At 38.8% G+C, this 144,179-nt stretch overlaps 2 protein-coding genes across 2 annotated transcripts; one reads left to right on the forward strand and one right to left on the reverse strand.

Moving 5' to 3' along the window:
• On the forward strand, positions 26,784-110,990 carry WASL (Wiskott-Aldrich syndrome like). Its single transcript, XM_018046976.1, has 11 exons — positions 26,784-27,255; positions 71,716-71,850; positions 74,469-74,555; positions 76,152-76,248; positions 79,607-79,630; positions 89,284-89,452; positions 90,478-90,520; positions 92,344-92,497; positions 98,274-98,794; positions 105,535-105,643; positions 108,334-110,990. The coding sequence occupies exons 1-11, from the start codon at positions 27,139-27,141 to the stop codon at positions 108,393-108,395; spliced, it is 1,518 nt and encodes a 505-aa protein (XP_017902465.1). The 5' UTR covers positions 26,784-27,138; the 3' UTR covers positions 108,396-110,990.
• On the reverse strand, positions 130,982-140,117 carry LMOD2 (leiomodin 2). The gene is made up of 3 exons (XM_018046977.1): positions 139,694-140,117; positions 132,424-133,788; positions 130,982-131,462 (listed from the first exon to the last, which is right to left on the reverse strand). Exons 1-3 carry the CDS (start codon positions 139,964-139,966, stop codon positions 131,436-131,438), a joined length of 1,665 nt encoding a protein of 554 aa, XP_017902466.1. The 5' UTR covers positions 139,967-140,117; the 3' UTR covers positions 130,982-131,435.

A 144,179-nucleotide genomic window follows, 5' to 3' on the forward strand; every position in this document is an offset into this window, starting at 1 on the left:
AGAATTGAAAGAGACACATGTACCCCAATGCTCATCGCAGCACTGTTTATAATAGCCAGGACATGGAAACAACCTAGATGTCCATCAGCAGATGAATGGATAAGAAAGCTGTGGTACATATACACAATGGAGTATTACTCAGCCGTTAAAAAGAATTCATTTGAATCAGTTCTGATGAGGTGGATGAAACTGGAGCCGATTATACAGAGTGAAGTAAGCCAGAAAGAAAAACACCAATACAGTATACTAACACATATATATGGAATTTAGGAAGATGGCAATGACGACCCTGTATGCAAGACAGGAAAAAAGACACAGATGTGTATAATGGACTTTTGGACTCAGAGGGAGAGGGAGAGGGTGGGATGATTTGGGAGAATGGCATTCTAACATGTATACTATCATGTAAGAATTGAATCGCCAGTCTATGTCTGACGCAGGATACAGCATGCTTGGGGCTGGTGCATGGGGATGACCCAGAGAGATGTTATGGGGAGGGAGGTGGGAGGGGGGTTCATGTTTGGGAACGCATGTAAGAATTAAAGATTTTAAAATTTAAAAAATAAAAAAACTAAAAAAAAAAAAAAGAATTTACATGCAAGTTAAGGTAATTTAAATGCAGAGATCTATAGAAATATACCTTTATTTTATGTAGTAGATGTTTTCCTGAAACTTTTATATCAATTCAAAATTTGTAAATTAATCCCTATTTAAAATTGAATATAGAATAGTAAGTATTGGATTGACCAAAAAATTCATTCTGGTTTTTCTATAACATCTTACGGATAAACGCAAATGAATTTTTTGGCTATCTCAATATTTGGTTTCTCTGGGAAAGCCTCTTCTAATCCAATTCTAATTTTCCAGATGGAAAAAGTGGCCCAACCAGTTTAAGCCTAAATTTGAGATAAACGTAGTCTACCCCATTTTTCCTAATTGCTGTCGGTCTTCTACTTCTGGCTCAGTGAGCATTCCATTATAACGGTTGCCTAGAAAGTTTGCTATTTTAAGGATTCATATGGAGAATGATAACAAAAAAGTGTGTGTGTTTGTGGGGGCACTCTTTCTGTGTATTAGTTAATGGGAGGGGGGAAGAAATCCAGAGATTAAAATGAAGAAATCTAAATCTAAGTCCCTGTTGAATCTGGCTGCACCTAGCATTTTATACATGACACAAAGCAAAGTGGTTCTTTTCCTACATTTATTTATTTTTTTCTTATTCGAGATATGGCCAAAAGCTAACAAAGTGATTGGTTATTTTCTATTTACAATCCTAGTATGGAGTATGGGACAGGGACGTTACTGGCATATTTTAAGACTTGGAGGGTGGTTTTTTTTTAATATTTGAGATAGTTTATGAGTTGTTCTGTTGTTCAATCATTTATTCATTCAACAAGTACTTTTTTCACACCTGTAATGTAACAACTACTAAGCTAGGTTCCAGGTAAAAAGAGTGGAAAGACATTTCCCTTGTTTCTTATAAAGACAAGAAGAGACGTAAAAACAAGATAAGGGTATACAGAACATGATAAGAAGAGAAGAAATTTCAATATGGTCTATGGTGAATGTACCCATAGAAGAGATACCTAAAAAGCTGCACTGGTATCAATCCCACCTCCTTCCCCCCCAAAAAACCTGCAGGATGCTGCAAAGAAGAAGAGTTTATCTGGGGTCTTAAGGCAATTCAGAGACACAGATTCAGGTAACTCTAAAAGAGTATTTCAAGGAAGGCAAAGAATCAGGAGCTTATAAAAGACAAAAAAGCCACAGGTAGTTAAAAGCTGCCTGGTGAGAATTCTGATTGACTCTAACTTCAGTCAGAAAATATTTCTCCTTATGGAATTTCAAGTTATTTTAAGGTAGGGGTCTGATGAGTAGATAACCCGTCTTAAGTTATTTTAGGGTAAGGGTTTGATAAGTGTCTTGAATTTCTGGCTGGTGTTCTGGATGATTTCAGGTCAAAAGTCAGATTCCATCCAAGCTGAGATGTGCATTTAAGCCACACTTCCTTAAAGTTGTCTTGGCTCCATTGTAGAGAGCTCTTTTAGCAATATCAACTCCATTTTTATTCTCCTTTCACACTGGAAGTAGTGATATCAAACTTGAGACATTAAGTATGAACTGGAGTTATCTGGGAAAAGGGTGGTGAAGGAGGTGAAAAGATCAAGACTGTGGAGGTGAAGAGTCAAAATGGAAAGCTCTTTAGATGACCCAGAGGTGAGACAGTACATGTTCTAGTTCCTGAAGTGTTTCAGGGAGGAAATATCAAGAGATAAGGCGGTGAGACATATTTGAGTTGGATCAGTAAAAGCCTTGAAGAACGTTCACGATATCAACTTCATTGTAGGAGACTAGAGATATAGAAGGGCTTATGAGTAGCTGATTTGCTTTTCAGGAAGATCCTATGACTACAGAGTTGAATAAGAAGCAAAGAAAGAGAGATTCATCAGTTGTAGTTTATCCTGATGACAAAACATAGACTTATGTGAAAGTGAAAGTGAAGTCACTCAGTCGTGTCCAACTCTTTGTAACCCCATCGACTGTAGCCCACCACACTTCTTCGTCCATGGGATTTTCCAGGCAAGAGTACTGGAGTGGGTTGCCATGTACACAAAGACAAAACACAGATTTATGACTGCAGTAACAGAGACAGGTAGGCATACAGACAGAGTTAGTAAGAAAGAGGCAGAATTGACAGGATTTGCACACTAACTGAAGGGCGCAGGACAAGGGAGCATACCTCACAGGTAAGCAAAGCATAGAAGCAAGACTCCAGCTTGTGAAGCAAAGTTCATTTACCTTTGATGCTCCACTGCCTAGCCAGCTGTCATGCAGAACATAGCATGAAGCAAATATATGATGAATGGATGGATAAACATGAATTCACTGATTGACTGACTACATACATTTATTAGTTAAAAAAAGCAGAGAACTTGAGGGGAAAGATTAAAACAAAGAATGAACATTGCTAAAGAAAAAGACAGCTCAATTTGAACAACTCAAAATTTCCCATCTAGGTTGAGACTTCTGTGATGTCTTGTGAGATCTGAAACATAAGCTTAAGGGATTTAAATAAAGCAAATGGTAAAGATTTGACTCAAACAATGCACTGGTTGATGTAAAGAAAACACACACACACATACTAAAGCAAAACTGGGAAAGAAAGCTAACGCTATGTGAGAAATGCAGGCTAAGTGAAAATTCTATGTGATGAACATTTAAACACACTGTAGTTATCCTTCTCGGTTGCTGCTGCTGCTAAGTTGCTTCAGTCGTGTCCGACTCTGTGCAGCCCACCAGGCTCCGCCGCCCCTGGGATTCTCCAGGCAAGAACACTGGAGTGGGTTGCCATTTCCTTCTCCAGTGCATGAAAGTGAAAAGTGAAAGTCTAAACCAGTGTAAAACTGAACTAGCACAATTTAACATAAAATTTAAAAACCAATAAGGTAGTGATCAATTTATATGTATCTTAACTTTACATAGAAAAGAGGGAAAGAAACTAAAAAGTACAACAAGACAAACTTTATGTTATTTCTTTATATACTATTCCTAATTATAATTATTAAATAACTAAAATAGCAAATGTCTAATTTTTTTTAAAAATGTAGAACTAGGCTCAACCCTGATAAGCTACAGCTTGTGCAATTCTGTCCCATACAAGGGCACAAACAGGAACTCATACAAGAAGAGCATGTACCAGAACTACTGAATTGACTGCCAAATATGAACAAGGAAACAATAAATCTGAACAAGAATCAAGAAAAAGATTAAAGACTGCCAGTAGCTTCCCTAGACAAGAATAGATTTAAACCATTATAAAAATATTCTACTAAGGGAATAAAGGTTCCAGTGACACAGGAAAAAGAAAATCAAATCAAGACAACCAATAAATCTTAGGAGACATCATATTGTGTCATCAACAGCTGATGCTATGAATCTTTTTTCATGGGTGTGGTACAGCCTGCTAACAAATCTAGTATTCTAACTCGAACATTGATTATTAGCTTCCACTGCCCATCAGTGCAAAGATAGCTCTCTGGGCTCTTTCACTTTTGACTTCAGGCAGAAAGTGCCCGAGAAGGCACTTTCATCAGGTAAAGTTTAATTATTACCTGATTTTTCTCTTTCTATGACAATTTTCTATTATTCTGTTTCAAAGATACCCCGCTTACCACTGGTTTCACTTAACTATTCCGTAAGTCACGATTTCTATACCACGTAGTTGAATTAATGGGACCTCTGTGCTATCCAGAATTCTTAGTTACTATTCTAATTTCTTGCCTACTTGATCATTCCCACCACTCAGATAAGGGGCCACCAATTTTTTAAAATTGCAGCCTCTGGGTTTGAATTTGTGTACCAGAAACATCATTTTAATGGTTAGAAACACTGTTATTTATACACCAGCGCCTCAGACAACAATTGCATCTAGATGCCAGAGTATTAAGTGTCTGATGATGCTCTTTCCACCCACTGTAAATTTTGGTACCCACTTCATTTGAACTGTGACTGAACATGCAGTTACCCATGGATTCTATCCGCTAACCACTCACTTCTAGTCTTAGTGGCTTCTCTTCAAATCCAAGTAATTGAATCATGTACAAACTACCCATAACAAAAATGCCAAAAATATTATAACTAAAAGGTTCTAAGTTGCAACCAATATGCTAGCAGGAAGATATAATGCTATAGTATAGCTCAACTATAAGAACATATACAGAGGAAAAATACAGAATTACAAACGTATGTGGATGATGGGCTGAAAACAAGAAAAATTTGGATGGACTGAAATAAAATACAGTTTCACATGTAAGTAATGGCCATAGAACTATGTGTGACAGCAGCAACTGACAGATTCCTCTGACATGCAGTAGAGGTGGTTTCTGTAATTTGGAGTGCAAATAATTATGAATCCATGAGGTAAAGATACAGAAGCACAAGTAATAAATTCAATAAATTTTATCAGTGACTTTCCTAGTAGCTCAGCTGGTAAAAATCTGCCTGCAATGCAGGAGACCCTGGTTTGATTCCTGGATTGGGAAGATCTGCTGGAGAAGGGATAGGCTACCAATCCAATATTCTTGGGCTTTCCTTGTGTGTCAGCTGGTAAAGAATCTGCCTGCAATGTGGGAGACCTGGGTTCAGTCCCTAGGTTGGGAAGATCCTGTGGAGAAGGGAACGGCTACCCACTCCAGTATTCTGGCCTGGAGAATTCCATGGACTGTATAGTCCATGGGGCTGCAAAGAGTCAGACATAGCTGAGCTACTTTCACTTTCATACAACAAAGGGTAGTCTTAATGTAGATGTAAAAAGGAAGGAAATATTGGTCATGGAGAGGTTATAATACCACCAATAGCATTTTACCATTAATCACAAACCATTAATCATGAGGCTCATTTCTAACTAGAAGTGTCATTATATTCGTATATCAATATCTACATACAGTGCAGTGGTTCTCAAGTGGGACAACTTTTCCTCCCCAGTTGAGAAGAGGGAGAATTTGGCAATATCTGGAAACATTTTGGGGCCATTAAAATGAAGAATGCTACTGGCATCTACTGGGTAGAGCCCAATTCAGTTCAGTCACTCAGTCATGTCAGACTCTTGGCAACCCCATGAACTGCAGTACGCCAGGCCTCCCTGTCCATCACCAACTCCCAGAGTCTACCCAAACCCATGTCCATCGAGCCGGTGATTCCATCCAGCCTTCTCATCCTTTGTCGTCCCCTTCTTCTCCTGCCCCCAATCCTTCCCAGCATTAGGGTCTTTCCCAATGAGTCACCTTTTCACATGAGGGGCCAAAGTACTGGAGCTTCAGCTTCAACATCAGTTCTTCCAATGAACACACAGGACTGATCTCCTTTAGATTGACTGGTTGGATCTTCTTGCAGCCAAAGGGACTCTCAAGAGTCCTCTCCAACACCACAGTTCAAAAGCATCAATTCTTCAGCGCTCAGCTTTCTTTATAGTCCAACTCTCACATCCATACATGACCACAGGAAAAACCATAGCCTTGACTAGACAGACCTTTGTTGGCAAAGTAATGTCTCTGCTTTTCAATATGCTATCTAGGTTGGTCATAACTTTCCTTCAAGGAGTAAGCGTCTTTTAATTTCATGGCTGCAATCACCATCCGCAGTGATTTTGGAGTGCCCCAAAATAAAGTCTGACACTGTTTCCACTGTTTCCCCATCTATTTCCCATGAAGTGATGGGACCAGTTTTCTGAATGTTGAGCTTTAAGCCAACTTTTTCACTCTCCTCCTTCAGTTTCATCAAGAGGCTTTTTAGTTCCTCTTCACTTTCTGCCATAAGGGTGGTGTTATCTGCATATCTGAGGTTATTGATGTTGGTAGAGCCCAGAGATGTTATTAAATGTCCTATACTGCACAGACATTGTTAAACATGTCTGCATTTATTTAAACAGCTATCCTTGGAGATGGGAAAGTGACAAACCGGGAGACTGGGACAAGCGTATACACACTGCTGCTGCTGCTAAGTCGCTTCAGTCGTGTCCGACTCTGTACGACCCCATAGATGGCAGCCCACTAGGCTCTCCCATCCCTGGGATTCTCCAGGCAAGAACACTTGAGTAGGTTGCCATTTCCTTCTCCAGTGCATGAAAGTGAAAAGTGAAAGTGAAGTCGCTCAGTCGTGTCCGACTCTATGCCACCCCATGGACTGCAGCCTACCAGGCTCCTCTGTCCATGGGATTTTCCAGCAAGAGTACTGGAGTGGGGTGCCATCGCCTTCTCTAGTATACACACTACGATATATAAAATAGATAATAGGGACCTACTGTATAGCACAGGGAACTCTGTTCAGTACTCTGTAATGGCCTATATGGGAAAAGAATCTAAAAAGGAGTATGTGTGTAAATATATATATTTATATAATATATGTATAGCTGATTGCCATATAGCAGAAACTAAACAACACTGTAAATCAACTATGTGCCAACAAAAATTTTTTAAATAAAACTAAAGATATTTTAAAAACTAAACAAAAAATGAAGGAGGAGTCTTTGACTCTGATATTATGATCAATCTGTTCGTTTAAAATACCCTCCAAAGCAAAGAATTTTCTAGTTCAAAATATCCATAGTGTTGAGGCACAGCAGCCCTATATATAGTTGTTGAAATCACCCTGACCAAATTACCTCCAATAGGCACCACCTCCTGATAGAATCACATTGTGGGGGTTAAGATTCCAATACATAGAAAGATTCTTTAAGAGAATTTCTTTTGGAATTTTTATCTCCTTTCTCCTTATCTCTCAAAAATTCCAATGAGAAAATGTACCAATACTTCTAGAGAGCTTATTCTCTGTAACTAAATTCCAAAAGAAATTTCTCTTAAATTTAAGATTTCAATACATAGGAGGAAAGGAGATAAAAACATTTAGTCTATTACAGCTGGTAACCATGCCCCTCTTTTACTTTAGAAACTATCTACCCTAGGATTCTTATATATGGTGTGGACAGAGCTGACCCATCTGCCCCAGGCACATGATGCAAATTTACTAGTCAGAACACTGCAAAACTCCATGCCACAGTGATTAGTTAAGTAACATGATGCTTTTCAGGGTGATGAGAACTAGATGTAAGACTTTTGCTTTAGTTGCAGGAAAAGAGGAGCTTGCTTGTGTTTTTTTCCCTTGGAACTATTGCTAAACTGGTAGACGATAAGCCCAGGAGCTGCAGAGAGTTAGCACATTGAGGGAGACTGCCCAAGGATCATGGCTACACCGAACAAAGCTGAAAGGTAGAGAATAAAGGACTGAGACCTACTGACATCAATGAAGATAGATCCAGCTAAGCTTTAGAGATCTATCTCAAACTTGTCAGTTAATAGACCCAGTTCTCCCTCTCCCTCTTCTTTTCTTTACATAAGCTAGTTGCACTTAGCTTCTGACACCTGCAGGAAAGAGTCCCTTTTAGCAAAGACATTTTGAGGCAACAAAAGGCATACACAATAGAATTATTTAAAAGAAAATCCAAACCAGATATAGGAGGGCAAAATAAGCCAATCCTAAGTTAATACAGTCCAGTATTTTCCAATGTCTGATATATGTACTACTGATAATATGTGAGAAGATTTTAAACATTATACAATTCATTTATTCTGACACCTTAACAATATTTTGAAGTAGATTAAAAATATAGTGAGCATGCCAAATCCAAGTATCCTATTAAAATACATTTCTAAAAGTCAAAACCTGGCTTGATTAAGATTAGAATATAAATTCTTCTGGAGCTATGAGAATATTGCATAAAGGTGTTATGCAAATATCTGAAATTTTGAAAGCATTGACAGAGTTGACATGATAACATTGAATTTTGCTCTGAATATCTGAGCAGACTGAGGTAAGGCAAGTGGGGTCTGGGGGGTGGGATGTGGAAAGAAACGCATTATTTTACAAGTAGCATCAGAAAAGAGAAAATGTACCAATGCTTCTGGAGAGCTGATTCTCTGTAAAATCCAAAAGAAATTTCTCACTTAGCAACCTTACAGAAAGACTATTAACTTATATAACTTAAGTAAAATATTCTGGACAATAGTCTTATCATCAACATAAAAGTAAATCCATAATACTTTTTCTTACAGCAATATTCCATCAAAGTCAAGAGTTTTTACACTATAACTTAGCGCATTTGGTTCTATAGGAGGCTTAAATTAATGCAGTATAACCATGCAGCCTCCCAGGAATCTAATTTAATGCAAAAATAAAAATTAAGTTACTTAGGGGTTTCAATTGAGAGCACTTCCTTTGAAAACTTTTCAAAATCCCACATTTTTCACTGGGTATTGAGAGTAACTGAATAGCAAAAAATAATGGTTTAATGCTTTCTTAAGTGGTTTTGAAGGACTGGTGTTCTACATTTCTAATTGAGGACAGACTCTGAGGCTTTCAAAATCAAGAGAACAAAAGACAACTATTATTGATGACAAAAAAGAAAAGGGTTTTTTGTAATTCAAGGACTTCTGTATCAACTACAATTAGGAACCTTCTCACAATAGGTAAGATATCAACATAATGTCCCATAGGAGAGAATATGTTATTAGAAATTCATTTTTAGCAGATCTTTTCAGTTAGGAACTATAGAAACACAAATTGAAGAGTGGGAAACCTAACAATTTATTAAAGAAAGAAAAATAAGGAACAATTATAATGGAATGGGTAGTCATTCCCTTCTCCAGGGGATCTTCCTGAGGTAAGAATTAAAACTGGATCTCCAGCATTGCAGGCAGATTCTGCGCCACCAGAGAAGCCCAATGGAACAACAGCAATAGGCAAATGAGAGAAACATCAGAAATTGATCTTGGAAAGCGTACTTTGGGAAACAAATGAAACAGGAAGAGCAAAGTGTTAAAAAATAAAACCTGATCTAACAGAAGAGTGATAGAACATACCCAAAGAATAAAGCTCCTTGAGACATTGCTTTGAACTTGGGATAATGCTTTGCTATACTTAGAAAGCAAGAAGAGTACACTGTTTTCTATTTTATGTATGAAACAATTTTAATCATAGCCTTGGTTTAAACAAATATGAAAAGTAGTCATCGCTCAGTCATGTCCGACTCTTTGCAACACCATGGACTATAGCCTGCTAGGCTCCTCTATTGATGGAATTCTCCAGGCAAGAATACTGGAGTGGGTAGCCATTCCCTCTCCAGGGAATCTTCCTGACCTAGGAATCGAACCCAGGTCTCTAGCACTGAAGACAGATTCTTTACTGTCTGAGACACCAGAAGATAAGACAAAGACCTGAACTGTTTTTGTAGTGAATTAGTTGAAGAAATGCAGACTCTAGAAAGAAGCACTACAAAAGCACTTATTCCTTTAAACCTTCATTTCTGATAATTTAAAGATTTGTTACTTTTCTTTTACTTGCATACATATTTGCAAGAAAAACTGCCTTATTAGCATATATTACTTCTTAGAAATTTATGGAAATTAAGAAGGGAATTAAAGGTAAAATACTAAATATTAGAGTAAAAGATCTTAAGTTTCCTTCTCACCATATTTCCCATAGAATTAACAAATAACCAATATTGTCTTTAGGGCAGTGATTTTTCCACTAATGATTACACTTTAAACAATTAACTTGCAAAAATCCATAACATGTTATAACCCAAACAATTGTATACTGTCAATCTCTCTCTTCATTTATACTGACATGACATCCCTCTTTGCTGCTGCTTCTGCTGCTAAGTCACTTCAGTCGTGTCCAACTCTGTGCAACCCCATGGACGGCAGCCCACCAGGCTCCCCTGTCCCTGGGATTCTCCAGGCAAGAACACTGGAGTGGGTTGCCATTTCCTTCTCCAATGCATGAAAGGGAAAAGTGAAAGTGAAGTCACTCAGTCGTGTTAGACCTTCAGCGACCCCATGGACTGCAGCCTTCCAGGCTCCTCTGTCCATGGGATTTTCCAGGCAAGAGTACTGAAGTGGGGTGCCATAGCCTTCTCAGCCCTCTTTTCTACTCCTGCCTAACTTGCTTAGAAAACAAGAAGGTTATTCCATACAGGCAACATCACCACTTGATTCTCACCTTTCTTCACTCTCAATGTGATAATTCATTATCTTTACTTATCACTTGTAGTTTTGTTAATTCAAAAGAAATAAAAGACAAGAGCTTCCAGAAAGATGTTCATTTTTCTATGAGAAATTGACAAGCTTTTTGATTAATATATACTTTGAATAGTGAATAAAATGCTCAAAATAATAAGCTTCTAAACCCTTACTATTGCATTTTTACAGCAGAAATATATTCAGACAGATTACTTAAATATAATACATAATTCCTGGGCAATCCATCACTACTCTTGAATGTATTTTATCATTCAGATTCATTACCACATTCAAAACAAATTTTCGGTTTCTTCGTTTATGAGATGTTATATATATCAAGAGTGTCAGAGAAAAGTAAATAAGATTAGAGAGGAAGTTGGTACATGGCAGATTTTCCAATGAAAATAGGAGAATTTTGAAGGAACTTAGCTGGCTGCAGAGGGTAGTTACCACATTTACATCCTGATGAGTGAGAACAGAAGTTTCAGCCATGATTCAGAAATTTTGCATTGGGAGAGCCAAGATTATTTAGAAGAAAAGGAGATTGAGACATACAAAGATCTGAAGTAGTTTCTTAGAACTCTGAACAGTCCTCCTTTAGTTTTTCCCTCTCTTTCTTTCCTTCCTCCCTTCCCTTTTATGTTTCTACAATTCTTAGTCAACAAATATTTATCAAGAATCTGTGCTAGGCAGCAGGGGATCAGGTACCTGAAAAATACAAATAATACGGGATTGCATGCACCTAAAAAAACAAGGTCCATCACCTTAGAGTCAAGTGAGGAAACATAAATATAAATAAGTTTGATTTGCTTTAAGCTGTAGTGGAATTACATGCAAGATTCCATGTGGGCACAGAGGAGAAAGGAGCATCTTACCTGGAAAATTCAGAAAAGGCTTCACAAAAGTGATAAATACTTGAACTGATTGTTGAAGTACAAACTTGCCACAGAGACAACCTTAAGGAAACAGGAGAGAAGACATTCCAAGCAGAGGGAATAAGGTGTGAAAAATGTGGCCTATTGAGGCAACTCCAAGACCGATGGAGTGTGAAGACTGAGGGGTTGGGTGCAGGGGGAGGAGTTACCAGAGCAAGAGGTTGAATAAGTTGGTAGGGACAGATATCGAAAGGCTGTTTTGAGGCATGGGCAGAAGAGATGGAAAATAGGTGATGATAGATAGTGAATAGGAGGTACAATTGATAAGCTATAGTAGCTGGAGATGAGAGGACAGAGGTAGTGTAAGGGATAGGAGGATAAGATGGTTATGAGGTTTTTGACTGGAAAAGAGTACATATCAGTGTTATTCACTAAGACAAGATTAAGCACCTGAAGAAGAAAGATTTGTAACAGAGATCATGCGTTTGAACTTGCGCATGATGGCTTTATGGAGCTTCCCAGTTGGAGCTGTAGATCTAGAGTAAATCCAATGGTGCTTGGAGAGCCTGAGGAACATAACACTGAGATGCATATGAACTTGCATCAAAACAGGAAACCATGATAGGAGGACACATTCCCCTCATGTGTGTCAGACCTTATAATGTGGGTGCACATAGACGCTGGGTTCCCCAGGTGGCTCAACTGTAAAGAATCTGCCTGCCAAGTAGGAGATGTGGGTTCAGTCACTGGGTCAGGAAGAGCTCCTGGAGAAGGAAATGGCAATTCACTCCAGTATTCTTGCCTGGGGAATTCCATGGACAGAGGAGCCTGGCAGGCTACAGCGCATGAGGCAGACATGACTTACTGGCTAAATAACAACAACATAGACACCATTATTACGTAGGAGTTGAGTCATCACATCAAGTCAGTTTTCCTGCTTATTACAGTTTTCCTCTTTCATCGATTCAGACTCTTAGTTTAACTGAATATAAAGTAAACATACAAGATTCAGTGCCAAGGGTGCCCAGGTGATAAAAGAAGTACCAGTATTCCACTGTGTTTATCTTCCTAACTCTCTTAAAGGCACAAAGATGGAAATGTGAGAAAAAAAAAATATGTAACTTCAGTTTTAAACAACTTTTTCAAATTAAAGTAGTATCTTAGTCAAGGATCTGTTGAACTGGTCATCAACCTAAGTCTCTCTGACTATAATGTCTGCAGTATTTTCATTATATTTTAATTGACAGCTGTGACTAAATAATAAACCAAAGATATCCAGTGTATATTCTTATACTTTTTTGCTTTTTCCATTTTTAAGCATTAGTGAGTGAAGAGTTTGAACTAATAATTGCTAAGGTCCCTTGACGCCAAAACAAAGAAGGAACTTATTCAAACATGACCACTGACGTTGGCTAAATTATTTGAGCGTTCAAATACTTAAGTACTTTAAAAAAATGACAGCAACTTCCAGCAAAGGGGAATTGAGAGGCGTGACTGATTTAAAATTATCAAGTAGTATAGAATATATGGGTGTTTTTTTTTTTAGCCATGCCAAGAAGCATGTGCAATCTTAGTTCCGGAACCAGGGATGAACCCATGTCCATCTCACTGAAGAGTGGAGTCTCAAAAATTAGACAACTAGAGAAGTATCTACAATCTAGTTTTGAATATGAATTATACATATTAGAGCAATAAATCCATGAATCATAGTCACCAGTTACCTATTATATTCTACTGAGGTAATTAAAAGTAGGAATTTTATGCTCATAGGATTATAATTCTTATCATGCCCCTCTAAGATGCAGGGGCACAATGCAGACTAATAAATAGGCTTAAATATTCATTTTTAAGCCAGAACAGATTATTTGTAATAATGAAAAGAATAATATAGGTTTATCTTCTTTTTTGCACTATCTTTCTGTTGTTGTTCAGTTGCTAAGTTATGATTAACTGTGACCCCATGAATTTAGCACGCCAGGCTTCCCTGTTCTTCACTCTATCCTAGAGTTTGATCAAACTCATATCCATTAAGTTGATGATGCCATCCAACCATCTTTTCCTCTGTTGCCCTCTCCTAACAATCTTTTCAAGCATCAGGGTCTTTTCCAGTGAGTTGGCTCTTGGCATCAAGTAGCCAAAGTATTGGAGCAATGGTCCTTTCATTGAATATTCAGTGTTGATTAGGGTTGGCTGGTTTAATGTCCTTGCTGTCCAAGGGACTCACAAAAGTCTTTTCCAGCACCACAGTTCGAAAGCACCAATTATTTGGTACTCAGCTTTCTTTATGGTCAAAATCTCATATCAGTACATGACTACTGGAAAAACCATAGCTTCGAATATATGGACCTTTGTTGGCAAAGTGCTATTTCTGCTTTTTAATATGGAGTATAGGTTTGTCATAGTTTTTCTAAGGAGCAAGCATCTTTTAATTTCATGACTGCAATCACCATCTGCAGTGATTTTGGAGTCCAAGACAATAAAATTTGTCACTGTTTCCACTTTTGCCAAGTCTCTTTCCCCATCTATTTGCATTCTAGCCAGACATCCTGGAATGAAAAGTCAAGTGGGCCTTAGGAAGCATCACTACGAACAAAGCTAGTGGAGGTGATGGAATTACAGTTGAGCTAATTCAAATCCTAAAAGATGATGCTGTGAAAGTGTTGCACTCAATATGCCAGCAAATTTGGAAAACTCAGCAGTGGCCACAGGACTGGGAAAGGTCAGTTTTCATTCCAATCCCAAAGAAAGGCAATGCCAAAGAATGCTCAAACTACTGCACAATTGTACTCATCTCACACGCTAGCAAAATAATGTTCAAAATTCTCCAAGCTAGGCTTCAACAGTACATGAACCGAGAACTTTCAGATGTTCAAGCTGGATTTAGATAAGGCAGAGGAACCAGAGATCAAATTGCCAACATCCATTGGATCATCAAAAAAGCAAGAGTTCCAGAAAAACATCTAAATCTGGTTTATTGACTACACCAAAGCCTTTGACTGTGTGGATCACAACAAACTGTGGAAAATTCTGAAAGAGATGGGAATACCAGACCACCTGACCTGCCTCCTAAGAAATCTGTATGCAGGTCAAGAAGCAAGTTAGAACTGGACATGGAACAACAGACTGGTTCCAAATAGGGAAAGGAGTACATCAAGGATGTATATTGTCACCTTGCTTATTTAACTTAAATGCAAAGTACATCATGCAAAATGTCGGGCTGGATGAAGCACAAGTTGGAATCAAGATTGCCTGGAGAAATATCAATAACCTCAGATATGCAGATGATACCACCCTTATGCCAGAAAGTGAAGAAGAACTAAAGAACCTCTTGATGAAAGTGAAAGAAGAGAGTGAAAAAGCTGGTTTAAAACTCAACATTCAGAAAGCTAAGATTGTGGCATCTGGTCCCATCACTTCATGGCAAATAGATGAGGAAGCATTGAAAACACTGACAGACTTTATTTTGGGAGGGGGGCGCTCCATATCATTGCAGATGGTGACTGCAACCATGAAATTAAAAGACACCTGCTGCTTGGAAGAGAATCTATGAGGAGAAGGGGACAATGGAGGATGAGATGTTTAGATGGCATGACCCACTCAATGGACATGAGTTTGCATAAACTCCGGTAGTTGGTAATGGACAGGGAGGCCTGGCGTGCTGCAGTCCATGGGGTCGCAGAGTTGGACATGACTGAGCAACTAAACTGAACTGAACTGAACCTAGACAGCATATTAAAAAGCAGAGACATTACTTTGCCAAGAAAGGCCCATCTAATCAAAGCTATGGGTTTTCTAGTAGTCACATACGGATGTGAGAGTTGGACTGTAAAGGAAGCTGAGCACCAAAGAATTGGTGCTTTTGAACTGTGGTGTTGGAGAAGACTCTTGAGAGTCTCTTGGACTGCAAGGAGATCCAAGCAGCCCATCCTAAAGAAGATCAGTCCTGGGTGTTCATTGGAAGGACTGATGCTGAAGCTGAGCTTCATTACTTCAGCCACCTGATGTGAAGAACTGACTAATTAGAAAAGACCCTGACACTGGGAAAGATTGAAGGTGGGAGGAGAAGGGAACGACAGAGGATGAGATAGTTGGATAGCATCACTGACTCAATGGACATGAGTTTGAGCAAGCTGCAGGAGTTGGTGATGGATAGGGAAGCCTGGCGTGCTTAAGTGCACAGGGTCTCAAAGAGCTGGACATGACTGAGCGACTGAACTTAACTGATTTGCCAAGAAGTGATGAGACCAGATGCCCTGATTTTAGTTTTTTGAATGTTGAGTTTTACAGTGGCTTTTTCACTTTGCTCTGTCACCTTCATCAAGAGGCTCTTTACTTCCTCTTTACTTTCTGCCATTAGAGTGGTATTATCTGTATATCTGAGGTTGTTGATATTACTCTCAGCAATCTTGATTCCAGCTTGTGATTCATCCAGCTTGGCATTTCTCATTATGTACTCTGCATAGAAGTTAAATAAGCAGGATAACAATATACAGCCTTGATGTACTCCTTGCTCAATTTTGAACCAGTGTGTCATTCCATATTTGGTTCTAACTGTTGCTTCTTGACCTACATACAAGTTTCTCAGAAGACAGGTAAGGTGGTCTGGTATACCCATCTCTTTAAGAATGTTCCAGTTTGTTGTGATCCACACAATCAAAGCTTTTGTGTAATCCATGACGCAATTGTTTTTCTGGAACTCCCTTGCTTTTTCTATAATATGACAGATGTTGGTAATTTGATCTCTGGTTCCTCTACCTTTTCTAAACCCTCCAGCTTATAAATCTCAGTTCATTTATTGCTAAAGCTTAGCTTGAAGGATTTTGAGAAGTACTTTGCTAGCATGAGAAAACAGCACAATGGTACAGCAGTTTGAACATTCTTCGGTATTTCCCTTCTTCAAGATTGAAATGAAAACTGACCTTTTCCAGTCCTGTGGCCACTGCTGAGTTTTCCAAATTTGTTGACATATTGAGTGCAGCACATTAACAGCATCTTTTAGGATTTTAAATATCTCAACTGGAACTCCATCACCTTCACTGCCTTTGTTCCTAGTAATGCTTCCTAAGGCCCACTTGATGTCACACTCCAGGATGTCTGGCTCTAAGTAAGTGACCACACTGTCATGGTTATCTGGGTCAGTAAGACCTTTTTGTTTAGTGCTTTTGTGCATTCTTGCCACCTCTTCTTAATCTCCTCTGCTTCTGTTAGATACTTGCTGTTTCTATCCTTTATCATCCTCATCTTTGCATGAAATGTTCCCCTGGCTTCTCCAATTTTAAGAGATCTCTAATCTTTCCTATTCTATAGTTTTCTTCTATTTCTTTGCATTGTTCACTTAAGAAGGCTTTCTAATCTTTCCTTGCTATTCTCTGGAACTCTGCATTCAGTTGGGTACATCTTTCCCTTTTCTCCCTTGCCTTTCACTTCTCTTCTTTTCTCAACTATTTGTAAAGACTCCTCAGCTTTGCCTTTTTGCATTTCCTCTTGGGAATGGTTTTGGTCACTGCCTCATGTATAATGTTATGGACCCCTGTCCATAGTTTCAGGGACTCTATCAGATCTAATCCCTTGAATCTATTCATCAGTTTCACTGTATAATCATAAGGGGTTTGATTTAGGTCATACCTGAATGGCCTAGCGGTTTCCCCTACTTTCTTAAAGCCTGAATTTTGCAATAAGGAGGTGATGATCTGAGCCACAGTCAGCGCCAGGTCTTCTTTTTACTGACTGCTAGAGCTTATCCATCTCTGGCTGCAAAGTATACAATCAATCTGATTTCAGTATTGACCATCTGTTGATGTCTATGTGTAGAATTTTCTCTTGTGTTGCTGGAAGAGGGTGTTTACTATGACCAGTGTGTTCTCTTGACAAAACTCTTTAGCTTTTGCCCTGCTTCATTTTGTACACCAAGGCCAAAACTGCCTGTTACTCCAGGTATCTCCTGACTTCCTACTTTTGTATTCCAATCCCCTATGATGAAAAGGACATCTTTTTTTTTGGTGTAAGTCCTAGAAGGTCTTGTAGGTCTTCATATAACTGTTCAGTTTCCTTAGCATTAGTGGTTGGCACATAGACTTGGATTACTGTGATGTTGAATGGTTTGCCTTGGACACAAATAGAGATCATTCTGTCATTTTTGAAGGTGCACCCAAGTAATGCACTTCAGATTCTTTTTTTAACTATGAGGGCTACTCTATTTTTTCTAGTCTCAGTAAAGTTACTCAACTTCTCTGTGCTTCCGTTTACTTCTTTGTGAAATGAAAGGAATTAATTAATGATTGCTAAAGAGGAGAAGACAATGGCAACTCACTCCAGTACGCTTGCCTGGAGAATCCCATGGACGGAGGAGCCTGGTAGGCTGCAGTCCATGGGGTTGTGAAGAATCAGACATGACTGAGCGACTTCACTTTCACTTTTCACTTTCATGCATTGGAGAAGGAAATGGCAACCCAATCCAGTGTTCTTGCCTGGAGAATCCCAGGGACTGCAGAGCCTGGTGGGCTGTTGTCTATGGAGCCACACAGAGTCAGACACAATTGAAGCGACTTGGCAAAGTCCTTTTCATCTTAAAATTGTATAATAAGTTCCATGGGGAAAGACATTTAGCTTTTTTAAAAGAAATGGACTGTGCCCTTGTGGCACAGTGATAAAGAATCTGCCTGCAACTAGGAGACCTGAGTTCAATCCCTGGGTCCCCTGAAGAAGGAAATAGCAACCAACTCCTGTATTCTATGTTGGTGGAGGAGGAGATGGTTGTTGGTGGAGGTAAATTTAATCCTCTAGATATCCTCATGAAGGTCCATACATCATAATCACCAGGATGGTTCTTTTTAAACAGACTGATGAGGCCTACCCTCAGCATTTGATTCAGTTTCTGATTCAACGTGGTGCTTGAGGTTTTACAGTTCTAACAAATTCCCAAGTGAGGTTACCAGGAGGGGAAAACACATTTTGAGAACTACTGGTCTATCTCCTTAAGTCCCTAGAGATGGCCAGTGTATTGTATGTCGTTCTGGTTCTTGTTCTCACTACAGTATTTCATTCCAAAGTTGCTTTCCAGACCAAGTCAACCTTGGTTTACTGTTCTGGCAACTGAATCGAGCTAAAAACGATTATTCCCAGAAGCCCCTAACAATATGCTCTGTATTTCTCCTCTCAGACGGGGCCCCTGGATACCTAAGACTGCTCAGGAAAACAAAGAAACAAAAACGAAAACACAGCATTTCATACTCTGGACGTGCATTAGTTTGCTGGGCAACTAAGGTTGAGGCCATTCCTGTTCATTGTTGTTAGCCACAGCCCCCCTCCCTGCTCCCATTTAGGTTGTGTGCTGATTTCTGCAGATTGTATTTTCTCTCCAAGGGCTCTTGGAATATCACACGCTTAGTAGTGTATGGCAGAGTTTGGAGAAGATGTGAAGTTTTCTTGACTTGATTTCAGAGCCTGTATAGCTATTTTGTAACTCATGAAAAATACTCAAATGTTGTGCTGTGGATCAAAAATGATCATTTGATTTACAAGTATACATTTAATATATATAGGTTCAATATTATACAATACAATATACAATATTAAATGTATACTCGTAAACCAATTAGAGCTTCCCAGGTGGTTCATCGGTAAAGACTCTGCCTGCAATGCAGGAGATGCAGGAGACACTGAGTTTGATCTCTGGGTCAGGAAGATGCCCTGGAAGAGGAAATGGCAACCCACGCCAGTATTCTTGCTGGGAAAATCCATGGACAGAGGAGCCTAGTAGGCCACAGTCCATAGGGTCACAAAAAGTTGGACAAAACTGAAGTGACTGAAATGACAATGCATGCAGGTTCAATATAAAGAATTAAAAAGATATTGTATCAAGATGAGTAAGTCATGGTCCGAGCTCTGAGAGAGACTTAAGACTAATAATGGAGGAGATAGACATTTAAAAAGTAATGATATACAATGGAAAGTTACTCAGCCATAAAAAGGAACAAAACTGAGTCATTTGTAGAGAACTGGATGGACCCAGAGTTTATCATATACAGTGAAGTAAGCCAGAAAGAGAAAAACAAATATATTAATGCATATGTATAGAATCTAGAAAAATTGTACAGATAAACCTATTTGCAGGGCAGGAATAGAGACACAGATGTACAGAATGGACACATAGACACTGGGCGGGGGGAATGGGATATGATAAATTGAGAGATTGGGACTGACATATATACACTACCATGTGTAAAACAGATAGCTAGTGGGAGCCTGCTGTATAGCGCAGGGAGCTCAGCTCAGTGCTCTGTGCTGACGTAGATGGGTGAGACTGGGGTGAGGGATGATATGGAGGTCCAGGATGGAGGGGCTATATGTATACATATAGCTGATTCACTTCATTGTATTGCAGAAACTAACAACACTGTAAAACAACTATACTCGTTTAAAAAAAAAAAGTAATGATAATTTCCAAATAGAAAAGCTATATATCACTGGCTTTGACAACATAGTATACTATTATATATATAATATATTATAATGTTGTTTAATGGATTAGCTAAATAGCTATTCATAGATGACATCAAGATATATTATTTCATGGTTCCAATCCATCCAACCATTACTAACTTTTCAAGGGCAGTTCAGTTCAGTTGCTCAGTTGTGTCTGACCCTTTGTGACCTCATGCACTGCAGCATGCCAGGCATCCCTGTCCATCACCAACTCCTGGAGCTTACTCAAACTCATGTCCACCAAGCCAGTGATGCCATCCAACCATCTCATCCTCTGTCATCCCCTTCTCCTCCTGCCTTCAATCATTCCAAGCTTCAGTGTCTTTTCAAATGAGTCAGTTCTTCGCATCAGGTGACCAGAGCATTGGAGTTTCAGCTCCAGCATCAGTCCTTCCAATGAATATTCAGGACTGATTTCCTTTAGGATGGACTGGTTGATCTCCTTGCAGTCTTAGGAGTCTTCTCCAACACCACAGTTCAAAAGCATCAATTCTTCAGTGCTCAGCTTTCTTTATACCCTGATTCTCACATCCATACATTGCTACTGGAAACACCGTATTTTTGACTAGATGGGCCTTTGTTGGCAAAGTAATGTCTCTGCTTTTGAATATGCTATCTAGGTTGGTCATAACTTTTCTTCCAAGGAGTAAGCATCTTTTAATTTCATGGCTGCAGTCACCATCTGCAGTGATTTTGAAGCCCCCCAAAATAAAGTCTGTTACTGTTTTGTTTCCCCATCTATTTGCCATGAAGTAATGGAACCGGATGCCATGATCCTAGTTTTCTGAATGTTGAGTTTTAAGCCAACTTTTTCACTCTCTTCTTTGACATTCAACAAGAGGCTCTTTAGTTCTTCTTCACTTTCTTCCATAAGGGTGGTGTCATCTCCATATCTGAGGTTATTGATATTTCTCCCAGCAATCTTGATTCCAGCTTGTGCTTCATCCAGCACAGCATTTAGCACGATGTATTCTGCATATAAGTTAAATAAGCAGGATAACAATATACAGCCTTTACATACTCCTTTCCTGATTTGGAACCAGTCTGTTTTTCCCTGTCTGGTTCTAACTGTTGCTTCTTGACCTGCATACAAACTTCTTAGGAGGCAGGTCAGCTGGTCAGGTATTCCCATTTCTTTCAGAATTTTCCACCGTTTGTTGTGATCCACACAGTCAAAGACTTTGGCATAGTCAATAAAGCAGAAATAGATGTTCTTCTGAACTCTCTTGCTTTTTCCACGATCCAGTGGATGTTGGCAATTTGATCTCTGGTTTCTCTGCCTTATCTAAATCCAGCATGAATATCTGGAAGTTCATGGTTTATGTACTATTGAAGCCTGGCTTGGAGAATTTTGAGCATTACTTTACTAGCGTGTGAGATGAGTGCAATTGTGTGGTAGTTTGAGTATTCTTTGGCATTGCCTTTCTTTGGGATTGGAATGAAAACTGACCTTTTCCAGCCCTGTGGCCACTGCTGAGTTTTCCAAATTTGCTGGCATATTGAGTGCAGCACTTTCACAGCATCATCTTTTAGGATTTGAAATAGCTCAACTGTAATTCCATCACCTCCACTAGCTGTGTTTGTAGTGATGCTTCCTAAGGCCCACTTGACTTCACATTCCAGGATGTCTGGCTCTAGGTGAGTGATCACATCATTGTGATTATCTGGGTCATGAAGATCTTTTTTGTACAGTTCTTCTGTGTATTCTTGCCACCTCTTCTTAATATCTTCTTCTGTTAGGTCCATACCATTTCTGTCCTTTATTGTGCCCATCTTTGCATTAAATGTTCTCTCGGTAGCTCTAATTTTCTTGACAAGATCTCTAGGCTTTCCCATTCTATTGTTTTCCTCTATTTCTTTGCACTGATCACTGAGGAAGGCTTTCTTATCTTTGCTTGCTCTTCTTTAGAACTCTGCATTCAAATGGGTATATTTTTCCTTTTCTCTTTTGCTTCTCTTCTTTTCACAGTTATTTGTCAGGCCTCCTCAGACAGCCATTTTGCTTCTTTGCATTTCTTTTTCTTGGGGATAGTCTTGATGCCTGTCTCCTATACAATGTCCCAAACCTCTGTCCATAGTTCTTCAGGCACTCTGTCTATCAGATCTAATCCCTTGAATCTAAGAGAGATAAATCCTCAGCAAATATAATATGAAGTTGATAAATAATTCTTTAAGTTGATCAATCAATATATAGCAGCTTAGATATTATTTAGAAATACATATATAAGTGCCAAAAGAAACAGTTCAGACTGGATGACTCTTGGGGGAGCAAAGGGGATAGCAAATGAAGCACAGAGTTTCTGGGTTTCCCTGTTGTTATAACTTTTGCAGTATCATTTTATTTTTTAATTCATACGAATATATCACTTTTAATAAAGCTAAAAATTGATTTTCTAAAAGCTATATGTATTTTCAGTATGTACATACACTGAATTGTATTGTATAACTGAAACTAATGTTTTATGTTAATTATATCTCAATTAAAATAGAGACAATAAACTTAGATTTCAACTCTGAAATGGAAAATGAGCTACTAATAAACCTGAAGCATGAAAAGAGTAATAAAAATGAACCCCAAAATTACTGAAATAGAAACTACAAACTTCATCAATATAACACCAAAAAAGTGATATGATAGATGAGTTCATATCTTTTGATAGTTTCAGTGAGGTATTCATGGGGATGCATGGTATCTTCAAATCATCAATATTATCCAAACTGCTTACTCATCCATATGTAGATTGACTGTGAGTATATTATAATAAAGAGGTCAATGTTTTCCCCTTTATTTGGAATAATTCAACTGAGACACTGAATATTCATTAAAGTAAAAGAGCAGTGGGGGAAAAAAAGAACAGTAAGTAGCATATTGGGGACTATACCATACATAGGTCTTGAAATCATTTCTTGAATAAAGGTTATGTTTTAGGTATCTGGAGACCAGTGGTAGTAACTATCACCAATAATTTATTAGCACAATTTAGAATTCAGTTTTCCACAAAGATCAATAAAAAATCTGAATGAGTTGTATATAAGCTATTTCTTAAAAAGTTAAGCCCCAGAAAGGCTTCTACTCAAAATAAATTTAAAAAGGAAGGGAGAGGAAAATCATTTGCTAGCTTACTTATCAAGATTTTAGTTGAGGAAAAATGAAACATTTAACTTGGGAGAACAAGAACAAATTCTCTTAAACACTGCTATATGCAACATTCACATAAATGTGCAGAGATACTTTATGTGAAATCCTAAAGCCATGGCACTTGGAGGTTGCATGGGCGAAATGATATTCATCACCTCTGCAGTATCCAAGTTTACTGCTATTCTGTCACTATAACTGGGACTCTGCCATGGGAAAGCAAAACCCTCGACTGGTAATTAAGACCACAATGGCTGCTGAATGCCACAGATCCCTGTGTGCAGCTACCTGGACAGTCCTTTACAAGGAAGGGTGTCACTACATCTTTAAATAGTTAACATTAGCAAAGGGAACAGGGTGTTTCAGAAGACTTGTAACAATACATCAACAATGACATTTGTAAAGAAGTGGATTAACAGAACAGCAGGACAGGAGAAACTGGCAAAGTATAAAGATAATGAAATGGAAAAAATGCCCTCGTTTTCATAAGTAAGCTACCCTAACGTTTTCTGTTAAAATGAGGAGTTAATCTTAAAGGATCTTAGCAAGGCAAGATGAAAATAAAATTTAAAATAGATACTAATTGAGTCAATGACAGCCAAATAGGAAATATTAAACAAAACTGCCTATTCTTAGTGATATTCATAGACATTTTAAGAGAGCTTATGCATTTTATACATACAGGAAGATAAAATCCCCAGTCTTCTTAACCTAGCTTACAAACTTCAAGACACTTAGTTGAAGGGAAATAGAATCCTTATTTCCTGGATCAAATCCAGTCTCTCAAACTGGGTAAAAAGAATCTGAGATAAGAAAATAACTTGCCAAATAAAACAGAGAGAAAGGTGTCTTGTGTTCTGCCAAAAAGAGGATACATTATCAAGAATGAAAAGAAGGGGACTTGCTAAAACTGTTGAAACAAATATAGCTGGTACTGCTTGGTCTGAGGGTGAACATGGTAAAACAGAATCCTTGTATGCATGCTAAAGGAGGAAAATTCAAATATTGCTTGTTCACCTGTTCATGAGAATAAGGAAGTCCTATTTCCAATGCAGTGTTCACCCTTATGTATCTCACATTTTAAGAACAAAGAGTTGGAAAAAGCCTAGAGGCAAGCAAAAATAACAATGCAAGGGTAGAAAATACTTAAATTGCAATTTTGTTGACAAAACATACTTATAATTAGGAAGAAAAGCTGAAGAAATGTTTTGGGCTTGAGACAAAAGCCTATCGTCATTATAATCTACCATTCTCATTTCTAAGGAAAAAAAGAAGGGCTAATAGAAAAATAATTTAGAAATAAGATGTCAAAAATTTTCTGAAAGGAAAAAAAAAACAAACTATTAAAACATAAATAGTCTAGGCTAAGGAGACTGAAAAGATCAGAGCCCACAGTTCTCACCATGGGATAGATTCCACAACTCACAGCTACTGTGGAATCATTTATTCTCTCCTGTCTATTTTCTCTTTTCACAGTCCTTTTCCACATCTCTTTCTCCCATATTCAAAAGGTTGATAATCTACAAGTTTTAGAAGCTGGTAGGCAGGCATAAAATTTTCTATCCTTCAGTTTTTATTATTTAGAAACTAATATGATCCTGTCTCTTGATTTATCGTTTTTTACAGTTTTATAATTTCGGCTGATTGGGACATATATAACCTATGTGGCACAATATATAGCCTAACTAGAAATTCTGCTAACAAAGAAATTATGTCCCAAATTCACCACTATGTATTTGAAGAATTACACAGAGTCCCAAATATGAAGGGCAGTTTTCCAAGCATTAGGCCTAGCTACAACAAAGGTAAAAATACACACTTCAACTCAGTGCTAGTTCCCTTAGCTAAGGGAAGGCAGAGCAGACCACAGGCAACGATGATCAATGAGAGGACAAATAGTATTCGACTAACCACTCTGTATCAGGTTCTTTACACATGCTATGTTGGTAAATTTTATCACTCTGAAATAGGTTTAATTATGTTTATCCTACACCTTTATTAAATAAAAATTATTTTCACTTTATGGATGAGGAAACAAACTCAGAATAGCAACTTGGCCAAAGTCCCTAAAGCTGTAATGGCTGCACAAGAACTCCAATTTAGGACTATCTGAAGCCTATACTTTTGTTACTATCCTGGTTCATAGGTTTGAAAATATTAGGGCTCTACTCTCTACTTCTCAGTAATTTATCCTGCTTTCCACCGTCACTGTGGCTTTAATTTATAGGAATCTCACTTTTGATACGAGACAAACTGATTCAGCTTCTAAGTTTGTTAGTTAAGTTCAACGGCAACTCCTTGTTTATATTTCTACTGACTTTCCAAACCTTATTATTTTACAAAAAGTCTGCCTGCTTTCTCAAAATCACTTTTTTTCCTAACACTGTAAACCAAGGTAACTTTGACATATCCATATTTTATGTGAGCACTCATAGAATTATGATTACATTTTCCTTTTAGATTTATTTCCACTCAGTTAATTTCATTAAGGCAGCCTTCATTTTTTAATAATTTTTTAAAAGAGTATTGATAATGGCTTAACAATCTGTTTAGTACACCCAAGATTTGTACTGGGAGCTTTCAGAAATATTAAAATCAAATAGTTTTACCAGCTTTCATTTGTCAAAGGATAGATGTCTTCAGTTTAACATGTTGTTTAAAAATAAGCAAACACGATGGTAAGTAACGATTATACAATAAATGCTAATTTGTTTAAAGTGGAGATGTATAATTCAGAGCAGTGTGTATTATCATCTACATATTACCAAACTTCGTCTTAAGCCAGCTATCTATAGTGTTTAACCTACTGAACAAAGGGAGTTACTCGTTTCCAATATTGAATATAAATTTTTAAAAGATTCCTGAGATTTCGGATTAAGTTAGATGTATTTAGAGATGACATCTCTAAATAGGTACATTCATTTTGGATAAAAAGTAAACAAGGCCTTTGGTGTTTGAGAAGAAGAAAAACACGAGGAGGGGAAAAAGAAATATTTTTCAATTCATAAAACATCAGGGAAATGTGTGGAGGACCCATAGAGAAACGAACCCAAACTGCAATGTTACAAATACATGTATCCTTTTGAGAAATACCAGCGGGCAGTAGAAACCTTTTCTAAGTGCCTTTGCTTTTTAGGAACGTCCATCAGCAAGGTCTCTTCCACAATCCTGGCAGAGGCCTGTTCATCCATTTCCACTGTTGAAGTTGGGACAATGTCTGAGAAACCGCAGGCACCTGCGGCTCTGAGCGAACCGGCGAGGAACACAGGGAAGGGCGTCCCTTCTCTCATTTTCCGTCTCCAGCTTCCAGAATTTTCTGACAGGAGCTCGAAAATCTTTTTTCTCGTGTCTCAGAAAAAAGCTATTTCGGGGACGGAGACCTGGGTCTGCACTGACGCTCCGCAAAGGTGTGCGTCTCAGAAGAGGGGATGACAGCTCGCTGGCGGAGACGAGCCACCTCCTCTCTTCAAGCCTCTGTAGAAGACGACTATCCGAGGAACCAGTTCGGACGCCAAAGGCTGCGACGGACCCACAACCCCGCGTCAGACCGCAGAGCGCCCGTAGCCCGCGCCTCAGCCGGAAGTGGGCGTGGCCTCGGGCCGGCTAGGCGAAGCCAGGCGCGGCGTGGGGAGGTGGGGTTCCTCCCGGGCCCGGCCCGCAGCCGCGCGTTTCCGGCGCCCTCCCCCGCGTCTCGCGTCCTGTGGTCTCGCCCGTACCCCGCTGCCATGTTGGATTGTGAGGCCGTTGCCGCCGCCGCCGCCGCCGCCGCCGCCGCCACTGCCGTCGAAGGAAGGTTGGGGGAGGAGTTGGGAGTTTAGCGCAGTCGCCGGAGTGCGAGGACAACGACCATCCGGCCAGAGCCTACCCCGGCGGGAACGGGGAGCTTCCCTTTCTCACAGCGGCCCGCCGTCGGCTCCTCCTTCCGTGGCCTCCTCCCTGCGCCGGAGGAGCTGCGAGATGCTACGCCTCTGATTCCCCTCCTCCCGCCCCTGTCACCCAGAAGGGGAACGAGCGCTCGCCCACTCGCCGGAGGAGACGGCCCTGGCCTCCCTACCCCGCCGGCGAAACCATGAGCTCCGGCCAGCAGCAGCCGCCGCCGCCGCGGAGGGTCACCAACGTGGGGTCCCTGCTGCTCACCCCGCAGGAGAACGAGTCCCTCTTCACCTTCCTCGGCAAGAAATGTGTGGTCAGTGGCTGAGACCCGCATCGCCGCCCCCGACCTTAGCCTCCCGGGCCCGGGAGGGAGCGCCGGGAGGTGGGAGTGGGGAAGGAGGCGGGAGCGGCGCCGGGAGAATCGGACTGCTGGCCAGGCCTTTCTCTGACCTGGCTCCCTGGGTGCGGGCAGTGCGGGCCGGAGGCCGCCTCTCGGACCTGCCCGGGGAGCAGGGAAGTGTCAGGTCCGCAGGCCTGTTCTGGAGCCCTGCTCGCTTGGACCCGGGTCCGTGCCTCTGCTGCTGGTTCAGACTTTACTGTCAGGCCTCGCGGGGATCTTTTTATAGGAGCTGCTTGATCGTAGTAACTGGGCTCCTGGACTGGCTCTCGCTTCTCCTCCTACGACCCCGATGTGGGGGTACTTTCCTTCACAATGCCATTGGTTTCAGGAGTGGGTGTGGGTCCGGGACCGAAACTCAGATATGAATGAATCGGGCCGTAAGGTCGTCTTTTATTCTCCCTTGAGGATCTCAGGAAGGAATGAAGTCGAGTCCATCGGTTTAGAACGGGGAGCAGGTAATGCTGCTGCTCCCCACTGCAGAGAAACGAGGTTTATTTCTCCAGCAGTCTCGCTCAGGCCTGGTTTCTCTCCTCTCCACTGTTTTTGTTGTTGTTGTTTGTTTGCATTGGTCGGAGATGCTGCTCTCCCAGAACCAAGCTCAGGGGAACCGCGATCTCCAGCAGTTCTTGGCCTTTTGGGATCTGAGAATGGGTCTTAGGTCGGTGCTGTGCGGCCTGTTCCAACTCCAGATGGCTGGTTGGAGCCAGCAGCTCTGCTGTGGGAAGGGGAATGTGTTGTTGACGGAAGCATTCATTACATTGGCTGCTGGCGCTTCTGGGGGTGGGGAGGTTGTGCTCTGTGGGGTAGGCCTTGTTAGCCTGCATCTTACTGGGGTGGCCGAGTTGAGCTGTGGTTGAGATTGTTGAAACGCTGTTCAGTTCCCTTTCTCCCCACTTTACTGGTTAACACCTGCAGAGTCTGTGCCACTGGCACCCCGGAACCACCGAGGGAAATGTAAACAGAGCTGTACCTTTTACAGCTTTCCTTCTAATGTTAAATGTGTCACCCAGACTGCACCTGCTTGTTTAAGAAGTTAGGATTAGACAAGTTCTGGGAAGTTACTAGATTAATTGTTAACTTTCTAGGAGTTTACCCTTTGTATCCTGTTCCACCTGGTAGGAGATTGAATCATTACCTTACGTGCAGATGTGTTTCACATTTCAAAAGTTAGACCTGATTAGAATAAAAGAGGTGCCTTAGAATCAGGATTTGGGAAACAGCTTTGAAGACAGTCAAGCCCCCTCTTCACTCTCCCCACACACTTTTTAAACAAACAAGATAACTGAGCCGGTGAGCCCTCTGTCTCACAGCAATTTAGTAATGTAACCGGAACTAGAAAAGCAGGACTCCTGATGCCTGTTGTGTTGTACTTTCCACTACATCATGTTGTTTTGGAAGTTTTTTTCTTACTTGTTATTTATTTAAAAGTAGTGTTAAAGAAATAATCACTTTTTTTTTTCACCAGAAGCTGATACAATTAAGGTGTAAGATTCTTAAAGCAGCCCTAATTTGTGCATATTTTCAATTTAGGAAAATCTCCAGCCATTTGAATGTGACATTATCTGCAAATGAAAAGTTTTTTAAAAAAATTTCCTGGTACACTACTTATGTTATATAATCTGTCTCAGAAAAGGAAGTAGTTGTACTATGTGTTACATACCAGACACATTAGGCAGGGAGGGACATTACATTTATACACAAGCATACTGACTAATTGCTCTGCATTTCCTATAATGTTTACTGGTGTCAAAGAAATGACAGACATGTAAGAATACAGCGATAGATAAAGAATGGATTTCTGTCATTTAGAACCACACTGTTGGAGTTACCTGCTCTTGTATGAAATGGTTGCAAAGATTAATATTTGAAGTCTCCAATTATTAGACAGTAAAGAATGAGATCTTAATTTCTGGAACAGTTCCCCTCCCCCCCCCCTTTGCTGACCATGCAGTATTTTGTACATTATTGAAATATTTTATCTCATTAAAAAAAAAATCATGCAATGAGATTTACAGGTCAGACCAAATTTGTTAAGCAAGAAGTGCATTCAGAGCTCTAAGAATTATCAAGAAAATGAAGCTGGAATAGTTATAGTCATAGCTCTCAAGGAGTTTCCTTCCTTCTTTCACTCAGCAAATTAGTATTGAGTAGCAAAGAGTAGGACACAACTGGGTGACTTCACTTTCTTTCTATAGTTCCTTTTGGAGAAGGAAATGGCAACCCACTCCAGTGTTCTTGCCTAGAGAGCCCTATGGACAGAGGGGCCTGGTGGCTACAGTCTATGGGGTTGCAAAGAGTCAGACACGACTAAGCAACTATCACACACACACAGCTAATTGTCGAGGTCAAAATCAGAGTTGATGTGTCCCCTCAGGGAGCTTACTGAATCTAGAGAAAAAAACTAATCTGTAAACTGCTAAGAATATCAGTACTTCACAGTGACTGGTAAGACACTGCATGTTACAGTGGAAAATATCCTGGATTTGTAATCAGCAGTCCGGGGTTTAAATTCGTAATGTCAATTTGGATAAGTTTCTTAAGCCCCCTGTCCTAGAATTGGTTTTCTCATTTCTAGAATAGGGGTACATCTCATTGGGTGGTTGTGTGTATCAGAAGGACTGTGCATAAATGTGTGGATGTTGTTATTTTTATAAAGGTTTAGGAGATCACAAGAGAGGATGAGTACAAGCATTTTAGAATGGTCAGTACTTGAATATTTAAGACTAGAAAGTATAATCGTCATTGAATGCTCAAGTCCCTGTCAGTCAGTCCTTCATATCTAGAAATTCGGAGGGTCAGCTGCTCCCCCCAGGTTGTGAGAAGTATGAAACAGCTTGGGAAGTCAGGGGACCTACTGATAGTATGTTATGGAGCAGGTACGGTTCTCAGGTTTACATATGCGTTGGAATCATTGGGAGATTATTACACATGTGTATGGCTAGGTCAGATTCCTAAATAATATTCAGATTCGTTGGTCTGAGGTGGAACTTGGGCATTTCTGTTTTTAGCAAGCTTAATAGAGACTAAGTTACATCACAGTTTGAGAATCACTGCTGAAATTCACAGTTTTCTAATGGGGTGATCCTGAAGCACGTTGGAAATGTTAATAGGTTTTCCCTCAATTTTTGGCCCATATTCTCTGAGTTATGATTAAGTTGAGCTCTTTCAGGATGCCATTTCTCTATCCCCTTAAAATAACAATACATATTTCATAGATGTGGATGTAAGAGAGATGCAGTTGAGGAAGTATTGCACTGATTAGTGGTATACCACAAGATCAGATTGGACTTTTAAAGTTCGAGGAGGAAGGTGGAGTCACTATAGAAGGATTGGAGGCAAAGGAGGTCAGATACATGTTTACAGTAAGCTCCATGAAATATGATGAGGGTATGAATTAAACCAGTGCTGGTGGGGTCAAGGACAAAAAGACTCCCAATAGAATTTCATCCCCCTTAGAGGGCATGAGAGGAGGAAACTGGGGAAGAGGCACGTATGAAACAATCAGCAGAAAAAGTATGTAGAAACATGCGTATGTCACTGTGTAAATATGCCTAGATGTTAGTGAAACTCTAAGTTGGTGATTGTTTTCATGGAGGATGTGACTCTTCAGTAAATCTGTAGTTTTACCACAGTTTTTAAAAATAGATTTTGAGAAAGCTGAGGTTTCATTTAAAGCTATATGTAAATATATAAATATATGTTCATATACTTTTACATAAAGTTAATAGTTCTGGTGCAGTTCAAATACTAGCTGGTGTTAGTATTTTCTTAGAACAATTAAGAAGGGTTAAACACAAGATCATTAGGTCTTGTTTTGTTAGTTCTTTTGCCTTTCATGTCATGTGATTCATTATTTTCTATAAAGAGTATAGCCATCTTGCCAAGAAGAGGTAAATATGTATATATGTTCCTTATTCAAGGACGATATTAAGAACTGGGGAAAAAACAAAACCTATACTATCTCTCAGCAACCATCTCCCATTTGGATTGGGGTTAGAAATGTTATTGACTGCTTCCATTCCCTGCATATTCACTTGGTTTGTTTTCAAGGTTTAGTGATATTTAAGAAATTTTAATTAACTAATTTTAATGTTTATTTATGTATTTATTTTTAGTTCCTTAGCACTTGCTTTAACTTGCTTACTATAGTCTTTTAATTTTTGTGTTTTTTTTCCTCACCCTGTATGTAATTCTGTGAGATTAGACTTTACATCTATAGTCTTACATAATTTTGATAATAACCAGCATATAGATCACTGCATACTTCTTGATTGCAAAATTAAAATAGTTAGCTTGTATACTCCTTAGTTCATTCAGTATTTCTCATTGCTTGATCAGGTTGTTAAAACCTTCAGTTTCTAATGCGCATGGTATCTGGACTTTGGTCTTCATTTATTAGGAGAATAAAGCGGTTTAATTCTTCTGCTTAACTAGTATGGTTGGTAGCAGTAGCTGTCCAACAGTTAACTTTGTTTCTGTTCTAAATTTGTAAATAGGTTTAGAGGGAGAGGTGCCTAGAGAGATCTTGTCATGATGAAGGCCTAAATTGAGGCAGTCCTGGAGGGAAGTTAGTTCTGGGACTATATTTCACCTTGAGTTTTATGTTAGGAGGGAAAAGGTTAAAATTCATGGGATTTGGATTTGGAAGAGACAAAGACAGGAAGACAACCTAAGCTAATGAAGAGGAAAAAAAGGTGAATACAAAAGTGAATTTCATACAGGATAGGGTGTAAGCACAGGAGATTTAGAAGAATCCAGCAGATCTGGGTTTATCTTAGCTCTGTAGTATAGGCAGACTTCTTCACAAGTATAAGCCTTGGTGTCTATATTTGTAAAATGAACTTAGCCAACGATTATCAGAGATTTCAATGATGTGTGTAAAGCAGTTAGAATGCCTGCCACTTGTAAAGTGTTTTGGGAGTTTAGAGAAGCATGTGAAAGAATGTTGTCATTAATACTGTTGACTACTTGGTTTAGATTTCTTGTTACTGGCAGGGCAGTTTTAAAGTAAAATCTTGAACTGTATATTACTTTTGTTTTGATTTAGGTAAGTTAATACTAACATTTTGGCTGAAAGTCAGTACATTATAGAGTATGTAAATAAGAGTTAAGCAGCAGCTGGAACAAATCTATTTGGCGAATTTCTGGGTAACCTTAGCCCTTCTGGTTGCTGACCCGAAAGGGAAGAGGGGATACTTGTATAAGAGGAGTCCCTGGGTTTTAGTCCACACTCTGCCACTGATTAATTATGAATGTGAACAAGAATCTCCATCTTCCTAACTTTTCTGACCACTTTCCTGATCTGAAACTGAGTGGTTGGACAGAACACACCACAGTCTTTCCACCTTTAATGTTCTACCACTCTAAATGTTCTAGTTGCCAGGGACTCTAGCAGAGAAAGATCAGCCCTTCTGTTAACCTTGGCATATTTCTGTTTTGCACAGTGGAGACAAAGATAATATATATCTAAGTGCAAGGTAGATCATCCATTTCATTGCAGATTCCCATTTCTAACTCACTTTTTCTTTAGCATCACAATTTAATAGGCATTTTACCTCAGAAAGACCAGGGTTAACAGAATTAATCAGCATTAGTAATGGAATAATCAGCTCTTAACTTTGAATTATTATTATTAATTTTAAGTGCAAGGTATTTTTATATTAGTATAAGTATGCCTTTTAATTAAGATGGAGTTACCAATTCCAATATTTTGTCAACCAATTCCATCTAGAACCTTATTACTTACATGACACTGTATTAGTGATATGATAGTTTGATATTACCCTTTATTGCTTATTATCTAAGGTTAAAAATAATTTGCTTTTTTTTCTTTCAGTTTTTAGTTTTTAAGTGTTAGACGCAATAGTTATAGTGAACTGACTTGGTTATTTTAGGGAGACTAAAAGTTGAGGTTTATAAGAGCAGGTAAGAGTTCAGTTTCACTGTAAATATTCTGAGAGTCATAGCTTTGATCTAACAGATTAGAACTCAGCATTATTAATATCACTGTAAAGATTCTAGAAGCAAAACAAGTTCATACAGTCTTGTCCAGACTAATATATATTGCTAACATAAATAAAATTCTTACTGCCATGTGACTGAATGATCTGCTATTTTTTAAGTGTTAAATGTTGTTTACTAATTAGAAAATGTTTGGAGTATTTGACTATATTCATAAATCTAGTGTAACAAAAATGTATTCTGTTTTTATTTATTGTATCTACATCAGTCGTCTTGGAAGTAATAGAGGGTTACATCATTATAGTGTTAATATAAGAGAGTAAAATTATTAGAAAACACCAGTTTCACTTTATGATGTGTTATAAAGGAATTTATGACTTTTGTTTTCTTTAAGAGACCAAATAACTGGTGTGATGTGGAGGAGGTGGATCTAAAAAAGTTCTCTTTAGAAAATAGAATCCAATGAAAGTTTTGGAGTAACTTCATATTTCAATATGGTATGACTATCTGTTATAATAGTTTAATTGTTTTCAGTGTCCTTGGCTCCTCAGTTTGTCTGCCATGGTGATTTTGCTTTTTAACTTATTTTTTACTTGACCTGAAGATTGCTATAGAAATCTATCTCTGTAAAAGGAGTACTCATTAAAGACCAGGTAAATTGAAACAAAGAGAAACACAGAAGACATCTGGGAAAATAAAATGCCTTAAAAAAATTACCATCAAACAGATACACAGTAACTTTAGGACAATGAAGTGTTTTAAAGTTAAAACTTTTATGTTAAACTTGGAGAAGCTAAAAGTATCTAGTATTTTTAAGTGTTAAAGTAGAAGTGAGGTTGTTTATCATTTGTTTGGTTCCAAAATAAATTTAAGTGGAATTCTCTCTCTGTACTGAAATACCTAAGAAATTTCATAGTAGTAAAGGAGCTGATTGATTTGTATGCAGTGCATGAAGCTAATCAAATGATTTCCTCTATTTTTATTAATAAAATAGCATCATAATCAAGAATCAAGGACTTGCCTCAGTACTTGGAACACATGAAAAGGGTAAGGAAGATGTAGTCCTTACCTCTTAGTTCTTTACTAAGTAGTCAGGGAAGACAAAAATTATGCACCTAAAGATAGTTTTGCAAGCCAGTGTAAAGTTTTGAATGTTAGAAGAAGTAGGTATATCACTGTGAGTTTTAATACATCATTGTGGGGCTTGAGCATGATGTCTTGAGTGGCCTGTAGAATTTATGTCAGTACAGGAAGCCACTCAGTTCAAGTGTAGGGAAATGTGAGCAACTATGGAGTAGAAAATTTGCAGGGAGTATTTGAAAATACTGAATAGACTGGCTTGGCTTGAATTGAGAATGGTATTTGCTTGAGGAGATACTGAATGATAAGTTTGAAGGATAGATTGCAGCCAGATTTTAGAGAAGACCTTGAATGTTAGACCTAGGGATTGAGCTTTAGTCCCTAAGTAGGGAGAAGTCATGCTCCCCAGGTGGCACAGTCCCAAGGAATCCGCCTGCCAGTGCAGGAGACGGAAGAGATGTGGGATTGATCCTTGGGTCGGGAAGGTCCCCTGGAGGAGGAAGTGGCAACTTGCTCCAGTATTCTTGCCTGGGATGTTCCATGGACAGAGGAGCCTGGAGGGCTACAGTCCATGGGGCCACAAAGAGTCGGACACGACTGAGCGACTGAACACATAACTGAACATATAAAGGAAGAAGTCACAAAGATTTTGACTCAATGTCAAGAAAGGAAGTATCTCGAAATGGGAAAAACTGAAAATTCTTATTCATACTAAGAATACTTGAGTAATACTTCCTGGTTGTGATTTAGTCGCTAAGTCTTGTCTGACTCTTGGGATCCCATGGATTGTAGCCTGCCGGGCTCCTATATCCTTGGGATCTCACAGGAAAGAATAGTGGAGTGAGTTGCCATTTCCTTCTCCAGGGGATCTTCCCAACCCAGGCATCAAACCCGTGTCTCTTACATTGCAAGTGTATTCTTTACTGCTTAGCCACCAGGGAAGTTCCTGAGCGTTAACGTTTACTAAATATTTTCTTATTCATTATCTTAGCAGACCAGACCTGGCCTGGCTAAGGAACCTGAATTGTAGTGACATCTAGAACAGAAAAAGGATGAGTAAATACTTGGCCTTAGTTCTCATGGCAGATACCACCTATCACTCACAGTGATTTTTCCTACTTTGTCACGATGGGGTTTCTGATTCCAAAGCTTTGGAATGGAAATAGATTTCATGGGCAGCGATCCTGGACTGACTGGTAGTGGCTGCATGTAGGAATACACTGAGTGAATCAGAAAGTGAATTCAAGATGACAACGGAACCTCCTTGTGGAAATGGCTCGATAGTAGAAATTGTAGGATTAGAGCTGTTGGAATCCTTTGTGTAATGTTTATTATCGAGGCCTTAGGAGTGGAAGTAGATCTGTGAAGGTGTCAGTGCCTGTGAATATAAAGAGGTATGCAGTCTAGCCCATATTTGACTTGACCAGCATTTGATGAATTTCAGTAAGGAGTTTAAAGGGAAGAAAGATGCTTTCTTTATAAATTACCAGAAAATGGTATTCTGCAGGTTAACTTTTTCACTTACATTTGGTATTTTTCAGATATTGCCATGCTCGTTTATATTGGCTACACCCTTTTAGTTGCTGCATCATATATTTCATGTATTCCTTATAGCTTACTAACCTCTGTGACAGTTTTCTAGGGCTTGTGTAACAGGATACCACAAACTGTGTGGCTTAAAAAACAAATTTAATCTCTCACATTTTTAGAGGCTAGAAGTCCAAAGTCAAGGTGTTGGCGGGATTGGTTCCTTTTGGCAGCCCTGAGAGAGGATCTGTTCCATCCATCTCCTAGCTTCCGGCATCTGCTGACCACTCTTTATATTCTTTGGCTTATACTTTGATCACTCTAGTCTCTACCTGTGTAATCATCAGAGGATTCTCTTTTTGTTCTCTACTTGTCTGTTTCTCTGTCTTCTTTTTTTGTAAGGAAACCAGTTATTGGACTAGTGTCAGCCCTGAAAAATCTCTTTTGATATATGGTCATGTTCACAGATAAACAGGGGTTAGGGTTAGTATATCAGTGTATTTTTTTAGGGAGACACACAGTTCAACTCAAAACCATGGGTATTTTTACTTTCCAAGCTTCTGCCTTTGAAAACAGTGTTGTAATGAAGATTCAAATATTATTTCTGTGTATCCTTTCCAGGTATTTCTATAGAGTAAACTCTAAGAAATGAAGTCAGAGAGCATGAGCATTAAAAAATAGTAACGGATACTGCTGAATTGTCTTCCAAAACAGTTACTATGAAACTGTCTAGTCACATCAACATTAGAGTTTAAAGTATTTTTTGCATTTGACCATTTCACTGGTGAAAAAAAAAACCGCATTGTTTGATTTGTAGTTTCTGAAGAAGTTGTCTTTTTGAGTCTGTTGGTCATTTATATTTCTTCTGTAATTAGCTGTTATTGTCTTTAGACCGTTTTTCTATTGAATTATTTGTTTTTTTTAGTGACCTGAGAACTATTTAGGAATAGTAATTTTATAGTACAATATTTTTCAGCAGTCATCATTTTATTTTTTGACAGAAATATTTTTGGTCATCCCATAGGTTTTTAATATTGTGTAGTTAAATGTGATAGTCTTTCAAGTGTATCAAGTTTTTATTTAATACTGGCTTAGTTCAGAATTACAAGAATATATACTCACATTTTCCTAGTACATCTATTGTTTTATTTTATACCTATTATCTTTGATCTTTCTGGAAGTGACTTTGGAAAACAAGAGTCGTAGAAATCTAGTATTACATTTTTATAATACAAATGGCCACAATGCTACTTATTGAGCGTTCATTTTTCCATACCTATTTGAAATGCTATCCCAGTAATTTACCACATTATCAGATGTACTTAGCTCCATTTCTACATTCTTTTTTTTTTTTAATTTTCTTGTCAGTGTATAGAATTTTTAGTTAGTATAGCTTTATAACAATGATACAGTTTGATTAGTTTTAAGTCCCTCATTGGGCTTCACTGGTGACGCAGACGGTAAAGAATCTGCCTGTATTGTGGGAGACCTGGGTTTGATCCCTGGATTGGAAGATCCCCTGGAGAAGGGCATGGCAACCCACTCCAGTATTCTTGCCTGGAGAATTCCATGGACAGAGGAGCCTGGTGGGCTATAGTCCATGGGTCACTCAAAGAGTTAGATACAACTAAGCGACTAAGCACATACACGTCCCTCGTTACTCTCCTTGTCAATATTTTCTAGCTGTTTTATGTGCCTATGTTCTTCGGTCACTAAGTCATTTCTGATTCTTTGCAGCCCCATGAACTGCAACACAACACGCTTCCCTGTCCTTTACTGTCTCCCTGAGTTTGCTCAGATTCATATCCCGAGTCAGTGATGCTATCTTAACTGTCTCATTCTCTGCCATCCTCTACTCTTCCTGCACTCAATCTTTCCCAAGCATTAGGGTCTTTTCCAGTGAGTCAGATCTTCGCATCAGGTGGCCAATGTATTGGAGCTTCAGTTTCAGCATCAGTCCTTCCAGTGAATATTCCGGACTGATTTCCTTTAGGATTGGCTGGTTTGATCTCCTTTCAGTCCAAAGAACTCTCAAGAGTCTTCTCCAGCACTACAGTTTGAAAGCTTCTGTGCTTTGGCTTTCAGCCTTCTTTATTGTCCAACTGTCACATCTGTATGTGACTACTGGAAAAATCATAGCTTTGACTGGATGGACCTTTGTTGGTAAAGTAATGTCTCTGCTTTTTAATATGGTGTTTAGATTTGTCATAGCTTTTCTTCTGAGAAGCAAGCGTCTTAATTTCATGGTTACAGTTATCGTCTGCAGTGATTTTGGAGCCCAAGAAAATAAAATCTGTCACTGCTTCCACTTTTCTGTTTGCTATGAAGTGATGTGACCAGATGCCATGATCTTAGATTCATGAATGTTGAGTTTCAGGCCAGCTTTTTCACTTTCACCTTCATCAAGAAGCTCTTTAGTTCCTCTTTACTTTCTGCCGTTAGAGTAGAATTATCTGCTGTATGAGGTTGTTGATGTTTCTCCTGGCAATCTGGATTCCAGCTTGTTATTCATCCAGAATTTCCTATGATGTACTCTGCATAGACGTTAAATAAGCAGGGTGACATATACAGCCTTCACATATATAATTCAGTTGCTCAGTTGTGTCCGACTCTTTGCGACCCCATGAACCACAGCATGCCAGACCTCCCTGTCCATCACCAACTCCTGAAATTTACTCACACTCATGTCTGTTGAATCAGTGATGCCATCTCACCATCTCATACTCTGTCGTCCCCTTCTCCTCCTGCCCTAATCTTTCCCAGCATCAAGGTCTTTTCAGATGAGTCAGCTCTTTGCCTCAGGTGGCCAAAGTATTGGAGTTTCAGCTTCAACATCAGTCCTGCCAATGAAAACCCAGGACTGATCTCCTTTAGAATGGAGTGGTTGGATCTCCTTGCAGTCCAGGGGACTCTCAAGAGTCTTCTCCAACACCACAGTTCAAAAGCATCAATTCTTTGGCACTCAGCTTTCTTTATAGTCCAACTGTCACATCCATACATGACTATTGGAAAAACCATAGCCTTGACCAGATGACCTTTGTTGACAAAGTAACATCTGTTTTTTCATATGCTGTATAGGTTGGTCATTTGAAAAGACCCTGATGCTGGGAAAGATTGAGGGCAGGAGGAAAAGGGGACTACAGAGGATGAGATGATTGGATGGCATCACTGAGTCAATGGACATGGGTTCAAGTGAACTCTGGGAGTTGGTAATGGACAGGGAGGCCTGGCGTGCTGTGGTTCATGGGGTTGCAGAGAGTCAGACATGACTGAGCAACTGAACTGAACTAGGTTGGTCATAACTTTCTTCCAAGGAGTAAGCGTCTTTTAATTTCATGGCTGCAGTCACCATCTGCAGTGATTTTGGAGCCCAAAAAATAAAGCCACTCTTTCCCCATCTATTTCCCATGAAGTGATGGGGCCAGATGCCATGATCTTTGTTTTCTAAATGTTGAGCTTTAAGCCAACTTTTTCGCTCTCCTCTTTCGCTTTCATCAAGAGGCTCTTTAGTTCTTCTTCACTTTCTGCCCTAAGGGTGGTGTCATCTGCATATCTGAGGTTATTGATATTTCTCCAGGCAATCTTGATTCCAGCTTGTGCTTCTTCCAGCCCAGTGTTTCTCATGATGTACTCTGCATATAAATTAAATAAGCAGGGTGTCAGTATACAGCCTTGACATACTCCTTTTCCTATTTGGAACCAGTCTGTTGTTCCATGTCCAGTTCTAACTGTTGCTTCCTGACCTGCATACAGGTTTTTCAAGAGGCAGGTCAGGTGGTCTGGTATTCCCATCTCTTTCAGAATTTTCCACAGTTTATTGTGATCCACACAGTCAAAGGCGTTGGCATAGTCAGTAAAGGAGAAATAAATGTTTTTCTGGAACTCTCTTGCTTTTTTGATGATCCAGCAAATGTTGGCAATTTGATCTCTGGTTCCCCTGCCTTTTCTAAAACCAGCTTGAACATCTGGAAGTTCACGGTTCAAGTATTGCTGAAGCCTGGCTTGGAGAATTTTGAGCATTACTTTACTAGCGTGTGAGATGAGTGCAATTGTGCAGTAGTTTGAACATTCTTTGGCATCGCTTTTCTTTGGAATTGGAATGAAAACTGACCTTTTCCAATCCTGTGGCCATTGGTGAGTTTTCCAAATTTGCTGACATATTGAGTGCAGCACTTTCACAGCGTCATCCTTTACGATTTGAAATAGCTCCACTGGAATTCCATCACCTTCACTAGCTTTGTTCATAGTGATGCTTCCTAAGGCCCACGTGACTTCACATTCCATGATGTCTGGCTCTAGGTGAGTGATCACACCATCGTGATTATCAGAGTCATGAAGATCTTTTTTGTCCAGTTCTTCTGTGTATTCTTGCTCCCTCTTCTTAATATCTTCTGCTTCTGTTAGGTCCATACCATTTCTATCCTTTATTGAGCCCATGTTTGCATGAAATGTTCCCTTAGTATCTCTAATTTTCTTGAAGAGAACTCTAGTCTTCCCTATTCTATTGTTTTCCTCTGTTTTTTTGCACTGCTTGCTGAGGAAGGCTTTCTTATCTCTCCTTGGTATTCTTTGGAACTCTGCATTCAAATGGGTATATCTTTCCTTTTCTCCTTTGCTTTTTGCTTCTCTTCTCTTCACAGTTATTTGTAAGTCCTCCCCAGACAGCCATTTTGCTTTTTTGCATTTCTTTTGACATATACAGCCTTTCCTAATTTTGAACCAGTCAGTTGTTCCATATCTGGTTCTAACTATTGCTTCTTGACCTGCATACAGGTTTCTCAGGAGGTAGGCGGTCTGGTATTCCCATCTGTTTAAGAATTTTTCAGTTTGTTGTGATCCACACAGTCAAAGGCTTTAGCGTAGTCAATGAAGCAGAAGTAGATGTTTTTTCTGGAATTCCCTTGACTTTTCTGTGATGCAGTGAATGTTGGCAATTTGATCTCTGGTTCCTCTGCGTTTTCTAAACCTAGCTTGTCCATCTGAAAGTTCTTGGTTCATGTACTCCTGAAGCCTAGCTTGAAGGTTTTTTGCATACCCTTACTAGCATTCAAAGTGATTATGTGCGTGTACTTGGTACTTTTTTCACGACTTTACCTCCCACCGCATCTCCCATCAAAAAATATTTGCTTTAAAATAACTTTGGATTCGTCAGTTAATTTAGGAAAAATCGGCTTAGTGAGGATTTCCATTGGAAAGCAAGTCTTTTTTTAAAAAATTTCCTTATTTCCTGACTCCATGAACTGTAAGCCCATGAGGCTTCTCTGCCCATGGGGATTTTCCAGGCAAAAATACTGGAGTGGGTCACCATTTCTTCCTCCAGGGGATCTGCCTGACCCAGGTCAAACCTGTGTTCCCTGCGGCCCCTAAGTTGGTAGGCAGATTCTTTACCACTGAGCCACCTGGAAAGCCCCCACATCAAGTGTACTAGCCATCAAATTTTTTTTTCAATTTTAGGTACAAAAATGATCCCAGTTATACTCATTGTTAAAAAATATACACGCACACAATGACTATATGGAATTAAAAGGTAAAATAGCCTTTGTATACTTCTCATCTCCTAATATAATTAGTCTCCATCGAAAGCTCTCAAGGATTTGACATGTCTCTTTCCTTTCCCTTTTATTTGTAGCTATGTGTATGAATGTGTGTTTGCACTTTACCTGTAAAGAGTCTGTTATTATATGAGATACATATAAATTTACCTCCTGCCCCTTTTTTTAACCATCTTTATTATAGAAACTTTTAGACATATGCAAATTATAAAATAGGATAATGGGTATCAACTCATGCTAGTCTTGTTTGCTTTATATCTCCAGTCACTTTTCTCTTTCCTGTGTTATTTGGAAATAAATAAACATTATATAATTTTCTTTTTCTTAATTAGCCTGGCTAGAGGTATGTTAATTTTATTGACTTTCTTAACAAAACAGGTTTTAGTTTAACTGATTTCTGCTGTTTTTCTTATTTTTTTATTGATTTCTGTTCTGATTTTTTTTTGTTGTTTTCATTGAATTTAAATTGCCTTTCTTTTGTAAGGTGATAACTACTCAGGTTATTGATTTGAGACCTTTTTCTAACTTGGATATTTAGTACTGTACATTTTCTTGTAAATACTGCTTTACTGGCATCTCATGTATTGGATATGTTGTATTTTCATTTAATTTAAATTACTTTCTAATTTTCCTTTTCATTTTTTTGATCCACACATTTTCTCTTGCTGTTTTCTAGAAGCATGCAATTTAGTGTTCAAGTTTTAGGGATTTTCCAGATATCCTTTTGCTGTTGCTAAGTCGCTTCAGTCGTGTCTGTGTGACCCCATAGACGGCAGCCCACCAGGCTCCCCTGTCCCTGGGATTCTCCAGGCAAGAACACTGGAGTGGGTTGCCATTTCCTTTTCCAATGCATTAAAGTGAAAAGGAAGTCGCCCAGTCGTGTCCAACTCTCAGCGACCCCATGGACTGCAGCCCACCAGGCTCCTCCATCCATGGGATTTTCCAGGCAAGAGCACTGAGGTGGGGTGCCATTGCCTTCTGCGATCCTTCTGCTACTCTTTTCTAACTTAATTCCATTATGTTAGAAAATATTATGGATCCTTTTTATGTGTAAGAATATGGTTTAAATTGATGTTCCACATGCACTTGAAAATAACATGTATTTCACTGTTGTTAGGTGCTGTGCTGCGTGCATGCTAAGTTGCTTTAGTTGTGTCTGACTCTGCAACCCTATGGACTGTAGCCCACAAGGCTCCTCTTCCTCTCTCCGTGGAATTCTCTAAGCGAGAATACTGGAGTGGGTTGCCGTGCCCTTCCCCAGGGAATCTTCCCTGCCCAGGGATTGAACCTGTGTGTCTTAGCTTCTCCAGCATTGGCAGGTGGGTTCTTTACCACTAGCACCATGGTGGAGTGTTCAGCAAATGTTAATTATATCAAGTTGATCAGTAGCATAGTTTAAGTCTTCTTTATCCTCACTGATTTTCTGTCTACTTGCTCTATCAATTTTGAGAGAAAGCTGTTAAATTCTTCCATTATTGTTATGAATTTCTCCTTGCAGTTATATCAGTTTCTCTTCATTTGTTTTGAGCCTGTTTATCATGAGGGTAAGCATTACAACAGGTATGTCCTATTGAAGAACTGACCATCATCATGAAATGACCTCCATTGTGTCTGACATATTTTCTTCTGAAATCAACTGTTATTGAAGCTTTCTTTTAGTTGGTGTTATAATCTTTTTTGGCATTATTTTTAATATTCTCGTGTCTATGTACTTAAAATAGGCTTCATATATGTGGCACATAGTTAGGTTTTTCTTTTGAAGACCAATCTGGTAATACTTACTTTGGATGTTTAGACCATTTACATTTAAATCATTATTGATATGATTGGATGTAAAATCAACCATCTTACTGCTTGCTTTCTATTTGTTTCACATCATCTTTGTTCATTTTCCCTTTTTTCTGCCTTTTTTTAGATTGAGTTAGTAGTTTTTAAGTTTTCTTTTAATCTCGTTTTTTGGTTTATTGTAACTTTTGTTTTTGTAGTTGCTTTAGGGCTTACAGTGTATGTCTTTAACTTACTGTGGTCTGTGTTCAGAGGATATTTTATCACTTTTGAAAGAACTTTATATAATTGCACAGTTCCATTTCTTCCCTTCAGGACATTGTGCTATATTGTTGCCATACATTTTACCTTTCAATTCCATGATACATTGTTATTTTGCTCTAATGATTTAAATATTTTTAAAGGTGATTTGAAAGTAAGGGGGGAAAAGTCTTGTATTTATCCACTTGTTATCATTTCTGTAATCTTTAGTTGCTTTGTATAGATTCAGATTTCTTTCTGCTGTCAGTTTTCTTAAGTCCAAATATTTTTTCCCTCTCGCTCTCCTTCCCTGCCTCCCTGTCTCCCCTACTTTCCCCCCACCGCCCGCCCCAAACATCTCTTTATTGTACAGGTCTGCTGCTAATAAATTCTTACAGCTTTGTGCCTCTGAAAAAAATCTATATTTTTAAATTTAATTTTATTTACTATTTTCTTTCTTTCTTTCTTTAACTTCTGGTTGTGCTGTTTGTTTCTGTGCCCAGGCTTTCTGTGGTTGCAGAGAGTGGGGGCTGCTCTCTAGTTGTGGTCGGGATTCTCATTGCAGTGGCTTCTCTTGTTGCAGAGTACAGGCTCTAGGTTAACTGGCTTCCGTAGCTGCAGCTCACTGCCTCTAGGGTGTGCGGGCTTCAGTAGTTGCGGTGCGTGGGTTTAGCTGCTCCAGGTATGTGGAGTCTTCCTAGACCAGGGATCAAACGCTTGCATTGGCAACTGGGTTCCTATCCTTCATACCACCAGGGAAGTGAAAAACATCTAGTCTATATTTTGCCCTGAATCTTGAAAGATGTTTTCGCTGGATACATAATTCTACATTGGTAGGTTTTTTTAATTTCTATAAAATGTTGCTCCAGTGTCATCTGATTTGCAGTTATTGCTGACAGGAATTCTACTGTTGTCATTTTCTTTAATCTTCTGTACACACTATGTCTTTTTCTTCCTCTGATTACTTTTAAGATTTTTCTCTTTATTACTGGTTTTAAGGACTCTGATTATAATGTGCTTTTACTATAGTTTTCTTATAATGTTGGGATTTCTTAAACTTCTTGGATATGTGAATTTATAATAAATTGACATCAAGTTTAGAAATTTTTCAGGCTTTTTTCCTCCCAATATCCACTCCCCCCGCCAAAGAAAAGCTAAACTTCAAAAAAGCTAGACACATGTAAACTGCTTGAAGTTGCTGTAGACCTCAGTATTGTAGAGCTCATTTTTCTTTCTTTCCGTCTCATTCTCACTGTTCCTTTGAGTTAGTAGCCAGTGCTATGTGAAGTCAGTGGTGTCTACACTGTCTAATCTTCCATTAATACCATTTAATGTTGGCTTTTTCTTCTCAGTTATTGTGGTTTTCATTTCCAGAGTTTTAATTTGGATTTTTAAAAGTATATTCTATGTTTCTAAGTACTTAACATGTTCTATCTTTGCTCTAGCTAATGTATAGAATACAGTTATGATAACTGTTTTAATGTCCTTGTCTATAATTTCTAAATTCTGTATCAGTTTTTCATGATTTATCCTTATCTTCACTGTGAATCACATTTTTCTGCTTTTTCACATGCTTGGTAGTTTTGGTTTTTTCTTTCTTTTTTTTTTTTTTTTGTATACCAGATACTGTGACATTTGTCTTTGAATTTTAATTGTAAGGTGTTATTTATTAATTTTCCATCAATATACTCTGTATGTGTTAGTTGCTGGTTCCTCTGCCTTTTCTAAAACCAGCTTGAACATCAGGGAGTTCATGGTTCACGTAGTGCTGAAGCCTGGCTTGGAGAATTTTGAGCATTACTTTACTAGCGTGTGAGATGAGTGCAATTGTGTGGTAGTTTGAGCATTCTTTGGCATTGCCTTTCTTTGGGATTGGAATGAAAACTGACCTTGCCCAGTCCTGTGGCCACTGCTGAGTTTTCCAAATTTGCTGGCATATTGAGTGCAGCACTTTCACAGCGTCATCTTTCAGGATTTGAAATAGCTCAACTGGAATTCCATCACCTCCACTAGCTTTGTTCATAGTGATGCTTTCTAAGGCCCACTTGACTTCACATTCCAAGATGTCTGGCTCTAGATTAGTGATCACATCATCATGATTATCTGGGTCATGAAGATCTTTTTTGTACAGTTCTTCCCTATATTCTTGCCCCCTCTTCTTAATATCTTCTGCTTCTGTTAGGTCCATACCATTTCTGTCCTTTATCGAACCCATCTTTGCATAAAATGTTCCCTTGGTATCTCTGATTTTCTTAAAGAGATCTCTAGTCTTTCCCATTCTGTTGTTTTCCTCTATTTCTTTGCATTGATTGCTGAAGAAGACATTCTTATCTCTTCTTGGTATTCTTTGGAACTCTGCATTCAGATGCTTATATCTTTTCTTTTCTCCTTTGCTTTTCGCCTCTCTTCTTTTCACAGCTATTTGTAAGGCCTCCCCAGACAGCCATTTTGCTATTTTCAATTTCCTTTCCATGGGGATGCTCTTGATCCCTGTCTCCTGTACAATGTCACAAACCTCCGTCGATAGTTCATCCAGCACTCTATCTATCAGATCTAGGCCCTTAAATCTATCTCTCACTTCCACTGTATAATCATAAGGGATTTGATTTAGGTCATACCTGAATGGTCTAGCAGTTTTCCCTATTTTCTTCAATTTGAGTCTGAATTTGGTAATAAGGAGTTCATGATCTGAGCCAGAGTCAGCTCCTGGTCTTCTTTTTGTTGACTGTATAGAGCTTCTCCATCTTTGGCTGCAAAGAATATAATCATCTGATTTCGGTGTTGACCATCTGGTGATGTCCATGTGTAGAGTCTTCTCTTGTGTTGTTGGAAGAGGATGTTTGCTGTGACCAGTGCATTTTCTTGGCAAAACTCTATTAGTCTTTGCCCTGGTTCATTCTGCATTCCAGGGCCAAATTTGCCTGTTACTCCAGGTGTTTCTTGACTTCCTACTTTTGCATTCCAGTCCCCTATCATGAAAAGGACATCTTTTTTGGGTGTTAGTTCTAAAAGGTCTTGTAGGTCTTCATAAAACCATTCAACTTCAGTTTCTTCAGCGTTACTGGTTGGGGCATAGACTTGGATAACTGTGATATTGAATGGTTTGCCTTGGAGACAAATAGAGATCATTCTGTCATTTTTGAGATTGCATCCAAGTACTGCATTTTGGACTCTTTTGTTGACCATGATGGCTACTCCATTTCTTCTGAGGGATTCCTGCCTGCAGTAGTAGATATAATGGTCATCTGAGTTAAATTCACCCATTCCAGTCCATTTTAGTTCACTGATTCCTAGAATGTTGATGTTCACCCTTGCCATCTCTTGTTTGACCACTTCCAATTTGCCTTGATTCATGGACCTTACACTCCAGGTTCCTATGCAATATTGCTCTTTAAAGCATGGTATCTTACTTCTATCACTAGTCACATCCACAGCTGGGTATTGTTTTTGCTTTGGCTCCATCCCTTCATTCTTTCTGGAGTTATTTCTCCACCGACCTCCAGTAGCATATTGGGCACCTACTGACCTGGGGAGTTCCTCTTTCAGTGTCCTATCATTTTTCCTTTTCATACTGTTCATGGGGTTCTCAAGGCAAGAATAGTGAAGTGGTTTGCCATTCCCTTCTCCAGTGGACCACATTCTGTCAGACCTGTCCACCATGACCCACCCATCTTGGGTTGCCCCGCAGGCATGGCTTGGTTTCATTGAGTTAGACAAGGCTGTGTTCCTAGTGTGATTAGATTGACTAGTTTTCTGTGAGTATGGTTTCAGTGTGTCTGCCCTCTGATGCCCTCTTGCAACACCTACCATCTTACTTGGGTTTCTCTTACCTTGGGCGTAGGGTATCTCTTCACCGCTGCTCCAGCAAAGCACAGCTGCTGCTCCTTACCTTGGATGAGGGGTATCTCCTTACCGCCACTGTTCCTGACCTTCAACGTGGGATAGCTCCTCTAGGCCCTCCTGTGTCTAAGGCAGAGGAACCAGAGATCAAATTGCCAACATCTGCTGGATCATGGAAAAAGCAAGAGAGTTCCAGGAAAACATCTATTTCTGCTTTATTGACTATGCCAAAGCCTTTGACTGTGTGGATCACAATAAACTGTGGAAAATTCTGAAAGAGATGAGAATACCAGACCACCTATCCTGCCTCTTGAGAAATCTGTATGCAGGTCAGGAAGCAACAGTTAGAACTGGACATGGAACAACAGACTGGTTCCAAATAAGAAAAGGAGTACGTCAAGGCTGTATATTGTCACCCTGCTTATTTAACTTCTATGCAGAGTACATCATGAGAAACGCTGGACTGAAAGAAACACAAGCTGGAATCAAGATTGCCAAGAGAAATATCAATAACCTCAGATATGCAGATGACACCACCCTTATGGCAGAAAGTGAAGAGGAACTAAAAAGCCTCTTGATGAAAGTGAAAGAGGAGAGTGAAAAAGTTGGCTTAAAGCTCAACATTCAGAAAATGAAGGTCATGGCATCCGGTCCCATCACTTCATGGGAAATAGATGGGGAAACAGTGTCAGACTTTATTTTTTTGGGCTCCCAAATCACTGCAGCTGGTGATTGCAGCCATGAAATTAAAGGACGCTTACTCCTTGGAAGAAAAGTTATGACCAACTTAGATAGTATATTCAAAAGCAGAGACATTACTTTGCCAACTAAGGTTCGTCTAGTCAAGGCTATGGTTTTTCCAGTGGTCATGTATGGATGTGAGAGTTGGACTGTGAAGAAAGCTGAGTGCTGAAGAATTGATGCTTTTGAACTGTGGTGTTGGAGAAGACTCTTGAGAGTCCCTTGGACTGCAGGGAGATCCAACCAGTCCATTCTGAAGGAGATCAACCCTGGGATTTCTTTGGAAGGAATGATGCTAAAGCTGAAGCTCCAGTACTTTGGCTACCTCAAGCGAAGAGTTGACTCATTGGAAAAGACTCTGATGCTGGGAGGGATTGGGGGCAGGAGGAGAAGGGGACGACCGAGGATGAGATTGCTGAATGGCATCAAGGACTTAATGGACGTGAGTCTGAGTGAACTCCGGGAGATGGTGATGGACAGGGAGGCCTGGTGTGCTGCGATTCATGGGGTCGCAAAGAGTCACGACTAAGCGACTGAACTGAACTGAACTGTTAGTTGCTACATTTTAAGAGCATACCCCCTTTTGCAATAATGACTAATTATCTGAAGATACTAATTTTTTTATTCTTATCATTGAAAAAAATTTTCAATTAATATTCATGTAGTTCCTCTCTTTGTTCCTGTTTCCTCAACTATAATTATTCTTGGTAGTGGTCCAAATTATGTTTGAAAGACTGCTTTCTAATAGATAATTAGCTTCTTTGTTTTTTTTTAATTAATAGACTTTTTTTCTTTTCAGCAGTTTTAGATTTACAGAAAAATTGTTTGGAAAGTCTGAAGGATTTACATATACCCTGTCTTCCTTTCCCCACCCCACTTTGTCCTGTAATGAATGGCTTGCATTAGTATGATACATTTGTTAAAACTGATAGCCAATATTGATGCATTATTATTAGTTCACGTCTGTAGTTCAAGGAGATTTAAATCTGTACAGATCTATAGATTTTGGTTTTCACAAATGCTTGTCATATTCCCACTGTTGTGATACCACACAGAATGGTATGCCCCCAAAATACCGAAAGCTCCACTGTGTATCCCTCCTTTTGAAACTCTAAGATTCATTGACTTTTTTTTTTCTTCACTTTGTAGTTTTGCCTTTTCCACAATGTCATGTAATTGGAACCATGCAATAGGTAGTATTTACAGACTGGTTTCTTTCATTTAGCATTTAAGATTTCTCCATGCCTTTTTATGACTCAATAGCTTGTTACTTTTTAATGATTAAAAATATTTCATTTTAGTGTGGATGTATCACAGTTTATTTATTCAGTTCACCTACTAAAGGAAATCTCAATTGCTTCAGTTTTTGGTAGTTGTGAGTAAAACTGCTGTAAACATTCATGCTGGTTTGTGCGTGGATGTACATATACAGTTGACTTGGGTAAATATCTGGAAACACGATGGCTGTGTCATGTGGGAAACCTATGTTTAGCTTTGTAAGAAACTGCCAAACTGTCTTCCAAAGCTGTTGCATTTTGTATTCCTATTGGGATAAATGACAGTTTCTGTTGTTACATGTTCTCCCCAGTATTTGGTGTGAGCAGTGTTTTGGATTTTAGTTAATACTAATAGGTTTATCAGAGAAGGCAATGGCAACCCACTCCAGTACTCTTGCCTGGAAAATCCCATGGATGGAGGAGCCTGGTGGGCCGCAGTCCATGGGGTCACTAAAAGTTGGACACAACTGAATGACGTCACTTTCACTTTTCACTTTCATGCATTGGAGAAGGAAATGGCAACCCACTCCAGTGTTCTTGCCTGGAGAATCCCAGGGATGGGGGAGCCTGGTGGGCTGCCATCTATGGGGTAGCACAGTCGGACAGGAGGGAAGCGACTTAGCAGTAATAGGTTTATAGTCATGTCTCCTTGTTTTAATTAGCCATTTCTAATGCTGTATGATACTGAGTATGTTTTTGTGTGCTTATTTGTTTTCTGTGTATCTTCTTTGCTGAGGTGTCTGTTTAGTCTTTTTGCCCAAGTTTTAGTTGGATAGTTTGTTTCTTATATACATATTTTCACTGAGTCTGTGGCTTTTCATCTATCAGTTTCTTTTGCAGAGCAGAAGTTTTTTTTAATGAAGTCCAGTATATCGTTGTTCTCTTTTGTAGGTAGTGCTTTCGCTCTTGCTTCTAAAATGTCATCATGAACCCCAGGGTCCTGTACATTTTTTCCTATGTTATCTTTTAGAAGGTTTTACAGCTTCACATTTGACAATTAACTCTATGATCAATTTAAAATTAACTTTTGTGAAGTGTGTAAGAGCAGTATCTAGATTGATTTTGTTGTTTTTGTAAGTGGTTGTCCATATTTCAGGATTATCCTTTTTCCATTGGGTTGTCTTTGCTCCTTAATCAAAGATCAGTTGCATGTGTTTATGTGGATCTTTTTCTGGGCGCTCATGTTATTAATTTGTGTCGTAGCTCTTTTTTTCTTATTTAATCTTGATAAAAATATATTAATTTTATTGATCTTGTAATTTCTTTATTCCCATTTTCAATTGCATTGATTTCTGATGCAAATTTTATTTTTCTTCTTTTCTTTTGCTTTGGATTTAATTTGCTCTTCTTTTTAGTTTCCCAAAGCATATACTTATGTTATCGATTTTAGATTTTTTTTTCTTTTCTCATACATTCATTCAGTGCTATAAATTTTCCACTAAGCACTGCTTTTGCTGCATTCCACAAAATTTGATAAGTCATGTTTTCATTTTCATTTAGTTCAAAATATTTTAAGATTTTCTCTTGAGATTTCATTGATCCATCTGTTATTTAGAAGTATGTTTCATCTCCAAATGTTTTGAAAATCTTCAACTGTCTTTGTTATATTGATTTCTACATTGTTGTCTGAGAACATACTTTGTATGGTTTCCTTTTTGTTGTGTTTCATGGCCCAGGACATGGTCTGTCTTGGTGATTATTACAGGTAAGTTTGAAAAGAATGTATATTCTACTTTGACGTGTTCTATAAATGTGAACTGGATCTAGATGGATGGGACTGAGTATACTCTAAAAGATTAGCACTGTCTATTTTTTAGGTTCACTTAAAAACCACTAAATAGTTTGTTTATTTAGCTCAGCATACTGGAAATTGTTTCCTGCTTCTGTGCTCATCTTACTGGCCCTTGACGTGCTTTGAAAATTAGTGGGGAAAGTGCATTCTTCTTTTTCAAAGTATATTTTGACTTTGGTATGCTTTTCTGTGGGTGGAAGTATGATCCCCTTTTCTGTGGATAGAGATTGTGGTGGAAGCAGATTCCTGTGTTTTGTGGCAGTTTAAATATTAGGAATGGCATTGCATTGACTGAAGGTTTTCACCATGTCGTATAGATGTTTATGGTTAATTTAGATGCCAAGAAGAGAATTGCTGTCATTCTTCTAAAAATAATTTAAATACCACAGATTAGCAGTTGCTACTTTTCTAAAAAATATTTAAAATAATTTTGATAATGTAGCAATAGTTAATATGATTCTAAGAATCCTTTCACTTTCTATCCTTTTTATTTCATTCAGTGAATGAGTGCACACTGCATATGAAATACTGTGCTAGGGGTGAGGGTACATACATGGCCTTTGTCTTCAGTAGATAAACAGTGTTTATTGGTGAAGCAGACCTCACATAGCAACCTATAACAAATCATTCAGTGATAAATGCTTCATTGGATGTGTCAAGGAAATGTTACAGCTAATGTTGAGGGAAAAGGAATGTGTTGGCTACCAGAGGATCCCATGGACTCCAGAACAGAATTGAACAATAAAATTTCAGGAACAGTAGGAGGCTGGGAGGCTCTGAGAATAGTGACAGGAGTCAGTGGACCGTCTCTCAACTCCAGTTATCTCCCTGAACTCCTTAGTCTTGTGACTCCGTTTGGAAAACTAAATTTCCAGGAGAGAATCTAAACTGACAGAGCTGTAGCCTCTGTGCTTGTCCCTGGAGAGAGGCAACAGGTCACTAACAATTAGAAGTATTGGGGGTTGGGAACAGGCAGCACCTGCAGCAGTGTTGGTTTATTATATATTGATAAAAGCTAGTGAATATCCAGCCAAGATACAGTCCAGGATGGTTTGATCTCTCACTGACCTAAAACTTCTTTAGGCATCATTATTAAAAATTGTTTACTCTTTACTACAGTTCAGTTCAGTTGCTCAGTTGTGTCCAACTCTTTGGGACCCCGTGGACTGCAGCACGTCAGGCTTCCCAAATCATCACCAACTCCCAGAGCTTGCTCAGACTCACGTCCATCGAGTCAGTGATGCCATCCAACCATCTCATCCTCTGTCATCCCCTTCTCCTGCCTTTAATCTTTCTCAGCTTCCAGGTCTTTTCTAGTGAGTCCTTTCTTTGCATCAGGTAGCCAAAGTATTGGAGTTTCAGTTTTTTAGTTACAACTTTGATCCTAGATTTGCAGATGGTAAAGGTGTGAAGAGTGTCTTGTGTGTGTTTGGAAGCTTGGTTTTTGTGTTTGTTTGTTTGTTTTCTGGTTCTCTTTATTTTCATTGACCCACTTGCTGAAAACCGAGGAATACTGAAACTTTTCTTACTATGTAAAAATCCTCATTTTCTCCCCTGTCTCCTGCCCCTGCTACCCACAAGTTCTTGATCTATTAAATGGTAAAGTTTTTTTAAAAGGAAAACTAATATGATATACCTTTTAATACCTTACTCCTTTGTAGGGATTGCAGTCTAACATCTAGTTATGCATGGTCATTCAATTTCAGTAATAATAACCAGAGTTAGACATACTGGCTCACACATTTTGAATAAAAATTGCCTTTTGAAACTAACAACATTGAGTTTTCTGCGGATAAAACCTGGTTTATTGAGTAAATGTATTTTTCTGATTACTGACTAGATCATTATTAATGTTTTACATTACATTTTTAAGTCTTTTAAGAAGTTGTAATTAAGTATGTTCTGTGCTTAGTCACTCAGTCATGTCTGACTCTTTGCAACGCCATGGATTGTAGCCCACCAGGCTCCTCTGTCCATGGGATTCTCCAGGCAAGAATACTGGAGTGGGTTGCCATGCCCTCCTCCAGGGGATCTTCCCAACCCAGGGATTGAATCTAGCTCTCCTACATTGCACACAGTTTCTTCACCATCTGAGCCACCAGTGAAGCTGTAATAATAAAGTATAAATCTTAAAAACAACTTTGGAAAGGTCTTGCCTATCCTTCCCTCTTTTTTTGCTTATCTGATTCTTATGTATAATGTATGAGACTCTCAAATGTTGTACATTAATTCCTTAAGTTAGCATGTATGTTGAATTTAAACTGTTCCTTACTCTTAGTTAAAGCTTCTCTTTGCATGCCCTTCTCCCAGCTTGATTGTACATATGAAAGTCAAGCAAATTAAATCTGCTTATATATAAAATATGTATGCACATTCCTATGATTGCATTTAAAAGCTTGGGTAATTATGAATTGCTGCATATATTATAACAAATGTGGGGGATAGTCGATTGAATTTTAAGCTTGCTTATCTTGATTAATCATGTTTAAGAGTTCAGAAGACTCAAAGAGAAAGTCTGTGAAAGAAATCATAGACTTTACCTTCATTACAGACACAGACTATCTCCCCGTACTAGCCAAAGTTTGCTTTTCTCTTTATAGCTTTAGACACTCTAATATGTTCTGTTCAGCAATGTTCACTTTTAATTTTTTTTTTTAAGGGGAAAGACTTTTGAAAACTACTAGAAATTCTTTCTTGGTTATAGTTTCTAAACCGGAAAGATTCTCTTTTTTATTTTTCTCAGACTTGTACCATGATATGACTTGAATAGGTCTTTTGTGTTTTTTTGGTGTGAATATATTTTTCAAATCAATATTTAATTATTTGAAAAGCTAAAATATTTACATAGTTTAAAATTAAATGTATGAGAAGAAATATTTTTGTCCTATCCTATCCTGCATTTGCCTGGTAAAACCGACGCACACACACAAAACCCCTAAACAACTGGCAACTGTTACTAGTTTTTTCTGTCTTTTCTTCTGGAGAAGGAAATGGCAACCCACTCCAGTTGGCAACCCACTCTTCTTGCCTGGAGAATCCCATGAACAGAGGAGCCTGGCAGGCTACAGTCCATGGGGTGGCAAGAGTTGGACATGACTTAGCGACTAAACCACCAACCACCATGTCTTTTTCCAGATTGTTTTATGCATATTTAAGCAACGAAAATTATTTATTCTTGCTTCCACTATTGCACACAAATACTGTACTATACTCTTCATTTTATATTTTGCTTTTTTCTCACATACTGGTGTTATTTAGACTTAAAGAGCCTCTTCATTTCTTTTTTAGGCAGCTGTTTAGTATCCCATTAATGGCTGAACTGTGGCTTATTTAATGAATTGAGTAGGTATTTTTAACTGATCTAGAAAATTCCAGTTGCCTGAGTAATTTTGGGTAGTTTTAAAGTTCTGAAGGTTTGTTTTAATAAATGTAAGATTTAAATTATTTTAATAGTTTTGATGGAAGTCTTTCTAAAATGAGTTACTCCATTACTCTAATTTAAATACATCAAACTGAACTTATTTTAATTTCTATATGATAAGCTAAATTATCTATGTGAACATTTTGGGTACCATATATTTTACTGTGTTGTATTTCCTTGTGTTAGATGCAAACTATCTTACCTTATGAATTTATTCATCTTGACCATGGTAAGACTTTTTAGGGTTATTGCCAGTCAATTATAGCTCTTCTTTTACACTGTATATTATCTTTGATTATATATTTCTCATCCCTCTCCTGATTCCTAAAAACTTTTCTCTGTGTTTTATAAATTTATTACAGTGCTTTATAAATTTATTACTGTTCCACATAAGCAAGTTTGAGTAATGCCTGCCTCTATTGCCTGCCTCTATTTTCTGAGTGCATGGGCTGTACCGTAGGGGATTTATGGCAATTCTTTTGTTAAGGAAGCACTCCATTAGGCTTCCTTCCAGCAGAACTGTTCTTATTATCTATGAGTACTGATGGGGAAACCCCTGTACTAGCTACATCAGCGCTCATAATTTTTCCTGTTCAGGGCTTTTTGTTTCTTTCAAATGAAGTTTAAATTTCTCAGCATGTTTGCTTCTTGTTGGCTTTTTAATTCTATATTCCATTTTATTCTTTAGTATTTCCTATCCAAATACTGTTTTGGATAGTATTTCCTATCCAAAAAATGTTTCACCCAATCATTTGTTCATTTGTGTAGTTTGAAAGTGAAAGTGTTAGCCACTCAATCCTGTCCTGCTCTTTGTGACCCCATGGACTAGAGTCCGCCAGGTTCCACTGTCCATGGTATTCTCCAGGCCAGAATACTGGAGTGGATTGCCATTCCCTTCCTGACCCAAGGATCAAACCCAGGTCTCCTGCATTGCAGGCAGATTGTTTCCCTCTGAGGCACCAGGGAAGCCCTAAGGACCTTAATTACCTAAACAGTTGATTGACTTTTTAGAAGAGAATCTTCTTTGTAAAACCTAGTGAAAAGAGGAACTGCTTCCTCCCCCTTATTTTTGATGACTGAATCTGACCAAAGTTTTGTTAGGCAAGATCATGTTGCTTATCCTCATAAGTAGTAAGCTATAATAGTAGGTTAAGTGGAGTCCATAGGTGACCTCTGAACTGAGATTTGAAAGATGAGCAGAGTTAGCCAGGTAAAAGGAGGTGAGATACAGGGTGTGTTCGCATTTGAGAGCATGGAATTGAAATGGAAGATAAGGATATGAGAAAGGGTAATGAGTTAGACAAAAACAAACTCGTGTGTCTTCAACATACAGTGTGTGATAGATGAGAATGAAGCTATACATGCTTTCCTTTTTGTGATTGGGAATAAATTATTTCCCCCATCATTTTGCTAATATCCTGCATTGATGAGACCACATCTAAATATCATCTGCTTCATTTTACCAGACTAATAAGGGCAGCCAGACTGGTAAGGAATCCATAAGTGAGATCAGATGATGATGATCAAAATAAATTTTATTTGAAAAGGAGATGACCTGAGAAATAGGGTTGTGAGGGCATGTCTCTATTGGAAGTGAAAGAGTTCTTGGCGTTGTACAGAACTAAGTATGCTGTAATTAGTGGGGACAGTACACATCTCCAGTTTTATATTGTAGCTATGCACCTAGCACCATACCAACTGCATAGCAAACACGCAACGAGTATTTAAATGAATAAAGGTTAAAATACCTACAAGTAGCAGTTGATAGAAAACCAGGTTTAAGTTAAGTATTAAGAATTTTCTAACTGAGTTGCTTAGTGATGAGATAGTTTTTACCTTAAGTGGTGAGCTTCCCTATTACAGCCAGCATTTAAGCAGATGCTATTTAATCATCTATTAGGAATGTTATGGGACTTGCCTGGTGGTCCAGTGGCTAAGACTCCCAAGTTCCCAATGCAGGGGTCCTGGATTTGATCCTGAGTCAAATACTTTAGCCACCTGATGTGAAGAGCTGACTCTGAAAAAGACCCTGATGCTGGGAAAGATTGAAGGTCAAAAGAGAAGGGGGCAGCAAAGGATGAGATGATTAGATAGCATCACTGACCCAGTGGACATGAATTTGAGCAAACTTGAGATTTTGGAGGACAGAAGAGCCTGATGTGCAGCAGTCCATGAGGTCACAAAGAGTTGGACATGACTTAGTGACTGAACAACAGCAAAGAATGTTATATGAAAAACTGATTATAAAGGAGCCCCCTCCCTCCTGACCCTGCTCCCCTCACCAAACACATAACCATTGGCCTTTTCTATCTGTTTCATTCAGTAGTATTTTGGAAGTTGCTCAGCCAGTTTTCTTTGTGGGTAAGATCATTGTATGTAAAAAATAACTGTTAAGTTTGGTTTGACAAAAGGAATATATTAGCTTAGATAGTTCATTTTTGGGGATTCAGAATTTTGTTGCTCTAATCAGTGCATCATTTTCTCACCCCGAGTAAGGCTGATCCAGGTCTTGGGGCCTGAAGCTTGTACAGTTTGGAGAGGCTGTCTTTAAAAAAGGGTCTAAAATCTAAAAACAGAAGTAGAGAAGAATCACAACAAATGAGAAATACCATAAAGATCACAAAATCCAGAAAAATAGATTCTTACTATTGTAATTTCTGCTATTACTGAGTGATACACCTCCTTAATATTTTTTATCTACAGTTTCTGACCACATATTGTCAGTCACCTATGTACATGACAACAATTTTATATTTTCTGTGGAGAGAAACATTCCTCTGTCCAAGGCTTGGCAAGCTATGGCCTTTATTAAAAAATCCAGCCTACTTGAATTTGTAAATAAAGTTCTGTTGGAACACAAGCACCTCCAAATTACCTGTAGCTGGGTTTGCACACTACAGTGTTAAATTGAAAGAGACCGAATGGCCCACAAAGCCTAGAATATTAACTGCCTGGTAACTTTACAGAAAAAGACTCCTGCTTATTATGTAATACATTTGATGAGAATTTATTGTTTCCTATTATTGATAGGTGTAAAGCTGAAAGGAATTTTTTGAAAACAGTTACTGGTAATAGCACATCTCTACTTTTCTTCACTTTGCTTAGAGGTTGCTTCTTGCCTTGTAAAAACACCTCTCTGATCTCAGGTGGCTGGACCACTGACCCCTGCCGCAGAAATGTCCATGAAGTTTGGTCATAGTATTCCACCCCTAGGAGGGAGCTAGACAGCATTTATTCAGATCCTTTTGCTCAGAGTTTAAGATTGGGTCTGGGTGGATCATGTGGTCCAGAAGGGACTGGTCATTTCTGGGGCTGGACAGACATTGAGATAAGGCATCCTTGGGTTAAATATACTAAGATCACCTTCAAGGAGTAGCTGGAGAAGACCCCCTAGGAATGAGAGTGGTGTTGCTGCTACTTCCTGTGTCTTGCAGAGGGAAATAAGCCCCGCCTTGTAAGGGGCTTCTCGAAATAAAGGACCTGAAACTTAAACTTAACTGACTTCCTGGTAAATCTGCCTGACTCCTTAGAGCATAGAACATGTATCTGGTTGAATTTTCTCTTTTCATAAAATTCCTTTTCTTTCATGCACTAGTAATCTTCTGTTTTCCACTACCTTCACCGCCTCCATCCTCTCCCTTCCCTCCCCAAGAATAACGTAAAAATTTTAAACCAAATGGATCCGTAGAGGAATAAAGTTATATTAAGGGTATATGTTTCTTATAGAATCATTTAGATGGGATAAGGTAAAAATATGACAGTATAGGAACTGGGATAAATCCATGGGTATCATGTATAGTGAACAGACAATAAATGTATCCAGAGCTGACCAATAAATGACCTTTGGCAAAACAAGGTGACCTCATCTATAAAATGAGAGGGTTGGATTATATGCTTGATGAATTTATGGTGAAATGGTATCAGACGATAATTTGGCTTTAAGATTCAGGAATACCCAAATCCTATCAGTGACCAAAATACCTACCTTTCTACCCTCTCATTCAGAACTGTTATTTACAAAGGAAAGTGGTAGTAGAAACTGTACACACGCATACACCTATTAGTTTGTTTGTTATTAAGGTGCTTGGGTTTCAGCTGGTAATGTTAAACTTTGGTTAACTGAGGTGAGCATCCCACCTTCGTTCCCTGAAAACCCAAACCTGAACTTCAAGTTTTATCGTAATCCAACTGACCTGGCAAGAGAGAAGCAGACAAAGAGAAAAGGCATCAGAAGAGGAAAAAGAACAACGTTTAAGGAAGTCCACATAAGCTGCAAGAAAGGGAGAGGCAGAAGAGAGCAAGCCATACCTATGTGCTGACACTTTTTAACAGAGTCCTTACCTACCAGTGTGTATGAGATGACCCAGTCTATAATGAGATCAGTATTCCTCTCAGAGCCTTTATCTGTAATTATCTTTGAAGTATAAAATTAAGAGTACAGCAGGCCTTGTCGTTTGTAATTCTAGCGTCTATAATTTTGATTGTTTGCAGGTAATGCTGAAGATCTGTGCCATACAGTTTACAGTGTATGTATGAGTTTAAATCACAGGCACCATGTGACGATGTGTGGCTGTGAGTGGTTTAGTGAGTGAGCTTCCTTTGGTGTACAGCCTGTATCTTTTAGTAAGGCTTTTGTTTATAAAGTGATTTTTAAAATAGTTTCAAAAAACAATGTACTGGTAATGAGAGTGAGCACTAAAACCTTTATAATTTATAGATAGTTTTTGATAATTTTACTGATAATTTTAAATGCAGGTTCAGTATAAATGAAATGGAGAAAGGAGCTAAGTTACCTATTTATTATATGTCAATGTGCTTAGTCACTCAGTCGTGTCTGACTCTTTGTGACTCCATGAACAGTAGCCCACCAGGCTTAGGATTGTGGGATTCTCCAGGCAAGAATACTGGAGTGGGTTGCCATTTCCTTCTCCAGGATTACACGTCATGCTTTTTAGTGGTAATATCTTAAAAAAGTACCCTGCATCTCATAGCTATTGCTGCAAATACCACTAAGGTTTTTGTGATTTAAAGAGATATCAGGGCTTCCCTGTTGGCTCAGTGGTGCAGAATCCACCTGCCAGTGCAGGAAACATGAGTTTGATCCCTGGTCTGGAAAGAGCCCACATGCCACAGAGCAGCTAAGCCTGTGTGCCACAACTATGGAACCTGTGCTTTAGAGCCCCTGAGCCGCAACTGCTGAGCCTGTGTGCGGCAATAAACATAAGGCCCGAGTGCTCTAGAGCCTGTGCCCTGCAGTGAGAGAAACCACCACAGTGAGAAGCCCACACACTACAGCTAGAGAATAGTCCCCACTCGCTGTAAGCAGAGGAAAGCCCGTGCAGCAACAGAGACCCAGCACAGCTAAAAATAAATAAATATACATTTTCTTAAAAAGCAGTATCAATTTATTTTTCACAATTGTAAGTATTGGCTGGGTGTTTAGTCTGCTCCTGTCACCTAAGCTCGCTCGTGCAGTAGCATTCATCTGGCAGGTCTGCTGCAAACTGGGCTCATCAGCAAAGGCGGGAACATGCCGGGGGCCATGTTCTCCGTGTGTGTGATCTTTCACCTAGGTTTGAGGGCAGGCCACAATGTGCAAGGCTTTTCAAGCTGTACTTTGCTGAAGTCTTATTGGTTAAAGCAAGTCATATAGGACTTCCCTGGTGGTACAGTGGACAAAAGTCTGCCTATCAGTGTAGGAGACATGGGTTCAATCCCTGGTCTAGAAAGATCCCACATGCCACAGGGCAAATAAGCCCATGCGCCACAACTTCTGAGCCTGTGCACCCAGACTCTGTGCTCTGCAACCAGAGGGGCCACTGTGATGAGAAGCCCATGTGCAGCAGCACAAAGGGTAGCCCTGACTCCACAGCTAGAGAAAGCACAGCAACGAAGACCTCAGTTCAGTTCACTTGTATCCAGCTCTTTGCAACCCCACGGACTGCAGCACACCAGTCCTCCCTGTTTATCACCAACTCCCGGAGTTCACCCAAACTCATATTCATTGAGTCGGTGATGCCATCCAACCATCTCATCCTCTGTCGTCCCCTTCTTCTCCCATCTTCAGTCTTTTCCAGCATCAAGGTCTTTTCCAATGAGTCAGTTCTTCGCATCAGGTGGCCAAAGTATTGGAGTTTCAGCTTCAGCATCAGTCCTTCCAGTGTATATTCAGGGCTGATTTCCTTTAGAATGGACTGGTTGGATCTACTTGCTGTCCAAGGTACTCTCAAGAGCTTTTCCAACAGCACAGTTCAAAAGCATCAATTCTTCGGAGCTTAGCTTTCTTTATAGGCCAACTCTCACATCCATACATGACCACTGAAAAAACCATAGCTTTGACTAGATGAACCTTTGTTGCAACCAATAAATAAGTAAATAAAGCAAGTCACATGACACTCCCCTAGGGTCAGTGGGGGAAGGAGAGTGTATATATTGATAAAAGAACTTGGACCCTGAGGGGGCATCCAGGGCCGACAGAGGAACGATTAACCCACTGTACCATATCTACAAACTGTATATCTCTGAAGATATCTCTCTCAACCAGAGAGAGGGATGTTTGATGCTGTTTTGATATTGTCTGTAACTTCATGCCACACCACTCTCTTATCTCCCATCCCGCGCAGCTTCTAAAACTCCGCTAGCACTTCCCATGGTAGGGTCTTTGTTGCTTTGTCTGCCTGGGGTGCTGCTTCCTTTCCACTTAACCGCAAACTGTTTGCTCACCTGACTTATCCCTTTTCACCCTTCAAGTACAGTGTGACTTCAGGGAAACCTTTTCATGCTGGGTAGCTGTTACACTTTCCTTGCATACTGGATTGTCCCTTTATAGCATTTGTAATAGTTACTAATATCTGCCTGCCCATTAGAACTTACGTTTCATGAGTACGTGTGTAATTCATTTTTGTGTTCAACACCTCTTTTATTCCCACCCCACCCCCAAGCCTGTGTTCATATTAGATTGGTGTGATTTTTTTTTCATTGTTGCAATTTGCCTTTGATATTGGAATACATTCTTAAATGTGGTTATATTAGACATCATTTTAATGTACATCACACTATGTTTTTTTGCTAATGACTTATTATTTGCAGTTTATTTTAGACTATGGAAATGATGTTAGATAAAAAGCAGATTCTAGCCATTTTCTTATTCAAGTTCAAAATGGGTCATAAAGCAGTGGAGACAACTCACAATATCAGCAATACATTTGTCCCAGAAACTGCTAACAAACATATAGTGTGGTGGTAGTTCAAGACATTTTGTAAGGAGATGAGAGCCTTGAAGATGAGCGTAATGGCTGGCCATCAGAAGTTGACAGTGACCACTTGAAAACAATCATCGAAGCTGTTCCTCTTGAAACTCCTATGAGGAGTTGCTGAAGAACTCAGTGTCAACCATTCTATGGTTATTTGACATTTGAAGCAAATTGGAAAGGTTAAAAAGCTTAATAAGTGGGTACCTTATGTTCAGTTCAGTCGCTCAGTTGTATCCTACTCTTTGCGACCCCATGAACCGCAGCACATCAGGCCTCCCTTTCCATCACCAACTTCCAGAGTCTACCCAAACCCATGTCCATTGAGTCGATGATGCCATCCAACTATCTCATCCTCTGTCGTCCCCTCCTCCCCTCAATCTTTCCCAGCATCAGGGGCTTTTCCAATGAGTTAGCTCTTCGCATCAGGTGGCCAAAGTATCGGAGTTTCAGCTTCAGCATTGGTTCTTCCAATGAATATTCAGGACTGATCTCCTTTAGGATGGACTGGTTGGATCTCCTTGCAGTCCAAGGGACTCTCAAGAGTCTTCTCGATCACCACAGTTCAAAAGCATCAATTCTTCGGCATTCAGATTTCTTTATAGTCCAACTCTCACATCCATACATGACCATTGGAAAAACCATAGCCTTTATTAGATGGACCTTTGTTGGCAAAGTAATGTCTCTGCTCTTCAGTATGCTGTGTAGGTTGGTCATAATTTTCCTTCCAAGGACTAAGCATCTTTTAATGTCATGGCTGCAAAGCTGACCAGAAATCAAAAAAATTGTCATTTTGAAGCATCATCATTTTATATACAGCAACACTGAACCATCTCTCGATGGGATTGTGACATGCATTGAAAAATGGATTTATACAACAACTGACAAAGACCAGCTCAGTGATTGGACTGAGAAAAAGCTGCAAAGCACTTCTCAAAGCCAAACTTACACCAGAAAAAGGTCATGGTCCCTGGTGGCCTGCTGCCAGTCTGATCTACTACAGCTTTCTGAATGCTCTCGAAACCATTACATCTGAGAAGTATGCTCAGCAGATCAATGAGATGCATAGAAATCTGCAAGGTCTGCAGTTGGCATTGGTTAACAGAAAGAGCCAAATTCTTCTCCAGGACAGTGCCTGACTGCGTGTCACACAACCAGTGCTTCAAAAGTTGAACAGATTGGGCCACGAAGTTCCTCCTCATCCACCATGTTCATCTGAGTGAGTGAGTGAAAGTTGCTCGGTTGTGTCCAACTCTTTGGGACCCCATGGACTATACAGTCCTTGGAATGTTCCAGGCCTGAGTACTGGAGTGGGTAGCCTATCCCTTCTTCAGCGAATCTTCCCAATCCAGGAATCAAACTGGGTCTCCTGCATTGTAGGTGGATTCTTTACCAGCTGAGCCACAGGGAAGCCCCATGTTCATCTAACCTCTCACTTAACAGATCACACTTCTTCCAGCATCTCAACAACTTTTTTGCAGGGAAAGTGCTTCCACAACCAGCAGGATGCAGAAAATGCTTTGCAAGAGTTAAGTGAATCCTAACGCATGGGTTTTTATGCACAGGAATAAATAAACTTATTTCCCATTGGTGAAAATGTGTTGATTGTAATGGTTGCTCTTGTGATTAATAAATATGTGAGCCTAGTTATAATCCTTGGAAGGAAAGTTATGACCAACCTAGACAGCATAATCAAAAGCAGAGACATTACTTTGTCAACAAAGATCTGTCTAGTCAAGGCTATGGTTTTTCCAGTGGTCATGTATGGATGTGAGAGCTGGACTATAAAGAAAGCTGAGACCAGAGAATTGATGCTTTTGAACTGTGGTGTTAGAGGAGACTCTTGAGAGTCCCTTGGACTACAGGGAGATCCAACCAGTCCATCCTAAAGGAGATCAGTCCTGGGTGTTCATTGGAAGGACTGATGTTGAAGCTGAAACTCCAATACTTTTGGCCACCTGATGCAAAGAGCTGACTCATTTGAAAAGCCCCTGATGCTGGGAAAGATTGAGGGCAGGAGAGGGGGACGACAGAGGATGAGATGGTTGGATGGCATCACCGACTCGATGGACATGGGTTTGGTGGACTCCGGAAGTTGGTGATAGTTAGTGATGGACAGGGAGGCCTGGTGTGCTGCGGTTCATGGGGTCCCAAAGAGTCGGTCACGACTGAGCAACTGAACTGGATAATGATTTAAAATTCACGGTCCAAAACTGCTATTACCTTTGCACCAACCTAGTAGGTGCTCAGATTGATTTTATTCTTTGCAGCCAAAGATGGAGAAGTTCTATACAGTCAGCAAAAACAAGACCGGGAGCTGACTGTGGCTCAGATCCTGAACTCCTATTGCCAAATTCAGACTGAAATTGAAGAAAGTAGAGAAAACCACTAGACCATTTGCGTATGACCTAAATCAAATCCCTTATGACTATACAGTGGAATTGAGAAATAGATTTAAAGGACTAGATCTGATAGAGTGCCTGATGAACTATGGATGGAGGTTCGTGGCACTGTACAGGAGACAGGAAGCAAGACCATCCCCAAGAAAAAGAAATGCAAAAAAGCAAAATGGCTCTGTGAGGAAGCCTTACAAATAGCTTTGAAAAGACAGAAAGCAAAACACAAAGGAGAAAAGGAAAGATATAAGCATCCGAATGCAGAGTTCCAAAGAATAGCAAGGAGAGATAAGAAAGCCTTCCTTAGTGATCAATGCAAAGAAATAGAGGAAAACAATAGAATGGGAGAGGCTAGAGATCTTGTCAAGAAAATTAGAGATACGAAGGGACCATTTCATGCAAAGATGGGCTCAGTAAAAGACAAAAATGGTATGGACCTAACAGAAGAAGACATTAAGAAGAGGTGGCAAGAATACACAGAAGAACTATACAAAAAAGATCTTGATGACCCAGATAATCATGATTGTGTGATCACTCACCTACAGCCAGATATCCTGGAATGTGAAGTCAAGTGGGCCTTAGGAAGCATCACTACGAACAAAGCTAGTGGAGGGGATGGAATTCAGTTGAGCTATTTCAAATCCTGAAAGATGACGCTGTGAGAGTGCTGCACTCAGTATGCCAGCAAATTTGGAAAACTCAGCAGTGGCCACAGGACTGGAAAAGGTCAGTTTTCATTCCAGTCCGCAAAGAAAGTTCAAACTACTGCACAGTTGCACTCATTTCACACGCTAGTAAAGCAATGCTCAAAATTCTCCAAACCAGGCTTCAGCAATACATGAACCTTGAACTTCCAGATGTTCAGGCTGGTTTTCAAAAAGGCAGAGGAACCAGAGATCAAATTGCCAACGGTTGTTGGCTCATCGAAAAAGCAAGAGAGTTCCAGAAAAACATTTATTTCTCCTTTATTGACTATGCCAAACCCTTTGACTGTATGGGTCACAATAAACTGTGGAAAATTCTGAAAGGGATGGGAATACCAGACCACCTGACCTGCCTCTTGAAAAACCTGTATGCAGGTCAGGAAGCAACAGTTAGAACTGGACATGGAACAACAGACTGGTTCCAAATAGGAAAAGTAGTACGTTAAGGCTGTATATTGTCACCCTGCTTTTTTAACTTATATGCAGAGTATAATCATGAGAAATGCTGGGATGGAGGAAGCACAAGCTGGAATGAAGATTGCCTGGAGAAATATCAATAACCTCAGATATGCAGATGACACCACCCGTATGGCAGAAAGTGAAGAAGACATAAACAAGCTCTTGATGAAAGTGAAAGAGGAGAGTGAAAAAGTTGGCTTAAAGCTCAACATTCAGAAAACTAAGATGATGGCATCCGGTCCCATTACTTCATGGCAAATAGATGGAGAAGCAGTGGCTGACTTTATTTTGGGGGGCTCCAAAATTACTGCTGGATAGCATCACCAACTCGATGGACATGAGTTTGAGTGAACTCCAGGAGTTGGTGAAGAACAGGGAGGCCTGGCGTACTGTGATTCATGGGGTCGCAAAGAGTCCGACACGGCTGAGTAACTGAACTGAACTCAAAATTACTGCAGATGGTGATTGCAGCCATGAAATTAAAAGACATTTATTCCTTGGAAGGAAAGTTGTGACCAACCTAGACAGCATATTCAAAAGCAAAGACATTACTTTGTCTACAAAGGTCCATCTAGCCAAGGCTATGGTTTTTCCAGTGGTCATATATGGATGTGAGAGTTGGACTGTAAAGAAAGCTGAGCACCTGATGCTTTTGAACTGTGTTGTTGGAGAAGACTCTTGGGAGACCCTTGGACTGTAAGGAAATCCAACCAGTCCATCCTAAAGGAGATCAGATCTGGGTGTTCATCGGAAGGACTCATGTTGAGGCCGAAACTCCAATACTTGACCACCTGATGTGAATAGCTGACTCACTGGAAAAGCCCCTGATGCTGGGAAAGATTGAGGGGAGGAGGAGAAGGGGACGACAGAGGATGAGATAGTTGAATGGCATCATCGACTCGATGGACCTGGGTTTGGGTGGACTTTGGGAGTTGGCGATGGACAGGGAGGCCTGGCATGCTGCGGTTCATGGTGCCGCAAAGAGTTGGACAGGACTGAGCAACTGAACTGAACTGAATAAGTGCTCAATAAATATGTGATGAATGAATACATCCAGTACCAGTTTTCTTAAATAGCTAGTAAGACCTTAAAGACTTCTTGTGCTTCTTCCTAAGGCAATAGCTGTTTTTAGTCTTGCTCCATTTTTCTTCACTGTTGCAATTCTGTTTGTTTCTGCTTTTATATTCCTCCTTTTCTAGTCCTCAGTGTTGTTTGTTGTTATTTCTTTAAATACTGTTCTTTGTGGAGCCTTCTGTCTTTGATGTATGCTTTTTTAATCTCTACCCTTCTCTTTTTTTTTTTCCTTTTTCTGATTATTTCTCATTGTGGAAATTACCAGGTGATAAAAAATCTCTTCTTTCCGGAATGAATTATTTGTGCTTTCTTTTTCTAGATGATTTTTACTGGTATTTACTACTTACTAATCTTGTTGCTATTTTTCAAATGGTGGTTTCCGTATTAGGTTGTTAGGTTCAGTTCAGTTCAGTCTCTCAGTCGTGTCCGACTCTGCGACCCCATGAATCGCAGCACGCCAGGCCTCCCTGTTCATCACCAACTCCCGGAGTTCACTCAGACTCACGTCCATCGTGTCGGTGATGTCATCCAGCCATCTCATCCTCTGTCATCCCCTTCTCCTGCCCCCAATCCCTCCCAGCATCAGAGTCTTTTCCAATGAGTCAACTCTTCGCATGAGGTGGCCAAAGTACTGGAGTTTCAGTTTCAGCATCATTCCTTCCAAAGAAATCCCAGGGCTGATCTCCTTCAGAACGGACTGGTTGGATCTCCTTGCAGTCCAAGGGACTCTCAAGGAAGAGTCTTTTCCAACACCACAGTTCAAAAGCATCAATTCTTGGGCGCTTAGCTTTCTTCTACCATGGAACAAAAGTGTTGTTATAAGTTAATTATTTAGGAAATTGCTCTTTGAGATCACTGTATAATTAATTATAAAAATTCAAATTTTTATAGTTAAATTTTTTAATGGAGAAACAACCAAACTCCTTATCTTAACTTTTAAAATTCCGTTTATGTATCATATTAAAATTTCATGTTCAGGACAATAATGGGGCATTTCATATAAATACGTCATCACAGTAAGAATATATTTAAAACTTAGCTTTTATGTAATAAGAAAACTTAGGATTGATTTTTTGCAAGTTAGATTTTAGAAACTTGGGGCTACAAATGCACATTAAAAAAAGCTGAAATGTTTTGACTAGTAATCTGGGCCATTGGGATTGCAGAAAAGACTTTTATTTATTCAGTCAAATGATTTCTTTTTTCATAGTTTATTCTTAATATTCATTGGAAATGTCTGAATTTAACACCATTGTATTTTTTTCATTAATAAAACAATAATCATTGTAGACAATTATTAAGTATTACATCTTAGTACTTGTTGTAGACAGTTGATTGTCAAGCAAGGATCTGTAAGTCCTGATATCTTTCAGTCTTTTCCCTGTCAACTGATTCTACAATAAAGAAATGTCTGTTTTCTTTGCTCAAAATTCTTATTCTGACCTGTTATATAATGTGGTTGTTCTGATAGTGTGATTTGAGTCTTATTCAAGATGAAACCCCTTTTAATAAAGTGTTAATATAGAGGTACTCGGAAGTGGCAGTTTCCTTAGTCTTGGGTCGCCGAAGTTGCTAGTATGTGTGGGGAGGTAGCATTGACTCTGAAAAGAGAGCCTGCTTCCTAAGACTGTCCTGACTGTGGAAGGGGATGAACAATTCCCCCCTTGTTATGAATCATTTGTGCTTTAAACTTTTTCTATTTCAAGATAATTTTGTACTTATGGAAAAGTTGTAAATGCAGTACAAAGAATTCCTGTATACCCTTCAAACATGTTTGTCAAGTGTTTATAACATTTTACCACGGTTTTCTCTATGTGTATGTATATGCGTATATTATTTTCTGAATCACCGGAGAATAAGTTGCTGATATGATGCCCCAAATATTTGAGGATGTGTATCCTAAAAAAAAGGTCAATCTCTTTGCATTATCATAGTATCATTATCAAAATCATATATGCAATTTTTAATTTAACGTGTTTGCTTACTTGGGGCAAAGTACAGGTGAAGTAGAATATAGGCTTATAAAACTTTTAGGTACTGAAGGGAATTACAGTCTACTAATAATTTAGAAAATTATTCTACTTTAGAATAAGATGTGTGATGTGACAAGATTTTATACAGGATACTGTGTTTCTAGAAACATGAAGGAAAAGTCATTTAAACCTAGAGAATCAGGGAAATGCTTCTTGGCTGTTGCAGTCAACCCCAGAGAGGTGGAAGTGCCCTGCTGAAGGACAGTGGTAGGGATTCACATCCCAGAATTCATCCTCCATTTTATTTCTGTCCTTGACAGTGAAAGTTCTGAGGACTGATGAACTGTTGGAATAACTCAGCGCTAAAATGTCAGCAATGCGTGAGATAGGTCAGACTCTGTTTCTACGAAAGTTGATATAGTACTTTTTTTTTCTTTTAATTATTAACAAATTTTCACCATAACATTACTGAGTTTAAGAAACAGACTGATTTCCTTTCCTACACACTTGTCCTTAGGTTGTTTTTCAAGAATACCTTCTTGATTATGAAAGACAAGAAGTAGTTGAGTTGATTAGCTATAATTATTTTAAAGGAATGGAAGGAATGTTTTTAAAAACTTAATTAAGCCACTGTCAATCTAGAGTTTTAGGGATAGTCACTGTTTTTATTATTTCTGGCATTTGTGTATTAAATGTTACGCTAGTCTTTATAATTATTCTGAATTAATCAGAAAAGGCTTTTATAAGGTGCTGTAATATATCGTTTTCAGACTTTGACAGTTTTAGAAGGAATGAAATAGGCACACTTAGACTGACAGTAACATTGTACCAAATTTTAAAAATTGTATTACTGAAAATTGCTTATTAGTTGTGTCCTTTAGTATTAAAATTTTGTAAATTGTTTTAGACTAAGGTTTATAATGCCAACCATACTTGTATAGAGAATTATAAAATTGTTTCCCAGATCTTTATATCTTAAAAGCTGATGTTTTAAGATTTTGTTTTACATTTATGTAAATATTTAAATGAGATTTGGGGGTATTTGTGATTGTTATTAAGTCCATATAGACATCCAGACAGTGTTTTACACTGTTAATGTTTGTTCCTTTGACAAGGAAATTTCCATAATGGAATTTCAAACTCTTTAATAATATATATATATTTTTTCTTTTGCAAGCTGTAACTTCTTGTTTTCTAGTTAAAAAATAAAGTCAGAAGCCTCTTAGGACTTTTTCTTGGTATCTAAATTCCTAATTGTTTTTCTTTTTAGAAATAACCACATTTTTATAGCATCATATTAAAAGAGCTGTAATTTATATGAATTTTCCTTGGTAAACAAGTTTTCTCATCTGATTTTTAAAGTTTTCAACTTGATTTTTAACATCTTTGGTTAATAGATACAAAATCTATTTTTCTGATATTTTCAATGCTAGGGGTTTAGGGTCAAGATGCCTGTGGAGGTGTCATGTTAAGGCTGCACACTCACAGCTCGCTGGTATGTTCTAAGCAGGCCAAGGGCACACCCACATTCTTCAATCTACTTTTTTAAAACCCAGTGTCCTAGTTTCTGAGCTGTCTTCATAATTTTTCAGCTGGCTCTTGTGGAATTTTTCCTGCTGCTTTGTGTCCTGTTCATGGCTGTCTATGAAATATAAAGATGAGATTGGTCTGCAAAAGTTAAAAACATCATCAATCACTGTTACCTGGGAAAGTCTTTCTGAAATTTTGGTCTCTAGCAGAACACTGATTTCTGAGTTTATTAATTGGTCTTTGGAATTCTCTTACCAAGAGAAGGCATTCCCCAGGCATAGTTAAGTAAACCAAAACAGTTTCATCTCTAAATCTTGATGTAGTCTGTCTTTTTTTCACAATGCCCAGTATTCATTGAACTGATATACCAAATCATAATTGTCTCCTATTTGTGGTTATTTAAATGTCTTCTGTTTTTAAAACATAATTAATTTATATTTATATAAATATTTTGTTTTTATTTATATTAAAAATACAATTTTTAGTTTTATATTATTTCCTTAATTTCTAGTTTAGGAGTAAGATTTCTGGATCAGAAAAAATTATTGTTTTCAGAGGATTTATAAGTGCTGACCTGTAAATGGGTGTATTACTCTTACAAAAATTGGGATTGAATAGTTCCATGTTAGATTGTAGTATATAGGAAACTTAATTTAGAATTAAATGAAAGTTTTGATTGTCTCATGATATCATCATGAGGGAGGTGGCAGCTACAAAACCCTAATGCATGTTCTAAGGTATCCATTGCACACAATGAATTAACTCCTTTCCTGTGCGTCTGAAAGGGTAATGGGAGAATTGGGACAGTAGTCACTCAGATCATTTCCATATCTTCATTATAGCTTTCAAGCAGTATGGCCAGGTGCAGTTCACTTAAAATCTTTTTTTCCCTCAGTTTTACCATCTTTAAAAAAGGATATGTTATTCATCTTTCAATATATGTTCAAAGTTACCAGCACTGTAATTAATAAGCATAAATCTTGCTTTCAGATTTGACTTAGTACCTATACTTAAGGGGTTAACTGTTTTATGGAAGTCAGACTTTACCAATAGCTACTACTTTGTTGCTCAGATGGCCATTTTATGGGCTTCCCTGGTGGCTCGGCTGGTGGAGAATCCGTCTGCAGTTGCAGGAGGTCTGGGTTTGATCCCTGGGTTGGGCAGATCCCCTGAAGAAGGGAGAGATTACCCACTCCAGTATTCTGGCCTGGAGAATTCCATGGATTGTATAGTCCGTGGGGTTGCAAAGAGTTGGGCACGACTGAGCAACTTTGAATTTCACTTCATTTTATTGGAGAACAGTATATAGTACTGGGAGTAAGAATACAGGATCTGAAGTTAAAAATTGCCTGGATTAGAATTTGAGTTCTGCTACTCAACTGTGTGATATTGGGCAAAGTATCCTCTGTAACTTTGGGTTTCTTAAGCATAAAATGAAGCTTTAATAGTAATAAAAATTGAGTTATATTTAAAAGTGCTTATTAGCACATTCCTTATACATGTTAAGCCTCAATGCATATTTCAGTAACTATTTTTAGTATAGTTATTGTATTAGTTATGTATTACTACATAAGAAATTAGTTCAAAACATAGCTTAAAATAATGATAAATGTTTATTACATTTTTGTTTCTTCGGGTCCAGAATTTAGGAGCAGGTTGGCAGGGGGTCCTGGTTCAGTGTCTCTTGTGAGATTGCATTCAAGGTGTTAGTAGGGGCTCGGTTATCATAGCGAATTTTGAATCTAATGACTATAAATTTGATGTTTTGCAGACCATGTCTTCGGCAGTGGTACAGTTGTATGCAGCAGATCGGAACTGTATGTGGTCAAAGAAGTGCAGTGGTGTTGCTTGTCTTGTTAAGGACAATCCACAGAGATCTTATTTTTTAAGAATATTTGATATCAAGGTGAGTTTTGTTTTGCCTTCACTTAAAGTGTAGATGATTAGGTTTTCTACCTCAACTGTAATTTAGTATAGATTTGTTTATCCTTTATGTAATATTTAAATTATAGTTAATATTAGAAGAGTGAAGCTTGATTCAAGATATTGAAGCATGGGCGTTGTGATCAAATTGGCAGTAAACCCTAAGCCAGATGTGAATGGTTCCCCATATTATCCATCCACACATTAAAGGTTTTGCTGGTTTGTCTGTTTTTTTTCTTTTGGATCTGGACTTTTCCCACATTCTCTTATTTTCTAATGATACTCTTTTTATTCCATCCTGTCCATCACAGACTAGCATATATAGTTCTTTCAGGGAACTACGAAAGTGTATCTTAGCTTGGTGTGTTCTTATTTACTGCAGCCTGGATTTAAAGTATTATACAGTATCTATAGTAATGTATTTGCTGCCTATTTTATGTTGTTTCTCAGCATAGGTATATTCAGATTTTCCCAGCTTTGTATCCCTCTGTCTCAGGTGTAAATCCACCTTGTCTTAGATTGGATGCCCTTTGTCAGGAACTCATCTCTGATAGTCACTGTAGAAATCATCTTTCTGCTGAGATGAAGTCTCTGTTTATCTTTTAAAATATTTTCTGTGGGTAAGCCTCCTTACTTAATATTTATGTGTGACAATAAGTATAATAGGGTTGTAGTTACAAAAAAATAAAACTAACTTTGAACTTCTGGACAGTACTTACGATGAAACAGGATGTAATCAAACTGCTTTACTTTTCTGGGCTTCGGCTTATTTATTTGTAAAGTGCACTGACCATCTGGGTCTGTTGCAGAGTATTTCCCTGAGAGTAAGTTTAAGTCACTGCCCTTTGTAAATTAGTAATTTGTAACATGCATTTCACATACTTCAAGACAGCTGAGAGAGGTGGTGTACTCCTGTTACTAACAGGAGTTCAACCATGGCAGCGATTCTGGGGGGTGGGGAACAGATGCATAGTTTAAAAGACACTCCTAAGTCCTTTTCTCATCAGCAAGGAGAAGCACTATTTAGAAAGCAGATATACATAGAACTCCAAGGAGGAGAAGGAGATTCCATTATAAAGGTCATAATATGTGTGGTGGTGATTGAGTCGCTAAATCATGTCCAACTCTGTGCGACCCCATGGACTGCAGACCATTAGGCCCCTCTGTCCATGGAATTATCCAGGCAAGAATACTGGAGTGGGTTGCCATTTCTTTCTCCAGGAGATCTTCCTGACGCAAGAATTGAACCCAGGTCTCCTGCATTGCGGGCAGATTCTTTACCGACTGAGCTATGAGGAAAGCCCCATTACGTGTGTACAGCATTTTAAAATATTTTTGAATTGGTGGTCTAGGTGGAACCTTGCATTTCAGAATAGGGTTGTGATTATATTTCCCTAACCAGTCATCTCCAATTATAGATAACCATTGCTAAATATTACAATTAGCCACATTTGGTATTAAGGTTAATTATATTTCTTATACTAGGGCTATCGCTATGACAGTCACTCATGGATCCCTTAACCATAGTTTAACCTTGTACACTTAATCATCATTCTCTTTCTGCTCATGATTGATAGTACTTCTCCCAGTGTTTAATCAGGAGTTCAGTTAAGTCCCTCAGTTGTATCTGAATCTTTGTGACCCCATGGACTGCAGCACGTCAGGCTTTGCTGTCCATCACCAACTCCTAGAGCTTGCTCAAACTCATGTCCATTAAGTCGGTGTTGCCGCCACCCAACCATCTCATCCTTTGTCGTCCCCTTCTCCTACCTTCAATCTTTCCCAGCATTGAGGTCTTTTCCAGTGAGTCAGTTCTTCTCATTAGGTAGCCAGAGTATTAGAGCTTCAGCATCAGTCTTTCCAATGAATATTCAGGACTGATTTCCTTTAAGATTGACTGGTTTGTTCTCCTTGCTGTCCATGGGACTCTCAAGAGTCTTCTCTAACACCACAGTTCAAAAGCATCAATTCTTTTGGAGAATTAATTGATCAGAATTAATTTTAGAGAATTAATGATAATTAATTAGGAGACCACTCTGCAAAAGTTAGAAATTCAAAGATTGTTAATGAACAGTACAGAGAAGACGTAGTTGACCCTCTCAGCGTCTACAGAATTTAGGAAAAGAGAATGAAATCGAGTAATATTTGATAGTGTACACTCTAAATACTGCTGATAGAACTATGCTTTGATAATCAGTGCATGTACAAAAGAATCTTACCACTTTTAACATTGATGATCTAGTAATTGTTCTAGATATATATTTGACCAAGTATATATTTGGAAATGCTTAGCTAACAAGATTATATCTTAGCATACTGAGTTCAACTCACTTGATATGTAATTTTTATGAAAGAAACATTATCTAATATTTACTGTTTTGTTGCTACTTATTAAATTATGTGATATGTTATTTATGTGTATATTATTTATATGTTATTTATGTGTCATTTATGTGTACATATATGTGCTCTGTGTGTAAAGGCTGTTAATATAAACAGTGCCCTAATATGAGTCATCTCCTTTATTTTTGTTCCTTTCTTTTTTATTCCTAGAGGTTTTCTTATTGGTAACTCTTACTTCAACTTTTGTTTTTTTTCTAGGATGGGAAACTATTGTGGGAACAAGAGCTATACAATAACTTTGTATATAATAGTCCTAGAGGATATTTTCATACCTTTGCTGGAGATGTAAGTCATATTTCCTTTTTTTCCCTGTTTAGTGTAATTTTGATTACATTTGTCTGTGGAAAGTATGTGCTTTTTGTGTAAATCCATTGTACAAAATGTAAGGAATTATTTTACTTTTAAAAGCCTAGTCACAGATATTACGCCTTAATAGGAAGCAATGGCTAAGATTTAAAGGGGAAAAAAAAAGGTTTCCGAGAGGAATGTAAATATAATTTGGCATGTGGAAAAGAGGTTTCTTTTTCATCTTCTCTGTCTTTGGGCATATAGTTTTAACCTGTCTGTGTGATTTTGGACAAATAGTTCAACTCTCTGAATTTTAGTTTTCCTGTCCATAAAAATGAAACCCCCTAATCCATGGCAACTTTTAAATATTGAAGATTATATTGCCATACAAATTACTTCGTGAAAGAATAGTTCATGACCTAGAAGAGTACTAAAATACAGTAATGTTAGCTGTTCACTTCTCTCCAACTCTTCACAACCCCATGGACAGTAGCCCACCAGGCTTCTCTTTCCATGGATTCTCCAGGAAAGAAAGGGAGTGGGTAGCCATTCCCTTCTCCAGGGGATCTTCCTGACTCAGGGATCGAATCCAGTTCTCCCACATTGCAGTCAGATTCTTTACTGTCTGAGTCACCAGGGAAAGTGAGACAGGGGAAACAGAATTTTAAAAATTTATTGCCTGTACCTGGAACAGGGCTTCTTTGGTAGGTCAGGGGTAAAGAATCCACCTGTACTGCAGGAGATGCGGGTTCAACCCCTGGGTTGGGCAGATCCCCCGGAGAAGGAAATAGCAACCCACTCCAGTATTCTTGTTTGGGAAATTCCATGGACAGAGGAGCCTGGAGGGCTGCAGCCCATGGGGTCACAAAAGAGATGGACACAACTTAGCAACTAAACAATGGCAACAACAGCAACATACTGGGGGACAATGTTAGAATGATTTTTGTACTATATACTCACAGGAGTTGTCTGAGGGAGGACTAGATGATGAGTGACTTTAATATTCTTTGTTTTCATATTTGTATTTCCTAGATTTTGTACAGTAAAAGGTTGGATTAGATGATATATCCGTCTTTTCAAAATGTATTTTCTTCTTTCTTTGTTATTTTTCACATTTTTCTTCATTGTATGTAAATATATGTACATATATAAAAGTGTGACTAAATGCCATAATAATGTCAGTGTGTTCTCACACTTTTAATAATGTATGTGAATACCTATAATTAAGCTGCAAAATAAAATCATAAAAAAGAAAGAGTTGATCTGCATTTGATCAATGTTTCTAGTGTTTGCCTTTTCAAATCCAAATGTTTACAGAGATCTATTGAAGGATCAAATTCTGTTCACTTTTTTTTATTGAAGATGAAGTATCAGTTTAACATTTGCGTGTCTACTGTAACATAATAGTAGTCTTTTATTCTACCTTCTCCATGCTTTTTGCCTTCTTAAATTATTCAAGTGATAAAGTAAGTTCTTGTGTGCTAGTAAAGTGAAGCTTGATTTCTTCAGAAATGTACTTTTGTTGGTTATTAACTTAAATGAAGCTAAATTTATGGGTTTTGTTGTTTACCTTTTCTGTTGAAAATATTTCAGACCTGTCAAGTTGCTCTTAATTTTGCCAATGAAGAAGAAGCAAAAAAATTCCGAAAAGCAGTTACAGACTTGTTGGGACGACGACAAAGGAAATCTGGTAAGCATTTTTTAAAAATTTCTTTAAACAGGAGCTGGCTATGGCTTACGGGACAGATCTGTTCTACCATCTATTTTTGTAAACAAAGTTTTATTAAAAACAACTCTGCTCGTTGTTTTACATACTGTCCTTGACTATATTTTCTCCCACAACATAGTTGGATAGTTATGACAAAGACTCTGTGAAGCACAAAGCCTAAAGTAATTACTATCTGGCCCTTTACACAAAACAGGTCACTAATTTTCCCTTTAAAAAACTACTATTTTTATTGTTTGGTTTTTTTTATAATATTTTTTTAGAGAACTCCAATAATCTTTTTTGTTGATAATATTTAACATACACTGACTCTTAATGTTTGCATTTTTATTCCATTATTTGTAACTCACATTTTAAAAAGCATTTTATATTTTGTGAACAAAGACTTTAGACAAGCCTAGAAGCAGATATGCAAAGTTGCAAACAAGATCTGTAAACATTACTTTTTCTGTGTTTTATACCTAATGGTGTATGTTATAAAATCATAAGGAACTTAGTTTAATGCATGAGACTCTAATATATATAAGACATTAGCAAATCATGCAGGATAATATAGAGCTTTAAATTCATTGATGTAGAACTAACTACTCAACAGTAGTCAAATACCAGGCATCCCTGTTGTAAAGTGGGAGAAAGGTGATTAGGAACAGTGAACCTCTCCAGAATCATCTTCTTAAGCAGATCACTTATAGGACAAATAGCTTATGGGAGATGCGACAAGCAAATAGATCCCCTTGAAACTAGCTATGCTCATATATTCCTTGAAAAGTCTTTTTGTACGTCCAAGTATACGTTACCCCAGTTTGAAAATCACTGTATTCAAGGATCTGCTTTACCAGTAAGAGGGAATAAGTCATGAAAAAGCACAGGAATGTAAAGGCATGTGTTACATTTTATACATGTTAACTCATTTTAATGGGTTTCCAAGAAGGAGGTAATGTGCAAAATGAAAATAAAATGAACTGAGTTGTTGCCTCACTGTCATCTTATTATATCCTCTTTGTAATGAGTGAATAGAATTATTAGGCACCTATTGTTTTTTACTTCTTTTTGGAGCTGGGTTTGTTTACCGCTTGATTCCATGCTGTGGAAGAATTTAATTCTGTGGAAGAATTTGAGGTTCAGTTCCTATTTCAGTGACGTGTTGTGGTGCTAGGCCAGAGGCTCCCTGGAACTCCTTTTAGTCAAACTATGTGACATTTTCAATATAAAAAAGTTTAAAACACTTCTTACCATATGGAATAATTGCCTTTGAAATAGATAGGTCACCTCAAGGTGTCTTTCGCCTGGTGCAGGAATTCTGTTTATACAGTTCCTAAGCTTTTAGTCATAGTGTTTCAGAAGCAGAAAGATGGAAACTCACATGGGAGACAGCTGATTCATCACTGGGCATCCTGTCATGCTAAGTCAGCCTTCAGCCTCGCCTCTCTTTAACTTAGATGCATGGGGACCACCTTTTGGAGCAACAGATAATCAGCCAGTTTTAATTTGGAAGCAGTCTACCTACTGTGCCCTCCTTAGGCCTTCACTTCTTTAGCTTAGCCACTTCCATTTTGTTATTCCTCACATGATACAATTTATAGACTCACTGTCTGTATATTGTGTTCTGAATACACTGTAGATTTTTATATCTTCTTCAAATGATCCACATTTAGAAAATGGTCCTGCTTCAAATATGATGTCCAGGTTTGAACATAGTACTCCAACCATGGTATGACTAGTACTGTGATATTAAAAACTTCCCCTGATACGATTAAACACTCTTCTGCTAACATTTCTAGCGAACACTTCACACCATTCGCTCTCATTTTTAGTTCAACCAAAGGTTCTCTTTTTCTTAACATGGTTCTCAAGCCAGGATAGTGTTATATTTCTAAGTAATTGCTTTTTAGAACTTATACTCTGAACTTCACATTATCTCAGCATATTTCCATGTTTGTGTCACCACCAGTTTAAGAAGTATTCCCTCTCTGGATGCAGATGTAACATCACCTTGGAAAATAGAGATTTGACATTCATGGACACAGGATGTGCTTATGTCAAATGTTACAGAAAATTACTTCATCAGACCACCAGATGGAGTAATCCATTTGTATTTCCCATTGCCAGGATTTTCAAATTGCCCCTCAGTTAAATCCTATTAATTTTAGGATTGTGACTGTTTAGAAACTAAATATTTTATTATATTTTTATTTATGGTATTTGGAAAATTTGGAATATTTTGGAAATATGATTTTGGAAAATTTTGTATTACAAAAATCTGTGGAAATTGGGTTTGCTGGAAATTCTTCAACCACTTTTGAACTTCCATGAAATGAAAATTGTGTCAAAGCTAGTATGAATGCAAGAGTACGAGTATGAATGCAACAGGTTAATAGCGGTTCTCTTGGTGTTACTCCTACTTAGTTGGCTGTGGTTTTCCAGTGTTATTTCTGTCTGCCCGCGTGCTTAGGCATCTATAGGTGTTTTCATTAGCTTTATGCTTTCATTCAGTCCCATAGCTTTAAATACTGTTTGCTGCTGACTCCCAAAATTATATCTACCCCCTTTGACCTCACTCCTGACCTTCAGACTTGTGTGTTCCAGTTGTGTGTCAGAATAGCCTTCAAACTTACATGTATGAACAGAACACTTAATCTAGGCTCCCCAACCGGATTTAGACCTGGTCCTACTCTCCTGGTCTTCCCTGTCCCAGTAAAAGGCATTGGCTCCACCTTGTCACTCTGGCTCACAATGGTTCTTCATAAACCCTATCAGTGAGTCCCATTGTCTCTACCTTCAAAAACATGTCTTGAATCTGTTTCTCACCACCTCTGTTGCTACCACCCTAATGCAAGCCACCGTCGTTTGTCATCTGGACTACCTAACGCTCTCACTTGTCCCTCTGCTGTCACTGTACTCTCTTTTCCACATAGTAACCAGGCAGAACTTTTAAAAACAGATTAGATCATGCCAATTCCCCTGTTCAAAACCTTGTAAGAGCTTCCTGTCATATATGAAATACAGTCAGTATTCCTTAACCCGTGTCTTGCAGGATCCTACATGCTCAGTTCCCTGGTTTCCCTTCTGACTCACCTTCCACTCTTCCTTTGGTTCACTGCAGTCCAGTATTATGGTTTTGCCTTTATGCTGTTCTCTCCTGAGGGCCTTTAAATATGTTCCCTCTCTTGCTTTATTCAGATGGTGCCCAAATGTCAGTTCCTCAGAGAAACTCTTATTAACCACTTATAAGAATAAGACAGAGTTTAGATGAGTTAATTTTGTATTTTGGTTTTTGTATTACATATGTCTAATAATATTCTTTCAATTTATTTCCCAACAGAGAAAAGACGAGACCCCCCAAATGGTAAGTTCTTCAATAATTATTGATCAAACAAAGTTTAGATTGTAATTTAATCCTTGTAGAAACAAGTATCATAGACATTGTGCTCAGTTGCTTCAGTCATGCCCGACTCTGTGCAACCCTATGGACCGTAGGCCGCCAGGCTCCTCTGTCCATGGGATTTTCCCGCAAGAAAACTGGAGTGGGTTGCCATTTCCTTCTCCAGGGGATCTTCCGACCGAGGGATTGAACCCAAGTCTCTAACATCTCGGGCATTGGCAGCCAGGTTCTTTACCACTAGCGCCACCTGGGAAGCCCCATCATACACATTAATACCTACTATTTAATATGTATGATTAAATATTATAGTTTATTGTGTTCTTATTTTAAAATAAATAATAGGTGGGGACTTAGAAATGTACTATTCTTTGGCTTTTTTCTAGGATGAGGGAAGACAACAAAGGGTGCCGTTCACTGTTAATTACATCTTAATTCCTTATGTACAGTTGATTTAAGTTCAAAAATTATACAAACTGGTCTTAATGTCTTCCTTAAAAAAACAGTAAATTTTATCTATCATATTTCTTCATTTCCTACTTTCATGTTTCTTTTTTTTTTCTTATTTCAAAAGATTGTTTTGCAATGTGAATATGAAACTAGTCCCTTTCAGAATGAACACTTAACTGTTCTGGTGTGTTTAAATAAATAGTAGCTGTGCTTACTGTGCTGATGTGTTTAGAACACATAGTAGCTGCACATAATCCTCTTTAATTTGATAATGAAGTAATGTGGATTGAAGTATTAGTAACTGAAATAATGTAGATTGATTTATTTAAAATATATGTAGTTATGCTAAAGAATAAAACAGGATACTAAGATAGAAAGGACAAGGTCCTAGATCTTTTGTGCAAAGTTTCATCCTGGATCCCATAAACCCTAGCTAAAGTTTTGTGCTAAATATTGTATATATGAGAAGGAAATGACAACCCACTCCAGTATTCTTGCCTGGAGAACCCCATGGACGGAGGAGCCTGGTGGGCTACAGTCCATGGGGTCGCAGAGTCGGACATGACTGAGCGACTTCACTTCACTTTCACTTTCTTTTCTCTGGGGGGAGAGGATCCATGGCTTTCATCACATTGAAATGGGATCCCTGATCCTATGATAGTAAAGATACGTTGTTCCAGGAGCCTTTGTTATAGTGGGAAATATAGCTGCTGCTTTTTCAAAGGCATCTCAATTCTCTCATCAGAATGTAGGATGATTATTCAGGGAAACACTTAATATAATACAGAGTTCTTAATATATGACAACTATTGGTGGTTGTTGGTTTTTGTTTCTTTTAAACCAACATATTACTTTCTGATTTTGTCCTTAAATTTGTTTTTGTGATAGAATAACATGAACCAGACATTGCTGTATTAGATTTTGGATTATTTACCTTGTTAAAATTTTTCTAAAAACTTGACTACTTAATATGTGCCAAACATTGTATACTTCGACTTTCTCTTTTGATTAGAAATTTTTAATACTTAGGTTACAGGACTGCCTGGGGATAAATAAAGTAATCAAAGTGTTTAGCATGGTGCTTAATACTAGTTACCACAATGAAGACAGTGACAGTGATCATACTTACAGCTACCCTTTAATGGTCATTTGCTACCTGCCAGGCATTGTCCAGAAACCACATGAAGTAGCAGCTATTATCCCTGATGTAGGTGAGAAGACTGGCACAGATAGGTGACTTGCTCAGGGTCACAGAACTAGGCAAGTGGAGCAAGATTCAGTCTCAAGTGTTCTAGCTCCAGAGCCTGGCTCCTTAACCGCTGTGCTGTAACCACTGTGCTACATACATCAGGATGGTTTTGAAGGAGAAACTGAGACCCAGAGAGGCTACATAACATGCCTTGAGGTGTGCAGCTAGTATGTCACAGAAACAAGGGAAGCAGAGCAGCTGAGCCAGAAATCTTTCATCTGTGAACCTTTAATGTAGCATTAGAAGTTTTTCCACTTGTTGTGTGCTCAATATTTTAATCTCCTCTTTTAATTTATTAAACTATTTGGCCTTCTGTGAGCATATATTAAGTACTAGTGTGGAAGGCTTCCTAGTGTTAGCATCTTTAGGGGAAGTAATCTGAGATTATAAAGTGTAGATGTTGTACAAATAACATAATTAAAGTTAAGGATGTAAGTACTTTTTGATTTTGTAATTTAATCAATACATATAAAATATATTTTTGAAGAAGCACCTAATCCACAATGATTTGAATTTGGGTATTCTTTATGTGACAGTGATGTCTTACAATTTTATTACCCCTAGTAAGAAATACTCATAATTAAAAGAACCATTATGGTTCTTGGTTGTAAATCTTAAGATACAAAGTTTTAACCTTTTGGTACAGTGGTCCCAAACTTTTTTTCATTAAATAAACAGAAAATTTAAAAATGGTATTGTTAAAAAATTATACAGCATGTGTTGCCAATATTTGCATACTTATTTATTTATAAGATACACATACAATTATTAATAGAAATTTTCATATTTTCCCCTGAGGTCTCAGAAAGATGACCTATTGCTTTTCTGCATTTGCTGCGCTGCCACTAGGTGGCGGTGGATGCTTTTAACCGCCTTGCAGAGTCCATGCAGGGGCTTTGTTCCAATCCTCATTTCGATCAGTCTAGCCGACCTTTTCAAATTGTAACTGTAAAAAAGACACTTTATGTAGAAGTTACATGTATTCCTGCCGTAAAGTACAATTAGGACAAGTGTTTTGCTCATTAACTCCTAATCCATACACTTTTCTTTTTTTTCTTTATTGATCAACCTCACCTTTTAACTTAGACGCTTTCCAATGATTTGTTCTCAGCTTCATGACTGCTTGACATCAGAGGTCACTAGGCCACCTGTTTCTCAACTATTTTACCTTGGTGAGAGCTCTCTGCTTTTTATGTAATTAAGCGGAAGAGTTTAGTTCTTTTAGTTTTAAATTTAACTAGAAATGCTGTTGAGTGAGAATATTTAAAAAACCTTTTCTCTAATAGTTGTTGTTCATCAGAAGAAGGTAATTTGTCATAACTGCTTTTTGAAAAAGAAGGGAAACAGCACCCCTTCATTATGTATTTACAGAATACATGTTCTTAGGATGAGTGTAATTTCAGAAATGGAATAAGTAAAGTTTACTAGGAATGATTTATTTCTGTTACCATATCTTTCATAAACTTTATTTTAAAAATGATTCTGTACTTTATACAAGTTATTAATTTTTTAGTCTGTCACTTTTAACTATTTAATTAGGTTTTAGAACATTATTTTAAATTTATTTCCTAACATCTTCAAATGCTGCCAACTAAAATAGCCAAATACTTAGTCTCTTGAATGTGTAAAAAGCCCTTTTTTCTAAATTTTGAAACTCATAACCATTTCTTGTAACAGTTGGACCACAAACTAAAAGAACTGATAAACTGGTAAAGACACAAAATATACCTATTGTAAAGTTAGCGCTGTTGATCAGTCTTGTCATTTAACTGTTGTGTAGAAGGTACAGTAGTTAATAGAGAGAGTAGTGGACTAGAAACCAAGATAGCAGAGTTTACCTTTTGCTTTGTCACTGACTGTGTGACTTTAGACAGGTCACCTGCCTCTTCCTGTCCTTAATTGTTGTTTTTTGTTTGTTTTGGTTTTTATTATAGAAAGAACACAGCTGAGTATCATTCTGTTGATGATGACGCTGTCCTTAGGTTTTGTCTAAAATGAAAGATTTCAAAAAACTAGCTAATTTCCCAGCTTATACCAGTTTTTTTAATAGGTCTCAAATCTGAATTTTTCTATATAGACTTAATTAAATAGTGTTTCTTAACCAATACTGATGAAGTTTGTGTGAAATAACACTAAGTAGCTAATGGCACAGCTTGGTAGATGTATAACAATATATCCACACCTGATTTTGGAGGACAGTGAGGAGGGAAAACTTTGGTATTCATTCTGAATATCACTTATGTTTCATTCCTGTCTTCTTCATCCTTGACTTTCTTCAGGATGGCTGAGTTATTTTCTCTAGTGACTTGTAAATCAGGCTTACAAGGATCTTAACTTTATTATTTCCCAGAAAAGAATTTACTAGCTTGAATAATTTAAACTGTTAACTTTACCAACTTTATACCATTTAGGACATTCTTAGGATAATAGGTTACTTTTATATAAACTAAAGTAACATCAAAATATTTTTACTGTTCCTTTTTCCTAAAATTAATTACAACTGTTAAACTTTTGTTTTGTTTTTCCGGCTGCACCACACAACTTGTGGGATCTTAGTTGCCCAAGGATTGAACCCAGTCCTCATGCAGTAGAAGTGCAGAGTCCACTGAAACACCAGGGAATTCCCAAATTTCTGTTGTTTTATAATAGAGAATCTGGTTATTCCTTTATTACTGCTATTTGGACACACCTATTTCAGGAAGGATGACATGCATAAAGAGAGTATCTAACTCTGATATACCTCAAATTGACTTCAGTACAGTTCAGTCCCTCAGTTGTGTCCAACTCTTAGCGACCCCATGGACCTCAGCAAGGCAGGCCAACCTGTCCAAAAACAACTCCCGGAGTTTACCCAAACTCATGTCCTTTGAGTCGGTGATGCCATGCAACCATCTCATCCTCTGTCGTCCCCTTCTTCTCCTTCCCTCTATCTTTCCTAGCATCATGGTCTTTACAAATGAGTCAGCTCTTCACGTCAGGTGGCCAAGTATTGGAATTTCAGCTTCAACATCAGTCCTTCCAATGAACACCCAGGACTGATCTTCTTTAGGATGGACTGCTTGGATCTCCTTGCAGTCCTAGGGACTCTCAAGAGTCTTCTCCAACACCACAGTTCAAAAGCATCAATTCTCTGGCACTCAACTTTCTTTATAGTCCAACTCTCACATCCATACATGGCTACTGGAAAAAACCATAGTCTTGACTAGACGGACCTTTGTTGGCAAAGTAATGTCTCTGCTTTTTAATATGCTCTCTAGGTTGATCATAACTTTCCTTCCAAGGAGTAAGCATCTTTTAATTTCATGGCTGCAGTCACCATCTGCAGTGATTTTAGAGCCCAAAAAATAAACTCAGCCACTGTTTCCACTGTTTCCCCATCTATTTGCCATGAAGTGATGGGACTGGATGCCATGATCTTAGTTTTCTGAATGTTGAGCTTTAAGCCAACATTTTCACTCTCCTCTTTCACTTTCATCAAGAGGCCCTTTACTTCTTCCCTTTCTGCCATAGGGGTGGTGTCATCTACATATCTGAGGTTAGATATTTCTCCCAGTAATCATGATTCCAACTGTACTTCTTCCAGCCTAGCATATCTCATGACTTACTCTGCATATGAGTTAAATAAGCAGGGTGACAATATACAGCCTTGACGTACTGCTTTTCCTATTTGGAACCAGTCTGTTGTTCCATGTCTAGTTCTAACTGTTGCTTCCTGACCTGCATACAGGTTTCTCAAGAGGCAGGTCAGGTGCTCTGGTATTCCCATCTGTTGAAGAATTTTCCACAGTTTATTGTGATTCAGACAGTCAAAGGCTTTGGCATAGTCAATAAAGCAGAAATCGATGTTTTTCTGAAACTCTCTTGCTTTTTCGATGATCCAGCAGATGTTAGCAGTTTGATCTCTGGTTCCTCTGCCTTTCCTAAAACCAGCTTGAACATCTGGAAGTGCACGGTTCCCGTATTGCTGAAGCCTGACTTGCAGAATTTTGAGTATTTCTGTACTAGCATGTGAGATAAGTGCAATTGTGCAGTAGTTTGAGCATTCTTTGGCATTGTCTTTCTTTGGGATTGGAATGAAAGCTAACCTTTTCCAGTCCTGTGGCCACTGCTGAGTTTTCCAAATTTGCTGACATATTGAGTGCAGCACTTTCACAGCGTCATCATTTAGGATTTGAAATAGCTCAACTAGAATTCCATCACCTCCACTGGCTTTGTTTGTAGTGATTGCTTCCTAAGGCCCAATTGACTTCACTTTCCAGGATGTCTGGCTCTAGGTAAGTGATCACACCATCGTGATTATCTGGGTTATGAAGATAGTTCTTTCTTTTTTGTATAGTTCTTTTTGTATAGTTCTGTGTATTCTTGCCACCTCTTCTTAATATCTTCTTCTGTTAGGTCCATACCATTTCTGTCCTTTATTGAGCCCATCTTTGCATGAAATATTCCCTTGTATCTCTAATTTTCTTGAAGAGATCTCTAGTCTTTCCCATTCTATTTTTTCCTCTATCTTTGCACTGATCATTGTGAGGAAAGCTTGCTCATCTCTCCTTGCTATTCTTCGGAACTCCACATAAAAATGGGTATATCTTATCTTTTCTCTTTTCTTTTAGTGTCTCTTCTTTTCACAGCTCTCTGTAAGGCCTCCTCAAACAGCCATTTTGCTTTTTTCATTTCTTTTTCTTAAGGATGGTCTTGATCCCTGTCTCCTGTAATGTCGCAAACCTCTGTCCATAGTTCATCAGGCACTCTGTCTATCAGATGTAGTTCCTTAAATCTATTTCTGACTTCCACTGTATAATCATAAGGGATTTGATTTAGGTCATACCTGAATGGTCTAGTGGTTTTCCCCACTTTCTTCAGTTTTTCTGAATTTGGCAATAAGGAGTTCATGATCTGAGCCACAGTCAGCTCCTGGTCTTGTTTTTGCTGACTGTATAGAGCTTCTCCATCTTTGACTGCAAAGAATATAATCAGTCTGATTTTGGTGTTGGCCATTGGTGATGTCCACGTGTAGAGTCTTCTCTTGTGTTGTTGGAAGAGAGTGTTTGCCACGACCAGTGTGTTCTCTTGGCAAAACTCTATGAGCCTTTGCCCTGCTTCATTCTGTACTCAAAGGCTAAATTTGCCTGTTACTCCAGGTGTTTCTTGACTTCCTACTTTTGCATTCCAGTCCCCTATAATGAAATGATTAAGGGGGTTCTTAAATGTTATTAAGTATAAGGATAGGAGAGTGATAATTTGCAGCATCTTCTTTGGACAGTGTTGCTGATAATGATGAGTAATGATAAATTATAAGAGGAGAGAAAACAGAATGAGAAGTAAAAAGTGAGCACTAGATAAGTCTATGAAGATACTAGTATGATCCCAATTCAACCCTTTAACACTTGAATTCTCGTTATTTTTAATAAGTCCCTTTTTTTGAAACTACAGTGAACTCAAATCTTGAATGTGAACAAATTTGAAAATCTATTTCTTTATCTCCTATTTAATAAACTTCTATATTGCTTAACTAACCTTTAATTTTTGTCCAATTATTGTCAGATTATTCCTTGATGCTAAATCAGCTTTTAATGGTTTTATCCATATTGTTCACTAGCTTCCATTTTTTTCCAAGAAGAATTTTTACTTCTTGCCAATATGAGCAATTTCCCACAGAATTTTGTATGAAACTATAAATAGAACTTTTAGATATTTACATATTATACTTAATGACTTTGAATATTAAGGGAAAATAGCTGAATTGTGTATATCTTTTAGTTTGTACAAATTATTTGTTTGATAAATTGGCAGATGGCATTTATAATTTTATTTTTACTGTATTTCATCTTCAATAGTAGAGTTGAGGGAGAAAAAATTAGTTATATGTAATTTCCTATGGAGATAAATGTTTTATTTCAGACAGTGTTTATGAATAGGTTGCCTTTGAGGTTTTCAGAATAATTGAAGAGTTATTGTCAAGCTGGCATTTAGTGTCACTCATCGGACACAATTGAGCGACTTCACTTTCACTTTTCACTTTCATGCATTGGAGAAGGAAATGGCAACCCACTCCAGTGTTCTTGCCTGCAGAATCCCAGGGATAGGGGAGCCTGGTGGGCTGCCGTCTATGGGGTCACACAGAGTTGGACACGACTAAAGTGAATTAACAGCAGCAGCAGTATACATTAGCCTATGATTTCTTAGGGTTTCTATCTGCCATTCTATGATTGTGTTGGAGATTCCATACACCACCCCTCCAGTTGGTGCTTCGCTAGAAGGACTCCCAAGACTGAGCATATAGTAAAGATTTCTTACAGTGAAAAGATACAAAGCAAAAACTAAAAAAAGGGAAAGACATGTGGGATTAAGTCTGGGGGGAACCACACACAAGCTTCCAAGAATATTCTGTCATTGGTCTCAGGAAATGTGCTTAATTTCTCCAGCAATGAGTTGTTGCAACACACATGAAATGTGTTAAGGGGAAACTCAGTGCCTGGGGTTTATTGGGGGCTAGTCATGTGGGCATCTTCTGTTTAGTACATGCCAAGATTCTAGACTCACAGAAGGAAAGCAGGTATCAGCACAGAACACACTGATAGCACTAATAGTTGAGACACAATGAGCCCATCTTATCAGGAAATAAGAACCCTCTTAAAATCCCAGATCCTTAGATGCCAGCTAAGGGCCAGCTCTGCAAGCAGGCCTTTCTAAAGATAGCAGTCTTAGGCCTACTGTGTTAACTCTCTCTCTGCATAATAGTGATTATATTTTATACAACGTTTTTAAAATTGTCATTACTAATGGCACCCCACTCCAGTACTCTTGCCTGGAAAATTCCATGGACAGAGGAGCCTGGTAGGCTGCAGTCCATGGGGTTGCTAAGAGTCGGACACGACTGAGTCGGACACTTTGACTTTTCACTTTCATACATTGGAGAAGGAAATGGCAACCCACTCCAGTATTCTTGCCTAGAGAATCCCTGGGATGGGGAAGCCTGGTGGGCTGCCGTCTATGGGGTCACACAGAGTCGGACACTACATGATAAGCGACTTAGCATGATCATCTCAGAGGAGTTTGGTTTAATAGGAAGTTTTGTCAAAGAATCATACATTTAAATGGAATCGCTGAGAAACATGTGTTGCCCTTGAGTTTAATTTTTAAAGGAACTTCTAAGATGAATTTGTTTCATTTGCTCTTTCATACCTTTAAGAACAAGAGTGCTTTTATGAATTATAAAGCAAAATTTTCTGTGCTACATTAGTGTCACTCCTGGAGATGCTGTTAATAATACCTGAAAATGCCTGAGGTCTTTTTACTGTTGATCCTTGTGGAAGATAAAATGTTTTAAGAATTTCTGTGTCTTAAATTTTGGAGCTATATACTTCTGATAGCCAAAGTATATGTATAGTAATGAGGAGGATGCTACTAGACTTAAATATTACCATTTTGGAAAAAATGATAATAATAATTATATAAGCATTTTTTTTCCTCATAGACTAATAATGTTGAAATAAAGAAGTAAATCTAGATTTCTTTACTACATTTAAAACAAAGATGCTTCTTTTCTTTTACTCTTCTTATGTAATGTATGCCACTTGATTAATGAGTAATATGTTGGATGTGAAGCTTGTAATAGTCAAAATTTAATGGATCAGATAAATTTAAATTCTTCTTGAAAATTCATGTACTTTATGAGATTTAGTATTATAAAAATAGAAGTTTTCTTTGAAATAATGTATCTATGCTAATTTAAGAATTTGTTATAGACTTTTGCAATTTAAGAATTTTTGAAATTTATTATTTATAAAAATTAACATGTGGTTTTAAAACAAATAATTTATAGTATTGAAGTGGTCCTGCTTCAGAAAAAGGTATTTAAATTATAAATTATGATTGTGATAATTCTTAAATCTCTTTCATATTATTTTGACTATATTTGCAGGTCCTAATCTACCCATGGCAACAGTTGACATAAAAAATCCAGAAATTACCACAAATAGATTTTATGGTCCACAAATCAACAATATCTCCCATACCAAAGAAAAGAAAAAAGGAAAAGCTAAAAAGAAGAGGTTAACTAAGGCAGATATTGGAACACCGAGCAATTTCCAGTAAGGCAGTTCTTTTATTATTCTTTACTTTTGATTTATTCATTTCTACTCTTTTTTTAAATTGTTAGAAAGTTCTGTTTTCTTTTTGGGAGACCCCTTCCATTTATTGCTTGCATACCTTCAGCTATAATTTTGTTGTTAGAGTTTTTAAAGGCTATTGATCAATGGGCTTTTTATGAATCTTAGTTACTTTACTTTTCCACCTATCAGAAAAGAAAAATTAGAGTTGCTTTTTCAACTAATTGTTGGACATGAAAATGAAATCTCACTTTTCCCTATAGGTGATATTTGGAAATTACCTAAAGGCATTGTCCTATTCTGTTTGGGCTGCTATCAGGATACTATAGACTGGATAGCTGATAAAGAACAGAAATTTATTTCTCACAGTTCTGAAGGATGTAAAGAGGCAGGCAAGATTTATTTAGTGTCTTGTAAAATCCCACTTCTTAGTTCATTGCCGTCTTCTCATTGTGTCCTCACATGTTGGAAGAGGGCGAGAGAGCTCTCCAGGCCTCTTTCTTAATGGCACCAATCCTGTTCTTGGGGAATCCACCTTCATGACCTGATTACCTCCCCGAATCCTCATCTCCAGGAATTACAACATTGGGATTTGATCTCAAGATAGGAGCTTTTGGAAAACATACAGTCTATTGTAGGCATCAAACCTTTGATATCCATTTGATGTATTTCAAGCATTCTCATATGCATTACTTCGTTTCTTCATTACAGAATTCCTGTCCTCTTACACATGTAATGCTTGTATTCTTATGCTAGTTTGACAGTTAAGGAAATGGATGCTCAGAAAGATCGTGCAAAAACGTTAGGACTCAGTCAGTAGTGGAGCTGGGGCTAGAATCCTGGTCTCTTGACTACTTACACTTTTTTTCCCTGAAAATGATTATGTCTATGAGAACCATTAGTTCAGGCCAAAAATTCACTGGTTGGGTTGGATTTCATGTATATTATGTTTTTATTGTCACTTACGTATTTTTTTTTTCTGTTTTTTTTTCTGTCTGCTACTTTAGACACATTGGACATGTGGGTTGGGATCCGAATACTGGCTTTGATGTAAGTTATTTTCAAGCCATAAATGTTATAACTCTAAATATGTGGGAATGTCATGTCCTACTTTTAGACTTTTATTCTTATACATTTTTGTGAGTTCTAGTGTTTGGTTGAATGTGCTTACATTTATGTTCATATTCCACTGAGGTTTGAAATCATGTATTGTTCTATCATTGATGGCTAAGTCTCTTTAGAAACTAAGACTCTTTAGAGACTCTCTTTAGAGAGTTTTTTTTTTTTTAACTCTTTGGCTTTATCTACTATAATATGAAATCTCTATGTTTTGAAAGCCAAAGAGGAGAAAATTGTTTCTTCAAAGTGATCATTTGAGGGGAATATAAGCCAAATTACTTGAAAGTACTAAGGTCACATTCTGAATATCCAAAGATTGTCTAGATCTTTTTATTCTATTACGCTTTTTGGTGATTTCAACATTCATTCATTTATAGCATTTGAGCAAAATAATTGAAAATTGGTTACCTAAGTTTACGTATTTAACATCTGACTGATAATCACGGTTTGGAAAAATTATGTCGAAAAGAAATATTATTTGTGATTAGAATCAAAAATTATTTTGGTTACTTTTTTATTAATAGAACTACAGTGGTAGCACCACAATATTTAAAATTTTAAAAAAAATTTTATTTTTTCTATTAGGGTATAGCCAATTAACAAACAATGTTTTGATAGTCTGAGGTGAACAGTGACAGGACTCAGCCATACATATACATATACCCACTCTCCCCCAGGGGCTTTCTAGGTTGTTCTAATGGTAAAGAACCACCAATGCAGGAGACATAGGAAACGTGAGTTCGATACCTGGGTTGAGAAGATCCCTGGAGGAGGGCATGGCAACCCACTCCAGTATTCTTGCTTGGAGAATCACATGGACAGAGGCGCTTACCAGGCTACAGTCCATAGAATCACAAAGAGTCGTACACGACAGAAGCAACTTAGCATGCACATTCTCTCCCAAACTCCCTTCCCATCCAGGCTGCCACATGACATCAAGCAGAGTCCCATGTGCTATAGAGTAGGTCCTTGTTAGTTAAGCATTTTAAATATAGCAGTGTATACATTTCCATTTGGCAACCGTAAGTTCCTTCTCTAAGGCTATAAGTCTTCTGCTTTTCTATAAGTAAGTTCAGTTGTATCGTTTCTTTTTAGATTCCACATATAAGGGATGCCATATGATATTTCTCTATTTGATCTGCTTCATTCAGTCAGTATGACACTCTCCAGGTCCATCTGTGCTGCTGCAAATGGCATTATTTCATTTTCAATGGCTGAGTAATACTCCATTGTATATATGTACCACATCTTTATCCATTCCTGTCAGCTGACTTTGAGGTTGCTTCCATGTCTTGTCATAAACAGCACCACAGTATTTTTGAATGCCTCTTTGTGTTGGGCATTTTACAGGGTTACTTGGGTTATGAAGAGGTACTTGACCTCAAATTTTTGAATAGATTTAATAATACTTTTTGTGGTTATTAGTGATTATATCTAAATTTTATTTAGGACAAGGTAGAATAGATGAACTTTAGAGATGTATCAGTCATGAGGGGATTGGTAAAAATCTAAATAAGATGCTTTCTTTACAAAGGTAGGAAACAAAAAGAAAACATAAAATATAAAGCCTATTCTTATCTTTTTCTGTTTTTTATAAGATATTTACTTAGCATATAAATATTCTAACTATGTTAAAAATTTATAAACATAAAATAATTTCATAAAAGGCACAGATATGAGAATAAAATTTTAACTTGCTATTGTGAAAAATTGGGGATAGATTTTATAGTTAGCAGTTATTTTCTCTGTTGTAGCTGAATAATTTGGATCCAGAATTGAAGAATCTTTTTGATATGTGTGGAATCTCAGAGGCACAACTTAAAGACAGAGAAACATCAAAAGTTATATATGACTTCATTGAAAAAACAGGAGGTGTTGAAGCTGTTAAAAATGAACTACGAAGGCAAGGTAACTTTTATTTCTATTTAGGCATTCTGACTATTTTTCCTTTGAATCTTTTGAGGTCAGTTGCATGGATGACAGCTACATATGTTCATGTGAACCTTCCTTAAGCAGAATGTTGTAATTTATGGGATAACTTGTTTAGCCCAGTGTACTATATTTTACATTATTTCAGTATAACTAAAAAACTTGTCAAGGCTTTTCTAACTATTTAAAAGTCTTATATTCATGAAAAAAGTCTTCTGGCTGTTTGGTTTTAGAATAAAAAAGTGTAGTTGCATATTTCACTTGGTAAATGTTAGAGACCACTATCAAAGTTGCATTTATTACAATTAGAAGTAGTAATTTAAATGTCATTATGAATTCTATAATGTATAATAAGCATTTTTAGAATATAAATAATGCAAAATCTGTTTATTTTGAAATAAATTTTTTTTCTTAGCTAAAATATAAAACTCGCCGTTTGGTACTGGAAAACACAGACAACTTGCACCTTTTTAAGATTTGATATTTTATTTAAGTCACCATATTTTTTGGTCATATCTTAATAATTGTCACAATTAAATGTAAATACAGTTAACTCTGAGTTTTCCAATATGACTGTTACCTCTTTGCCAGTTTATTCATTGGGGGCTACTTTTCTTTCTCCTTTTTGCATACTCATGATAAGACAGTGTAGCAAAACAAAAGCTCCAGATAATCAAAGTGTTCTTTTGAAGAATTTAACTGACATTTTATTTTATTTATTTATTTATTTTAATTTTAATTTTTACTTTATTTTACTTTACAATACTGTATTGGTTTTGCCATACAGTGACATGAATCCACCACGGGTGTACATGGCGTTCCCAAACATGAACCCCCCTCCCACCTCCCTCCCCATAACATCTCTCTGGGTCATCCCCGTGCAGTGACATTTTAAATTAGGTATTTGACCTACCTGTATCTTTTTCACTGCTGATGTTCATTCATTCATTCATTCATTCATATAGTCAGTAAACATTATTGTGTTAGCACTAGTCTCTACTCAGGATATTTAGATACAAAGATATGGTTTCTGCCCTCAGAAATCTTACTATCTATTGTGACAACAGATAATGTAAACAATCATACAGTCATAATTGCTGTTGTGGAAACAATGCTAATTCCACTGAAAATAGTATGATGATGATTTATCTTATTTTGTTGAAAAAAATCACATTTCCAAATTGTATGGATTTTTAATAAAAACATCTGGGCAACATTGTTTTTAAATGCTGCCAAAATAAGTCATGGTTATAATTAGTGTGCAAATGATGGAGGTCTGGAAGACCTAGTTTGTTCCTTGACTCTCTTTTTCTCCACTGTTACCACTCACCTTCATCTTATACCAGATGATGCTCCAGGGTCTCTCTGAACTGTCTGAATTTATAAGTTTATAAATACTCTGGGCATTTATTAGACAGTCCATATTGCAGGCCTCTCAGCTGAATATCTGTAACCGAGAGCAGTTTGTATTAACTTGATTTTGTTTTTTTAAACTTTCTTATTACTGCTTTTTATTCTAGTTGCTTTTAAAATATCAAATTAGGCAAAGTCCTCAATTGAATTACCTAAAGCAAAGGAAAAATTTCATAGGCATTACCAAAAATATACTTCAGGAACTTAATACTCAAGAATCTTAACTCCCAGTGTGGAACTTTTTAGACACCCAAGAATGATTTTATAGAAGATACATTTTTTAAGAGGAAGAATAAAAAGACAGATAATGATTTATTGTGGAAATGTTTCCTAGGCAAAGCACATAGCACGTTCAGAAGTATGATACAAATAGGGAGAATTTATGAAGTTGCCATATAAATAGGTTTTGTAAGACCTGACTCAAATTTCTTAAAATTATTTTGTAAAATCATGTCATCAGGCTTATAAAAAGTGGTAAACCTTATCATTTCCAGTATATCTTTTTGTGTATCTGTGCAGTTGTTTGAAGTCCATTAATTTATAAAAAATAATCTGCTCTTTAGGTCCACCACAATGGAGTGGTATGTATGGGGGATGTTATTTGACCCAGTGTCCTAAATTATGCATGTGTTTATTTTCAAAGAAGCTATAACTCATTTATCCTGCCTCCAAAACTAATCCAGTAAGGTTTTCTTCCCTTTATTCAAACTAATGTTTAGGGTATATAGATGCTAAAGTAAGAAAGGAAATTTATTTCTATGAGTCAGAGTTCATTTTTGTCTGTAATTTAATTTTTTGAAATTCTGTGGGTTACCTCTTACAGCACTGCTTTTTTTTATTATCACTTATTATACTTATTTTTAGTGATAGGTTTTTACACTTGGCATTATTTCAATAACCTACATAAAATATACTTAATATTTTTACATTAATTTGGGGCAGTTCAGTTCAGTCACTCAGTCATGTCCGATTCTTTGTGACCCCATGAACTGCAACACGCCAGGCTTCCCTATCCATCACCAACTCCCGGAGTCTACCCAAACCCATGTCCATCGAGTCGGTGATGCCACCCAACCATCTCATCTTCTGTCGTCCCCTTCTCCTCCTGCCCTCAGTCTTTCCCAGCATCAGGGTCTTTTCAAATGAGTCAGCTCTCCTTATCAGGTAGCCAAAGTATTGGAGTTTCAGCTTTAGCATCAGTCCTTCCAAAGAAATCCCAGGGCTGATCTCCTTCAGAATGGACTGGTTGGATCTCCTTGCAGTCCAAGGGACTCTCAAGAGTCTTCTCCAACACCACAGTTCAAAAGCATCAGTTCTTCGGCACTCAGCTTTCTTCAGAGTCCAACTCTCACATCCATACATGACCACTGGAAAAACCATAGTTTGACTAGATGGACCTTTGTTGGCAAAGTAATGTCTCTGCTTTTTAATACACTTTCTGGGTTGGTCATAACTTTCCTTCCAGGGAGTAAGGATCTTTTAATTTCATGGCTGCAGTCACCATCTGCACTGATTTTGGAGCCCAAAAAAATAAAGTCAGCCACTGTGTCCACTGTTTCCCCATCTATTTGCCATGAAGTGATGAGACCAGATGCCAAGATCTTAGTTTTCTGAATGTTGAGCTTTAAGTGGGGAGGACTAAACATAAACATGCAGTTGGGTAAAGGACAACTCAGGGAGTTGTCAGTATTTCCATAGATTTAGATCTGTGTTGAATAATATATGCCTGGTTTGCTTAATCCTGATGAGCGTGCATGAGAGCAGTTCTTCAAAGTGTTTCCTGAATTCTGTAACACATTTCTTTTAAATATTAATTTATTTATATTGTTTATAATTTCTGCTTATAATTCCCTTAAATATCAAATATCTAGAGTTATCTACTGGTTACTCTTAACTTGATCTGAAATAATTATTTTTAAGTATATCAGCTTTTCGTTTTAGTGTACCATAAAGTGTAACTGTACGTTACTGTGTACCAAAAAACTGCCAAGATGAAGTTTTTTTCTGGAAGCTTCAGTCTTTTCCTTTCTCACTAAGCTTTGATAGTAAGGACAGTTTGATTTGTTGTAACTTTTGTGTCATGCTTTTTATTTACTAATTAAATATCTAAGAACTATCATTGCCATTCTGAATCTGGTGTTTGTGGTGACTCAGAGTTTTGAAAACCTGTAGGCCTTCAGACTTTCTCATAGTGGTGTGTGGTGTCTGCCCAGTAGACGTTTTTGTGCATGTGCACCTAGCTAATGTTGTGCCATCTCTCCTATCTTCTCCTGTCTTAATTCCTTCATATTTTTACCTTGGGATATGGCATATCTTCAGCATGCTTTCCTTTTTATGTAGTCATAGTACAGATCATAAAAATAGAAAGGTGGTCATAGATGTTTTCCTCACGAAAATGATAGAGATATTTCCAGTCACTTTTCAGAGAATAGAAATGCTGAACTTGTGCTGTACCCAAATTTGGTATAGCTGATAATTTATTCACTATAAATTAATGCTCTCCCCTTGCCTGAACAGTAATTTAGTGTCTCGGAGAAGGAAATGGCAACCCACTCCAGTATTCTTGCCTGGAGAATCCCATGGACGGAGGAGCCTGGTAGGCTACAGTCCACGGGGTCGCAGAGTCGGACACGACTGAGCGACTTCACATTCACCTTGAATGATTATTAGCTGAATCCCAAATTATTCCAATCAGTGTGCTTACTCCCAGTTCAGAAGAACTTTATTCTCTCTACTGAAGAGATTCTTCACTGTACATAGAAGATTATGGTTCCAGAGTCCTTAGCAAAACCACAGGAAATGATTGACTAACAATACAGTTTTCGTAGTAGAATAGAGTGAGTCCTTTTCCCCTTGATTAGCAAACAATTAAATCATAAAAAATACTAGTTCAGGTAAATATCATTGCTTTTTGAAATGCAAGCCTTAAATTGATTAAAATGAAATCTGTGTATCTGCTTGGAGGATTTGGCGTACTCTCTTATTCAGGGGGTGTACGTAACGTACATAGACCATGTCCTCTTGGTTTTACTGCTACTACAAACTGTGTTGGAAAAAGACTGGTCTTAGCAAGTTTGTCTTCTTGCTTTGGATCTGGTGAGAAGATTGGGTGGACCTTAGCTGCAGCAGCAGCATGCCTTGAGCGTACATCACGGGCACTTCCCTCAGGGGGCTTATACCCAAGTAGGGTGACTGTCCTGTTTGCTGCTCCATGTTTCCGGTTTTAAAGTCTCTGTGTCAGGAGACAGTACCCTTGTGAGCCTTGCCTTACTGTCTTTTTCATCTCATATTTATGACGACATTTGATATCATATTTTATAGCATATTTCCCATGACTGTCTCAGATGAAATCAGAAAATAATGTTTGGCTTTCCTTTGAAGTGAGGGTTTTGTTTTTCTTTTTTCCTCTTGGTATCATTGCATTTTTGAGCATCTAACCCTATTATTTGAAATTAAGGTGTATAGACTATAGAACTATCCATCAGGAACGTATTAGTTTGTACCAGTAAATATGAATAGCTTTATTCCTTAAAAAAAGAAAGTTATTGTTTTCCTACTCACTCTTTAATGAAAAAATAATGAAGTTTATTATTCTGTAAATTTGTGTACGCTCTTGGTAAAATCATGCCTCTAGAAATGGAATAAATTTATACTTTGAATTTCTCTGTTTTAACTTACACTTTACCTTTAGCAAAATAAGAAGGTATATATTATTACTACCAGAGTAATGTTAATATCTTACTAACTTGAATTTTACAGTGTTTAGAAATTTTCAGTAAATTTGTTAATGTCTCCTGAATAAGTAGTTGAACATTTCAGCTGAGTTTAGCTCAGATTAACTTGAATAAATTTTAATAGATTATACTACATTAGCTATTTAATTCTGAATGTAAATTAACTGCATAGAACAGCTAACTAACTATACTTGATTCTTTAAAGAGGAAAAGTAACCATTAATTTTTATTAAAATGTAAAATGATGCTTATTGACCAAAATGTTTAATTTCTTTGTTATAGTTTTATTATTATTATATAAAAGTGTGTTTATTCCCTTACCTTGAGAAGTGGTGCTGATTTCTAATAACTAAATTCTACTACTTCAGCGAATACTTTTTCAAGACGAGGAAAGTGATCTTTAGGCTGAGAATTTCCAAATTATTGGAAATTATAAGATATCATAAGAATTATAAGATATCATCTTTGCTCAGATAGCTTTGTAAAATAAAATACAAAGATGAGGCCTTTCCTCATACTGTTTTAATGCATGTTGAAATATGTTGCTTTTTCAGTATAATGTTTGTGGGGGAGAAAAGCATGCTTTCTTTTTTCTGTTTGTATTTCAGCACCACCACCTCCACCACCATCAAGGGGAGGGCCGCCCCCTCCTCCCCCGCCTCCACATAGCTCGGGCCCTCCTCCCCCTCCTGCCAGGGGAAGAGGGGCTCCTCCTCCACCACCTTCAAGAGCTCCCACAGCTGCACCGCCACCACCGCCTCCATCCAGGCCGGGTGTAGGAGTCCCTCCACCACCGCCAAACAGGATGTACCCTCCTCCACTTCCAGCTCTTCCCTCCTCAGCACCTTCAGGGCCTCCACCACCACCTCCACCTCTGTCAGTGAGCGGGTCAGTGGCACCACCGCCTCCGCCTCCGCCTCCGCCTCCACCAGGGCCACCACCTCCCCCTGGCCTCCCTTCTGATGGTGACCACCAAGTTCCAACTCCTGCAGGAAGCAAAGCAGCTCTTTTAGATCAAATTAGAGAGGGTGCTCAGCTAAAAAAAGTGGAACAGAACAGTCGGCCGGTGTCCTGCTCCGGAAGGGATGCACTTTTAGACCAGATACGACAGGGTATTCAATTGAAATCTGTAAGTAATCCATTCTTTTCAATCTAGACTACATGTCTTCATGAAATTTTTAAAATATTATAAGACATCTTCGGAAAGAAATCTTTATTTTTACTTCTTCTCTTGGTATTTTTTTAACCCTATGAATTTCTGACATTTTTAATACCATAAAATGTACACATTTATACCTTTACCTGTGTAACCTATATTGCTGTATCAAAATACCACCCCAGAAAGTTCCCTCATGCCTCTCTCCCTTCTCAAAAAGAATCACTGATCTTATTTCTGTCGCCATAGTTTTAGTTTGCCTATTATAGAACTTCATAAAGAGAATATTGCACTGTGTTCAAAATTCATCGTTCTAGACTTTTAAATAAAATTTAATTGTGAGAAAAATCTTTATTAAACTACACAGAAGTAAAAGTAGCCATATTAAAACCAATCGTAATCATTTTGGTAAAGTCAGGCCATTAACTTTATGAAAACTAAACTATATTTTAAAGTTTCTGTGTCTGAAATTTAGATTAGTAGGGAATCAGACTCCACAGAGAATTGAAAGAATTTCTGTAGTGATGGCAGATAATTTTGGATTCTCTGAGTTGGATGAGATCATCATTTCACCTTCTAGAGCAGGGCTTCCCTGGTGGCTCAGACGGTAAACCATCTGCCTGCAGTGTGAGAGACCCAGGTTCGATCCCTGGGTCGGGAAGATCCTCTGGAGAAGGAAATGGCAACCCACTCCAGGACCTTTGCCTTAAAAATCCCGTGGACAGAGAAGCCTGGTATGCTGCAGTCCATGGGATCACAAAGAATCAGACACGACTGAGCGACTTCACTTTCACTTAGAGCAAAGGTTACCAAACTTTTTTCTTTAAAGGACTAGACAGTAAACATTTTAGGCTTGCAAACCCATATAGTATGTTACAGCTGCTCAGCTCTGCTATTGTACGACAGATGGAACAGCCGTACATGTTCTGTGAAAGCAGCCGTAGACAGCACATAAATGAATGGACGTGGTTGCACTGTATAAAGCTGTATTTATGGACACTGAAATTTGAATTTCAGATAATTTGCACATATCACAAATATTCTTTCATTTTTGTTTTCTTTCAACCATTTAAAAGTGTAGAAATCATTCTTAGCTTTAATAAAGTTATACAAAAAGACAAGGCAGACTAGATTTGGCCCATGCCGTAGTTTCCTGACCCCTGACCTAAAGCCTAAGCTACCTAACATTCATACGCTTCCTCCAGACCTTTATATGTGGTCTCTCAGTTCATGGAGGAACACTTTTCTGCAGGACTTCAGACAGTTACAAATGATAGCTTTTTCTATGAAGTAAATGGAACTAAAAGAAGGAAATTTTTATTGGAAAATTATTTTGCAGTATGTAGAGAATTATAAATTCCTAAATCCTAGAAACTGTCTAGGAAGGAAATGACAGATAGGGAACACAACTAATTGAATGAAGGCATTTAAACATTAGCATAGCACAGATTTAAGAAACTTCTGGTCTTTAAAATGTGTTTAGTTAGATCTTTTCTTAACGTATCCAGAATGATACTTAGATCAGCCTCTGAATAATCAACTGTTCCCTCTTCCCATTTACTTCTGACTAAAGGATTCTTAGGAACTTTGAATAGTTGTTAGTGGGCAGAATTATTGTCAAAATGACCACAGCCCAGATGAAGAGCAAATTTTCATGGGGCCATACCCTTTAGAATTTCAGGTACATAAGTTGACCCTTGGATAGCATGGGAGTTATATGTACCAGCCCCCTGAGCAGTCAGATGTGTATAACTTTTGACTCCCCCAAAACTTAATTACTAATGGCCTGTTGTTATCTGGAAGCCTTACAATAACATAAAAATTAACATTTTGTATGTTTTATATATATTATACTATGTACTATATTCTTATAACTAAGTAAGCTAGAGAAGAGAAATGTTAAGAAAATCATAAGAGAAAATACATTTACAGTACTGAATTGGATTTATTGATACTATAACTTTACATCATCTGCTCAAAGATGAATAGTCTGTTGGTACCTACGTCATTATTGGTCAATATTCTTTTATATATATATATTCTTTATATAATGCTAGATGTTATATGTAATATACTAGACATTGAAAATGAAAATATGAGAAATTTATAGTTATTTACAGGTATAACAGTTCATACATTGATAATGATAATGATTGCTTTATGGTAGCATAGTGTAGTCAATATTATTATAAAATAATAAATTCATTATAAAATTTTTATGGCCTATATTACTACAGTCATATTGTTAATACTGTATTGGAAATGTTGTTTCTTTCAAAACCACTTACCTGTGATGATAGACAGCTACACAGTTTCTCCAGTTACGAGAGGCACCGCATGGTGATATAATTCAATCTTGTACACTGTGTCTTACATGATGAATACTTGGGCAATGTTGATACAAAAATATTTCATACAGTTCTCGTCATGTCGTTATTAGATTTTTACAAAAAAGCACACTTAAACAACAGATAAGTTTATTTTATTAACTGTATGACATGATCAGTTCAGTTCAGTCACTCAGTCCAACTCTTTGTGACCCCAAGGAGAGCAGCACGCCAGGCTTCCTGTCCATCACCAACTCCCGGAGCTTGCTCAACTCATGTCCATTGAGTTGGTGATGCCATCCAACCATCTCATCCTCTGTCATCCCCTTCTCCTGTCTTCAATCTTTCCCTGCATCAGGGTCTTTTCCAATGAGTCAGTTCTTCACATCAGGTGGTCAAACTATTGAAGTTTCAGCTTCAGCATCAGTCTTTCCAATGAATATTCAGGACTGAATTCCTTTAGGATTGATTGGTTTGATCTCCTTGCTGTCCAGCGGACCCTCAGTAGTCTTCCCCAACACCATGGTTCAAAGCATCAATTCTTCTGCACTCAGCTTTCTTTATAGTCCAACTCTCACATCCATACATGACCACTGGAAAAACCATAGCTTTGACTTGACAGACCTTTTTTGACAGGGTAATGTCTGTGCTTTTTAATATGCTGTCTAGGTTGGTCATAGCTTTTCTTCTAAGGAGCAGGCATTAATTTCGTGGCTGCAATCACTATCTGCAGTGATTTTGGAGCCCCCCAAAATAAAATCTGTCACTGTTTCCATTGTTTCCACATATATTCGCCATGAAATGATAGGACCAGATGCCATGATCTTCGTTTTTTGAATGTTGAGTTTTAAGCCGACTTTTTCACTCTCCTCTGTCACTTTCATCAAGAGGCTCTTTAGTTCTTCTTCCCTTTCTGCCATAAGGGCGGTGTCATCTGCATATCTGAGGTTATTGATATTTCTCCTGGCAGTCTTGATTGCAGCTTGTGCTTCATCCAGCCCTGCATTTTGGATGATGTACTCTGCATATAAGTTAAATAAGCAGGGTGACAATGTACAGCTTTGACTACTCCTTTCCTGATTTTGCAGCCAGTCTGTTGTTCCTTGTCTGGTTCTAACAGTTGCTTCTTGATCTGCATACAGATTTCTCAAGAGGCAGGTCAGGTGATCTGGTATTCCTATCTCTAAGAATTTTCCACAGTTTGTTGTGATCCACACAGTCAATGGCTTTAGCATAGTCAATAAAGCAGAAGTAGATGTTTTTCTGGGACTCTCTTGCTTTTTCAGTGATCCATCAGATGTTGGCAATTTGATCTCTGGTTCATCTGCATTTTCTAAATCCTGCTTGAACATCTGGAAGTTCACGGTTCACGTACTGTTGAAGCCTAGCTTTGAGAATTTTGAGCATTACTTTGCTAGTATGTGAGATGAGTGCAACTGTGCAGTAGTTTAAGCATTCTTTGACATTGCCTCTGTTTAGGACTGGAATGAAAACTGACCTTTTACAGTCCTGTGGCCACTGCTGAGTTTTCCAAATTTGTTGGCATATTGAGTGCAGTACTTTCACAGCATCATCTTTTAGGATTTGAAATAGCTCAACTGGAATTCCATCACCTCCACTAGCTGTGTTCGTAGTGATGCTTCCTAAGGCCCGCTTGACTTCGCATTCCAGGATATCTGGCTCTAAGTGAGTGATCACACCATTGTGGTTATCTGGGTCATTAAGATCTTTTTTGTATAGTTCTTCTGTGTATTTTTGCCACCTCTTCATAATATCTTCTGTTTCTGTTAGGTCCGTACGATTTCTGTCCATGATTGTGCCCATCTTTGCATGAAAAGCTCCCTTGGTATCTCTAATTTTATTGGAGAGATCTCTAGTCTTTCCCACTCTGTTGTTTTCCTCTATTTCTTTGCATTGATCATTGAGGAGGGCTTCTTATCTCTTCTTGCTGTTCTTTGGAACTCTGCATCATGATGGCCTGATGATTACTTCCAACTCTTAAATGGAAGTGGATCACCACAAAGGTAGTCATCACCGTTGTCTTCACACTGAGTAGGCTGAGGAGGAGGAGGAGGAGGACGAGGAACAGGAGGGGTTGGTCTCCTACACCTAACTGCAGTGATAGCTTCATGAATTTCTTGTTCTTTTTTCATTATGATCCTTAATGCTCGATTCATTTATCCTTAAATGGTGGGCAGCTGCAAACCTCCATAGGTTTTGTATGTTCTATAGAACGTATCACACAATTCAGCTTTTTTTTGTAATGTCATGACTTTTCTCCACTTCTTTGGAGCACTTCCAGCATCACTAGTTGGCACTTCATATGGGTCCCATGGTTGTATTCAAGGATTGCAATATTGCACTCAATCCAATGAAAAATACATGAGAACTGCAAGAGATCACTTTTTACTGTGATGCACAATTTACTGGGGAGACAAACTGCTCACACTAGTGGAATCACAAGGAGTTTCAAGTAGATACTCATGCTTGGCTCACTGAATTAGCAACAGAAGGTATCTGCAAGATTAGGGCAGTAGTACAGTGTGCTCTGCAATTAATTTTACACAGTTATGATTTAAAACTGCATCTTTACATTTGTTTACAATTCTGTTAACAGGGAATGGTGCCATGTATGTAGCGTTTCCCAAAGTCCCTGTGTGTGCATAAGCTTTAATAAATTCTAACTTCTTACAATAGATTTGTGTATACTTTATGGTAGTAAATGGTAAAGTAGACCTTTATCTACATATGTTTTATGTATTCATGACATGTCTAACTTCTTAATTTTTTCATGTATTTGGACAATGTGATTCATCTGTTAAGTTTTTTCAGATGTAGAAGATCTTTTAAAAATGTCCCAATATATTTATTGAAAAAAATTTGCATATAAGTGGACCCATGCAATTCAAACTCATGTTATTCAAGGGTAGCTATGTGTATGTGTAATTATTTAGTATAGCTATCCTATTTCATTTTTGATTATACCAGTAACATACTTTTCTGTGGATACTGTCAGGAACAAAATTAACAAACTGTGAGTATTTTGTATAAATGACTACTCATTTTAATCAAAGTGCCCAAAGAGCAGTGCTTTCTAAATTTCATTCCCCGCCCCCCCCCCCCCCCACTTAGTTTCTACAGATTTCCTGTAGGCTCTTTTTTAATGGGGCTTCCCAGCTGGTAAAGAAATCCTGCAATGCGAAAGACCTGGGTTTAATCCCTGGGTTGGGAAGATGCCCTGGAGAAGGAAAAGGCTACCCACTCCAGTATTCTGGCCTGGAGAATTCCATGGACTGTACAGTCCGTGGGGTTGAAAAGAGTCAGGAGTGTTGAAATCAGGGATTATTTTATATAGAAATTAGATTGTCAAATGAGACCCTTATTGATAGGGTATTTTTTTAAAAAAGAAAACTTTTTATTTTGTTTTGGGGTATAGTCGATTAACGATGTTGTAGTAGTTTCAGATGAACAAGGAAGGGACTCAGACATGCTTGTACATGTATCCATTCTCCCCCAAGCCCCATCCATGTGCTATATAATAGGTTATCCATTTTAAATATAGCAGTGTGTACGTGACCTTCCCAAAGTCCCGAACCGTCACACATCCATAAGTTCATTCTCTTAAGTCTGGGAGTCTCTTTGATGAGTCCCTTTAATATTGATTTTTTTCTCTAAATGTAGTTTATATTAGATAAACAGTACTTTAGTTGGGGAAAGTTAGTTGCCTTGTGAGGTACATTTTGAAGGCTACCCATCTGATCTCCTGTAAGTTTCACATACATGAGAAAGAAGGTTCATTTTGAATTACAGTATATATATTGTCTATTATACATATTTATATTATAACTTTATATTAAATATAATATTTAAAATTATAAAGCTTATTAGCAAAGCTGATTTTTTCAGGAAAATATGTCTCTTTAAATGCTCTTAAATATCTTAAAATATGCTTCTCACCTAGTAACTCTAGGAATCTAAATATGTCCTCAGTTTTATAAAACAATATCCTTTGATAACTGTTTTAAAGTTGCTTATCAGCCAGTTTCTTATCAGTTTCTTATCATTGTGTATTAGAATGAACAGAAGTAACCCAACTTCAAGGGCAAGTAGCAAAAAGTTTGATTTTTAATCTAAATTTGGAAATCTATTGATGGCCTGTACATTAAGGATGGGAAATATATCTTGCATAAGTCTTTTAAAGCAACAATTTTGTTTTTTTGTTTTTTTTCTTAATTCAGTTAATCCTATCCTGGGCTTGATTGTTTGCTTTCTTGGTTTTATTTTGTTTTAAGATAATAAAGTGATTGTAAGAGAGAAAGATTTTCTGGAGAGAGAGACTTTTTGCTAAGGATGCATTACTCAGTTTTGCTGACTTTCCTTTCCGAGGTAACTGATGCCCCAGAGTCTACACCACCAGCACCTGCACCCACCTCAGGAATTGTAGGTGCATTAATGGAAGTGATGCAGAAGAGGAGCAAAGCCATTCATTCTTCAGGTATGTTTGCATCTGTATATGTATAGCTAACAAATTTGAATATTTGAAGTTCTGTTTCTCTTTTTATTCTATGACACAGTCTTTTCTAGATTTTCTTCCTGCTATTGGATAACTTACTGATTTAGGTTCTCAGACATATTTTAAGAAGTTGTGACTGTGACTAGTCTGTTTGAAGCTTAATGGATGCTATGTCATAACCATAAATTAGAAGAACAGTTTTGGCAAAAATGGCAGTTTTGTTTCCCAAACTAGAAGTATTAATAGAATGCCTGGCAAACAACTTCTTAAAAAAGACTTGACATTGCTGTATCTCATTCCTGAGACATTCTTGTGACTTAAGAAATTTAGGTTTCCCTGATTTGTAAGAATTGGGACTGAGAAATGAGATAAATTATATTGTTTCCGGGGTTTACTAAAGAACCCTAGTTTTTTGTTTCCTCTTTTTTGTTTTTTCCCAAAACATTATTTGAATAAAATAGTTTGTACTTGTGGTTATTAAACATATGCACACCACCATTAAATGAGTATCATTTTTGAAAGAGAGAAAGAATATGGGTTTTACTGTGGTAATGGCTGAGATTTACTGAAGAGCATGATGTACTAGAAGCAGATCTTTGTTCTTATTAAATCTATTATTTATTCTCTGTGGTGGACCTCAGTTCTCCAGTTTGTTACATGGAGAGAATTCATACATCAGATGATTGATATGAACAGCAAATTATTATGCAAATAACCAGCAGGTTGCTGAGCACATAGTAGGTGCTCAATAAATGTTGTTTTCTTTCTGTTGATTTCCCCTTAAGGATGTGGATGTCTATGATCCTTTAGCAACATTTGTTTTCCTTAAAGAGGCATTTTTATTTCTATACTGTGCTAAAAAGATAGAATAGGCTAATTCAGTCCACAAGTATTTATTTTGAGATAATAAGAGAAAAAGAAAAATCCCTGCCTTTATGGAGCATGCATTCCAGTGAGAAAGAGAGAGACAATAAATAAAACAAATTAGAAAATATGTACTTTAAATAGTGATATGTACTAAGGACAGAAAGTAAGCAGAAAAGGGAAAAGACTAACAGACTGTGAGAGAGAATTTCATTTATCATAGGATAATGAGGCTTACCTAAGATATCATTTGAGAAAAGACTCAAAGGAGTTCAGGGAGTAAACCATGTAGAAAACAGAAAAGTATGTACAGCCAGTACAAACTCCCTGAGGTCAGTAGGGGTGGAGCAAGAAGAATAAAGAAGAAAGAGAAAGAAGAATGAGGAAGAAAAAAGGAAGCAGTATGAGAGGTGACAGGAAGCCAGGAGTAAGGCTTTGGAGGCCATGAATGTGGTGGGAGGCCACTGGAAGGTTCTTAGCAGAGTAATGAGTGGCAGTGATCCAAGCAGGAGATGATGGCAGGTTTGAATCAGATTGGTAGCTCCTGAGAAGTGGTTGGATACTAGTAGAATGGAGAAAGATTTGAGCAAGTTTGAAAGGAAAGATAGGAATTTGATTCTGTACATATTAAATTTGAGATACTTACTAAAAATTTAAAAGTAGGTGTTAAGTAGGTGTTGAGTAGGCATTTGGTTATGAGTCAGATTCAGGGGAGAGATGTGAACTGTTAATATAAATCTACATGTCATTAAGTACATGGTATTTAAAGGTACAGAACTGGATGAGATCATCAAAGAAGTGGGTATAAACAGAGAAGAGAAAGTCTAATAGAGTTTGGAAGACTGGCGAATGTGGTATCTTAGAAGTCAGGGGAAAAGTTTGAAGGAGGGTGTGGTGATCATCTGGGTCAGATGGGTGTGATGGGTCACAAAACTGAGAATAGAGAATTGAGCTTTAGCTTTAGGAGAAGGGAAAGGCTACCCACTCCAGTATTCTGACCTGGAGAATTCCATGGACTGTATAGTCCATGGGGTCGCAAAGAGTCGGACATGACTGAGCGACTTTCGTGTTCAAGTTTACTTTTAGTGATAGTAGGTCCTTGGTGACTGAGAAAGAGCAGTGCCAGTGGGTTCAAGAGAGAATCGGGTAGAAAAAGAGATTGGGTATTGGGGTGCCTACTCTGTTTTCCTTAGTGCTGATGCAGTTCCTACCTGTCACTGGAATTATAACTGAAATCAGCTAAACAATGTGCAAGTATATATATATTTTTTACAGCTTTTCTTGTGATATGTGTGTTGATTCAGAGAAAGTGAAGTTTTAGTTGCCCAGTCTGATTCTTTGCAACCCCATGGACTGTAACCCACCAGGCTCCTCCCTGCATGGAATTCTCCAGGAAAGAATAGTGGAATGGGTAACCTTTTACTTCTCCAGGGGATCTTCCCAACCCAGGGATTGAACCGGGTCTCCTGCATTGTGGGCAGATTGTTTACCATCTGAGCCACCAGGGAAGCCCTGCTGATTCAGAGAGATCAACTCATGTGATTTTACACATAAGGAAGCACAGGTTGAAACTGGTTCCATAGAGATTAAGGAACTAGAATCCAAGTCTTCTTACTCCTAATCTTCAGCTCACAATCAAATACTCTTTAGATGTATTTTATTGATTCATTTTAAACCATTTTAGTAACTGGATTCCTCCAGGTTATATTTTAGAAGTTGAATAGCAAAAATTATGTAATGTCATTTTATGTCAATACATAATGTCAATTATGTAATGTGTATTAATTGTCTTACTGATTCTCTTCTAGATGAAGATGAGGATGAAGATGATGATGAAGATTTTGAGGATGATGATGAATGGGAAGACTGATCTATATATTATATATATATTTTTAAGGTGAAATACTAAACACTACTTTCTGTCTATGGATTCTGTAAAATTATCATGTAAATGTTCTACCAATTTGCTGTATATTTTTGTTGCCTTTTTGCTTTTTTTTTATTAATCTGTGCAATACCTCATTTAATCTGTAAGGGTTTGTCATAATCCTCTGCAAAGCTACTCCCTGTGACTGTGTGCACGTTTACACCAGGATGCTCACTTGATTTGTGAGTGTTTTTCATTCCATCAACAAGGGAGTTTAAATATTATATGTGAGACTGACAAAAACCTTAATGTAATTTAGTTATAATGCCAGAAGGAAAACACTATTTTCATACCCTACTTTTTCTGTACCTAAATTTTCTTATTAAAATCTAGTATAGCACTACATTCTTTTTTAAGTGATGCAAACCTTAGTTTATTTAGCCCCTTCTTTTTGAACACATGCCACATGAATGTTGAAACTGATACATTGCACAGTTCTCTAGACATCACTACACTGATGCAGGTTCTCAAATTTTAGCAATATGCTCTACATAAAATCACTACAGAGATGCTAGTTGGGAAAAGGAGTAACACACCTCTTACAGCAATATTGCCTATTGTTGTACAGATTTGGTATTTGGAGGCTGGAATCATAAGGAGCCCTTGCATACCTAATACTTGACTGAGGTTATTTTTGTGTTATGGTAAATGTGGCAGGCTCTTTTTGGCAAAAAAATTTTTAAAAAGTATTTTTGGTATTATTCTGAAAGAAAAGTTAAGATGTTAAAGTTTAGGGGATCTTAAAGATAATTCCATACTACATGAACTGAAGGAGGCTATACATTGTGGTATTTGATTAATTCACTATAAAATTCAGAAAAGTATAAAAATGAGGTAGGATTAAGTATTTATATTTTGCAGTCTGTATGGATTGAGATATTCAGAAATACCAACCATTGAAGTCTTATGTAGTTGGCAAAGGTAGACCCTGTAATGGTGAAACTATAATATGCTGGGTGTTTTTTTTTTAATTTTGATAATTTCTCAAGGTTTTTGTCAAATGTCAGGTGAAGGGTTACCTTTTTCTTAAAAGATTGGTGGTCCCAGTGTCAAGTTTCTTGGAACACAAAACCAAATGATAGATTTTTAAAAAGAAAATTAAAACTTTACAACCTTCATATTTGTTTTATATGCTACATGATGTGTTAAAATTAGGGTTTCCTTGCCTCTCTACAGTACACTAGTCTGCCTAAGAGTGATTGTTTCATATATATAGCATTAATTATCATACCTGCCTACTTTAAATTTTAGGTAGAAAAATGATCTGATTTAAATACAGACACCTATTTTTCTCACATTGAGTCATATACAGAATGTAGTTCCAAATGTATTTCATTACTATAGTCACAATATCTGACTAAAAATTAAGCTCTCTATAATTGTACCGACCAAAATCTAGTTATTGGCATGATCTTGACAGGCTGGACCTGCAAGATGTGGCTTGAATTTTAACCAGTTATCACATAATCTCTAGTGATCATGCATCTAGTTATCATGAGAAATAATTTAAAAGGTTTTGTTGCTGAAAGCAGTAAGTGGTGCAGTACAATAGTTAAGTTATTCAGAGAATGTTACCTACCTTGCAGGAATAATTTAAGCTCATGGGAAAGATTCTAGACTTTTTGTTTCTTGCAAAAAACAGTGCCCTCTGCTGCTAAAAACCTTTTTCTGCTTACTTTTTTTTTTTTTTTTTTTTTAATTGTGGCTTAATCTCTGTGGGTCTGGTGTGGATGAGGCTGGACAACAACTAACCAATAAAGTTAGGAATTTGTGCAAATGGTAAATAGAACGTTGTAATTATTTTAAGTAATATTGATCATTTTCCTTCTTGTTTCTTTCTTTTAGACATTATATAAATTTTTTACAATATCTTGGAAATGTCTTTAATGCCAACTTAAGACATCTGTTCACTTTGGGGCAAGGAATGCAGGGTTTTCTAGCTAACTTTGTTATGATAAAGATTTATCAGGAGCTGCTCTGAGCAGAGGATATCAAATCTTCGAGTTGGAAACACAATTCTAAACATGTAAGATGGGTATAAAATTTGCCGATGGTAATTGAGTTTATTCTTTCTTCTTAAAGGAAAAAAAAATAAGACATTTGTTGTTGCACAAAGTCTAAATTAATATTGGTTGAAGCAGCAGCTGTGGGATTCAGTCCAGGCATGAAGACTAAATCCACTTTAGTGTAAAGGTTGCATGTTTTCAGTCCTCCACCACCTCGCACCGTGGACAGCACTATACCTGTGCGTCGTCTGAGAGCTTCCCACATGCACTCCAGCTAAACGATTGTCTGATAGCCTTCGCGTTTAACAAACTAGCATGAGGCTTTTTATATCTAAACGCTATGTGATAGACAATTTCAGCTAGCCACATATTGTATGTATGAGATTCATAAAGACTTTCAATCATTCATTTCCATTTATCAACTGAAATTTTGTTTAGTATGTGAATTTTTTTTTGAAATGTATAGTGAATAGGATGTTGCACTGGTGGCAATTCATCATGGAGCATAATAAAATTAATTTGACCCAAATAGTATAAAATAGTGTGTTTTTATTTGTTTATTGTTAAGAGATTAAAATGGGTTAAAAAAAAAAATTCAAACTGTACAGTAATGGATTCACAGCAGTGAATGGAAATGGTTGAAGTTTTTAGCCAACTGCATGCCCTAAGAGTTGGAGTGTGCCATTAAATAAACTTGGTGAGCAAAAGAATGTTACACCCTGTTCTGCCGGGAAACGTGACAGCTGCTCAGCTGTTCCCCTGGGAGCCACTGCTGTGGTATACAGAGTGTTCACATTGCAAGGTCACATTGGAACTTGTGCACACTGAAAATGTTGTCCTTTGCTAAATCAGAGTGATAGTGGAGTTTACTGGTAGTTTCAGTAAAAGCCAAATACAGTAATTCGTGTGGAAGGAACTTAAAGAGCTTGCTATCAAAGGTGGTGCTTACTTTTAAACAGGAAATTCAGTTTTTGATAAATAGAATTTTCTGTTCTGCTGACCCTGGCACAAGTGGGTGTCTGAAGATTAAGCTGAGTTGTGGAATCTGTTGTGTAGGATGCTACAAAATGCCTTCTAAAAGCATTAGTCACATTTAAACATTTTCCATAATGATATGTCCTATTACAAATTTGTTTCTGTTGTACAAATGTGCACCCTTAAGAATGTAGTAACCACACTTTTTAAAAGTTTTTTAAAGAGAGAAGTGTCTTGGAATTGCTCTTGTAACATTATATTTATCTATTCAATGAAGAAACTCCTGAAATTACTTACTCTGCTTTAGAAATGGAGTTCTTAAAGGACAGCTATAGGGAAAAGGCCTATTACAATACAATGGAAAATTCTTTATGGAAATTTTACTTAGCACACTTAGCTTATTGACACTGTCACATCATACCTCCAAAACAGCATGCTTTTTGTAATCTCTTGTTCTTTTATTCTTAGATTTTTTTTCCTTGAAGTATGCTTTTTAGTGAAGCCACTAGAAAAAGGCGTAATAACCTGGCTCTTATGAATATGATGGGGAACTTACTTTGCAGTTAATGTTAAGACTGTCTGTACCTTTTGTATTTGCTGCATGGCATCTTCCTTTGCCATGAGGGAACCCATTGAAAATTTTGGATTTGAAAATAACAAATCTGGATAAATCAACAGCAGCTTAAATTTTTTTTTTTTTTTTTTTTAATTTTCATGAGTGATCAGGCTTGCTTGATGGCTCAGATGGGAGACCCATCCTGGATTGGAAAGATTGCCGGAGAGGGAAATGGCAACCCATTCCGATATTCTTGCCTGAAGAATTCCATGGACAGAGGAGCTTGGCAGGCTACAGTCCATGGAGTTGCAAAGAGTTGGACACAACTGAGTGACTATCACTCACTCAACTCACTAAAAAAGAAATGTTAATTTGCACCAGTAATCAGTCTATTGATACATATATAGAACTACATTTTACACAAGTCCAGTGTAAATCTAAACCAGCCATGTATACCACTGTCAAGATCAGTCAAGATATGAATAACAATTACTTTGAGTAAAATATAACAGTAGCTTATAGGTGGTTTCTAGCTTAGGTGTTTGCATATTGGGGCATTTCTGGTAAATTTGAAGTACTCTTAATTTTTTAATAACTGCAGAAATTTCTTATCCTTACTAAGGATTTTTAAAAAATTTGTTAACTACAATTTTAGGAGTATCAAATTGCATTATGGAAACTGAAGTTCCAAGTGTCATATTGGCATTTTTTAATCTTGAATTTGATTGGCATGTCTTGACCTAAGTTCAGTTTTATCATAGTTCTTGATAGATGTTTGAGGGTTTTCATCAAGGCCAGCATCAATATCTCCTTATTTAAACTGTTTATTAAAATTAAATATATGATGGGCATTAAAATATAACAATAGTCTCTGATCCCCTCCTTCCTTAAATCTAAAATACTTACGTCACAACTGAAAAACAGTTGGGAGACCATTGAGTTGTATCAAGCATATACTCATATCCTGGATGAGAGAGTATATGGGATAGTTGAGGGACTTGCTTGAGTCCCATTAGAGCCAAATATTAATAGTAGAAGCCAGATCTGACTACTAAATCAGTTGATCTTTCCCATATACCATAATACTGTTTTATTCTTGTTTTCACTGTTTTTCTCAAGTTGTGAATAAATTGCAGATTTACTTTGTTTCTGGAAGATTTACCGCTACAAATTTCACCCTTTTCCACATGTCAGCTGGATGTTGATAAAAGCCTCTAGCTTCCTGTTCCCGTCTTTTACCTAGTAAAGCTGGCTGGCTTTGAGGAGCCAGCCCCTGACTCTGAAGCATGTGATAGTATCTTGGCTCAGTGATAGCAGTCACCCTACATTGTCCAAGCATTCAGTCAGCACAGGACACTTCTGTCATTTAGTACTGAGTTGAAAACAAATTGAGGTTTTTATTCTACATCCAAATTCTTTTCATTAGGTTCTTGTAAATGGGCATTGCCTTTATTTAAACATAAGTATTTTGTAAACACTTATGGTCAATGGCCTGACAGAAAATTACCTTGAGAATGTATTAATCTTTCTGCCTAATTATCAGCCAACAGCTGTACTGTCAATTTAAAGACCAGGAGTTCTTCCAAGGAGCACAAGGACAAACTGGACACTTGAAATCCAACTTTTTGCTTCTCTTATTGTTGAGACGAGAATTCTAACTAGGTTGCATGTACTTCACCTTTGCTGTAAAAGGGGCAGGAAAATAAAATATATCTAGTATTTGTGGTGGTGAAAGAAATTAAGTGAAAGGAAAAGACATTATCATGTCCACTTAACTTGAGGGAAATCAACAAACCCACTTATAACATCTTAATTCTGTAGTTGTCTGTTTGACAACTTGGGTCCTTAAATCAGCTTCCAGGCCTAAAAAGAAACAACCCTTTTTTTTTTTTTTTTTTTTTCAATGAGTGGGAGTCTAAGGAGGCAGAGCATAGAAAAGAATTTTGTGTGTGTTTGTCTACACAGAATTTGTGTCTCCAGCCATTGTTTTTAAGACTGGGATTGAGAGAAAACTCAGCAAGTAAAATTAAGTGGGTTCGAATCTCCATTTTGAAGGATAATAACTAGTTAGGGAGAAACTGATGCAACAGAATATTTGGCTTCTGTTTGTTTATTGAGCAAGGATTTAAGTGTAGAAAGACCAACTTCTTAGTTATATATTCAACTAAGGCTCAATATAGTCCATTCAGATAGAAAATTTTTAACTTTCTTGAAAACATTGCCAGACTTTGCTCTGGGTATTTGCTGAAGGTTGTGATGTAGGTAACATTAATAGTTAAGTAATTATGACAGTCTGATAAACCTCATCCTAAAACTACTTTCCAAGCCACCTCTAAATGATCTGTTGTTACAGTCTTATTTTGTTCATGCATTAATGCCTCGAAATCCCATAGAGCATGATTATAAGGTCCTGCTGCCTCAAGATGTTTAGAAAGTTCAGGTAGATTGTGAGCCAATTGAATGCTTTAAAATCTCTACTAGGGCCTCACAGTTTATAGCCAACATTCCTGGGACAGCCCGACATGGTTTATGCCAGTTAAACAACAAGCAAAGAGAAATTCTACATACAACCTGAGCCCTGTCAGCAACTTTTTACTTGACATTTGCATTGCTTTGATTTCTAGAACCCAGAACAACAAAAACTTGTTGAGAGGAGTCACTGCAGTCAGCCCTCTGTTTCTGTGGGTTTTGCATCAAAAGATGAAGGGCCAATTGTATTCCCTGTACTAAGCCTTTTTATTTTTTAATTTTTTATTTAAATTTTTTTAATTGTATTTTTTTAATTTAATTTTTTATGCCACACCATGCAACTTGTGTGATTTTAGTTCCTCAGCCAGGGATCATGGCAATGAGAGTAGAGTCTGAACAACTGAACTACCATTTTATATAAGGGGCTTCAGCAGACTTGAATTTTGGTATCCATGGAATTCCAAATCCTCTGTGGATACTGAGGGATGACTGTGTATTTTTCATATGTTTCCTCACTTCCCAGCTAACTGAATACTAAACCAATCATTATTCCGTTAGTTATTCCAATAGCCTGCTTGGGAAAAGATGGTAGGGAGATAACATTATGCATTTGAGTTCCATTTTGATTCTATAAAACTTGCTCCTCTAGTCATTATGTACAGTTCAGTTGCTCAGTCATGTCCGACTCTTTGTGACCTCATGGACTGCAGCACACCATGCCCTGTCCATCAGTCCCAGAGTTTACTCAAACTCATGTCCATTGAGTCAATGATGCCATCCAACCATCTCATCCTCTGTCATCCCCTTCCATTCTCAATCTTTCCCAGCATCAGGGTCTTTTCAAAGTTCGCCTCAGGTGGCCAAAGTATTGGAGTTTCAGCTTTAGGCTCAGTCCTTCCAATGAATATTCAGGACTGATTTCCTTTAGGATGGACTGGTTGGATATACTTGAGTCCAAAGAACTCTCAAGAGTCTTCTCCAACACCACAGTTCAAAAGCATCAATTTTTCGGGGCTCAGCTTTCTTTATAGTCCAACTCTCACATCCACACATGACTACTGGAAAAATCATAGCTTTGACCAGATGGACCTTTGTTGGCAAAGTAATGTCTCTGCTTTTTAATATGCTGTCTAGGTTGGTCATAACTTTTCTTCCAAGGAGCAAGCATCTTTTAATTTCATGGCTGCAGTCACCATCTGCAGTGATTTTAGAGCCCCCCAAAATAAAGTCTGCCCCTGTTTCCACTGTTTCCCCATCTATTTGCCATGAAATGATGGGACCAGATACCATGATCTTCATTTTTTGAATGTTGAGTTTTAAGCCAACTTTTTCACTCTCACTCTTTCAAGAGGCTTTTTAGTTCCTCTTCACTTTCTGCCATAAGGGTGGTGTCATCTGCATATCTGAGGTTATTGATATTTCTCCTGGCAATCTTGATTCCACCTTGTGCTTCCTCCAGCCCAGCATTTCTCATAATGTACTCTGCATATAAGTTAAATAAGCAGGGTGACAATATACAGCCTTGATGTACTCCTTTCCCTATTGGAAACCAGTCTGTTGTTCCATGTCCAGTTTTAAGAGTTGCTTCTTGACCTGCACTCAGATTTCTCAGGAGTCTGGTCAAGTGGTCTAGTGTTCTCATCTCTTAAAGAATGTTTAAGGATTTGGCATAGTCAGTAAAGCAGAAGTAAATGTTTCTTTGGAACTCTCTTGCTTTTTTGATGATCCAGTGGATGCTGGCGATTTGATATCTGGTTCCTCTGCCTTTCTAAATCCAGCTTAAACATGTGGAAGTTCTTGATTCACATACTATTGAAGCCTAGCTTGGAGAGTTTTGAGCATTACTTTGCTAGTGTGTGAGTATACATATACATATATCCATTCTTTTTAAGATTCTGTTCCCATATTGTTCATTACAGAGTTTTAAGTAGTATTCCCTATGCTATACAGTAAGTTCTTATTATCTGTTTTTCATTTTTATTGAAATATAGTTGATTCACAATGTTATACCAGTCTGCTTTACAGCCAAGTGACTCAGTTATACACATATATACAGTCTTTTGTAATATTTTTCCATTATGATTTATTATATTAATATAGTTCCCTATGCTATACATTAGAACCTTGGTGTTTATAAACCGAACTATTTTAAATGATTGTTGTTACTATAATTTGGAAGTAGGCCTCAAGATAAATCTCTCATGCCATGTATTAATATATTTCTACCTTAGGGTAATAGACTAAATTCATGTGACCATATAATTTTAAGACCCATTGAGAGATCAGGCTTCCGTCTCAACCCTGTCTGCCAGATCCCTAGTAGGTTTTTGTAGTTTGTTACCTTGGCGCAACTAGAAATAGAAAGTGTGTGTGCTTGCTAAGTTGTTTCAGTTGTGTCAGACTCTTTGCCACCCCATGGGACTGTAGCCTGCCAGGATATTCTGTCTGTGGAATTCTTCACACTTTAACAATGATATCAACTCATGAGAATTGTTCTGACAAGTCTGGAGAAGCAAAATTGATGCTATGTCAAGATCAAAATATAGAAACCTTTTCCCCAAGTTTTGGTTTCCATGCCTTAATTCCCAATGGCTTTTTTTTTTTTTTTTTTTTTTACCGCATCTTCCCCAAAGATAGAAACTACTACACAATGTTGAATAGGAAACCGGAAGAAGCAACAGGTTTCAGAAAATTACGAGGCTGCTTCCCAGTCTTCAGTTACTGCTTCTCCTGAAAGCATTGTCCCCTTAAGTCGTCCTCTAGCTTTACTTTTTCTCTGACTCAAAGCAACAACCTCTATTCTGCTCACCTCTCCTGGAAATTATCCAACCCAATTTTTTGCTATTGTTGCATGGTTCCAGTCGTCCCTCCCCCATGACAGAAAATAATAGTTGTTAACCAAGAGGGCTAGCTAGGGAGTATAAAATGCACAGAAGAGGACTTGGTTTTGCATGTGTGAGTTCTTGAAACTTGTGAGGTATTATTGGGACTTGGGGATGCACAGTGGAAGTTGGCTTCTTCTAAGTATTCATGATATCAAGAACACCTTCAAGTAAGGACTACCCTGGTGGTCCAGTGGTTAAGACTACACTTCCACTGCAGGAGGTGTGGGTTTGATCCCTGGTTGGGGAACTATTAATAAGATCTTGTGGCCAAAAAGAGGGGGGAGGTGGGAAGAACACCTTCAAATATTGGTTCTGCTTTGTATGGGGAGTACATTACCTGCCCACACAAATGTTTTTCTAATAAACACTGTCCCCAGAGGGCACTGTCAACACTTGCTTGCAATTCCCAATGTAGATTGATTTCTAACTTCCTCAGCGAGGCATCCCCTGGCCCTGAGTCCTGTCTGCAGAGGGTAATGAAATGTGAGCACCCAGCTAGTTCAGACCAAACCACTTTTTGATGATAATGGTGAAGCCAGTAAAGGGGCTCCCAGAAGCCCCTTGGCTGTGCTCTCGCCACTGCCAGACCTTTCATCACTGAGATGCTGAGAAAAATCAGGTTTAAAGGGACCCATCATTTCCAGGCAAGAATACTGGAGTGGCCATTTCCAACTCCAAAGGATCTTCCCGACCCAGGGATCAAACCTGCATCTTTTGCATCTCCTGCATTGATAGGCAGACTCTCTACCAATAGCACCACCTGGGAAGCCCCATAATATTAATACTAACCACTATTCATTGGAATACTTAGTAAGTTGGGCATGACATGAAATGTTTTACATGAAAGAGTTATTATTCCAATTTTTTATTCAAGCAAATGCAAAGTTGAGTTAAACAATTGGCACAAAGTTAAATAGTAAATCGGAGCTTCTCTGGTGGCTCAGCTGGTAAAGAATCTGTCTGCAATGCAGGACACCTGGGTTCAATCCCTGGGTTGGGAAGATCCCCTGGCAAAGAGAATGGCAACCCACTAGTATTCTTTCCTGGAGAATCCCACAGACAAAGAGAAGCCTGGTGTGCTACAGTCCATGGGGTTGCAAAGAGCTGGACATGATGAGTGGCTAACACATACAAGTAGTAGATGGCAGAGCTGAGCATCAGACTTAGGTCCGACAATACAAAAGATGTACCCTAAACCACTATAGTTCTCTGTCTCCTAAGAGCATTGACACCAGTAATGATCTGAATAAACAATTAAAATATTACTCCATTATCTTTACTCAAATGTAGAAGGCTTGGCATTGTTCTGCTTTTGCAATGCGAAGACCCAGAGGGAAATGCTGTCACACTGTTCAGTTCAGTCGCTCAGTCATGTCCGATTCCTTGCAACCCCATGGACTACAGCATACCAGGCTTTCCTGTCCATCACCAACTCCCAGAGCTGGCTCAATCTCATGTCCATTGAGTCAGTGATACCATCCAACCATTTCATCCTCTGTTGTCATCCCCTTCTCCTGCCTTCAATCTTTCCCACCATCAGGGTCTTTTCCAGTGAGTCAGTACTTCCTATCAGGTGGCCAGAGTATTGGAGTTTCAGCTTCAGCATCAGTCATTCCAGTGATTATTCAGGACCGGTTTCCTTTAAGATCGACTGGTTTGATCTTGCAGTCCAAGGGACTCTCAACAGTCTTCTCCAACATCACAATAAAAAGCATCAATTCTTTGGCACTCAGCTTTCTTTACAGTCCAACTCTCACATCCATACATGACTACTAGAAAAACCATAGCCTTGACTAGATGTACCTTTGTTGGCAAAGTAACATCTCTGCTTTTTAATAGCTGTCTAGGTTGGTCATAAATTTTCTTCCAAAGAGCAAGCATCTTTTAATTTCATGGCTGCAGTCACCACCTGCAGTGATTTTGAAGCCCCCCAAAATAAAGTCTCTCACTGTTTCCACTGTTTCCCCATCTATTTGCCATGAAGTGATGGGACCAGATGCCATGATCTTCGTTTTTTGAATGTTGAGTTTTAAGCCAGCTTTTTCACTCTCATCTTTCACTTTTATCAAGAGGGCCTTTAGTTCTTCGCTTTCTGCCACAAGGGTGGTATCATCTGCATAACTGAGGCTACTGATATTTCTCCCAGCAATCTTGATTCCAGCTTGTGCTTCATCCAGCCCTGCATTTTGCATGATGTACTCTGCATATAAGTTAAATAAGCAGGGTGACAATATACAAACTTGACGTACTCCTTTTCCTATTTGGAACCATTCTGTTGTTCCACGTCCAGTTCTAACAGTTGCATCTTGACCTGCATACATATTTCTCAGGAGGCAAGTAAGGTGGTCTGGTATTCCCATCTCTTTAAGAATTTTCCACAGTTAGTTGTGATCTGTACAGTAAAAGGCTTAGGTATAGTCAATAAAGCAGAAGTAGATGTTTTTCTGGAACTCTCTTGCTTTTTCTGTGATCCAGTGGATGTTGGCAATTTCATCTCTGGTTTCCTCTGCCTTTTCTAAATCCCGCTTGAACATCTGGAAATTCTCGGTTCACGTATTGTTGAAGCCCAGCTTGGAGAATTTTGAGCATTACTTTTCTAGCATGTGAGATGAGTGCAATTGTGCGGTAGTTTGAACATCTTTGGCATTGCCTTTGTTTGGGATTGGAATGAAACGGACATTTTCCAGTCCTGTGGCCACTGCTGAGTTTTCCAAATTTGCTGGCATTGAGTGCAACACTTTTCACAGCATCATCTTTTAGGAATTTCATCACCTTCACTAGTTTTGTTCTTAGATATGCTATTAAAAAAAGAGAGAAAAAAAATATGTTGAAATCATACAGCTAAACCAGCAGCCACTAAAGAAAACCAAAGCAAGTTTTGAGATTACTACAGCCTCAGACTTTGGAGTATTCATGAATAGAATCTTTTGTCATTTTTTTGTTTGCTCATCCCCAATTCCCATTCCTCCTCCCATCACCATCAAAATATTTTTTTTTCCATTTAAATGTTAGCTTAGGTAACTGGCATGCTTAATAATCCCAGATGCTTAATAAATGATTACAAGTGATTTGAGTCACCCCAAATGCTTAATAAATGATTACACAAGAATTTATTTGGAATTACCTCAGAATCCTGTCTCTGAATTTCAAGTAACCTCTGTCAATGTGTCTCTTTCTTTAAGCATTTTTCATTGATTTCATATTTTTTCACCCCATGGTGACTTTTATCTTATGACGATCATACATGGAGAAGAAGCTGGATTTGTTTTGCCTTTTATTCTTTAGCTTCTTTTAAAAATAATTCACATTTTAAAAAACAAATTTTATTGATATTAATGACAGCTTCTGGGGGTAAAAGCATAGATACCATTCCCATAGGTTTTGATGGTCAAGTTTCTTGTTACAGTTGTTATACTTCCTACAAGTGTCTCGGAGAAGAGTCACTGAAAAGTCTTGGCAGCATTCAGAGAAAAATAAATATATGCATTGGAGAGTCTGCTCATGCTCCTCCTGACTGTGTTATTTTCAGTTTTCTGCTGGTTCCCTGCATATTCTGTACACCCCCCCCAGCTGAAAATGATGAAAAGAGCTGCAGATTAAAGTATATCTGCCAGAAAGACGTTCACAAATACATATAAGTGAATGTATTTTCCCTCTGACACTTCCTTTAAATGTCAAAAAAATAAAAATAAAAGCTTAATTTTCCCAATTTTCCTCCAGTGTAAAGAGTTTCTCCAGCTGCCGTTTGTTGGATTATTGGTTCACGTGTATGTTAAGTGTGACTGCCACCCAGCCCCAACTTGGAGGGGAACTGATACTTGAGAAATGCAGGAAGAGAAACTTCCAAACTGTAATCTAAGCCTGCCTTTAGATCATTTTTGTGTTTATGTACTTCACTGGTGGCTCAGAGGTAAAGAATCCGCCTGCAATGCAGGAGATGCAGGTTCAGATCCCTGGGTTGGGAAGATCCTCTGGAGGAGTAAACGGCTGCCCACTCCAGTATTCCTGCTTGGAAAATTCCATGGACAGAGACACCAAGTGGGCTACAGCCCCTGGGGATGCAAAAGAGTCAGACATGACTCAACGACTACACAAGGACTGCACAGATGCATCAACTGAGATTTCATTCAGGAAGAGAGAAAATTTAACAGTTGGAGCTACTGATAATAGGATTTTGATCAGAGATGACCAGACTTTCCAAATACATACCTAATTTTTAAAACTTCTAAACATATAACCACAAGAGTTGTGTTGCTAAGAAGCTGCTAAACTTGTCATAAAGCCTACATGGCTAATTACACAAGGTTTCAATCTGAGACAAGTGATTAGTCATCTGAAAATTAGTGCAGAATAGCCAATGAACAAGCAGATAATAGATCAAAGTAAAGACTTCAGCTTCGGAGTGCGAATTTGTCTAATGAATTCAATGTTAGGGGGTTAAGGATTATACAAATTTGACCTCAGGATGGTTTATTTAGAGAACGAGACTTCTGCTTTCCAGTTGTCAGTCCTCAGCTCATCCAAACACTCATGACTGTATCCTGAGCACAGATCCATGATCCCATGGGAAAAGGTAGAGTGAGGCTTCGAGGGGAGATAGCCAGCAAGAGTAGATGCAGATATTCTTAGAGCTCTGGCCCTGCCATGCACATAAACAGACAGCGCACCTTTGGCTGCTCCCTAGAGATGCCATCCTTGGAGCTCCTAGTCTCCACATGTAAGTCCTGCCCTGTCATGAGTGGTCGTAGTGGTTTGGTCGTTCAGTCCAAATCTTTGCTATCCCATGGGCTGTAGCAAGCCACATTTCTCTGTCTATGGGATTTCCCAGGCAAGAATACTGGAGTGGGTTGCCATTTCTTTCTCCAGGGGATCTTCCCAACCCAGGTATCGAACCTGTCTCCTGCACTGGCAGGGGGATTCTTTACCACTGAGCCACCAGAGAAGCCCCACCCTGTCATAGACCCTGGGATAAATCTTGCCTCTACACTTCCTTTCTCAGCCACTATCATTTTTGGTTCCTCATTACCCTTTAGCCACCTGGAGAGGAATGGCGAGGATATACAATCACACTGTCTCTTCATTGCTGAACAGCTAATCATCTCCACCAATTTGTATGTATTGAGTGCTTGCTGTTTATTAGCAATGAAGGTAAGATAAAGTCCCTGATCTCTAGGATATAGAATCCAGTAGGTGAGCAGGAAGATTAAGACATCTACACAGATAGCATATATAATGCAAGGCTGAGACTGTGGAATGCAGAATACAAGAGGGGTAGATGATGGAGGAAGAAGATGAGTTCAGCCTTATATACTCTGTGTCTGGGCGCTTGTTCTTTTAAAAGAGTAGATTTAGAATCATAAGGGTGGTATTTGTCCTGGAGGTAAGAATTTGGGCATCATGTGGTAAGAGTGGAATTTAAAGATGAGACTTTGGATGAGGTCACCCAGGGAGAGTGTGGAAAAGAATAGATCTCCTTTGAAAGATGCCCCTATCCCCATCTTCTTGGTGCAATAAGTGACTCATCTTTCAGGGTCTGCTGAAGAATGAGTAGGTGGTCCCTAGATGTAGAGAGTGGGAAGGGCATTCCAGGCAGATCGATGGTCTGTGAAAGGTGTGTGTCAAGAGGTGGCATCACTGATTCAGTGAACTGCTTAAGTATGGGGAGCATGAGGACAGATTGATCTTGGGTGGTCTCGGTCTACAATGACTTGAGGCTGGGCTTGGGTTCCCAGGCAGAGATTGAGGCTGAGTCATGGTGGTGAGAATACCAGATCCTAGCCACTAGGCTGGTGGTCTGTGACAGGGCACCTGGCCCTTCGATTTTGCAGAAAAGAATTCCCACTAAGACAGAAAGTAATCTCTGATGGCTCAGATGGTAAAGGATCTTCCTGCAATGCGGGAGAGCGGGGTTTGATCCCTGGTTCAGGAAGATCCCCTGGAGAAGGGAATGGCAACCCACCCCAGTGTTCTTGCCTGGAAAAAAATCCTCAGACAGAGGGCCCTGGAGGGCTACAGTCCATAGGATTTCAAAGAGTTGGACATGACTGAGCGACTAACACACACACAGTGAAACAAGTGAAAGTATTTATTAGTAGGGAAAAGTATAGTATGTGTAAATAGAACTATCTCAGAGAGAGAGAGCTGCTGAGTTGCACCCTTTTGGCAGTTTGAATTACTTTTATGGAGCATTTCTTCCGGATTTCCTTTGGCCAATCCTTTTGGTTTGCCTGAGTCACAGTCCATATTTGGTGTATCTCAGGATCCTCCCATGAGTTCATACACAACTCTTAGCCAAGATGAATTACACCACAAAGGCCTATGGGTAGAGCATCCCTTGACATCACTCTCATTTTGATCTCTAAGGAGCTTTCCTGAGCATGTATATTTGGGGAGATCTCCTGACTTGGAGAATGAGAAATATGTGGTCTGGGTAGGGCCCAATTTTAATTGTCCTGCTATTTTTGTCTTGGAATTTTGGTCCATAGGGAATGAGTTGCCAATCACTTTACCCTTGGGGGCCTCATCTACTGCTTGCCTCAAGATGAGGATGAAAGATCAGCAGGGCTACGTTTGCCAGGCCAAGGGAGCTGAGCTTTATTCTGTAGAATGTGGATTATCACAAATTGCATTTGGGAAAAAATATCACTGAAGCAAGTAGAGAAAAAATGGGCCAGGGAGAATGGAGACAGAAATCAGTTAGGAAGCAACTGGTTAGGAAAAAGCCAGTTCAGGAACAACAGTCCAGATAACAGATTGTGAGTGACTCCTCAAAGGTTTTTATGGTGGTTAAGGAGAGGATATGACATTTTTAAGAGGAGAAATTCTATTCATGGCCATAACCTGAGGGAATCTCCTGTTAAATTAAAGCTTCTTCTGATCTGCCTCACTCTGACCAGTTTGCGTATGCAAAAGTAAACCGGAGCTGCTCTTGGGCAGGGGTTGAAGAGAGTTGAATTTGCTGTGCAGAACAGAGTGAAAAGAACTTGGAACTCCCAGGAGTGATGGAGGAGGATAGTAACAAAGACAAATCATGAGAGAAGAAGAAGGAGTGATAAACTAACAATAAAATACAGACTATCATGTTGTATAAAATTTCAGTGGGGGGAAAATATCTCAAACAGGGAGTTAGTCCCTCTGTTGCTGTTTTAACATCTCATGCTTGAAGTCACTGCGTCACTGTAACAACAACCTTTCCTTCAGTTCCAGAATTTTCATGTGATGTCGAGCCTGTGGAAAGAAGGGCTGATTGTCACAGGTCTATCGTCACATTAGGTCACTGTCGACTGAAATAGGGCCAGGCAACCATAGGTTTGCAAGAGGCATGCTTGGTGCATGGCGCCAGAGACAACCATGAGCAGATAAGCCTCTCACCCCTACCCCTTCATCCCAGGAATTCTCGGAACTCTTTGGACTGTCACAGAGGTGCACTGAGGTTTCCAGTTAACTTTATCTTGACTATTAAATACATGTGTATGGCACATACAGTCTTCCCTGCTGGCTCAGATGGTAAAGAATGTGCCTGCACTGTGGGAGACCCGGCTTCAATTCCCAGGTTGGAGACATCCCCTGGAGAAAGCAATGGCTAGCCACTCTAGTATTCTGGCCTGGAAAATCTCAAGGACAGAGGAGCCTGGGGGGCTACAGTCCACGGGGTCACAAAGAGTCAGACACGACTGGGTGACTAACGTCACATCACATCATATGCACATACATATGTCACTTTTATTTGACATGAGGAAAAATATGTACATAATATATACATGTATTTATATTTAAACATGTAAATATTATATATAAATAAGATTTTCTTACATCAAGTAAAAATTATAGTAGATACTTGCGTATGTAAATACATCTGGTTGGCCAAAAATGTTCGTTTGAGTTTTTCCATAAGAAGGTACAGAAAAACCCAAATGAACTTTTTGACCAACCCAATGTATATAATATAATGCAATATAATGACATACCAGGAATATGTGTCCTTTAATTCTGAGGTTTGTGGACACTCCGACCCTCCTCAAGAGGAGCGTATCCATTTTCTGAAGCATTGTGTACGGTTGTCATCCTCGTGATAGCGTTACCGCACTCTACCCCTCCAACCTGATGTCCATCTTCACGGCTGCCGTGGACTTGCTCCCGCCAAGAGCACCAGTTTGAATGGTCGCCTTTGAGCCCAGGAACACACTGAGGCATTTTGCGCTGCCAACTGGCCCTTCCTTAGCGCAACTCTCTGCTTTGCCACCTGACTCTCCTCTGGCTTTTCTTTAGACATACTCAGCCTCTGCCCTTTTCTCGGAGTGACCTCGTCCAAACCCCCATCTTTAAGTGCTACTCATACTCAACCCCACAAATCCTTATTTCCAGCACAAACCTACCTTCCTCATGATCACTACTTTCAGATGGACAGGTACCTCAGACACAACACTATTTAAAACTGAACGTATCTTCTTCCTCCGATACTTGCTGTATCCTGTTCTCCCATTTTGTGGCACGACGGTCCACCCAAACGGCCCAGCCTGGACGTGTCAACCTGCACACCTCTCTTCTGTTGCCCCCTGCCTCCCTTCATCTAATCAGTCACTAAATTCTGTGGAGCACACGCTTTCTCAGTCTCTGCTTTATCTGTTCTGATGTCTTCATACCTACAGTGTTCACAGTCTGTCTGGCTTGCTTCCTTCCTAGACCATTGCAGCGGTCTCCTTACTGGTCTTCTTACCACCAGCCTGGGCCTCACCGAGTCCATTCTCCTCCCAGTTGCTGTTGCTCAGTCGCTCAGTTACGTTCGACTCTTTGCAGCCCCATGGACTGCCCTGCCAGGCTTCCCTGTCTTTGCTGTCTCCTTGTTCATACTCATGTCCATTGAGTCAATGATGCCATCCAACCATCTTGTCCTCTGTTTCCGCCATCTCCTGCCCTCAATCTTTCCTAGCATTAGGGTCTTTTCCAATGAAGTCAGCTCTTCGCATCAGGTGGCCAAAGCCATATTTTTGCAAAGTTGTACAAACATCATGTCACGCTTTTTGCAATTCTTTGATGCTTGCTAGGACCCTCAGAATGAATCCCCATTCTTTAGCTTATGCTGAGTTGTTCAGGGCATACTATTGTGGCTCTTAGACCCTTCCAGCCTTTTTATTCAGACATAGATAATTTTATGGACTTTTGGAAATTTGTCTTACCAAGGCATGCCTCTGTGGTTGAGACAGGCATATGATTTGACAGAGAGAAAGCTGGTAAACAGGACAGTTTGGTTGAAACCTAATTTCCAGTTTTGGTGTACCATAATGATGGTGTACTCACAAACCCTTGTCTAACTGGGCGATGGCTTCTCAGCTGTGATTTTTTTTTCAGTCAGTCATTTCTTCTAAGGGTTTTTCAGAAAAGTTGAACGTTAGAATGACTCAAAAAGATAAGTTGGAACAAACCAAATTCCAAATCAGCATTCTAATCAGAATAACCTAAATATCCAAGTTATTACAATTGCTTAAATAAAATACAGTAGGTTATGTGATGGTATGTAAGTTATATGTGTGTTTAAGTATGCATTAAGAAGGATCTAAAAGGATAGACTAAAGGGTTGTCAGTAATTCTGCATGGGTGAGATTGTGGAGATTTTTATGTTTTTTGCCTTATCAGTATATTCTAATTTGTCTTAATGATCACATACTACTTTTGTTAAAGACCATACAGAAACTAAATACTAGTACTATTCTTAATCCACAAAACCTGTCAATACTAGAAGAAAGACTGAAATAGTAACTCTTCACCAAATTCTTGCTTTTTATAGCATGACATTAACCCTATGATTTTCTATTTTCTGTAATACCCTGTTCTCTCAAGCTTAAATTTCTCTCCTCATTCATCACCCCTACCATTTGATTCATTTTTCAGCCTGGTGTCTTCTCCATTCTTTAAAATTCTGAAACAAGTGTCACCTTCCTTGAGAAGCTTTTCTTGACCTCTTATCTGCTTATGGTCAAGGGTCTATGGTAAACAGTGGCTGGCTCACAAGCCGAATCCATCCAATTCTTCTACTGTCAGGTCTGCAGACTAAAGAGAGTTTTAACATTTTTTAATGGTTGAAAAAATGATTAATAGAAGAATATGAACAACACATGAAAATTCCATGAAATTTGAATTCTAGTGTCTACAAATAAGTTGTAGTCAAACACAGACATGCTCATTCATTTGCATATTATCTGTAGCTGTTTTCACCCTGTAATGGCAGGGTTGAGTAGTTGTGACAGAGACCAAGTGGCCCACAGAATCTAAAATGTTTAAATATGTTATACAATATTTTAAATATCTCTGGCCCTTTATAGAAATTTGCTAACACCAGTTTTAGAAGATTAGGCTTCCTCAGTGCTCACAAAGGACTCTATACCTACTGAAAATTCTGGAAGGAAAGAGGGTCCTCGCTGTTTGGAAGTAAAAGACACTTTCTAATTCAACTTGATCTCCCCAGCATCAGGCAGAGAGCCTCAACCACAGGAGGCACCTGATAGGCACACAGTGCCTGAAGGAACGGTGTCAGGTCCCTCCCCTCGACTTGTAAGTGACATGAAGACAGGCAGTTTTATCTCCTTTGTTCACTGCACATGCTCGGTGTCCAGAAGTACTTGGAACGTGGCAGGCACTCAGAGAACAGTTGTGAAAGTTCAGTGCCTCAGTATCAGTGCAATATTTCTGAGTTTTGTAATTCTTAGGTCAGGTCTTTGACTTTTACGTCTACTATTTGACGACTGATGAAAACAAAACCCCACCTTCCAAACCTCAGAGAAACAAAGAAAAGACACTGTGACCTTCTCACGAAAGGAAGTAGTTAAGAGGTCTTTTCAAGAACATATCGATTTACCCCTGTCTATGGTGCCTCTCAATCACGCACTGCAGTCTGTTTTTACCTCTTCCTCTCCCTCACTTGGAGCAACTGCATCTGGGCAGGTATTAAATCACGATCCTGCTGACACTGAGTTATTGAATACCTGTGGCAGCAGGGCTCCAGACGCAGAGTGAGACTCAGCATTTTGGCCCTGTTTCAACCAGGATGAGGTGTACTTTAAGAGATTAATGTGCAGATATAAATCATGGTCTAAACACTCCATCTGGTCTTGGACAGCCCCTCTCCCAGTGAGCTGAACGCTCTTTATAGCGGATGAACTAGCGAGCTTTCATACCAGCTCTGTGAGTTTGCAGGGACGATGAACTTGGGATTCCTGTTCTGTGCTGAAGAGTCACGACACCTTGCCTGGCTCCAGTGGTGTCTTCTGAAATCACATTCTAAAAATGCTTTCCTTGAACGAAAAATATGCCAACTTAGTGTCTGACTATATCATACTTGTCTTATTAGGGGCTTTACAATGTTTTGAAGGTTGAGTATGGGGATCTGGATGCTTATTTCCATTTTGTTAAGTGCCTTATCAGTGCATGCTCCTCTCTCTCGAAGCCCAAAAATTTCCAGCAAGGTCACAATCTGAAGGAGGAGATATTTGTCTTCCAAACACTCTCATTTGGCGAGAAGGCCGAGCCAGTCCCCACAGCCTAGCATCTCCTAGCAGCCCAGGAACTAGCCTTTTCCTCTTACCGCTGCACACCCCCTTTTTTCTGGGATTTATACATGGTTTTGGAGAAGGCAATGGCACCCAACCCCAGTACTCTTGCCTGGAAAATCCCATGGATGGAGGAGCCTGGTAAGCAGCAGTCCATGGGGTCGCCAAGAGTCGGACACGACTGAGCGATTTCACTTTCACTTTTCACTTTCATGCATTGGAGAAGGGAATGGCAACCCACTCCAAAGTTCTTGCCTGGAGAATCCCAGGGATGGAGGAGTCTGTTGGGCTGCTGTCTATGGGGTCACACAGAGTCCGACATGACTGAAGCGACTTAGCAGCAGCATACATGGTTTTATCAAAGGATCTATTTATCAGCAACCATTTACTCCTTTGCTTCATCATGGTGGAGCTGAAAGCTCTTCACATTCAGAAGAGCCCTGTTCTCATGCACACACAGAGGTCAGGGGAAAGGAAGGTCAGTCTTGGCTTTCTGTGCTAATTCACTACACACACACACATGCTTGCCTTTTAAAAACCTATATTTTAGCTTCTATTTTTGTACAACAGTCAGTTCAGTTCAGTCGCTCAGTCATGTCTTACTCTTTGCGACCCCATGAATTGCAGCACGCCAGCCTCCCTGTCCATCACCAACTCCCGGAGTTCACTCAGACTCACGTCCATCGAGTCAGTGATGCCATCCAGCCATCTCATCCTCTGTCGTCCCCTTTTCCTCCTGCCCCCAATCCCTCCCAGCATCAGAGTCTTTCCCAATGAGTCAACTCTTCGCATGAGGTGGCCAAAGTGCTGGAGATTCAGCTTTAGCATCATTCCTTCCAAAGAAATCCCAGGGCTGATTTCCTTCAGAATGGATTGGTTGGATCTCCTTGCAGTCCAAGGGACTCACAAGCACAATTGTGAACACTCATGAAAAGGGGTAAAATACTGAAGTCACTGCTAAAGGAAACTGACATTCCCACTGTCCTTCGAAGCACAGGGAGCCATAGGACTCAGTCCAGATGGAAGCAGAGACATGCAGTGATGCAGAAGGAGCATGCATGGGCTTCTGAACAGTCTCCCATGCATCCCCTGCCCCTCTGAACCTGGTTTTCCTTGTGAATTAAATGGGAAGAGCACCTTTTAATGTTGTGAAAAGTATACAGCTTAGTTCAGAAAATGTCAGTCACTCCCCACACAAAGTCAGGAAGTAATTATTAAATGGGTGACCCAAGAGCTCATACTCTATAGGACACAAAGGAAACATTGCTAATCAAAGATAATATGAAGGACTTTAGAGGAGATCTGTAGCTTTCATAAGCTGGAGTGCGGCATCAGGTGGAATGAAGGTAATCTCTGACAGATCTTTCTCTTATCTGAAAATCCAGATCTTTCTTGAATGAAAGAGAGATGGAGTAGGATGATTGCAAATGCATGCACCCTTGTCCGTGGATGTGTGTAGTGGACGCTGATATCACCACTATGTAGGCAGAGTACAGAGACACACTAAACTCAGGGTCCCCCGCCTCCAGGATATAATGCCTGATGATCTGAAGTGGAGCTGATGTAATAATAACAGAAATTAAGTACATGTAATGTTCTTGAATCATCTGGAAACCATCTTCCCCTCCCCGACCCCCTTCCATGGAAAAATTGTCTTAAATGAAATCAGTCCCTGGTTCCAGAAAGGTTGGGGACCACTGCCCTAAACTAAAGCTTATCACAGGGAGAGCTCAAAGGAGACTTGAGTGGTGACTCTTTAGCATTACCCTCGAGACAGCTCTGAATGCAGGGGGCCTATCTTCCAGCTGTTCCCTTAGCACTTGTTCCATCTCTACCAAGAAACTTTCTAATTTGCCATTTTTTCCCCAGAAATAGTTAACTTTAATTATAAATGATTGAATGACTTCTGGGTGTCTATCAGCCTTATGGGTCCAATATTCATGCCTCCAGGATGACAATGGTCAAGCGGGGTCTTTTCCCAAGCTTTTATTAGTATCTCACTACCAAAAAGAACTTTAAAAGGGTTCTTGATTCCAGACCTTTAGAGAGAGCTCTGATCATATTTTCTTAGACATGAGGAAACAAAGGCAAATGCTTAGTACCCAAACCTCTTTTGGGGTGAGAATGTAATATGTTTAATATTTAGCAAAGTTACATACACACCTGACAGATGTGATTATCCACTTACAAAAAATATTAGTTTGCTTAAAAAAAAACAAAAAACTTCAATCCAAATTTATTAGGATTACAAAAATAACAGCACATTTCATGAACTCATTACAGCTCAGAGTTACCAACACATCCAACATGTTTAAATAAACTGCTTCTTGTCAATACAAATCTCATGACATAAAAAAGAAGTTTATTTTCATATTTACAGAAGAAACATGCCGGTAGTTTCTTAACATTTTCTTTGGAATTAATGGGTGAGGCTATTTTTAAAGTCAGAGAACATCTCAAATTGAAGAAGGTATTTTAGAAACATCTCACAATACATTTTATCTAATACCAACTGAATAATTCTGCATCCTCTTCTAAAAATCAGGCTTTTATCGCAGAGCTTCTGGAACTTCCACCTACAAAAATAGGGGATTCTCTTTTAATAAAAACAATGCAAATGATAAAGTGAAGAAAAATATATCTGTAGAGTATGACTTTAGCAGTATTTTCCAGAAATAACTCAGATTGCTGTGAGTGTGTGTGTGCTAAATTGCTTCAGTCGTGTTCAACTCTTTGGAACTCTATGGACTATGGTCCGCCAGGCTCCTCTGTCCATGGGATTCTCCAGGCAAAAATACTGGAGTGGGTTGCCATGCCCTTCTCCAGGGAACCTTCCCCAGGGATTGAACCCAAGAGGTCTTTTACCTCTCCTGCATTGGCAGCTGGGTTCTTTACCACTAGTGCCACCTGGGAAACCCAGATTTTTGCTGGGTGATGTTCAATTTTTTTATTATAAATTAAGTGTTAAGAAACTTGCAAAAAAGAAAGAAAAGGAAAAAGTCACTCAGCTTTGTCTGACTCTTTGTGACCCTGTGGACTGTAGCCCACCAGACTCCTCCATCCATGGGATTCTCCAGGCAAGAATACTGGAGTGGGTTGCCATTTCCTTCTCCAGAGGATCTTCCTGACCCAGGGATTGAATCTCCTGCATAGCAGGCAGACGCTTTACCCTCTGAGCCACCAGGGAAGTCCAATCACTTGCAACTCGGTGGTAAAATTTTTGTCAAGTGATGAATCTGTTTTGGAGACATATACCCTGATTTCTTATTAAAGAAATTGGGATTTTTTTTTTCTTTTTTAGGTTGAAATGTCTTAAGATGAGCCTGGCCCTTAAAAGAATGAGATGCCAAGAAGGTGGACCAAGCGCATCTCTCAAACAGAAACGTGCTCTCTAGTGAGCTGCTCTTGATGCTCCAGGTTTGGCAGCCTGCTCTGGCGTATACTGATAAGTGTTAGAGAGGTGATTTGGTACCCGAGTGCGGTGGAGGCTGACTCCTACGCTAGGTGCTCGCCCCAGTCTGCCCTTGGGTTACTTACCCGCCTTAGCTGTTTTATGCTGCTTCCCCGAATAGCTTCCATGAGATTCTCGTGAGCTGATCTCTGTGGGGTAGAAGGTCGGGAACTGTCTTCCATTTTCTTCTCCTGCACCGACCTCAGGGAATTTTTAATTTCCTTTAGGATATTGTTTGGCTGTTTCTTAGCCTTTTTCCCTTTTTTCTTTTTCTGTCCGTTTTGTAATGCCCGCTGGGCACTCTCCTGCTGTTTGATGACTTCCGCAATGTTGCGGGTGATGAGCTTCTTCTCTGGGGGCGGAGGCGGGGGAGGCGGAGGCGGGGGTGGCAGCCTTTGGGGAGCAAGAGGGGGTGGCGGTGGGGGTGGAGGAGGGGGAGGGGGCGGGGGAGGGGGCGGAGGCGGGGGCGGGGCCGCGGGAGACGGAGGGCGGCTCCTCACAGTTTGGACTTTCTTGGGGAGTTTGGGGGACGACCAGGGGGAGTGCTTGGGAGACGCATACGGTGAAGAACCTGGCGTGCCTCTCTGCCAGACTTTGGTCCTAAGGTTGGCTCCTCCGTCGTATCCCTCCTGCTGTTTCTGCTCCTGCATCCGCTTCTGCCGCTGCTTATCCATGTTTCTGGTCAAGAGGCTGGTCATGCTCATTCTTGGTCCTGGCAGCTCGAAATGGTAGCCCAGCCTCAGGAGCGTGGTGTTGTCCCTCAGCAGCTTGACGATCTCCATCTCCACCTGGCTGCCCATGATGTGCCTCTGGTTGTGGAAGCGCAGCTCGGTGAGCGCGGGGTTGTGCTGCAGCGCCCTCATGATGGCCAGGATGCCCTTGCCCGTGATGAAGTTGGACTCGATGTTGATGCTGGTGATGTGCCGGTTGACCCGGAGCATGTCCGCGATGGCTTTGGCCGCGCTGTCGTCGGCGCGCGTGTTGGCCAGGCTGAAGGTCTTCACCACCGTGTTGGCCTTGAGGGCCTCGGCGAAGCGGGCGAGGGTCTGCGAAGTGATGTTCTCGATGTTGTTCAGATTGACTTCCGTGGTGTCGGGGTCGTTGTTTTTAATCTTTTCCAGAGCATCCTCGATCACTGTGGGGTTCCCGCAGGGGTGAATTGCAGCCGGGGGGGACTCCGTGTTCCTTCCACCGTGGCCGTTAGTCAGATGTATGTTTTCGATTTGACTTTTAAATGTCTTTGGCCTCGCGTTGTCAGAATGGACACTCTCGGAATGCACAGCTCCGTTCATCCCTTCCTCGTTCGCACCTGTTCTTTCCTCTCCTTCGCTGTCCTCCTCCTCGTCCTCGTCCTCGTCCTCCTCTTCCGTGTATACATCCTCAGAAACCTCACTGTTACATTCTGTAAAGACAAGCTCTTCCTCACTCTCCTCTTTGTCCTCTTCTGCAACCTGAAGAGCAGAGTATCCTCATGAGGTTTGCCGTTTTAAGCACATTGTTACATTTTACAAAAGTAACACCTGGTTTTGCGTTATATACATGTATCAGATCATCACGGTGGTCCCTCTAACACTCACACGATGTGATATGTCAATTATATCTGAATAAATTCTTTAAAAAGTAACACACAAGCAAGTAAGACAGAACTTTCTAAGAATAAAAAGTTCGTCTCCAGCTGCTAATCTCCCTAGTTCAGGTGACCAGGGTTAACATTTCCTTGCATAACTTTCACCAGCTTTTTCTGTATTCTGCAGAAATTTTTTGTATTCTTCAAAATAAATATCCAGAATTCAGTTGATGGAATAAGAGTTTGCCATCATTTTGCCAGTGTTTAACAAATAAGCGGGAGCTTCTGCTCTGGAAAACCCTTGATCGCATTCTTATTCTCTTCACTCCCTCTCCTGAATGACTTGGCTTCTAGTCTACTTAGAGTTTAGCAGAGTCAGCCATCCCTTGGGGAATCACCCTTCTGTCCTTCCTTACTTCTCCATCCCAAACATACAAATGACAACAAAAATACATAACACATTTATGAGTTCCCTTTCTTTTCTTTAAGATTTTATTTGAGGGGACCATTTTTTTAAAGTCTTCATATCGAATTTTGTTCTGTTATTTCTTTTGCTTTGTGTTTTGGCTTTTTGGCCTTGAAGCATGCGAGATATTAGCTCCCTGACAAGGGATCGAACTCACAACTTCTGTATTGAAAGGCAAACTATTAACCACTGAACCATCAGGGAAATCCTTGGGTTCCTTTTCTTAATGTTGAGGAATTCTTCCTCCAGTCTGCCTCCTACAGTCTCTGTGAGCCCAGAGCCTTCTGCCGTGTCCTATGTCAGGGCATACAGAGGCTGGGCACCTCCCTCTAAGTAGAGCCTGGCATGGGGTCTCAGAGACCACACCACCTGGAAGCTGAGGCTCTATCTGTCTTTTTTCTGAGGAAAGAAAACAAGGGAGCAGGTCAAAGCTCATCTCTATGCAGAAACTCATTTGGGTCATCCTTTGCAGCAAATCAGCTTGAAGTCTCATGTTATCACTGGGTTAAATGAGATGGGACTTCAGAAGACATGAGGTGGGAAAGTAATTGCCTTTGGCACTAACTACATTTCAACCGTCACGTGGAACAGCAGAGAACAGTAGAAAAATCTTGAAGCAAGCCACTGCCTCAGCCTGATGGTCTTAAATTATTTACCAGGTATCAATTATGAAAGACTTTTAGTCAAACACAATTTCACTTCATCTTGGTCTTTCCTGTTTACAAGATTTTGTACTGAGAAGTTCAGCTGACCACCCCCCCTCTTTATTCTTTGCCTCACTACCTTTTCTGATAAAATAAAAATCTGGCAATTGCTGACAGAGTCCAATTTTCCCTAATGCTATCTTTTTAATCCTTTAGTTTCTCTAAAGCCCAGAGACCCTTTCCTGTCCCCAAAGCCAGAATTCTTCCTTCTACATGGGAATGTTTTTGACCCCAGCCTCCTGCTGCCCAAGGCACGTGGAATGAGCTTTGGAAAACACTGCGCTGGTCTCCAGGTTTGTTTGCCCAGTTGCTGTCACAAAATAGCCTCCAGTTATCCACTTGTTTGGAGTGGCAGGCACCAAGTGATGGCCTGGGGAAGGGGTCAGCCACTCCTGGGATGGCTTGACCAGTCTTAATTTACTCACTTGTTCAGGAGCAGGAGGGAGAGTGACACTGTGTGTGTGTGTCTGTGTGTGTGTGTGTGTGTTTAGCTGTTTCAGTATTTGGAGAAAAGGAGCCTGTCTCAAAATTCAAGGTATACTGCCTGTCATACCACTGTTAAATGGTACCCCTCTAGTTTTTCAAAGACCTTTCGGCTTTATCTGCAGGAAATGTTTTTCTCTTAAATATATTTGCAGAGATCATATCTGAAACTCTTATCCAGCAATGAGTTGTCCTGTGATATCTCAATGACATTTCCTCCAGAAAGCCTTCTTTGACATCTCCTCAAATTATCTTTGTGATGTGATCCCATGATGCTGTAACTCCTCCAATAAAGTATCTCTTTAATTATTTGTTTTTTTCTCCCAAAAGACTGTTTGCAGGGTGACAAAAAGGATCATGTCTGTTCTCACTTCACACAGTGCTCAGCAGGTAGTAGGGGCTCGGTAAAGTTTGTTAACTGAGTAGCTCTAAATTGACATTGGTTAACAGCCTCTGGTGTTAACAGCCTCAGGCTTCCCTGTGACTCAGTTGGTAAAGAATCCATCTGCAATTCAGGAGACCTGGGTTCGATCCCTGAGTTGGGAAGATCCCCCTGGTGGAGGGCATGGCAACCCACTCCAGTATTCTTGCCTAGACAATTCCATGGACAGAGAAGCCTGGCGGGCTATAGTCCATGCGGTCACAAAGAGTCGGACATGACTGAGCAACTGATACAACACAGCATAACAGCCTCTGAGTCAGGGGAGGTCTCGGAGAAGAGTACAGATGGGGTGGATGGGAGGAAGGTTGTTGATTGTCCTGGTTTGCCCCGGGGCTGAAAGGTATTCCAGCAAACAGAGTTTTGCATTCTAAAATCTACACAGTCCCAGAGAAGCCAAGATGGTTAGCCACTCTAGTTGGGGGACATCTCAGAGAACAGCAGAAGGGAGAAAGATATCCAGAGAAGAAGGAAGAATGATGTTAAAGCAATCGCTGCCCACTTTCAAAATAATTCTCTCATTTGGACTGACTGCGGTGTTCCAGATCACTTATCTGCAACTGCTCTGGAGTTAACCCAGATCCTTGCAAGGGTTTCCCTGGTGGCTCAGATGGTAAAGAATCTGTCTGCAATGCATGAAACCTGGGTTTTATCCCTGTGTTGGGACGATCCCTTGAAGAAGGGAATGGCAACCGCTCTAGTTTTTTGCTGGGAGAATCCCCGTGGACAGAGAGGCCTGGTGGGCTACAGTCCGTGGGGTCACAAAGAGTTGGACACGATTGACTAACACTTGCAAGAATGGGGGTGGAAAGGTCAGGGGTGGGGTGAGGCAGGGAAGCTTGAGGCCCCGAAGGGGGCGATAGGGAGAAGTGAATATGGGTACACTTAAGGAATAAAAAGGGCAACAAGAAGAGGGTGGCCAGCCATTGCTCCTCATTACTTCCCTGGCACCATTACATGAAGAAGGAGGCAGTAAGCGTGGTTTCCCATTCTGGTTCTGGTTCTACCCATTAAGAGCTGGTTTTGTTTGTTGTGTTAGTCACTAAGTGGTGTCCTACATGTGGTCACAAACATGCGACCCCATGGACTGTAGCCCACCAGGCTTCTCTGTCTGTGAAATTCTCCAGGCAGGAATACTGGAGTGGGTTACCATTTCCTTCTCCAGAGTGTCTTCCCCACTCGGGGATCGAATTCATGTCCCCCTCATTGGCAGGCAGATTCTTTACTGCTGAGCTACCAGGGAAGCCTCAAAAAGAGCTGGTTGATTTTAGACAAATCACTACATCCCTGGGATAGACAGTCTCAAGGAAACTGCAGTAGAGTTGAGCGGTTCTCCAACCACAGGGTATGTCAAAAGCACCAGGGGTACCAGGAGACGCCACACAGGGCTGGGCCCCACTCCCAGAGTTCTCCATTCATCTGGTCTGGGGGAGCCCTAGAATGAGTTGGAAGGTCCCAGGCGATGCTGATGTACCCACATTCTGAGAACTGCAGTCTTTATGCCAACAGGACTTGGTTTGAATTTCAGCTAGAAGCTGTTAATCTCAAGTGAGTTTCTTAACCTCGCCCAGTCTCACTTCTCACATCCAGAAGGTGAGAGTTCAGTGAAGTAATGTGAATGTACTTATTGTCACCTCTGCCTGACACCCAGCAGATACTCAAGCTCAGGGAGCTGGACCTTTGGGTCTCCAGGGCCTCTTGGAGATGTTTAATGCAGGAAAAGTTTGTGGGAGTCCAGGTGGGCAGAAGCTGTCATTCAGTAGGTGTTGAACATGATTTTCATAAATATTTACAGCCAACAGCAGCCTGAGAAGCATGACCCCTCATCTCCTTCTCATGGTCTACACTGGGCTGCTCTTCACACCCCTTTCCCCACCTGCCCACCAGTCAGCTGCTCTGAGCTTTTTCCTGGAGTTGAAATGGGTTGACACCCTCCACTGGCAAACTTCTGCTCAGCACTCCTTGTGACTCTGGAGACAACTTGCCAGCAGGGAAAGGGGAGCGGGAGAAAAGTTAAGTAGCTGAGAAAGGAATCAAAGTTCATCAACAACACAGCCTCTCTAATTGAGCTGATAAGCCATTGGCAGGGCTCAGGGATCAGCAAAACCTTTGGCAGGAGCAGGTGGGTTTCATCAACAGCTGACAACAGGCTTTGTCCTTTGTTTTCCACTCATCTCAATACGTTATGACATTAAAATGCCTTTGTTGGGTGATTACTCCAGTGGCTGTCTGTCCTAGATATTATGAGGCAATTTTAATCTTTTTTATTAGGGAAAATCTTGAACTGTTAGGAAAATGTGATACTTCCTATATTTGACTACATTTCAGACACACATTTCCACATCAAAAAAAAAAAAAAAAAAAAGACCTTACGTTTGTGGAAGAATTGACCAACCCAAATCCTGGCCCATTTTGTGTATCCTTCCTTCTCACCACCACCTTCAGACCCTCAATGCAGGTCGCCACTGTGGCCTTGGCGAACCCTGGCCTGATTCTGGTGGCCCATTCTGCAATGATTGACATGGACAAAACTCACACATATCTTGCTACAAATGTGGCCCACACACTCTATCATCAAGATCATCTAACAGTTCCTGGATTAGTACTATGAAAGCCTTGCCATTGGCTTCAGGCCATTTTGATCTTAGATGATTCCAGTAGAGCACACAGGTTTTAAACTCTTGCTCCTGACCAGTGTTCTTCCACAAATTCAGGAATTTGTTATTTTTATATTCTTATTGCCATAACTATCTTTCCAGAGCTTAGTCTTTTGAACTTCCTTCTGTGAATGATTTATTTGACAAATTCAAATTAACTATTTCCTGGGCAGAGAACAAGAGCTTAATAGACCTGACCTCTAATATAAATGCATTTTCTGGCCTCAGAATCACCATTATAAAATAGGAAGGAATCTTAGAGATCATCCTAGCAGGGATGCTTAACCTGGAGCCTTAGGAGGGTTTCAGGATGTGTGCCATCATTTTGAAATTCTATGTAAAATTTTGTATGTTTACACAAGCACACATGCATTTTCTTAGGAAAGTCTTTAACCTAAAAATCTCAAAATGGTGTCTGAAGAACACCCTCCATTGATATGAAAGAGAACTCTGCAGAACTGACTCTCTGTTCAAGGTCTTACAACTTCGGTGCAGAGCAGGAATAAGAAATAAGGTCCCCTGACTCTCAGCCCCATATATTACTCACCACCCCATGTTTCCTGGTGTTGGAAAAAGGAATTAGTTTTATCGTAGCCACCATCACAGTCCAAGCAACAGATTACCCACTATTGTCTTTATAGAAGAAAATAAATTTACTTAGCTGCCGTATACATTTATGTTATTGCCATATATATATATATGTATAAACAAGTATTATGCCACATCCTTAACTTATAACTCAAATTAGACTTTTGTTTGGCAAAATATCTAAACCCGTGCTTTGCTTGTGAATTATTTTCCTCTTGAAGATCCCATCCTTGTCAATCACGGGACCCCCCAGCTAAGAATCTTTCATATAATCCATTAGGTTGTCATAAAAGTTAGATGACTATTTCAGCCTGAGAAAATTTTCAGTAGCAGGTGCAAGTGGATTACAAGAAAAGTGATGAGGAACGAAAAATTAGAAAAAAATAAGAAAGATTCCTGGGTTCGGGGTTGGGGGATTGTGAATAGCTAAGGAAAAATATCCAAGAGCCTACCTTTCCACATTCCCCCAGCCTCTCCTTCTCCAAGAGTTTCTGGGACTCCTTTTCCCAATAGGCCATCAGCGCCTCTCTGCTGAATGTCCCTGTGGGGGTTTTCTCGGTCAGACTCTTTTGCCTCATCCCCACCGGGAGGCTGTGATCAGGTTCAATGTCGTCCAGCTCCCTCTCTAGCTCCTTCAGCTCCTCAGCTGACAGGGAAGCCAGGAGTTCGTCCTCATCGATGGATTCATATTTGCTAAGTCCTCTCCTGTAGCCAAAGGTAGACATGGTCCCTGCTTCGTCAGACCCACAAGGAGCTTGGGGAACCAGGCATTCAAGGCAGCCAGCAGCAGGCAGGGAGGAGAGTGGGCAGGCCGGTTAGCAACTGGGCTGGGAGTGCCTGCGATAGCCTTTTAAGAGTGGTGATACAGGCTGTGACAATGCAGAGAGGGGTGAAGGCATAGGCTGTTTTAAGCATCAGACGTCAGCTGGACATTTGAACACAAAGAATGTCACATCAGTGGTGGATGGAGGTCTCAGAACCAGTGGGGATTATTCACATACTGGCCAGGGACATATTTAGCTGAGCCTAATGGCTCATGAGGACAGGCAGACAGGGCTTCAGATAGGAAGCAACCGGCTTCTTACTTTGTTTTCAAACAACAAGAGGGTAAAAATGTATTTCTAAAATGGCTTACTACCACCACCATGGTCATGAAAAGATTCTCTTCCTATAATCTTCCAGGGTGAGAAATGACTACACATGCCTTTAGAGTCATTATTCTGGTTCTCCTAAAAAACATACCGTGGGTGGCACTGATGAGGACAGAAGGTTATAATGAAATAGCATTTTTCTACTGTCATTGCATTTTGCAGTTTACAAATCATAAGTCCTGAGAGATGACTTACATTAATTATCTCCCTTTACAGATTTTGGCAAGTGAGGCTCTGAGAAATTAAGTGAAGTCAGACAGCTAGAAGGGCGGAAGCCTTTGCACTCTCTCTCCTCTGCACAAAATGGCTTCCTTCTCCTCACCCCTAAGTGTTAGTAAACAACTTGATTTACAAACAAAACTCCCCAAAAGACAAATAACAATATTGGACAAGATTTATTATGAACTGACACTACGCCAGTCTAGTGCTAAGCAGTTTAAACATTTATCTCACTTAATCCCACAGTCCCATGAAGTGTATACTATTACCCATATTCTACTAGTACAGATTCTGAGAGGTTAAGTAACTAGCCCAGGACCACAGAGCTAAGAAATGGTGGAGCTAGAATTTGCAACTGGATTTGTGTCTGGGCTGAATACTGAAGAGATGCTAATTTGAAATTATATACCTGTCCACATTTTTGTGAATGTGATGAAATACACACACAGTTTACAGGGTTTCATAAATATATCATCCTAGCATACAGATACATGAACATCTGTTAAAATGTATATATATAGAGAACTATATATGTGTCAACACAAATATATGACATTTTGTCTATACATTCAGTAGTTGTGAATGTTTGGGTTGTTTCCAGGTTCGGGGAGTTATAACCAATGTTGAACACTTACTGCAAGTCTATGTAGTCACATATTTTTATTTCCCTTGGGTATCTAGTTTGCAGTAGTGGAATTGCTGAGTTATATGGTAAATTTACTTTTTATGAAACTGCCTAATTATTTTCCGAAATGGCTGTACCAATTTACTTTCCCACCAGCATTGAGGAGCATTCCAGTTTCTCCACATCCTAACATGTTTTTGCTGAAGTGTTGGATTATAGCTATTTCAGTGCCTATGAAATGGTATCTCGTTATTGTTTTAAATTTCATTTCTCTAATAACTAATGATGTGTGCTGCGTTTAGTTGCTCAGTCATGTCCAACTCTTTGCCACCTCATGGACTGTAGCCTGCCAGGCTCCTCTTCCATGCAGATTCTCCAGGCAAGAATACTGGAGTAGGTTAGATGCCCTCCTCCAGGGGATCGTCCCAACCCAGGGATCGAACCCAGGTCTCCCACATTGCAGGCAGATTCTTTACCATCTGATCCACCAGGGAAGCCCATAACTAGTGATACTGAACATCATATGTTTACTGGCAATCTTATGTCAATTTTGGTAAAATATTCATTTAAATCTTATGCTCATTTTTAAATCAGATTGTCTTATTACTAAGTTATAAAAATTCTTTTTATAATCTGGACTTTATCAGATTGGCAGATATTATCTGTCATTCTGTGGATTGTCTTGAAAAGTAAACCTATTTAATTTTGATGAAGTTCAGTTTATCTATTTCTTCTTCTATTGCTTGAGCTTTTGGTATTATAACTAAGATATCTTTTCCTAAACACAGGATCTGAGACTTACTTTTATGCATTCTTCTAAGAGTTTTACAGTTTTGGGTTTTCAGAGGTATATTACACATTTTGATTTAATATTTGCGTCTGTGTAGGGTAATGGTCTAAATTCATCTTTTTGTATACAGATGTCCAACTGTCTTAGGATTTTTTTATTAAATTGCATTGGTGCCTTTGTGGAAAATTAATTGGTCATAAATGTAAGGGTTTATTTCTGAACAGTAGGTTATGTTCTATAGATCTGTGAGTCTATTTTCTTAAGACAGTACCACCTAGTCTTAATTATTATCGCTTTGTAATATGTACTGAAACCAGGAAGTATACATTCTTCACTTTTTTTCTTTTGCAAGAATGTTTTGGCTAAGTATTATGGTCTTAACTCATTATGAAAGTCTGTCTCCCAAAATAACTATGACTCTTTTCAGTGATACTACTAGGATAATTATGATATTAGAAATGATGAGTTCATTGTTTTTTTATGGCCTTTAGCATATACCTTTGTTATAGCCTTAGTGATAATACATTTTTTATGTGAAAATAGTTTTGATTTTTGGAAATGACATCAAATATTATATCCAAATCTCATGAATAAGATGAGTTATTCAGCTGAATAATAAATTTTAGGTTAAAAGATGAATTATGATTACAACTGTATAAAAGCCTCTTTTTTTATATAAAAAAGATGAAAAATACATTAAAATGATAGTATACTTTTGTTTCTTCAACAAGTATGTATTAGGCACATATGATATGCCGACCATTATATAAATTTGAGATGCATAACTGTAAAAAAATGAAATTGTGTTTTACTTTTTCCTCTCATTTATAGTTTTTCTATAATATTTTAATATTATTTTCATCTGACAACTTATTGAACATACACTACCTGTCAGATTCTAAATTAAGTGCTGGCATTAGAGCATTGAAGAAAGCCAAGAGTAAAAATTTCTTCCTTCATGGAGTTTACAGTCTCACTGGGGGAAACAGACAATATGTAAATAAATGAGTAAACACAGAACGCACAGACAGAAGTTCAATGGAGAGAAATAAAGTGGGATAAAAGGGAAGAAAGAAGATTGTGCAGGTAATATTTCAAGTAGGGAAGACCTCTGTTTTAATAAGATGACTTTTAAGCACAGATCTGAAGTAAGGTCTTGATGCAGTAATACACAGTTAATATGACTATAAAATAATAACTGAGATATTTTTGGAATCACAGATTCTCAGCTTTCAAAGTGACTTGGAAAAACATCAATCCTCTGTGACTTCTATCAGTGGTCATTTAGTGTTTGCTTGAGTACTTTCGGTGAAAACTGTACATTACCAAAAACTCCTTCCGTTGTTGGAGGGTTCAAATCACTACAACATCTTTCTTTCTATTGTGTTAAAACTGATTTCTTTAAAACTCACCATAAATATATTTAAGTTTTCTCATTGGAACAATGCAGAATAAATATGTTCTCATGTGAGTTTCTTCTTCCAAATCTTGGGTAGCCCATGAATGACTCTGAAAATAACTCTGGAAAAGGAGACATTAAAGTGTTTTGCTCTGTGGCAGCATCACTGGCAAAAAAAAATAATATTATGGCCTCTCAAGACACTCCATGAAGAACAATGGTCATTCAGACATCCTAGTATATATATTACAAACCACTCTAATTATGATAAAAATCACAGCTCATGGATGATCTTAGTTCACTGGATCTCTCTTTAGGTTTTCTCCGCAGACTTGAAATCCATTGGATAAAATTCTGTTGACTAATTAAACACCAATGCCTGACTCTGGCCAGACCTAAGTACAATGAAAAATTTAGATTTCTTTGCAAACTTGTCTGCATCGAGGGGAAAAATCTCAGTCAAAAGTTCTCTGAGCATCACCATTTTCTATTTTGTGATTTTTAACCTGATTACATTGTGTTTTCGAGTAGGATTGTTTTTAGAGCCATCAGTACTACAAGCCATCTGAAGATTTACATTTTCTCTTTAGAACAATCTCTCTTGGAGAGAATTATTGTCATGCTTCTTGATTGTCAATCAGATATACACTATTTCCCAGGACATCAGCAATTTTCTTTTTAGTGAAAAGAGTTGTTCTTTTTTTCCTTTCAACCTTTTTTTCCCTTTGAAACTTCCTCTTGAAAATGCTATTAT

Source organism: Capra hircus, chromosome 4 (assembly GCF_001704415.2).
Source record: "Capra hircus breed San Clemente chromosome 4, ASM170441v1, whole genome shotgun sequence".
Taxonomy (NCBI): domain Eukaryota; kingdom Metazoa; phylum Chordata; class Mammalia; order Artiodactyla; family Bovidae; genus Capra; species Capra hircus.

Excerpts from the sequence above, each read along its gene's own strand:
- WASL (XM_018046976.1), top strand. The coding sequence starts at position 27,139 with ATGAGCTCCGGCCAGCAGCAGCCGCCGCCGCCGCGGAGGGTCACCAAC. Across the intron at positions 71,851-74,468 it reads TAAGAATATTTGATATCAAG|GATGGGAAACTATTGTGGGA; the intron begins GTGAGTTTTGTT and ends TTTTTTTTCTAG. Across the intron at positions 92,498-98,273 it reads AAATGAACTACGAAGGCAAG|CACCACCACCTCCACCACCA; the intron begins GTAACTTTTATT and ends TTTGTATTTCAG.
- LMOD2 (XM_018046977.1), bottom strand. The coding sequence starts at position 139,966 with ATGTCTACCTTTGGCTACAGGAGAGGACTTAGCAAATATGAATCCATC. Across the intron at positions 133,789-139,693 it reads GGCTGGGGGAATGTGGAAAG|GTTGCAGAAGAGGACAAAGA; the intron begins GTAGGCTCTTGG and ends TCTGCTCTTCAG. Across the intron at positions 131,463-132,423 it reads GCATAAAACAGCTAAGGCGG|GTGGAAGTTCCAGAAGCTCT; the intron begins GTAAGTAACCCA and ends CTATTTTTGTAG.